Below are 144,179 nucleotides of genomic sequence, written 5' to 3' on the forward strand. Positions count from 1 at the left end.
CTTGATTGAATGACTACATCTTATTAAACTATAAGAAGCCACACCTTGCTTAGAAGGGGGCCTTTACATTGATAAAGTTTATGGTCTACCTGAAAGAACTTCTGATCCTGGCTCCTATAAACTTACCTGAAACTAACCTGCTTTATACCAACCTGATCTACACTACCAACCTGCTTAAGGTCACCAACTTGCTTTATATAAACATGATCTACGCTACTAATCAGTATTGCAAAGTATAATTTACCTCAATTATCAGTACTCCTTCCGAAACAGGGGGCTGATTCTCTAAACATCTACTTGACTCGCAATTCTGAAACATTTATGTTATATTCTGTTTGTCTTGTCCCTCTAAATAACCTACACTTTCATCTATAGGTTTTCTCGACTATCTAATTACATCTTCTTAATAACCTGCCTTGGGCATATTGCCTAAACTCTTTATTTTTGTTATCTCTCTTTATACTTCCCAATTATCTCGTTTATAGGTTCTCCATATACCTTCTGTCAATATCTAACTTATAGGTTAACCTGTTTAGGACTTTTTGTCTAAATCTCTTTTCTTTCAGTTTCCTTTTTTCACTTAACTTCCTCTATATAAGTTCCTTCTCCCACTTTGGCTTGATAGCTATCATGAATTGTGATTTACTATGTCTAAAGTGTCTATGTCTAAAGTTACTAAAGGAGTTGGCTTAACTCCTACCACAACCTGCTAACTCACCAATACCCAGTGGGTAACCTGTCTTAGTTGTTTTAATCAATACTGGTTCTAATGATATATATTTTTTAAATACATTTCACATGATTAGTCGCTCATGATATTTTACTGCCTTGATAGTAACCTTCAATGTACTTGCCCTCATCTTTAATACATGTGTCTTAAGATTATGTGGAATGACAAACAAAGAAAATATCTATTATCATTCAGTTTCTATTTTTGAACTCTATCATTACATGTAGTAAACTGAACACATTACTATTACAGTAGTGTTACATTTTAAAAGAACACTATAGCGTTAGGAATGTGAATATGTATTCCTAATCCTATAGTATCCCTGCCCTATATGCATTGCATTTTGTTTTTTAAATTAAAGATTTACATTACCTCAGTGTTGATTACTGTAATGGATCCCCTATACTCCGCCTGAATATATCCGCTGTAGTTCTCCCAAATCCCAAGTGAAGCAGTGATTAAAGCTCTGAGCTACCCAAACATCAGCTTAGACTTGATGAAGGGTACAAGGAAACTGTTTTATTATGGCCCAGTGGCCTGCTTATATACACAACTCCCAGCAGGGGGTCTCCACACAATACAATGCAAGCCCCTCCCATACATATCTGTGCCTGGGAGATAATTGCATTAAAAACCAGTAAGCTTATCGTCTCCAAGGAACAGAGAGGCAAATATAAAAATATAAAACATAAAAAATCATAAAATAACCCCACAAATTATACATTGTTAACTAGCCCTGATCTGAGTGTCCAAGTTCTCCAAATAGCGCTCAGATCCATGTAGTGTAGGGGAAACGCCACCGTCTTAAAGTTCTGACCAGCCGCACACATTATCCTATGCCCAAAATAGTTCCAGGGCGTTTGGTGCTTTTGCCGCTCAACTTTTGGAAGCTCCTGCGGCCGCAATATGAGGTGCTCCGGCTGGTTCTTAGGTAGCGTTTGTTCCCCTTAGTCTCAGGGACCTTCTCTCCAAAAAAGTGGTTTAAAACCGCGAACTAAGTTGTCTGGGAACCGCACGGTCACCTCATGCCGAAAACAGTTCCATAACATTCGCGGCTAAGTTCCGCTGAGGTGACCGGGAACTCACAAATTCCTCATGCCAAATTTAGTTCCGTAACAATCGTGGCTAAGTACCGCTGAGGACAATTTGTGGGTTTGTTTCATGCGAACGCCGCCATAGAGCCAGCTTTCGGTTCCACTCGCAGGAAGGGAAAGTGCCGAACCAGGGGCACCCAGGGCCAGCTAATAATGGCGGTTGGGGACATTTAACTCCCAAACAGGGGTCTTTGTATATGGTCCATAGTCCTGGGGCAGAAGGCCAGCTAGCAGGCTGCCCCAGGAGTGCGCGGCATAGGCACGTTTGTCACAGTTACCTTTCTGCCTCCTGCAATGTCACACATGGTCTCCTCTGCCGATTTTCAATCCAATGGTCCGCATAGAGGAGCACTGGAGACCTAATTTGGCATGTGTGGTGAGCGATGCACAAGCATTCAAACTTCATAGGAAAGCATTAAATCAATGATATCCAACTGGACTTCGTCACATGACCGGGTCTTACACTGTCAGTGCAGTGGAAGGGCCTCTAGTTGCTGTCTTATTGAAGTTCCTCTAGTGATGAATATTTGTCTGGATGGAAAAATTCAGTGAAAATAATAAAATTCTGACAGGATTGACTATTATCACTGTAACTAAAACCAAATCCAGTCAAAATTCAGTTGTTTTGACCAAATCTACACTATTTGCATGGATGCATTACATGTCTGCTATAAAATCCGTGCTTTTTACATCTACGTTTCGGATCTCAACAAGACTAACCCCAAAACGATTTTAAGGTATAATTTTAAAAAAAATTTCAATGAAAGTGTAGGTACACTGAAATCAGAGATGGATGTGTTAGTAAATAAAGATCAGAAACAGGCAGAAATTTTACATAATAATTTTTCTTCAGTATATTTGAAACCTGTGGCAACAGATGTGCAAATAATTGCTGCAAAATAGCAAGAAGAAAATTTGTAATTGGATGACTCAAGATAAGTTGCTACACCACCTAAAGAAATTGAATATAAAATGAATATAAACAAGGGCCCAATGGTATTTACCCACAAGTATATAAGGAGCTAAGTGTGCAAATAAGTAAACCTTTATTTATAATATTTCAGGATCCTTTTCTTTCAACACTTATGTCAGAGGATTGTAGATAGACACAGGCACACACAGATGGGCAGAAACAAACAGTGCAAATACACACAGCAAACACAGGCACACACACATACATATACATAGATAGCTAGACAGAGATAGTCACACAGACAGGTACACAAAGCCACTCATAGGTACGGACAGATACACAGTCATAGAAAGGGACACACATGCACATGCAGATAGGTACACACAGGTATAGTCAGACACACACAGATAGGCACAAAGGCACAGATGGTTACCTACATGCACACAAAAGCCACCATATCAACATATTATATTTATTTGATTTGATTTCCACATTGCCCCAATCCTTATTTTGATCCCAGTCCTGATACTATTTCCCGATGCATTACTAGATCCCTTCCTCACAATGCCCTTTAATGCATTGTTTGTCTCCTTCCCACAGTGACTTCAATAATTACTTCCCTCTCCCATCCATAGCAGACCTGGGAATTGCAGTTCATGACCATCTAATATATCTAGACTACTGCTACTTATTTTTAAGGTGAAAGTAGACTCCACATACAATAAACCATAAACACAAACATATACACACACAGACCTATAAACATACACACACATACACTTACCTATACACACACACATATCTATACAGGTACAAACTGAGCCATACAACACACAGACCTTTGTACACATACTGAGTATTATCCATAAACATATATGTGCACACTGACCCATGTACATATACACTGACCCATATATACACAAACTGTAGATTACTATTTTAAGTTTGCTTTACATTATTATTAGCCCCTTGAAACATCACCTGCTCAGTGAAGCACTGAGGAAAGCTGCCTCTCTATTCTCCATCTAGTTCCAGTGAGAGCAGATCAGCAGGAACTAAGTAATTAGAAGTTAGAATGCTGAGTAAGCACAGGGAGCCTTTCAAGTTTAGAGTCTAACTCTGCTCCCTATACACAGTGGCATACCTAGCATTTAGCAGATATGGTACATGCTCTGGGTGTCACTGGATAGGGGGCACCTCTAACCAGTTTTACATCAGGCAGTTTGTTTTATTATTTTAGTCCTGTCACGGGCAACCTAGAGGGCTGCATTGGTAGGGGGATCAGAGGTGGCAGCATGAGGTTTGTACCTCTGGGGGGTGCCGTCAGTAACGGTTCCATTGTGACTCAGAGTGCAGACACTGGGTGTTTCCTGCTTGCACTCTTACTTGCTAAGTGCAAAACTGTGAGGCGGCAATTAATGAGATCTGCATCTACCAGTGGTGCAAACATCAGGGACCATCAAGGCCTCAGAAGACTACACAAGACCAACAGGCAGAGATTATCCCTATTGGTACACCAGATAGTATGACCCCCTCCATTGGACCACCAGGGATCATAGCCACCCTTCCTTAATGAAAGCTAAGCAGTAGAGGGTCTACGCAGAGTACAACCACATACATTTCATACAGCCATCACACACTCATCATATACAGCCAGCACACATCATATACAGCCAGCACACACCACACATCACATGCAGCGAGCTCATACCACACACACACATCACATACAGCTTGTATTTTTGTGCTGATTTCATGGTAAAGTTATCTAAAAGATGGGTGTCAAATGTTTGGACAAAGACCGTGAGAGGCGCAATTTTAGTGGTTGGCCCTATTTTCAGTAAATACACCTCTATCTGTGCCTGCTCTGCATTCTACTTACATAGTGTCTGCCTATCAGCTCTACCTAGAACTGGAAAATAGTGCCTGCACTCGTTGGTAATAATTCTAATTTATATGTCTTAGACTCAGTTTTTTTGGAGGTCTTCTCGGCGCTCTATCCCTGTCAGTCTCTGATCACCAAAATCCCTAATAATGAGAAAGGGCTTTGATTCTGACCTTGACTCAATCCTGGTTATATGTTCTAGGAACATATATACACTGAACAAAATTATAAACGCAACACTTTTGTTTTTGCCCCCATTTTTAATGAGCTGAACTCAAAGATCTAAGACTTTTTCTATGTACACAAAAGGCCTATTTCTCTCAAATATTGTTCTAAAGCTGTGTTAGTAAGCATTTCTCCTTTGCCGAGATAATCCATCCTGCTCACAGGTGTGGCATATTAAGATGCTGATTAGACAGCATTAATATTGCACAGGTGTGCCTTAGGCTGGCCAAAATAAAAGGCCACTCTAAAATGTGCAGTTTTACTGTATTGGGGAGGGTCCCGGGGGATCCAAAAACCAGTCAGTATCTGGTGTGGCCACCATTTGCCTCACGCAGTGCAACACATCTCCTTCGCATAGAGTTAATCAGGTTGTTGCTTGTGGCCTGTGAAATGTTGGTCCACTCCTCTTCAATGGCTGTGCGAAGTTGCTGGATATTGGCAACACGCTGTCGTTTACGCCAAGTCTGTTAGAATGACGAACTGCAGTAATTTCGAGACCCTGATGAGGACGACGAGCATGCAGATGAGCAAAATTCTTTGGTTATGCAAACCGATTGTTGCAGCAGCTGTCCGGGTGGCTGGTCTCAGACAATCTTGGAGGTGAATATGCTGAATGATTAGGACCTGGGCTGGTGTGGTTACACGTGGTCTGCGGTTGTGAGGCTGGTTGGATGTACTGTCAAATTCTCTGAAATGCCTTTGGAGACGGCCTATGGTAGAGAAATTAACATTCAATTCACGGGCAACAGGTCTGGTGGACATTCCGGCAGTCCCTATGCCAATTGCACGCTCCCTCAAAACTTGCAACATCTGTGGCATTGTGCGGTGTGATAAAACTGCACATTTTTGAGTGGCCTTTTATTGTGGCCAACCTATGGCATGCCTTTGCAATAATCATGCTGTCTAATCAGTATCTTGATGTGCCACACTTGTGAGGTGGATGGATTATAAAAACCCACTTCTTCATAAAAGCGTATCAATTAAACTGTTAATAGGACTGATTCCTCTCTTGCAACTGTCATTAGTCTAATGCTATCCTTACCTTTTGTGTCACTTTACCCCACTCACTCTAGCATGTAAGCTCATTGAGCAGGACCCTCAACCCCTCTGTTCCTGTGTGTCCAACTTGTCTGGTTACAACTAGTGATGTACCGAACTGTTCTCTGGCGAATAGTTCCTGGCGAACATAGCGTGTTCGCGTTCGCCATGGGGGGCCAACACATGCGCGGTTCGATCCGCCCCCTATTCGTCATCATTGACTTAACTTTGACCCTGTGCCTCACAGTCAGCAGACACATTCCAACCAATCAGCAGCTGACTCTCCCTTCCAGACCCTCCCACCTCCTGTACAGCATCCATTTTAGATTCATTCTGAAGCTGCATTCTTAGATAGAGGAGGGAAAGTGTAGCTGCTGCTCATTTGATAGGGTAATGTATAGCTAGGCTAGTGTATTCAGTGTCCACTACAGTCCTGAAGGACTCATCTGATCTCTGCTGTAAGGACAGCACCCCAAAAAGCCCTTTTTAGGGCTAGAACATCAGTTTGCTTTTTTTTTGTGTAATCTAATTGCAGTTGCCTACCTGCCTGTCAGCTTCTGTGTCAGGCTCACAGTGGATACTGTGCCCACTTGCCCAGTGCCACCACTCATATCTGGTGTCACAATAGCTTGCATTTAAAAACAAAAACATTTTTTTCACTGTTATAGATTGAATAGCAGTTAGTTGTCTGCAAGCGTCTGTGTGTCAGGCCAACAGCGTATACTCTGCCAGTGCACAGTGCCACTCATATCTGTTGTCACAATAGCGTGCATTTAAAACCAAAAAACCTTTTTCACTGTTATAGATTGAATAGCAGTTAGTTGTCTTCAAGCGGGTGTGTCAGGCCTACAGCGTGTACTCTGCCAACCTCTGCAAGTGCACATTGCCACTCATATTTGGTGTCACAATAGCGTGCATTTAAAACCAATAAACTTTTTTCACTGTTATAGATTGAATAGCAGTTAGTTGTCTTCAAGCGGGTGTGTCAGGCCTACAGCGTGTACTCTGCCAACCTCTGCAAGTGCACATTGCCACTCATATCTGGTGTCACAATAGCGTGCATTTAAAAAAGCCCTTTTTAGGGCTAGAACATCAGTTTGCTTTTTTTTTGTGTAATCTAATTGCAGTTGCCTACCTGCCTGTCAGCTTCTGTGTCAGGCTCACAGTGGATACTGTGCCCACTTGCCCAGTGCCACCACTCATATCTGGTGTCACAATAGCTTGCATTTAAAAACAAAAACATTTTTTTCACTGTTATAGATTGAATAGCAGTTAGTTGTCTGCAAGCGTCTGTGTGTCAGGCCAACAGCGTATACTCTGCCAGTGCACAGTGCCACTCATATCTGTTGTCACAATAGCGTGCATTTAAAACCAAAAAACCTTTTTCACTGTTATAGATTGAATAGCAGTTAGTTGTCTTCAAGCGGGTGTGTCAGGCCTACAGCGTGTACTCTGCCAACCTCTGCAAGTGCACATTGCCACTCATATCTGGTGTCACAATAGCGTGCATTTAAAACCAATAAACTTTTTTCACTGTTATAGATTGAATAGCAGTTAGTTGTCTTCAAGCGGGTGTGTCAGGCCTACAGCGTGTACTCTGCCAACCTCTGCAAGTGCACATTGCCACTCATATCTGGTGTCACAATAGCGTGCATTTAAAACCAAAAAACTGTTTTCCCTGTTATAGATTGAATAGCAGTTACTTGTCTGCAAGTGGGTGTCAGGCCTACAGCGTGTACTCTGCCAACCTCTGCAAGTGTACATTGCCACTCATATCTGGTGTCACAATAGCGTGCATTTAAAACCGAAAAACTTTTTTCACTGTTATAGATTGAATAGCAGTTACTTGTCTTCAAGCGGGTGTGTCAGGCCTACAGAGTGTACTCTGCCAACATCTGCCAGTGCACATTGCCACTCATATCTGGTGTCACAATAGCGTGCATTTAAAACCCAAAAACTTTTTGCACTGTTATAGATTGAATAGCAGTTACTTGTCTACAAGCGGGTGTGTCAGGCCTACAGCGTGTACTCTGCCAACCTCTGCAAGTGTACATTGCCACTCATATCTGGTGTCACAATAGCGTGCATTTAAAACCGAAAAACTTTTTTCACTGTTATAGATTGAATAGCAGTTACTTGTCTTCAAGCGGGTGTGTCAGGCCTACAGAGTGTACTCTGCCAACATCTGCCAGTGCACATTGCCACTCATATCTGGTGTCACAATAGCGTGCATTTAAAACCCAAAAACTTTTTGCACTGTTATAGATTGAATAGCAGTTACTTGTCTACAAGCGGGTGTGTCAGGCCTACAGCGTGTACTCTGCCAACCTCTGCCAGTGCACATTGCCACTCATATCTGGTGTCACAATAGCGTGCATTTAAAACCCAAAAACTTTTTGCACTGTTATAGATTGAATAGCAGTTACTTGTCTACAAGCGGGTGTGTCAGGCCTACAGCGTGTACTCTGCCAACCTCTGCCAGTGCACATTGCCACTCATATCTGGTGTCACAATAGCGTGCATTTAAAACCAAAAAACTTTTTTCACTCTTATAGATTGAATAGCAGTTACTTGTCTGGAAGCGGGTGTCAGGCCTACAGCGTGTACTCTGCCAACCTCTGCAAGTGTACATTGCCACTCATATCTGGTGTCACAATAGTGTGCATTTAAAACCAAAAAACTTTTTTCACTCATAGATTGAATAGCAGTTACTTGTCTTCAAGCGGGTGTGTCAGGCCTACAGCGTGTACTCTGCCAACCTCTGCCAGTGCACATTGCCACTCATATCTGGTCTCACAGTAGCTTGCATGCATATTACCACTAATCCAAAAAAAAATGACAGGCAGAGGCAGGCCAACCCGCAGGGGCCGTCGTGGTCATGGTGCTGTGATTCCCTTTTGCCCTAGAATAATGCCCAATTTTCAGAGGCCACGTACCCTGAACTTGAAAAGGTGTGAGGACATAGTTGACTGGCTAACACAGGACACCCAATCTTCTACAGCTTCTGCTCGGAACCTTGACGCACCATCCTCCTCCAGCTTAGCTTCAGGCACCTCTCAACATACCACTCACCCGCCTGCCGCCACCACCAACACTAGCACCACAGCCGCTTCACTTTATCTGTCAGAGGAGTTATTTACACATCCGTTTGAAGAAATGAGTGATGCGCAACCATTATTGCAAGAGGATGTTGATAACAGGGATATGGCTCAGTCAGGCAGCATTACACACATGGACGTACGGTGTGATGATGATGATGTTGTACCCGCTGCTGCTTCCTTTGCTGAGTTGTCAGATACAAGTGAAGTGGTTGATGATGACGATGCGTCCATGGATGTCATGTGGGTGCCCGCTCGGCAAGAAGAAGAACAGGGCGAAAGTTCAGATGGGGAGACAGAGAGGAGGAGGAGACGAGTTGGAAGCAGGGGGAGGTCGTCGCAAGGAGCTAGTGGCACAGTCAGACAGACAGCATGCATCGGCACCCTGGGTCAGCCTGACAGCACGCCAATCAACGCATGCTGTGTCCACCACCAGAATGCCGTCATTGCAGAGCTCAGCAGTGTGGCATTTTTTTTGTGTGTCTGCCACTGACAACAGCGATGCCATTTGCAACCTGTGCCAAAAGAAACTGAGTCGTGTGAAGTCCAACACCTACCTTGGTACAACTGCTTTGCGTAGGCACATGATCGCACATCACAAACGCCTATGGGATCAACACATGAGTACAAGCAGCACACAAATTCAAAGCCGCCATCCTCCTCCTGGTCCAGTATCTTCAGCCATGTCAACCACTGCTGTCCTCCTTGCCCCCTCTCAACCATCCGCCACTCCGTCTCTCGCCTTGAGCAGTTCCCGCTCATCTGCTCACAGTCAGGTGTCTGTCAAGGACATGTTTGAGCGCAAGAAGCCAATGTTAGAAAGTCAGCCCCTTGCCCAGCGTCTGACAGCTGGCTTGTCTGAACTATTAGCCCGCCAGCTTTTACCATACAAGCTGGTGAAGTCTGAGGCGTTTGAGGCTGAGGCTATTGGGACACCGCAGTGGAAGGTACCCGGACGAAATTTCTTTTCACAAAAGGCAATCCCCAACCTGTACTCGATTGTGCAAAAGGAAGTAATGGCATGTCTGGCAAACAGTGTTGGGGCAAGGGTCCATCTGACCACTGATACCTGGTCTGCAAAGCTTGGTCAGGGCAGGTATATCACCTACACTGCGCATTGGGTAAACCTGCTGACGGCTGCCAAGCATGGAATGCGTGGCTCTGCAGAGGAGTTGGTGAAACCGCCACGACTTGCAGGCAGGCCTGCTGCCACCTCCTCTACTCCTCCTACTCCATCCTCTTCCATAACCTCCTCGGCTGAGTCCTCTTCTGCTGCTGCGTCTTGCTCCACATCAATGGCACCCCCCCAGCTCCCCAGGTACTATTCCACATCCCGGATACGGCAGTGTCACGCCGTATTGGGTTTGACTTGCTTTAAAGCAGAGAGTCACACCGGACAAGCACTCCTGTCTGCCCTGAACGCACAGGTGGAAAAGTGGCTGACTCCGCAGCAACTGGAGATCGGCAAAGTGGTTTGTGACAACGGAACAAATTTGTTGGCGGCATTGAAGTTGGGCAAGTTGACACATGTTCCGTGCATGGCACATGTGTGTAATCTGATCATACAACGCTTTGTGCATAAGTACACAGGCTTACAGGATGTCCTGAAGCAGGCCAGGAAGGTGTGTGGCCATTTCAGGCGTATACGGCCATGGCGCACTTTGCAGATATCCAGCAGTGAAACAACATGCCAGTGAGGCGCTTGATTTGCGGCAGCCTGACACGTTGGAATTCAACACTCCTAATGTTCGACCGTCTGCTCCAACAAGAAAAAGCCGTTAATGAATATTTGCATGACCGGGGTGCTAGGACAGCCTCTGGAGAGCTGGGAATTTTTTTGCCACGTTACTGGACGCTCATGCGCAATGCCTGTAGGCTCATGTGTCCTTTTGAGGAGGTGGCAAACCTAGTCAGTCGCACCGAAGGCATCATCAGCGACATCATACCATTTGTTTTCTTCCTGGAGCGTGCTCTACGGCCGAGTGCTGGATCAGGCCGTAGATGAGCGTGAAGAGGAAGACTTGTGGTCACCATCACCACCAGAAACAGCCTTATCAGCATCGCTTGCTGGACCTATGGCAACGCTGGAAGAGGATTGTGAGGAAGAGGAGTCAGAGGAGGAATGTGGCTTTGAGGAGGAGGAGGAGACCAACCACAACAGGCATCCCAGGGTGCTCGTTGTCACCTATCTGGTACCCGTGGTGTTGTACGTGGCTGGGGGGAAGAACATACCTTCATTGAGATCACTGAGGAGGAGGAACGGGAAATGAGTAGCTCAGCATCCAACCTTGTGCAAATGGGGTCTTTCATGCTGTCGTGCCTGTTGAGGGACCCTCGCATAAAAAGGCTGAAGGAGAACGACCTGTACTGGGTGTCCACGCTACTAGACCCCCGGTATAAGCAGAAAGTGGTTGAAATGTTACCAAATTACAACAAGTCGGAAAAGGATGCAGCATTTGCAAAATAAATTAAAAAGTATGCTTTACACAGCGTATAAGGGTGATGTCAAAGCACAACGGGAATCTAACAGGGGAAGAGGTGAAAGTAATCCTCCTACTCCCATGACCACGCCGGCAAGGACAGGACGCTTTAAAGACGTGTTGTTGATTGAGGACACGTTTAAGTCCTAAGCATTGCCACAGCCCTTCGGGATCCACCCTCAGAGAACGACTCGACCGACAGGTAGCAGACTACCTCGCCTTAACTGCAGATATCGACACTCTGAGGAGCGATGAACCTCTTGACTACTGGGTGTGCAGGCTTGACCTGTGGCCTGAGCTATCCCAATTTGCGATAGAACTTCTGGCCTGCCCCGCTTCAAGTGTCCTGTCACAAAGGACCTTCAGTGCAGGAGGAGGTATTGTCACTGAGAAGAGAAGTCGCCTAGGTCAAAAAAGTCTTGATTACCTCACCTTTATTAAGATGAATGAGGGAAGTGATCCCGAAGGGACTGACAGTGGACGATACATTCGACTTAAAAAGGCCTGATGTGATGAGCTGCATTGGGCTAAAAATGGTGACCCTATGTAGGTGGAACAGTCCCTATTCTGCTCTGTGTCAGTGTGTATCAGGGTCCCTGAGGACAGGTGTCAATCCATATCTGCCAAGTGACCCTATGTAGGGGGAACAGTCCCTATTCTGCTCTGTGTCAGTGTGTATCAGGGTCCCTGAGGACAGGTGTCAATCCATATCTGACAAGTGACCCTATGTAGGAGGAACAGTCCCTATTCTGCTCTGTGTCAGTGTGTATCAGGGATCCTTAGGTTAGGTGTCAATCCATACCTGCCAAGTGACCCTATGTAGGGGGAACAGTCCCTATTCTGCTCTGTGTCAGTGTGTATCAGGGTCCCTGAGGACAGGTGTCAATCCATATCTCCCAAGTGACCCTATGTAGGGGGAACAGTCCCTATTCTGCTCTGTGTCAGTGTGTATCAGGGTCTCTGAGGACAGGTGTCAATCCATATGTCAAGGTGTCAATATGTCATATATCAGGTGTCAATCCATATCCATTGTGATTTAGGAATGTTAGGTGATTTATGCCCTTTATGGATTAAATCCAGACTCTGCATCAACTGTGTAATTTTCCATGGGAGTTTTGCCATGGATCCACCTCCGGCATGCCACAGTCCAGGTGTTAGTCCCCTTGAAACAACTTTTCCATCACTATTGTGGCCGGAAAGAGTCCCTGTGGGTTTTAAAATTCGCCTGCCCATTGAAGTCTATGGTGGTTCGCCCGGTTCGCCAGCGAATGTTTGCAGAAGTTCGCGTTAGCCGCTTGCAAACTGAAAATTTTATGTTCGCGACATCACTAGTTACAACTACATGTTTGTTCGTTAACCCACTGTAAACCGCTGCAGAATTTGTTGGCGCTATATAAATAATAACATAATAATAATAATAATAATAACTATCTCGGCAAAGGAGAAGTGCTCACTAACACAGATTTAGACAGATTTGTGAACAATATTTGAGAGAAATAGGCCTTTTGTGTACATAGAAAAAAGTCTTAGATCTTTGAGTTCAGCTGATGAAAAATGGGGGCAAAAACAAAAGAGTTGCTTTTAATAATTTTGTTCAGTGTATATATATATATATATATATATATATATATATATATATATATATAAAATAAATAATAGATAAAAAAGCCTTGCACTCCTACCAAAGAGGGATTAAGACCCGGTGCTTGATTGCACAATAAATATAAATCCAATAAATAATCAGCACTCCCAGGATTTGTAAATAAACAAAAAAAAATACTTTACTCCATAGTCAACGTTTCAGCTCCTCTCGGGAGCTTTCATCAGGACAGCATACAAAACATAAATGAAACTAACATTGCTTAAATAAGAACATCAATCCAATTTGAACTTACATGTCAGGTGTGTTAATAGTTGATCTCCACTCCTTTCAAGCGTCTAATCAAAAAACGCCGGGAAACCACTCCTTCCGGCTTGCGCTCGCGCTATCACGTGATGTGAATAACATCATCACGTTTTTCGTCACTATGGGGATCGAGACGCCATCTGCGTCTAACGATCTCCCCCTCGGTTACTTCCTGACTGACCGCGTTTCCCGTAACTAAGGGAACGCCAGGCGCATGCGCAAATGACTAATTTCCCCGATCTTTGAATATATCCTCTGCTCGGGAGAAAAGTCCACCAGCAGACTTCGCTTATAGGGAGATCTATAACAATAATTGCATATGTATAAATCCATCTCCTCTACCCTTCCATATTGCATATATAGACAAGAATTAATAAAAGAAGGAAAAACATCATTAATCCAGGGATTACTAATTCAGGACAGTCCAAAAAAAGATCTTAGCGCAATTAATATATAATATAAGATCCCAATGTAAATATCTATCTAGGAACAGTGTTATAAAGTGACTTACTCATTAAGTGCTGTACAAAGAAGTATGTGAATAGGATACAAAAAACGCCACTATATTTCGAGGAAAACAAAGATTCGGTACCCTCACTGGGCACACTATGGGCGGCACACAAGACGGTAATTAGGGGGAAGTTAATAGAGCAGGCCACCAGACAGAAAAAACAAAAACTGGCGGAATTACAATACCACCTATTCCAACTACGGACCCTCACAGACCAACACAAAACGAACCCAACCCCAAACGTCCTCCTTCAAATCAAATCCCACCAACAATCCATCAAATCATTCATGGCCAAAGACTCTCAAAAAGCACTCCTATGGACCAAACAACTCTTCTATGACAAATCCAACAAAGCAGACTCCCTCCTTGCACGCAAGCTACGCCATAAAACCCAAAACAAACGGATAGACAAAATTAACTCACCCAAAGGGACGACTTATGACACCCCTGACCACATAGCCTCCATCTTCGCCAAATATTTTACCAAACTATACGACCACAAACCGGAAGCCCGACAACATCCGTGCCAAACAACCTCCCAACAAGCCATAGACTCATACCTGCACAGCGTCCCCCTCCCCACACTGACAGACGAAGCAAGAGAGCAACTCGCAGCCCCCATCACGACAGAGGAAATAACATACACGCTGAAAACAATCAAACCACATAAAAGCCCAGGCCCGGACGGATTTACGGGCCTATATTATAAAACATTTCCCGACATTCTCACCCCACACCTAGCTGCGCTCTTCAATTCACTCCTACAGGGCGACGCCTTACCAAACGACATGCTGAGATCTAACATATGCCTCATCCCGAAACCAAATAAAACACACCTTGACCCGGGACACTACAGGCCCATCTCCCTGCTAAATGTAGACACCAAAATATTCACTAAACTACTGGCAAACCGAGTACAACCCTTCCTTCCAACACTGATCCACCCGGATCAGGTGGGATTTATCCCCTCCAGGCAAGCAAGCGACAACACCAGACGTACCCTGGATCTCATGTGGGTAGCCCAACACCGACAGATCCCGACCCTTCTCCTCTCCATGGACGCAGAGAAGGCATTTGACCGCCTTCTCTGGCCCTACCTATTCTCCACCCTTAAGAGATTCGGATTCCCCACACCCTTCTGGAAACTGGAAACCTCACACCTATTCACCTTCAGGAACGACAATATCCGATACCTCGGCATTCTACTCCCCAGTCACCTCTCCACTCTATACAGTGTGAATTACACCCCCCTAATCCAACAAGCATACACAGACCTCCAACACTGGGACAATATGCCAATATCATGGCTGGGCAGAATAGCCTCCATTAAAATGAATCTGCTGCCTAGATTCCTATACCTATTTCAAACCCTACGCATCCAAATTTCCCGAAAAGACTTCAAACTACTCCAAACCAAAATTGACAACTTCGTCTGGTCCAACAAGAGACCACGAATCAAACGTTCTACAATGTATCAAACCACCAAATCTGGAGGTCTCAGACTCCCAAACTTCTACAACTATTACCAAGCTGCCCAATTAGCACAGATTCAACATCTACACGCCGCGCCAGGTACGAAAATATGGGGAGACCACCCCTCACTACTCTTCTGGCTCCCAAAGCAACTAAGACCAAACACCCCTCAAACAGCCCCAACCCTGCAAACATCCTTCCAAGTATGGGACAGAGTCACCCGCAAAACCCCTCTCATCAACAAACCCTCCCCACAACCAAACCTCACCCCAATCCTATGCAACAAACAATTCCCCCCTGGGATGACACCCCGAGACTTCGCACACTATGAAGACAATGGCCTCTCCCGCTTCTTTCACTTCTTCAGAGCCAACCAACTAATCCAATTTCCAGACCTGCCCAGACAAACCCCACTGACCACCCATGACCAATTTAGATATATACAAATTTGCAGCTTTCTCTCTAACCCCACTCACACGGCCGCAGCAACCACCAAACTTACCCAATTCGAACACAACTGCATACACAAACCAGTACACAAAAGCCAAATATCCTCCCTCTACCTCCAACTAAACTCCACCTCCCAGACAGACGCAATCTCCTACACCAGAACATGGGAAAGAGACATAGGCCCACCGACCGACCCCTCGGACTGGGCGAGCATATGGGAAGCAACAGCCTCCCTCACGATATGCGTAAACCACAAGGAGCAGGCATATAAAACGCTCCACCGTTGGTACCTAACACCCCTACGAATGAAACAAATGGGCTGCTCCACCACAGATACATGCTGGAAGGGCTGCGGAGCCCAAGGCACCTACATCCACCAATGGTGGGCATGTCCCCACATATCCCAACTATGGACAACCGTAACCAACCTGACATCCCAAGTCCTACACACGGACATTCCCATGGACCCCTGGATATGGCTACTCTCCAAACCCTACGCCCCACTGGTCAGATCCCAAAACAAATTACTAGCGAAGATAGCGTTGGCTGCCAGACGTACAATAGCAGAACAGTGGGGTAACCAAACCCCCCCTCCTCTGGCAACGACAATACAAAAAATAAAAGAGGCAATGGAGATGGACAAACTCTCAGCCCTTTTACATGACACCATCCACCACCACAACAAGATATGGGATCCCTGGCTGATACACCACCTACGGCACAACCTCTAGACCAGATGACCTAGCACCCGTCTCACTGACCCACACCTCCCTCACCTAACGCATGGCCTCCCCCAAGGCCGTGAATCCCATCCACACCCACCGGCAACACTCAAAAACCACCACTCAGCCGATACACGACTGTACATTATGCCATCTCCCACAAGAACCGACTCTACCCGACCACACTCCGCTAACCGGAACCAACCGAGACTCACAAACTTCATAGACCCCCCCCATGATGCCGTGAGTTGACACTGGGGGGTTGACTCAAGGTACGGAAATGGGGAACCGGGTAAACTCACAGCGCCCCACCCCTCCCCAACCTCAACCCTCACCTCCCCACATAACCAGACGACAAGCCCTAACCACCGCACACCCCGTAAAGTGCTTACACCCACAGTAGTACACCACCAATACCTACCCTTTCCCGCACCACTAGCCCTCAAGAACACGCCAACTACATACATAGGCGCTGAACACAGAAGATGATGAGGCCATCCGAGATAACACACGCAGCCCCCTGCAACTACTCAATAGCATTAACACACGAGAGATACAAGACACACTGAAACATAGACGAGACACTGGGTAACTCCCCGCCCCCTCTCCTCAGGGCCTGCACCCCCCCACACAACCAGACATATAATACCAGGGAATCTGGCAACCCGCCAAACCATAAACACCCACGAACACCACACCTAATACTTAGCACCGCTGAGTAAAAGATATATGACCCACCCCCCCACCCTGACCCCCCGCATCCTCGTGCCCCCACCCCAATTGCGAGACCGACAAGGTGACCATGTACCGATGAGTATAAACAAGACATCAACCAGCTAACGACATATAATACCAGGGAATCTGGCAACCCGCCAAACCATAAACACCCACGAACACCACACCTAATACTTAGCACCGCTGAGTAAAAGATATATGACCCACCCCCCCACCCTGACCCCCCGCATCCTCGTGCCCCCACCCCAATTGCGAGACCGACAAGGTGACCATGTACCGATGAGTATAAACAAGACATCAACCAGCTAACGACATATAATACCAGGGAATCTGGCAACCCGCCAAACCATAAACACCCACGAACACCACACCTAATACTTAGCACCGCTGAGTAAAAGATATATGACCCACCCCCCCACCCTGACCCCCCGCATCCTCGTGCCCCCACCCCAATTGCGAGACCGACAAGGTGACCATGTACCGATGAGTATAAACAAGACATCAACCAGCTAACGACATATAACAGCCTTCCCGACGTACGATAACTAGACTGAACTGACCTATCAGAGTACAATGTCGAAACCTTGTATGTATACCCTGTTTTACCTTACGAAATTTACTCCCCTATCTTTTTCTTCTGTACCCCCTCCCCGAAACAACAAAATCTTCAAAATAAAGTAAAAAAAAAAAAAACGCCACTATAATAAAGTGACAAGCAGGTGAAGACCAAATCTGTTTGCAATATATCTATAATTCTGTAGTGATATACATAATAAGGCATCCATAAGGATGTATTCCCAAATAGTGTAACCGTGCAAATGGCTAATAATCCACCCGTAGACCTGTCTGAACACAGGTGCCAAAGATTGGTCATAAAGTGCAGTTGCAAATCACTAGTGAAAAACAGTGCCAATGAATTCCTATCAAACCACTGTTTTCTTATAGAAATAATAAAAGCCTGAGGGACCTTCTATTTCAGACCGGTCCTATCCAGAGTTACCTGCCGGCGAATAAGAATACGAGCAACAATGGATGCATAAGATGTTTAGGTTGTGTGACCTGTGGCCATCTCATTTCTTGCAAGAGCTTCAACCATCCACACATGGGACAAACTTTTAAAATCCAATATAGGATCAGCTGTAGGACCGACTTTGTAATTTATAAACTGTCCTGTCCCTGTGGGCTCAACTATGTCGGGAAGACAGAGACTGCCCTCTGCGAGAGGATAAGAGGACACAGGTCGAGCATTAGACTGGCCTACAGGGATAACAAGACCGACAAGCCAGCTGCACGACACTTTCTGGAAAAAGGCCATCCCCTCACATCACTGAAATGCGTGGCCATAGACCATGCTCCTATTTTAAGAAGAGGTGGCAACAGACAAGAACGTTTGTTACAAAGAGAAACGTGGTGGATTAAAAAATTGGGAACATTAGCCCCAAATGGACTAAATGAAAAATTGTCATTTGTTGCCTTCTTATGATAGAGTCAAGGGAGCGAGACATGCTGTATCAGGATGGAATATGGAACATATAATGTGGCCTTCTGTGTTATAGTGCTAGCCCCCCTTTTTCAATCATTTCAATTTGTCTATATTTTTAAATCTTTATTAGTTGGTATATTTTGAGTGTTTAGAATCTTTTACACTTTATATTTTTCCGAGTAGGACTTTTCATTCAGGCTACTTTGTTGTTATAGTATAAATGATGTGATCCTCTCCGTTTTGGGACTAGTACTAATAATTTTAATAGGTTGTCCACCTTTTTCATTTCTTGGTTTGGACTTCTCTTAATTTAGCACTATAGGGTGCTTCGGACCATATGATTATACTGATCATTATGGTGTTAGTTCACTTTTGGAATTTGGGCACTTATCACTTTAAATTTGATAGGAATTCATTGGTTTTTCACTAGTGATTTGCAACTGCACTTTATGACCAATCTTTGGCACCTGTGTTCAGACAGGTCTATGGGTGGATTATTAGCCATTTGCACGGTTACATTATTTGGGAATACATCCTTATGGATGCCTTATTATGTATATCACTACAGAATTATAGATATATTGCAAACAGATTTGGTCTTCACCTGCTTGTCACTTTATTATAGTGGCGTTTTTTGTATCCTATTCACATACTTCTTTGTACAGCAATTAATGAGTAAGTCACTTTATAACACTGTTCCTAGATAGATATTTACATTGGGATCTTATATTATACATTAATTGCGCTAAGATCTTTTTTTGGACTGTCCTGAATTAGTAATCCCTGGATTAATGATGTTTTTCCCTTCTTTTATTAATTCTTGTCTATATATGCAATATGGAAGGGTAGAGGAGATGGATTTATACATATGCATTTTATTGTTATAGATCTCCCTATAAGCGAAGTCTGCTGGTGGACTTTTCTCCCGAGCAGAGGATATATTCAAAGATTGGGGAAATTAGTAATTTGCGCATGCGCCTGGCGTTCCCTTAGTTACGGGAAACGCGGTCAGTCAGGAAGTAACCGAGGGGGAGATCGTTAGACGCAGATGGCGTCTCGATCCCCATAGTGACGAAAAACGTGATGATGTTATGCACATCACGTGATAGCGCGAACGCAAGCCGGAAGGAGCGGTTTCCCAGCGTTTTTTGATTAGACGCTTGAAAGGAGTGGAGATCAACTATTAACACACCTGACATGTAAGTTCAAATTGGATTGATTTTCTTATTTAAGCAATGTTAGTTTAATTTATGTTTTGTATGCTGTCCTGATGAAAGCTCCCGAGAGGAGCTGAAACGTTGACTATGGAGTAAAGTATTTTTTTTTTGTTTATTTACAAATCCTGGGAGTGCTGATTATTTATTGGATATATATATATAACAGCTATTTTTGTGTTATTTTTTAAGAACATCTCGGCAGTTAATACTTGATCATTTGTCAACCCAATAGCAGTTAGTAAGCATTACATAATTTATATTTTTTATTTTAACCCATCAAAAAACATTGGGATATTGATAGAATATGTGTTGCATTTTTGGAACATGTATTACTATAAATGCATGTACCAATGACATGTAATGTTTAATCGCTATTACTATTGCTATTACTAAACACAGCATCCAGTGTGCACCAGGAGATTACATAACCAGACATTCTTCGGCCGTTGACAGTTACCTAATGTTATTTTAGAAGTATCAGCCATGTGTTAAATTGCCCTGGTGGAGAATTTATGAATGCTAATTCAAGTTGTGAAAATGCTACCAGCATTCGCATTTACCCTGTAGAAACATAGATTAATATTATACATGTTTTAGATTATGTGATAAAATGCAGCCAAATATTGAAGAAACATATTGGAAATTTAATGAAAAGGCTGAATTTCTCAATATTTCCAAACAGATCAGTGAATATAGTTTTCATACAATTATTACCGGTCTGTGTAAATCAAAGAAAACACATTACGGTTTCCCAATTATAATAAATTTGTATTTGCTCTAACTAATAGTTACTAAACAAACAGATTAGACAAGAATACTTATGTTTTAAGAGAATGCAATTCTCTTTTTTATTGTATACTCGTTTTTTTATATATTCGATGTTATTAGCCTTAATATTATTTATATTTTTACTGGCCTTCCTTAAGAATGATTTGGGGAATTCCAACTGAGGTTCCAAAGGGAATTATTTAATGTATGTTATATTTGTAAAATACAATATTTGTACTTATCTTGCATAGCATGAACATTCTTATCGTTATACTGTTGTATGCCCTGTAGTTTATTTTTTTTAAAGTCATATACCAACAGCATTTACCACAGCAACAAATGTTGCCTAGGATGTAGTGACCACATGTCATCTGCTTCCTCTTAACAATTAAGAGTTATATTATTTATAGCTAACTATTTTGAAAGCAGGAGTAGGATCTGCTAATAATTACCCATCTGGATTGGGCGGAGCTAAACAAGACACGCCAGTTAAAAAAAAAAAAAAGGGTGGAGGGGACTTTTAAAATAGTACTTGTTGCAGGAGACTGTTAGTTCTGAGGAGAATTTCTTGATTCCAACCAGCATTCCAAAGAGGAAAGGTAAGGTGCCACTGTTGTGTAGCAAAAATAACTTGTATGTAGTTTCGACCTATATTATTAAATATTGAACTGTTCCCTAAATTATACAGGAATTATTATCTAATGTAATATTTACTCTTCAGGAAACACACATTTGTTTCACTGAAATCCGAATGGTATTAGACTGTATAGTAATATGTAATGTTAAATAATGATCATTTATCTAGTTATAAAATATTTTACCAGGATGGATACATTGAGATTTCTCTCGTTTTCAAGTATGTCCTGGGTCCACAAAGCATTGCATTGTTACAATAGGATACAATATTAAACAAATTAAATATACAAACAATATATATATATACACACAGATATAAATTTAATACAAACCAGGTAATAAATATATCATAAACCGTGACTTATCTTTAAATTAATTGAGATAAATTTGTAGACTTGCGCGCAAATGAGTTTCAGCTGCTACGAATGAAACAAATGCCTTTTAATTTGCACCCAGACTAATCGATCCATCTGGGAGTTAACTGTGGAGTTACTGTAGTCAGCAGTCTAAATTTTTTTTTTTTTTATATCAATGTTTATTAAAATGTACACTGTCCTTTCATGCTGTAGAGCAGGTATAGGCAACCTTCGGCACTCCAGATGTTGTGAACTACATCCCCCATAATGCTCTTACACCCATAATGTTCGCAAAGCATCAAGGGAGGTGTAGTTTAAAACAGCTGGAGTGCCAAAGGTTGCCTATGCCTGCTGTAGAGATATGAGCGATTGTATTGATAGACAAAAAATACAGTTGGGCAAAGGTTGCTGTATGACTGGGCTAGCATGCACAATTTTACCATTCATACAAAGGTGAAGGAACAAGTTGTCACAATATTTATTTTTAATTTGATATAATACCATGACTGTTTAAAAGAAAAGTGAAATCGTGTTTTATTATCACTGAAAATAAAAGATTACATATACTTGTGTATTATTCTGGAGTATATACATGTACAATAATAACATTTTAGTAGATCTCCTGATTTATCTATGCTAACCAGCACAATCAACTTTAGTTCTCTTATCTGCTAAGACCATGCACAATTTGAAGGTCTGAAACTGTCCCACGGTGTATTTTTAAAATGCAATTCATTACAGTGCTATGTTTAGTGAATGCATTCCTGCGTGTACACTTCGTCATTACTGCCTTTTATGTGTGCACATTACGTGAAAATAATAGGATAATTATTACAGCAATTGGTCATTGGAAAATACTTATAGCTTGCAATGTACTCTGATTTACAATTGATATTATGTTCAGGATCTTTAATTGTCAAGCTTAAAATAAGATATTCACAAACCGTTACTGCCTATTGCTCCCTGGCATATATATGTATATATATAAAATACACACTATATATCATAAAATACACCCTACAGGCTACATCAACCTTAATGTTTTAAAAAGAATTTCAAAGTCTGTTTTTCTTCTATGTTGATGTGAATTTGTAGATTACATTAGCATTCAAAAAAGTACTCAGCACTTTCTTTAATGACCCATTAACCTTTTTAAATTCTACCTAAGCTGTGCACAGGAAATATGTGAAGATGAAGATTTATAGCTAGTCCTTCTTCCCTGTGTCTGCAGAATTCTCCTTGATGTAAATTACTTTATGTGAAACATAGGTATAAGCAGTTATAAAGTTATATACAGCCCTGGGGCTAGTGTGTAGCTTGCTACGTCTAAGAAAGTACAACTTGTGCAAAACTATGTTTCATTTCAGGGGCACTGGAAAACTTTGTCTTTTTTTTTTCGGACTCCGTTATCATTTGCAACATACTGCATATATTATGCTATATTTTTCTGGAAAATATTTAAACAAGCCATTTGACATTATCTACTGTAAGAACCTGCATTTATGTGATTCTAGAGGGTTTATTTCCTAAACACAGAATTCTAGTTAATTGAAAATTGAATTTCAAAATCTAGGCACAAATAGCTGATTTGGAAAATAAAACCAGCTAAACTATACCAACAGCTTGGCTGTTTTACCTTCAATCTGTTTTTTTTTGTTTGTTTGTTTGTTTTTTTATTTGCAACAATTCAGTTTATAGTGAAAAAACCAACAACGATTACAAATAATTTTATGCCAAAGATGTTGTCCAGGACCACATTTCCCATCTTTGGAGTACTAAGTGTAATATTTGCATTCTTTTTAATACATAATTTTTGTTGATTTTGTAGAAACTGTTAGAATGTCAGATCCAAAACCCATTACCAAGGAGAAAAAAAAGCCAGTAGTACCTGGCCATACAGGACGAAGATCTCTCCCTCCAAATGTTTCCAATCGAGAAGAAGATGAGATCCCAACCATGGAATTGTTTGGTGTACTTCCGAGAGGAACCAACATGAAAGGTAATACCTCTTTATTTTATAAATCTTATGTGTTCTACTGCATGCTACATTAAGTAGAGAAAATAAAACTAATATAGTTATATAATGCAGGGGTGCCCAAAAAGTAGATCTACAAATGTTGCTGAACTTCAACTCCCATAAAACTTTGTCAGTCTTTAGAATGGCAGTATTTCATTTAACCTGTAGTTCAAAAACATCTGGGAACCTTTTGGACACCCCTGGTGTAATGCATAAGACAAGAGTTCCATTGAGGTGTTTGCAAACCATCAATTAAATCCAAATGTTTACCAGTCTTGGATTTTAGTTGTTGTTTTTCTGTCATTGGCCTTCATTTAATATTTTTGGGTAAGCTTTTTAAATGATCACAATCTGTTAGAACAAACTTTCCAAATGATTTACCTAGAAATATTCCTATAGACAAAACAATCCGTTTTCCTGGCACTGCAGGCTCCCTCTCCCTCCCACCCCCAATCCTCGGTTACTGAAGGGGTGAAAACCCCTTCAGTCACTTACCTGAGGCAGCGATGATGTCCCTCGTCGCTGTCTCCTCCTCCACGCCGCTCCTCCTACATTACTCCGTCAGCTAATGCATGCGCATTAGCACTCCCCATAGGAAAGCATTGAAAAATATTTTCAATGCTTTCCTATGGGGAAATAAGCGACGCTGGAGGTCCTCACACAGCGTGAGAACGTCCAGCGACGCTCTAGCACAGATAATTTGTGCTATAATCCAGGAAGTGCCCTCTAGTGGCTTTCTAGTAGACCGCCACTAGAGGTGGAGTTACCCCTGTAATGTATATATTGCAGTTTATGAAAACTGCAATAATTACACTTGCAGGGTTAGGAGTAGTGGGAGTTGGCACCCAGACCACTCCAATGGGCAGAAGTGGTCTGGGTGCCTTGAGTGTCCCTTTAATGATGATAACTGTAGATTAATAATTTAAAAAGTCTTATGAACAAATTGTAATCTTTTCTGTTTCTGATTCAAGTAAAGTAAAACGTGGCCATATTGTTATCATTTGGAAAGCTTATCTTAAAAAAAAAAGGCGATTGGTATGTACAGAATATGTTTAAAATATTTTGTTTCGACAAAATGTGTTTCATCCCTGTTTCAATTCAGATAAATTTCCTCCAAGTGATGGTTTCATGGAAAACAATTTGGACAAACCAAATTGGCTCAAAAATGCCCCTATTAGTGGAGCAGACCTGCACAACCATGTTGGTACTGCAAAATATAAAATATCATACAGAAAATATGTCAAAATGCCAATAGAGAGTGAGAGAGAGATTGGTAGTAGGATGGATAGATGGATAGACAGGGATAAGAATACATTCTGTGCTGAACTTAGAGAGTCCATCTTATGCAAACTATTTTTTAAAATCAGCACTGCAGCCTCCAATCCCAAAATACATAGTCTCTTTAAACCATACCAATAAGCGCCTTATGGGGTCAAAACGCAAACATGTTTTGTGCGTCAATTATTACATACAGATAAGAACACTTTTCTACTTTTCCCCATTTTTTTGAATCTGTAGGTGCCTTTAAAAACCATTGGTCAGCTTCATATAAATCTGCTTTTGTAGAAACAGTCAGTACTATGGTACTTTATCGGTAAATCATCACCTGACACATTTCTATGGGCTTCATAATACTGCACCTTAGGGTGATCAAGTGAAGGTCAAATATAGCAGAAAGCTCCCCTGTTAGCATTATGTGTTTACTGTAACTCAATAGCAAGTTTAATGTGTCCCTAGGGGTTGCTGTTTGTAAGTCCAGAGTCTAGACTAATTTTCAAGAAACTTGATACATGTCTTTTCAAAGACCATCTGTAATATTCTGTGACTGTCCAGCCTTATACAGCATATGTGACTCACATCATCAAAACAGAGAAAGAGTTTTAATAGCACTTCGGGGTTTATACAAGTAGATTTATCTTGACCCCATTAAAAAGCTGTGCATTGTATTGTTATCTTGGAATTTAAAATAGGGATCATGGTTCTGTAATATGTAAAATTCACCAAGTTCTATAATGGGGTACTGTTACTTCACAGGATTACTTATCCATATGTTTAACAAATATGTATTCAATGCTGCAACTGGTAGCCTCCATCTTAGCTCCCTGTCTGTCATTGTTACAAACTCTGTCGTTTGCACCTGCTAGTCAGCAACGGATTTATTTATTCTCCTCATTAGCAATGTGTGCCCTGGGTTTGCATCATCTGATCTGGATTATGATGTCATTTGCTAAATCGTTAATATAAATTTCAAAGAAAATGGCACATCTCGTGAAGAAAAGGTTCACTCAAGTTAGAATTGATTTTCAATGTTTTATTCAATGGAATAAAAGCAGTCCGGGCCCCCCATGACCACCGGGTCCGTGACAACCGTCATGGTTGTCACCCCCTGATGGCGGCCCTGCTGTTTGGGGAAAAAAAGGTAATTGTTGGCAATTCAGGGGTAAATATTAATAGGATAGTCACAAAATGATGAAATGAAAATAACTGTTTAAATGAAAAATTGTTTCTGAAACTGTTTTTAAGAAGAAAGCTTATCAACTTAAAGGAACACTATATTTTCAGGAGTAGTATTCCTGACACTATAGTCCTGAAGTGGCTGTTTATGTGACCTGCCCCTCTCTTTGCAACAAAAAAAGTGATTTAATTCCCTTTTTCTCCCATGCCATGCCAGTCTCACAATAGCTGGCCTCGCTTGGCTCGGCCTCCATGGTTAATCAAGTTAATCAATCTTGATGATCTCATAGGAAAACACTGCACTGCCAAACGGCATCTTCTCATAGAGATTCATTGACTGAGATAGAAAGCACCTATAGTGGCCATCTGACTGCCACTAGAGATATTACTAGCCAGCAATACAAACTCTGCTTTTTCTGTGAAAAGCAGTGTTTATAGTGCTAACACTGCAGGAACAGGCTATAGACACCAGAACCACTACATTAAGCTGTAGTGATTCAGGTGTCTATAGTGTCCGTTTAAATACAGAACTGCTCAACAATAAAGCCATGTTTTACTTACTTTATCTTCTGTTGCAGTTTACCTGGAAGTTCAAGCTGTCCATCTGTTCAAGATGCAATATGAAAAAAATAAGAAAGAACATCATACTGACAAATACGTAAACGACAAACTCATCATACGCCGTGGACAGACTTTCAGTATCCAGATCGATTTTGATCGTCCCTACAACCCTGATACAGACCAGTTTTGGGTTGAATATATCATAGGTATGTTTAAAATACATCTTTTTGTAGATTAGCTCAGCATTTGGAGGTTGGCGAGTGATATCTCCTAACTAATTTTCAAGTCGATTATTATATTCTATAATATAACAATCAATTTCAGTTTAAGGGCCCAAAATTTCCAAAAAGTTATATATATATATATATATATATATATATATATATATATATATATATATATATATATATATATATATATATACTCCCCCTGCAAACACAGTGCCAGCTTGCTGGGGGGAAATCTGTGATGGAATGCCAGAGAACCACCTTTAATTGACATAGAGATCTTTGCCAACAATTGTTTAACAGTTGAGTGGAGAGACCACCATTTAACTAGTTTGATGATAAAATCTGTGCATTCATTAGCAGTTATGCAATTACAATGGATAGATAATTTGTATTGTAATACAATTTTATGTTAAGTTGTGTCTATTTAAACTTGTACACTTTAAAGGAAAACTGTCATTTTTTTAAATTTATTTATTAGTGAAATAAAACATTATTTTCATTATAACCATGCATTATATTACAATGCATACCTAGCTGTCAATAGCCTTCTTAGTTTATCTCTGGGCTTACCCTTGTGGAAGCTGCCATCTTGCACTATGGCTCGTGCTTAAGTGCAGAGCATCTCAAAACCAGACTCTTAGACAATGTCAGCCATTAAAAGTGGACATGGTGTTTGGCTGCCTAAGAGAAGATTTGAAAAAAAGAGGTAATAAACATGGCTTCTCCCACACAGCAACAATAAGGCAGGAAATACACTGAACAGAGGTATTTACTTCTATGTATGCATGCATTCATAAGTGTTACTTGCAGACAGTCTATTATTTTAGTTTATATTTCTACAGAAGATAAAAGCTTAAATAATATATATGGCTGTTTTCCTTTAAACGTAATTGGGTGTAGGCTGGAGGCGTGTGGCCAACACAATTAACAAGCAAATAAGAAATAGCAGAGCAGGATATAGATTGTGAAAGGGTAGTGATGCTTTGTAACAAAGGAAAGAAAATTTTAAAGATGATGTGCAAAACTTGCATACACTCTTGATAGTTAATAAAAATACTATGAAATTGTATCAAACAAACAAAGTTACAATTGTTGATGTAGACTCGTATGTAAATTCTGAATAAATATTATGTAGTATACCTAATTTGAAACATACAGTACATGAAAAACAAATAAATGGGCAGTAAATTGGAGGGAGATATTCAAGTTTCCTGTGAGAGAAACCAATGAGGTTTATTCACTAGCCTGTGGGTGGTAAAGAAATGACCATTTGGAATTTTCTTAAAGAGCTGCTACTTTTGGTTGTAATTGACAATCCCCTAGACAATTCTCTACAGTTTACAGTTTAGTAAATATGCCATAATTTGTAGCAATATGCATACCAGTGCTGTGAAACAAGAGTCCTATTCTCACCGTCAGCTGTCTGAGGGATTTGTCAATGAATTTGAGATAGAGAAGCAATGTGCTTAATAACAAAACTCACATGTGTTTTCGTTAGAATACTCTAAATGTATAAAAATGTGGGTTCAGCGGTTAGATTTGAATAGATATGTGCAATTTGTGCACATAGAATCAGAATGAGTGTGTGGGTTGCTAGTTTGTAGTGCATCTTCAATTTCTTAGATTACGTAATCTTTTTTACTTCTCACCAATGGTTACATAGAAGGCACGGCAATTCTAAATATTAACAACTGGGTTTATTCTGGATGATTTTACTTCAACACGAATGCATACAATTTCAAGGCTTCTGTTTGTCAAATTTTATTTGTTTTTTCTAGACTATAATTGTTTAATTTTATTGAAAGGTGGTACAAAATGGAAGACATTTGTGCAAATATGAAAACTAAATGAAAGCTGTAGAAATACAATTAAATTATGGTTAGACAGGGGTAGACTTGTGCAGACCATGAACTGGGTTTCACAGTAAGATGAGATGTACTAATAAAGAAATTATTAGGTGTTTCATAAAGGGCTAGAGACTAGTGGACAGTCTAATCTTATGAAGTTATGCTACTTGCATTTGTGCAGTAGAATAGATGCAAGCATTACAGTGGAAATTCAAGTGGAGTCAAGGGCACATTCTCAGAATGAGTCCCCTCACAGCATACACAAACTATATCATGAAAAAAAGCAGGTTGAAACAGGAGTGTAGACTCATGAAACCAGTTCAAAATACAGCCGGCAGCAGCCTACGCATGAGTCGTGGTATAGCGTATGAAGCTCTAGAAACACCAAACATATTGATTGGCTTGTAAACTGAGACTACTGACTATCAGGTATGTCAAAGACAAAAAATGTAAGTAACACTACCACAACAATAAAATAAAATAAATTAATCTGAGAGTCCCAAGTATGGGGAAAGAAAGAGTGAAGAGAGAAAAAAAACAAAAACACTTCACCCCATCTCCACCACCTAAGACCAAAATAACATGGGGATAACATACAATAGTACACCATGCAGATATTTCAGCAAGATGGCCCATAGATATGCACACTCCCCAACTACCCCCCTCGAACCAGTTGGCCAGTAGCCACCTGCACCTCCACTGTGCCACCAACGCCCCTCCACATGTCTCATCCACCACCATCCACACTTTTGATGCAGGGAATGCATGGTCCTACAGCTACTGGTCTGCCGCAGGTCACCACAGTCCTGCTCTGCAGTGCTCACAGCACCAGGGACATCACTTTCAAGTTCCCCTTAAAAACCCAGAGGCAGAGGCCTCACACATCCAACAGGTAATTGTTCTGAGTAGCATGACCACAAGCCAGGACTTCCCAGTGGTGCAATAGCTGAATAAAAACAGTACACTGCTCAAATAAGTAAGGATCCATAGGATCCGATATCAAGTAGGGCAGGAGAGTAGTGAAAGAAGAAATGAACAGGTCCCACGTGGGGGAAGGGCCACCCTTGTAGCACCAGAAGTCTGGCTATAGATGTACATGTGATCTAGAATAGGAAGAGCAAACAGTAGGCAGGGATAACCCTTACCCATCGACTACAGCAAACAGTAGGCAGGGATAACTCTCACCTATCAACTACAGCAAACAGTAGGCAGGTGCCACCAGCAGGTAGCAGCAAGACCCATAGATAGCTAGGCACCAGTTTTTGTGACCGGACTCTTCCATCAGGTTGTTCCATCCTGAGTTTGTCCTGAACAGCCAGCCTCTCCTCCAAGGCCGCAGTAAGACAGGCTTGTGGTAGGGAGTAGGCCAGATGTATAGATATTCCAACTTTGGGTTTGCAGCATAGGTGAGCTGAGTAAATCCCCAATCAAATCCAGCAAGTTGCTGAGTGTGTAATTAATTGATAAATATTTAAATAGATTTTGTGAGCTTAGAACCGGAACTATGAAAAATGTGTGTGGGCTGTGGCACACTGAAACGACGCAAGTGCCCTCTTGGCTTAGGCCTGTCAGGATTACACGTTGATCCAGCACACAGTACTGTGTCACACCTAGGACTAAGGATTACGTTTAACCGGACCTTAGAATGGCCGGACTTAACATCTCCAAGAATAGTCATAATACTTGCCGAGGTCAGGGACACAGAATCAGACACAAAGATGATGGAAAGCCAAAAGTCAAGAATAGCAGATATCAGGGAAGTCAAAACAAAGCCAAAGTCAAATACCAGAAAATCAAGATCAGGAACACACTCTTGGATTACCATCAGGATGAAACCACGACAGGGCAATGAGCAAAACGAGAATTGGGTTTAAATACCTCTCCTGTTGATCTGATTGGCTGTAACCGGCCTTTGACCCCAAAAGTTATTACCAGGTTTCCATGTGCATGATTGCTGCTCAGCATAACTTTTCCTGTCAGGACAGTAAATGCCATTAACCACATTTTTATGTGTGGATGAATACGTGACAGGGCCCCGCACACAAGTTTTTTGTTTGTTATTTACCACTGCAGTGACATCTTTACATAAAAATAAATCATCTTATACACGTAAAATTATAGTATTTTTCATTTTTACGTTTTTCTGCAAAGCAAGATATACACATAATTGCTGTGTTATGATATATTTACATGCTAGCTATGCATCGCTTGCTTCAAATAAATGTCATGCTGATGTTTTTTCAATCAAAAAATGCTCAGTAGAGAAGGAGTTAAGTCAATAGTCAGTAAATTGTGGAGGAATAAATATGAAAATTGGAGAATACAGATAGAACGTTTCTTCATTTAAATTTTCTAGAGCCCGGAGGCGCATATCCAGAGATAGGCTCCTGGACGGTACAATCCCCATCTGTAAATATGTTGGTGGTTTCAGTAGTATGTTGATATGCGTCTTCAGTAGTATGTTGATATGTTCTTTTTCAGTATGCCACAGCGGAGTAGTCAGAAGTTATCGGTATATACAAAAAATTAAAATAAAATTTAGTGCTCTCTGTATTTTTGAAATGGATAAAAGAATGAAAAGGAGGTATACTTACAAGAGGAGAGCAATGTCAGGTATTGCTCAATCTTAATAGGCGTAGGTGGTATATTCCCTACCAATGAAATAACTGTGGGGGTAATAGAGGTTAATAACTGCACGGGTACAAATATGGCCACCGGCTGAAATATATCGGTCAGCATAGGGAAATCCCTAAAAGCAGCTGTGAATAATGTGTTCAGGGAGAGTAAGAGGTGGGCAAGTGGGGGATACCACTTCGCACCTAAAACAAGCGGGTTTTAGGGAGAATCGCCGGAAAGTACACCTAATTAGGTGTACCAACATGGCGCTGCAGATTGCACCGCATGATTGGCGCGGGCCACGATGTCATGATGAAAAATGGGCGACGATAGTGGAAAGAGCCAGGGGGAGGTACAGTACGAGGGAGGTGTAGCTATTTTAAAGCTACACTCCCTAGGCTAGGCTTAAAGGAAGTAAGGTCCTATTTATCCGACAAAAGGGATTATGGGATATGTAGTGAAAGGGATAAAATATGATAAAAAAAGGTAACAAAATCTAATTAAAAAAGGGTAATAATGTGATAAAGTTTAATAATAAAAATGTAGAAAATATATGGTGTAAGAGAGAGTACTTATGGGTGAACAGAGAATAATAACAGAGGAAAATGTAAAAATGAAACCATTAAATAGTAAATAATGAAAATATAGGATAAAAACAATAGTAAATAAGCACACATACTCAAAAATACACAAGGAATAAAGTATTAAAAACACAAGTATTAAAAATATAAACCATGTGGATAAAAAGGAATCAAAGGAAATTAAAAAAAGATCAAAATCAACATTTAACATACAGTTGCAAGAAAAAGTATGTGAACCCTTTGGAATAATATGGATTTCTGCACAAATTGGTCATAACATGTGATCTGATCATCATCTAAGTCACAACAATAGACAATCACAGTCTGCTTAAACTAATAACACACAAAGAATGAAATGTTGCCATGTTTTATTGAACACACCATGTAAACATTCACAGTGCAGGTGGAAAAAGTATGTGAACCCTTGGATTTAATAACTGGTTGAACCTCCTTTGGCAGCAATAACTTCAACCAAACGTTTCCTGTAGTTTCAGATCAGACATGCACAACGGTCAGGAGTAATTCTTGACCATTCCTCTTTACAGAACTGTTTCAGTTCAGCAATATTCTTGGGATGTCTGGTGTGAATCGCTTTCTTGAGGTCATGCCACAGCATCTCAATCGGGTTGAGGTCAGGACTCTGACTGGGCCACTTCAGAAGGCGTGTTTTCTTCTGTTTAAGCCATTCTGTTGTTGATTTACTTCTATGCTTTGGGTCATTGTCCTGTTGCAACACCCATCTTCTGTTGAGCTTCAGCTGGTAGACAGATGGCCTTAAGTTCTCCTGCAAAATGTCTTGATAAACTTGGGAATTCATTTTTCCTTCGATGATAGCAATCCGTCCAAGCCCTGACGCAGCAAAGCAGCCCCAAACCATGATGCCCCCACCACCATACTTCACAGTTGGGATGAGGTTTTGATGTTGGTGTGCTGTGCCTCTTTTTCACCACACATAGTGTTGTGTGTTTCTTCCAAACAACTCAACTTTGGTTTCATCTGTCCACAGAATATTTTGCCAGTACTGCTGTGGAACATCCAGGTGCTCTTGTGCAAACTGTAAACATGCAGCAATGTTTTGTTTGGACAGCAGTGGCTTCCTCTGTGGTGTCCTCCCATGAAATGCATTCTTGTTTAGTGTTTTACGTATTGTAGATTCGCTAACAGGGATGTTAGCATTTGCCAGTGACTTTTGTAAGTCTTTAGCTGACACTCTAGGATTCTTCTTCATCTCATTGAGCAGTCTGCGCTGTGCTCTTGCAGTCATCTTTACAGGACAGCCACTCCTAGGGAGAGTAGCAGCAGTGCTGAATTTTCTCCATTTATAGACAATTTGTCTTACCGTGGACTGATGAACAGCAAGGCTTTTGGAGATACTTTTATAACCCTTTCCAGCTTTATGCAAGTCAACAATTCTTAATCGTAGGTCTTCTGAGAGCTCTTTTGTGCGAGGCATCATTCACATCAGGCAATGCTTCTTGTGAAAAGCCAACCCAGAACTGGTGTGTGTTTTTTATAGGGCAGAGCAGCTGTAACCAACACCTCCAATCTCATCTCATTGATTGGACTCCAGTTGGCTGACATCTCACTCCAATTAGCTCTTGGAGATGTCATTAGTATAGGGGTTCACATACTTTTTCCACCTGCACTGTGAATGTTTACATGGTGTGTTCAATAAAAACATGACAACATTTAATTCTTTGTGTGTTATTAGTTTAAGCAGACTGCGATTGTCTATTGTTGTGACTTAGATGATGATCAGATCACATTTTATGACCAATTTGTGCAGAAATCCATATCATTCCAAAGGGTTCACATACTTTTTCTTGCAACTGTATAAGGTGCTAAAGTGTTGAATCTAAAAACCCAGCTCATCTCTTTTTTTACCTCCAGAGAGGGGGGGGGAAGAGACCATCTTTATGGCACAACATTTTAAGCATTTAGGGTTTTTTTATGATTTAAAAAATGTTTGGACGCCGAGTGGTTAATAAAATCTTTTGTGATATTTCTATAGTGCTCAGCAATGCGAGTTTTAAGGCATCTAGTAGCCATGCCAACATATAGTTTACAGGGGCATTCTAATAAATAAATAAATACATAAATAAAAAATTTTTAACTGCAGGTGATGAAACTTTTGATATTAAATTCTTGAGAAGAGTATTTGGATGTAAACGTTCAGATTTTTGCATTTTTTTATTATTAATACTTCTGCATGCTAAGCAGCTTTTACATTTATAAAAACCTTCTTGCTGTATAAAAGAGAATTTATAAGAGCTAGCCTTCTTGGTGCAGTTGTTAGTTCTAAGGTTAGGGACTCTTATAAAAACAATTTGGGGCTTATTAGGTAAAATGTTTTTTTTAAATCTCATCTTTCTGTAAGATATCCCAATGTTGTTTAACATTTTTTTTTTCATTTTCACACTTAAAATCTAAAACAATGGGTAGAGTAATTTTATTCTTCTTTTTTGGGTTATGGTATTGCAGCAATTCGTTTTCTATCGAACTGATTTGTTTGTGTAATTAGAATGTCAAATTCTTGTTCGTTATAATTCCTTTCTTGAAGTTTTCTTTAATGTCTTAAACTTGTTGTGTAAATGCGTGATTATCCGTGCAATTTCGTCTTAGTCTAATGAGTTGGATTTTTGGTACACTTTTTAGCCATGGGGGGGTGGGGAGGATGGCGGGATGGCAACTGGTGAAATCTAGGTACTGGTGTGTACCTTCTTAAAAAAGGCTGTAATGTGTAGCTAATTGTTTTCTATATAAATATCTAAGTCTAAAAATTGAACTCTAGTGGTGCTGATATCAGTACTAAGCTTAAAAAAAAAAAAGATAAAAATTCATAAGATCACCATTTGTGCCATCCCAGATAAAGAAAGAGGTCATCTATATATCTGTGGTATAAGATAAGATTTGATTTCTATTTCTTGTTATACCAAATAAAAGAGTCCTCCCAGTTGGCCAGAAAGAGATTAGTATAACTTGGTGCTAACCTAGTACCCATTGCAATGCCTTAAAGTTGTAAATAAAAAGTCTTAAAACCAGAAGTCATTATTTCTTAAAATGGCATCCAGGCCATCTAAAATAAAATCAGTAAGAGCCATGGGAGTGCAGCCATTTTTTTTTCAAGAATTTTTTTGATGGCGGCACATCCCAGAAAATGAGGAATGATCGAATAGAGGGACTGGAAAGCACTTGTGACTAAATGTAAGTAGGTTTCCATATAAAATTATTGGAAATGTGTAAAAGACTCATACTATCTTCATACTTAAAACATGGGGTTGGAGGCCGTTATCAAGGTATTTTGGATAAGTTGGATAGGATAGAGTTAATACCGGATACTACGGGGCAGCTGGGAGGATTAGTTTCGTTCTTATGTAGTTTTGGTAAAAAATAAATAATGGGTATAGTGGGATGGTTGATATTCATGTATATGTACTCATTCTTGTTGATAGTATGTTGTTTTAATCCTTTGTTAAAAAAAAAATGGTTCAAATATATTTTTTATGCTAGGGGTAGAGTCTGCTAAAAGTTTTTTGTATACTGAAATATTGTTCAATTGAGAGAGAGCCGCCTTCATATACATTTCTGTAGGTAAAGTGACTAGCCCTCCCCTTTATCTGCAGGATTAATCACAATGCTCTCGTCAGTTTTCAAGTTATCAGTAATTGTTTTTTCTTTTTTTATAAAACTGAACTTGTCGAATTTATTGCTGGTAATTCTTTTAAGATCTCTGGTTAGAAATATACCACCTACGCCTATTAGGATTGAGCAATACCTTTTGTGAGTATACCTCCTTCTCATCCTTTTACCTATTTTAATAATACAGAGAGCACTAGGTTCTATTTTTATTTTTTGTATATACCAATAACGTCTGACTCCTACGCTGAGGCATACTGAAAAAAAGACATCTCTACTACTTCTGAAGACACCTCTCAACATACTACTGAAACCACCAACATATCCACAGACGGATTGTACCGTAATGCCAAGCACAGGCTCCAGAAAATTGTTTACCCCCACTCGAATCTGAGAACAACCCTGAAGGCACTGCTTCCCTACATTTCCTTTTCTATCTACTACATCTTCAGAAGGTAGAGACTCTGGTTTGGGAAGTTCAAGCTGCCACACGTATAAGAAACAAGTCTCAGAAATCCTATCTTTTTATATATTCCTAACACTATAGTTTTACTCAACCTATAACAGGTGAGTATCACTTACCTTTAGCTCCTCACTATACTGGATAAGATCAACAAGATTTATGATCTCAGACAATCTTTTTATTATAGCTCTAAATGAGTATATGAAATATTGCAGTATAACAAGTATGCATTTCTTTAATCATAAAATAATTTTATCATTCGTAGGTAGTTGTATCAGATAATAAAATCTCTCTCTCTCTCTCTCTCTATATATATATATATATACATATATATATATATATAGTGTATGTTCACAAGTAACGATGTTATTAAACATATTAAGTGATTAACGCATCTAAATGTCGTACATCTGCAGAACTAAAGATCATCAATATTATCAGGTCTTCTATACAGTTTTTCTAAGGGCAGTGATCAGGGAATACTGTCTTTAGATCTGGTAATATAGCCATCTATCTTTGTTCTAGTGGCAGGATACTATAAAATGCCCATAAATAATCGAGCTGCTGAAATTCACTCTAATGATATACACAACATCTATATAAATCAAAAGAATGGTAGAAAACACTGCGATATGTTTATGGGGGGAAAAAAGTATTAGCTGAGCCTCAGAAAATCATTACAAACCACTTACTGGTTGGTACACTCCCAATTTACAATGAGCTTTCATAAAAGGAAAGATTCCCTGTGTTCTTATTTGTTTTGTCTGAAGCAGTACTTCTCTGTAACATGATGCCTCTGATAAAGGAAATGCACAGCAAATGGAATACAGGAGTACTAAGTGCAAATGTGTTTGGAATTAACCCCTTGGTTTCAGAAGTAAAGTCATACGGACATAATTCGTTCTATGTGATGAATGAGAATTTTATCATTCTGCTGTTGCTTTTATTTTTGTTCTATATAAAGTTAAAACATTCTGATAGGATTCTAAAATGCTTCACTGGTTTTTTTATTTAATTTATTTTGTATTCAGTTGGCAACAGCTTTACTTTGTGATTAATAATAAATGAGATGGTTCCCAGTACTTCAGCTTGACATAGTACTTATCTAAATTTAATTCTTTCAAATTTTCAGTTTTACACTTTGGCTCTTAGATTGATATGCTTTATGCTTTATAAACAATTCATAAAAAGGGGCATTGGGAAGTTTACCCAGCTCAGAATATTAAATGTGTTTTTTTTTTGTTTTTTTAATTCCATGTATAAAGAACATTTCTTTCAAATATTTTTACATGCAAATACTGTATCATATATTATAGACTTAACACTGTAACGGGAATCATTAACATTGGCACTATATATATAATGATTGTAATGATTGGTGGGTAATGTCATCTATGTATTGCACTACACTATACTGACACCATGTCATATGGGGCCCCTAACCTCAGGGAAGATATGGCACTTATATGTTCTGATCTGTCTGAGATTATTGGAAGATATGCTCCTCAGTGGCATCTGATATTTGTCACTGCTGGCACTCTATTTCAGTTTCCCTCCATAATGATATTGAGGGTGATGAGCTGATGAGACAGACATAGCAAGTTTCTGTTGTCCTACAGACCAGCATCAGAAGAAGAACTGAATTAAGACATCTGCAGCAAATACAGTTCTGGAATATCATGTGTTGGTAACAGGACAAATGGGAATGTGAAAAGTGACTTTGACAAGGGCCAAATAGTGATGTCTAGACGACTGGGTCAGAGCATCTTCAAAGAGATGTCTTATGGGATGTTTCTGCTGTACAGTGGTTAGTACCTAACAAAAGTTTTGCAAGAAAGGACAGCTGGTAAACAGGCATCAGGGTCATTAGGCTCCGAAGGCTCATTGATGCATGGGGGGAGCATAGGCTTGCCTATCTGGTAAGATCACATAGAAGAGCTGCAGTAGTTCAAATTGCTGAAAAATCTAATGCTGGCCATGATAGAAAGGTGTCAGAATACACAGTACATTGCAGTTTGCTGCGTGTGAGGCTGCTTAGCCGCAGGCCAGTCTGAGTGCCCATGATGACCCCAGTCCACCACTGAAAGCACCGCCAATAGGGGCGTGTGCATCCGAAGTGGACCATGGAGCAATGGAAGAAGGTTGCCTGGTCTGATGAATCATGTTTTCTTTTAGATCAGGTGACTGGCTGGGTGCGTGTGCCCTATTTACATGGGTAAGGGATGGCAGCAGAAGCACCATGGGAAGAAGGCAGTCTGGCAGAGGCAGAGGGTCTTGGCATTCATGTGGATTTTACTATAATATGTACCACCTACCTAGAGATTTGTTGCAGAGCATTTACAAGTATATGGCTAAATGAATGCTTACCATAATCACTGTAGGAAAAGGTTTTCACTGGTGGGAGTTTAGCAGTTATTTTGTTATATTGTTAAAGTGGAAGATCTTCGTTTTAAAATATATCAATGTTATACCATTAGGACTAGTGGCAGTTAAAGCTTGGATGTCCTCTCTGATCTGCACCAATATAGTGGTGTCGGTAGAGGCATCTGATGACTGGGCCATTTTGTGCCTCTAGTCACCTTCCCTAAGTTCCGCTGATGCATGTTTATGGTCATCCATCAGGCCAGATTGAGAGTGAGACCCCGTGGACATTCCCCTTGCTGTCTAGGGAGGTTCTGACCTCTTATTGTGGCCCATGGTTGCATCTAGGAGCTAATATTAGCTTATATAGGGCAAGAAGGAGTATAGCTGTGAGGTTATGCAGCCATAATGCTCGGTATCCAGGCTATGCTCAGACTATGGCTATGCGATACTGGAATCTGTTCAGGAAGTTGTTAAGATAAACATTTATTTTTATTATTTCAATAGAGTACAAAGGAATTATTTATATACATATACCTTACATTAGTTTTGCCCGTGAGTAGGATTTAGTCCATGGATACATTTAAAAGCGATAAATTGTTGCACTGAAGTGTTATATAATCACTTGCAAAAGGCTAGGTTTAGTCAGGAAACTTGCTACAAACAATGTTCTGTACGTATTTAGCTCTCTCCTGGTACTAAACACCTCTTGGCTTTCTGCCATTAATTACTATAAACTTTGTTCTTTTGTTTTCACTGAACAAAATATAAAGAGGTGGATACATTTAACCCCTTAACGGCGTTTACGGCGTTCCATGCCGTCGTGCTTTAAATGGGCTTTAAAGCCGTTGCGGCGGCATGGAACGCTGTAACGGCTGCAGCCCCCAGGAGCCAGCAACTACTCACCTCCGCCGCGATCCTCTTCTAGGGGGCTGCCTGACAGCCCAGGCAGCCCCCCTCCGGCAAATGAGGCCCCCGGGGGCCATGTGATCGCTCTCAAAGAGCGATCACATGGCCCCCTATAGCTGGCTGTGGATCTGCCAGCAGGGGGACTGTCTAAAATATCAGACAGTCCCCCTGCTGGTAGGTAGTGTAAAAAAAAAAATATTAAACATATTCTAAAATAAATGAAATGCAATTTTATATATATAATATATGTATATATATTATATATATAATATATATACATATTATATATATATGTAACGTCATACAAAGTGTATTTTAATACTAATATAAGTATTATATTATATATATACGTATAATTAAAATAATAAATAAATAAAATAATAAAATAAATAAATAAAATATTGAAACAAAATTTAATATAAATTATATATCCATATGTAATTTCATTCTAACTGTATTTTGTTATTAATATATATATAGGTAACAAAATACACTTAGAATGACATTCTATATATATCTATCTATATATAAAATACAAATAACCGCATAAATTATTATAAATAAGATAAATTAGATAAATACATATAATTACATAAAAGATTACATTAGTATACACGTAGAATTTAAATAGATATATATGTATATATATTAAAATTCTACATGTATATTTAAGTAATCTTTTAACATAATTATGTGATGTGATTAATTAAAATTTGATTGACATGCCTGACAACACAGGGAGAAAGTGCAGAGAATTTAATTCGCAAGCACTATATTTGACCCTGTAACTCTCCAAGACACCATAAAACCTGTACATAGGGGGTACTGTTTTACTCAGGAGACTTCGCTGAACTCAAATATTAGTGTTTCAAACTGGTAAATTGTATTACAACGATGATATTTTAAGTAAAAGTGAAGTTTTTGCATTTTTTACAAACGAACGGCACTTTTATGGACTATATTATTGTTGTAATATGTTTTACTGTTTTAAAACACTAATATTTGTGTTTAGTGAAGTCTCCCGAGAATAACAGTACCCCCAATGTACAGGTTTTATGGTGTTTTGGAAAGTTAGAGAGTCACATATAAGGCTTGCATTTCATTTTTTTCACATTGAAATTTGCCAGATTAGTTATGTTGCCTTTGAGAGCGTATGGTAGCCCAGGAATGAGAATTACCCCCATGATGGCATACCATTTGCAAAAGTAGACAACCCGAGGTATTGCAAGTGGGGTATGTCCAGTCTTTCTTAGTAGCCACTTAGTCACAAACACTGGCCAAATATTAGTTTTTTGCTTTTTTCACACAAAAACAAATATGAACGCTAACTTCGGCCAGTGTTTGTGACTAAGTGGCTACTAAAAAAGACTAAACATACCCCACTTTCAATACCTTGGCTTGTATACTTTTTCAAATGGTATGCCATTATGGGGGTAATTCTCTTTCCTGGGCTACCACACCGTCTCAAAGGTAACATTACTAATCTGGCAAATTTCAATTTGAAAATGGAACGTTCTATATTTGACCCTGTAACTTTCCAAAACACCATAAAACCTGTTAATGGGGGGTACTGCTGTACTCGTGAGACATCGCTGATTACAAATATGTGCATTTTTTTTGCAGTAAAACCTAACAGTATTATGACATTCACAGCTAAAATGGCAGACGGAAATACAAATTTAAAAAAAAAATCTTATTTTCTCACATTTTTTTACATTTTATTCATAATAAATTATGTTCCATATATGAATAGTTATTGATAAATTAAAGCCCTGTTTCTCCTGAACAAAATGAGATATAAAATAAGTGTGGGTGCACTTAATAGGACAGCGGTGAATTACAGGTGAACAGACATATAGTGCAAATTCCAGGTTTTGTTTACGTTTTGTTTTGATCAGAACGTGTATTATTGACTCCGTCCTGAAGGGGTTAACCCCTTAAGACCTGAGGGCGTACTATTACGTCCTTTTAAAAGCATCTCTAAACGCCGCAGGGCGTAATAGTACGCCCTCCGTTTTTTTGTAACTTATCCGGTCGCCGGCGATCCCACGCCGGCGATCGCGGTTGGGGGGACTCCCAGGGAGCCCCCCCGCGGCACCTCCGTCCTCTTCAGCCCCCGTGGGCCATGTGAGAGTGAGGTCCTTGCGAGGACCTCACAATCACATGGCCGGGATAGCTGGCTGCAGCAATGCCAGCAGGGGGACTAACTGTAATGAAAGTTAGTCCCCCTGCTGGCTGGAAATCAAATTAAAATAAATTAAATAAGTGTAAAAAAATATATATATACTTAGATCATATATATATGTTATATATATATATATATATATATGATCTAAGTATATATATATACACATATACACACACACACATACACTGTCTAGGTGTATTTTACTATTAATATATATATAATTATATATATATTAATATCAAATTACACGTAGACTGATACTGATTAAATATATATATAATTATTGTTATATATATTTATATATAATATAAAAAAATAAATATGTAAATACGTAAAAAAATAAAAATAAAAAATAATTAAAAATAAAATATTACAAAATAAATAGATGTGTTTTATTTCGTTCTAACTGTATTGTGATATTAATATATATATATATTTATATAAAAATACACGTAGAACGAAATAATATATATATCTATATACACAAATATATACGTATATATCACTATATATATATATATATACCTATATATAAATAAAAATATTTAAAAAAAAATATATATATATATACGTATATATACACACATATGTATATATATACATATATTAATGCTACACATATATTTATGTAATAATTTTACATAATTAGGTATCCTAATTAATTACAATTAGCGGGACCTGCCTGACAACCCATGCCGAAAGTATAGGGAATTTAATTTGCTAGCACTATATTTAACCCTATAACTTTCCAAGACACCATAAACCCTGTACATGGGGGGTACTGGTTTACTCAGGAGACTTCGCTGAACACAAATATTAGTGTTTCAAAACAGTAAAATGTATTACGATGATATCGCCAGTAAAAGTGACGTTTTTTGCATTTTTCACGCACAAACAGCACTTACACGGACGATATTATTGCTGCAATACTTTTTACTGTTTTGAAACACAAATATTTGTGTTCAGCGAAGTCTCCCGAGTACAACAGTACCCCTCATGTACAGGTTTTATGGTGTTTTCAAAAATTACAGCGTCAAATATAAGGCTTGTGTTTCATTTTTTTCTCATTAAAATTCGCCAGATTACTTACGTTGCCTTTATGACCCTATGGTAGCCCAAGAATGAAAATTACCCCTATGATGGCATACTATTTGCAATAGTAGACAACCCAAGGTATTGCAAATGGAGTATGTCCAGTCTTTTTTAGTAGCCACTTAGTCACAAACATTGGCCAAAATTGGCGTTTTTTGCATTTTTCACACACAAACAAATACTAATGCTAACTTTGGCCAGTGTTTGTGACCAAATGGCTACTAAAAAAGACTGGACATACCCCATTTGCAATACCTTGGGTCGCAAATGGTATGCCATTATGGGTGTAAATTTATTTCCTGGGCTACTATACAGTCTCAAAGGCAACGTAACCAATCTGGCAAATTTCAATTTCAAATGTAACACGCTATATTTGACCCTGTAACTTCCCAAAACACCATAAAACCTGTACATATGGGGTACTATTTTACACGTGAGACTTTGCTGAATACAAATATGTGTATTTTATTGCAGTAAAAGCAAACAGTATTATGACATTGACAGTTAAAATGTCATGTAGAACAAAAAAAATAAAAAAAATCGTATTTTCTCCCATTTTTTTCATATTAAATTATCATTCATAGCTAAATATTTGATATTAAATGAAAGCCCTGTTTCCCCTGAATAAAATAATATATAATAAGGGGGGGGTGCATTTAATATGAAAGAGGTGAATTACAGTTGGACAGACATATAGCGCAAATGCCAGGTTTTGTTTGCATTTTGTTTCGTTCACAACTTGTACATTTGGCTCAGTCCTTAAGGGGTTAAACAATGTTTATGTTTCTCTTCCATCAATGCATTTGTGCCCTGGTTGTTCTTGGACTGAAATAAAACAATTAAAAAAATGTTTACAAGAAAATAGGTTTCTTGTGCTTGAAAATCAGGTTTATTGTCAAACTTTACAGACTCTCAGCTGTTTGCAATGGACAAATCAACCGAAAGCTATTGAAATAGCTCAACACAACGAATGCTTGAAGTGGTTCCTCCAAATTCAACTGAAAATGCAACTTATAATGACTTCTCCAGTCTCAAAATATTCACCCCCCTGAATAGAATCCCTCACAACAGCACAAATATGCAAAACAGGTGCTGTCTCAAGCACACCTGATGCAACTTATCAAGGGCTTCATTTGCTGCACCAGGTGTGCTTGAGCTGGAACACTTTAAATACCTGAACTGGCTTAGGATTTGTTGAGCAGCACTGCATGTTAGAAATATGGCTAAGTGATCAAAAGTGATCCACAAAGTTAAGACAAGAAATCATCGCCCATCACATAGCAGAAACAGAATTAAAAAATAGCAAAGGCACTGAATGTTCCTAGAGACACGGTTGGAAGCATAGTTCTCAAGTTCAAAGTTGAAGGAACAGTGGTTAGACCACCAGGACAGGGCAGAAAACAGAAGCTATAAATGGCTGCAACCCGATTTCTGAGAAGGCAGGTTGTGAAAACCCTTATGTGACTGCCTCAGCAATGCTGCCAGAAGCTGGTGTCTGGCAATCTGTGGTACCTCTATAATTAGGCGATTTAGGCAGCCGCCTAAATCACCTTAGAGCAGACTGACCTGTCGGGTCCTCAGTCCATGATCGAGGCTCCTCCCATCTGCCCAGAGAGCCAGCCTTCAGTCTGCAGCTCCGCCAGGTGTGAGTTGCAGATTGAAATGTCTCGCGTTCCCCAGCAAATCACAGCTTTGAGACGGATTACCACGGCAACACTATGACTTCTGGAGATCACAGAACTCCTATCACGTGGTCTGCAGCTCACACCCAGTGGAGCTGTAGACTGGATAGGAAACCCACCGGACCACCAGGGAAATAAAAGGTATTACTATCCCCCCTCCTTCCCTGCCTCAGCCCTCATCTCCCTGTCACCCCCCCCCCCCCCCACTCTCCCTGGTCACCTCCTCACTCTGCCACCTATCACTCCCTCCTTTCCTCACTCTGTTCCCTGTCACCCCCTCACTAAGCCCCCCCCTGTCACCATTTACTCAGCCCCTGTCACCCCTTCCTTCCCTCACTTTGTCCCCTGTCACCCCCTCACTAAGCCCATTGTCACCCCCTCCTTCCCTCACTCTATCCCCTGTCACCACCTCACTAAGCCCCCGGTCACTCCCCCTTTCCTGACTTTGTCCTCAGCCACCCCCTCACTAAGCTCCCTGTCACCACCTCCTTCCTCACTCTGTCCCCTGTTACCCTTCTCACTAAGCCCCCTGTCACCCCCTCACTCTGCCCCCTGTCACACCCTCCCTGATAGGGACTATCTCCTACTGGGGGGGAGCATTCGTTACTTGGAAGCATACAAATATATTGTGTGGTTTTCATAGAGGAACCCCTGAACAAAAACTGGCCATTGCACCATTTCTTTTGGGGTGTTTTGTGATATTTTTATGTTTCCCTGTAACTGAGAGATAATTGAGTTATAGTTTCCTGACTCAATTATCTCTCAGACACAGGGATGCCAGGGAGGAACTTGCTATATTTCTGTATGGAGACCCCTGCTTAGTGTCTGTGTATAAATTGATAGTGCTTGCCTGAAATAGACAGATCTACTCCTAGCATTCAGTCTTGACTAATGTATGCGGGGGAAGCTATACCAGCTATAATCACTTTCACAACTTGGTACAGTTTTTTCACACTGGAAAAGGGAGTCCGTGGCAGTAATATACTGGCAGTCAGCTACACCTTTATTATCAACTTTACTTGTTTTAGGGGGAGAACACTATGAATCTATGAAAAATATAATTGTCCAGGCATTATCTGGCATTTATTTTAACTCATTTAATTCCACTTTTACAGCATACTTATTTAGTAAAAATTACCAGGGGTAAAGGCCAAATAATTTTTCGATAATATAATTCTCCAAAAGTCCATTAATAAGCATTTTTCTTGTTTATGTTTTGTTTTGTTCAGTTTTTTTAATTATTTTTTTAAACTCCATTCTAGATAGTTTGGAAAAATTAAGCTTAATAATCAGCAAACAAAATTGTAAAATCTACCATGCAAAATAAATTAATTAATGATATAATATTTTTTCTTTTTTTTTCTTTAGAACTGTACAAACTGTATATTTCCAACATGAAATCAAATGGTTTTCTCTCTCAGTAAATTCCTAATATAATATTAGAGCACGTTGTTCCGTCTGTCAAAAATGCCCCACTATATCACATTGCAATCAAATATTTCCTTCCTATTTTTAAACAATGATCCCTTTCCCCTATGTACACAGGTTGTTTATTTAACATGATTTATATTGATGCCTTTGTGTGGGAGCCATATATGAACTATTTTTAGTCTGAAGTGTATAACAGGTCTTCTAAAATCCATCATTATTGATCAAAGTATTGTGCGTTCTCCTAATGCACAAAATACACTGATGAATGAGGTAAGTTCCAACCCCAGAGAGTTACTGCAAACATATTTCTAAAAATATTGGTTGCATTGAGAGTATAACAATCTTTAACTTCCTAGTGTAGGTTACAGAGTTTATATTCGGATTGTCTAGTAAAAACCCTTTTGTCTTCTGTTCAAGAGATGATAGTATGGATTTTGGAGAAACATTATTTAATTTTACTATTGCTTGCATTCTACTTATAATCTCTGACAAATTCTTTAGATTTTTATAAATGTGATAAGTTTGTCCAAAACCAGGGCATTGATCTTTGTCCGAATGGAGGCCACTTCGACTGTTCGGGAGTTCGAAGAACCATTGTTTAAAGTCCCAATGGCCACAAATAGGGTCTCTCAACCACAATAAATTAAAGGGGCTATAGTCACATGGTAAAAGGCTGGCAAGTAGTCCCCTCCAAAAACCAGTGGTGAGGTCACTTTCGCTACAACCACGGACTAGCATACCGAACGATCAATCTCTATACGTCAGCCATATCGGCAGGCCACCAGGGCTGGAACGGATTTCCTGCAGATAAACATCTCTTGGTATGTTGACTCCTTCATGGCACCAAAATTTGCACGTCTTCCACGTCCTAAATTTTCCTCATTATGGGATGTGAGCCTTGTCCTTCGACTCTTTGAGAATTGGCCTCAAAATGAAGACCTTTTGCTCAAGTAACTCACGGCAAAGTTAGTTATGTTGCTTTGTCTCATCTCCTGTAAACGTGTCTCAGACGTTCGTGCACTGGACATTTCGTCACGTTCCTTTACTCCAGATGGCGTTTCCTTTGACATCTCAAGGCGTACGAAGACATCCATTACCTCTGTCGTTTATCCAGCTTTTCCACATAATGCTAACCTATGTCCAGTGGCCTGTCTCAAGGAATATGAGGATCCGTGATCCTACAATCCGTGATCCTACATATGCTGATTTGTTTCTAGACCTTTGACGCCCATATCAACCTGTTTCTACAGTGACCTTATCTCGTTGGGTCAAATGGATCATGAAGTCGGCTGACATCGACACTTCCAAATACGGAGCACACTCTGTTAGAGGCGCTATGGCATCAAAAGCTTTCTCCTTAGTTTGCAAGTTAGAGTACCTTCTCTGTACTGCTGATTGTTCCCTGGAATCTACTTTTCAGGAATTCTATTTTCGTCCAGTTCCTAATTTTTCCACAACGGTGGTTGCACAGGTTTGAATTAGCAAAATATAAGCCGCTGTGTCCTTATAATAAAATTACCAGATTTTACTAATTTCATGACGTAAAGTCATGTTTTAATTAAGGACACAAAGGCGGGTATTATTCCACTCGACACAGGTATGTTACACCCTCCCTGGGGTATAGGTATATAATTTCACGAGAAATATACAGTCGTCATAGTAATGTGGTTATTCATCTAATTTAACTATTTCTGTTGATGTTAACGTTGAAGAATTGGATACACTGCACTGTTACTAGACGCACTGCGGATAGGATTACATATACAAGGACATATTGCACCACTTATTTCTTTGTCTTTACAGCCTCCTAATTGGTTTCACATTAGTCCACATCAGTCCCTCACATTCTCGAACGGATGTGTGCAAGTTTAATTCCAAGTTGCATTGTTGAATTATCCCAGAGTTGCTGTTCTTCACATCTAGTTGGTCGTCTACTTCTGTCTAGTTGGAATGTTCGTCGACAGCAGTACGAAAGAGGAGTGGCTTAAGGTCACATGGGATATTATAGTGCAAGGAGCATTCCTATTGGTTACTATGTTGTATGATGGTTAAAATAAAGCATAATACTCGCCTCCGTGTCCTTAATAAAATCATGACTTTACGTAATGAAATTAGTAAAATCTGGTAATTAGCAAACAGCTCTCCTTTACAGTCTCTTTTGTTGTTTTTTTCTTTGTCTTTTCATTTTACAGTTTGTCAGTTTTTGACCCAATAATATGTATGGTTTTACAAAAAAAGTGTACATTTTTACGCATATCTGTGGTTAATGCTTTTTATGCTTATCTGTGTTTTGCCTCTATTGTAGAAGCTTAACCAAGAACTTACATCTATCAATTTGTGTAACTATATATTTATATTATTTTATTAGTTCTGGTGAAGTGGAATAATTTTTTATTTGTAAGGCAGCATGCGACTTACTGAACATATGCTAATGGTTGAAAATTCAACAAACTAGTTGTTACAATAAACATAATAAATACGACTTTAGCACAACCAGCAATTTTAAAGACTTTTTGTTCACCAAAATAAGACCCTACCCTAAATCAAAAGATGTGTCATTCTTATCCTGGAAGTTTTATTATCCATCTCAGTTGAGAGTTCATATTCCTCTCACAGGATTCTTTAACAAAAGCCTAATTATCACACTGGGCTCTTTAAAGGAACACTCCAAGCACCATAATACTACAGTATGATACAGTGGTTATGGTGCTTGAAGTGCCTCCCCACCCTCCATTGTATGTAAATAGTCAAAAATGTAATGGTTCACCAGCGGTGATAAAGGAAACATATTTGTTGCTTTTTTTTTTTTTTTTGTATTGCCATTTACCAGTTTATTACATCACAGATATATACTACACTATAGTAATGTGTACTTAACTTGGCAAGATATGTATATTTAATCTGGTGGGAACTCCCTCAGATATTTTGCTTAGTTTTGTTTTATTTTGAGGTAAATGGTACATTGTTAGCTAGTAAACACGTACAAAAATAGATTTTGAGATTAGGATAGTGTGGTACCATTTAATCAAGGTAACACTGAGATTCACTACAACTTCTACAATTTCACTTCTGAATCACTAAGAATTATAAACCGAAGGACATTATTGAATGATAAAAATAAGCATTTGGAGCTAGGAATGTTTGCAGACTGACGTCACAATGATTTATATTTTTTAAAGCTAGTTGACTTTTTTTTATTATATTCTTTGTAAAGACGCACTATGGGGACTCCATATTCCTTCTACGTGGAGCCTGGACTTGGTTTTGGACCATAGGGTTACAATTATATTTCAATAAATTTATCATTTAAATATGGCACTCTTGGTTTTTCATTTTTCTCAAAAAAGGCCAGGTTTTTAACCCCTTAAGGACATATGACATGTGTGACATGTCATGATTCCCTTTTACTCCAGAAGTTTGGTCCTTAAGGGGTTAAGAAACTGTGTTACTATACCCATACCTACACAAGGATTTTTTTGTGATAAGATAATCAAGAATTTCGACAAACAAAATACTCTTTCAATAAATTTTACTAAAAATATGACTTAATAACACAATATAAATAGGGTTTTTGTTGGGTAAGGCAAATTTTATTTGTGACAGCCAAGCCAAGCCAAAACCTGTGACTCTATAAGTGCAGCTGCCTTCTTTAACCACTAGTCATGTCTTTATTTTCTAATTTACTAATGTTTATAACCATTTTTCATTTTCAGGTCGCTATCCACAGCAAAGCAAAGGCACATATATACCAATTCCAATAGTGGACAAACTAGAAGTAGGAAAATGGGGAGCAATAATCACTCGCAAAGAACACAACTCTGTCAACTTAACCATTTTATCTGCACCAGACTGCATTATCGGGAAATTCAGAATGTATGTGGCTGTACTAACACCCCATGGCATTATGAGGACAAATAGGAACGCTGAGACAGATACTTACATTCTCTTCAACCCCTGGTGCAAAGGTAGGACATGATACAAAATCTTGTTGATGGTGGTAAATGTTAATGGAATGTTGGAACTTAATTAAACTATAATAAAGCTTTGTTTTGCATTGGAGTCTACCATTATCATTGTCCTTATAGCCAAGGTTCATTTTAAACACTGTCTCAGAAGTAGAGAACTCATCACAGCGAGCTAGCAAATTTCTTGCTTTGTCTTCTGTTGAGGGCCTTTGGAAATTATCATGAGTGCCAACTAAAGAAATCAAAAATATAACAAAGGACCTCTGAGGATAGAATTTTGGTTTTGTGTTCCATGTTTGGGTTTGTGCATTAGGAGGGACATTCTGAGATTTTTGTCGTCTTTTTTATGCAGGCTAGATCAAATCCTGAGGCCTCATTTCATATTCATAAGCCTCCTTATTGACCATCAGCAAATCTAATAAAAAGGAAGGAGCCATCATCCACCAATCCTTCTACTCAAAATAATTTCTATTAATTGATCATTATGTCATATCACCTACACAGAGATAAGCTCACTGATTGGCTAAAATGTTCACATTAATATATCACGTGTCAAATTGCTATTCACCGTTAATTTATGGAGAATTGTTTTAATTATGTCTAGAGGATGCAGTGTACATGGATGAGGAGCAAGAGTTAGAGGAGTATGTCATGGATGATGTCGGTGTGGTTTTTCATGGAGATATAACCAACATGAAGACAAGAAGCTGGGAATATGGGCAGGTGAGGTTCATTTTAGTTTTTTCTACATTTAAAACTTGGTGCCTAATGATTAGCTTTCATTTATCTTCAAGATTTATACATAAGATCTCAGATTTATGCTTTCTTAGTTCCTCTGTCAAGTTTAAGCCCTCACTTCTTAAGTACAAATATCATAATTTATATAAATGCTTTGAGCTTCAAATCCACATTCTGAACCATAATACCATTGATCAATTCCCAAAAAGATGTGTAGCTCAAATTACAATACAACCATCTAAAATGAACACTCCAAGCCCCATAATCACTACAGCCCACTAACGAGGGTGAGAAAGTTGTTTTAAAAAAAATAAAAAATAAATCAGAAAGACGAATGAATGAATAGAAATTTCAAATGAACGAACGAAGACCTCTTCTTTTTTTGACTTGTGTTTTTTTTTCCGCTCAGGTTTTTTTTTTTTTTAACGTTCGACAGGTATTATGGCTTTTTTATTTGGCCTTTTTTGGGGCTGAAAAAGAAGGTTTAGGGAAAAAGAAGACCTCTAATGATAAGTATGATTTTTTTTTATTTACAGGTATTTAGTTTTTTTGTAGGTAGGGTTTAATTTTATTAGGGAGGGGGTGACTCGGGGCTTGGGGACCCCTAGTCACTTGTGTTTTTTACATTTAGCCCCCCCTTTTGTCACTAAGGGCCCCCACCCACCACTCATGGTTGAGGGCTTGGGGGGGAGACAATAGGTTTCCCCTCCCTTTTGTTACTTAGTGCCCCTACCTGCTGCACATGGGTGGGGCTCGGGGGGAACAATAGGTTCCCCCTTTTGTTACTTTTGGACCCCACACGCCACTCATGGGTAGGGGCCAGGGGGGAGACAATAGGTCCCCCCACCTTTTTTTTTACTTTTGGCCCCCCACCCTGCACTCATGGGTGGGGGCTGGAGGGAGGCAATAGGTCCTCCCCCTTTGTTACTGTAGGCCCCAACGCGACGCTCATGGGTGGGGGCTAGGGGGGAGACAATAGGTCCCCACCTTTGTTACTTAGCACCAACACCCGCCCCTCATAGGTGGGAGCCGGGAGGGACCCTAGGTCCCCCGTTTAGTTTAATAGCCACCACTTGCACGGCATGGGTGGAGGCTCTGGAGGAGGGACCCCTATTTCCCCACCACCCCGTTAATTATTTGCATAGGAGTGGGGGTTCTTTTTTTTTTTTTTTACAACAGTGAGCAGCCACTGGCTGCTCGCTGTTTAGTAGACATGCCCCTACTCACGAGATATATACCGACTAGGGGCAGAAGGGAGATTTTAATCTCCCTTAATTACTAATACTAAGTTAGCTCTACTTAGTATTTGTAAATTTGGCTGAAAGACCATTTTTGGTAGATAGCTCCCTGATACCGTGGAAATTAGGGAGCTATCTACTAAGCAGCTGAAAGATAGGACAGGATCAGCATTTCATTCATTCAAATGAAATTCCGATCGAAACAGAAAGTACCGAAGGTCCTCCTAACATGAATGGAGAAACTATTCTCATGCACAGGTGCACCGGTGTCCTGACCAAATGACAGGGTGTTGGGGAATAGTTAAAGGAAGCACTGCAAGATCACAGAGGAAAGGATGAGTATTGTGGGAACATTTCTTTGACCACAGGAAGTGGGTCAAAGCTGGACAAGCGTAGGAATAATACATAAGACAAAGTAGTCCCTACTTTGTCTTATGTTTTAATGAAGACTAGAGCAGTTAGAAAAAAATGAAGAACATATCCTGAGAGGGGGAGAGAAGAGGAAGCGATTGGGAAAACATAAGTTCGGTATGACAGTGCCGCTTTAAGATATACTGCATCAATCATTGCTAATTTGTTTTATTAACACTGTGATCATTTCTTCCAGTTTGAAGAACGGGTCCTTGATGCTTGCCTTTATATAATGGACAAAGCTCAACTAGATCTTTCTGGACGAGGAAATCCTATCAAAATTAGTCGAGTTGGATCTGCAATGGTAGGTATATATATATACATACCTATATATATGTATGAAAGCAATTGTCTATACATCTAGTATAAACAGATCATTTCCAAACTCATCAATCTTTCTATTAACCCAGCTCTGCAATTTCCACCTCTGTAAAGAAACACTGTAGTGATAGGAATAGAAACCTGTATTCCTAACATTGTAGTCTACCTGTCCCTAGGTAGTTTCACCCCACCACCCATGTGCAGTGTAAAATCTAAGAAAAATATTTTACTTATTTTTTTCCAGCACTCTCTATGCACTGCTGCCTGCTTGTCCTAGAAAGATGTCAATCTGTAGGCAGAGCCTCCAGGAAGACGGTCTAATTCAGTGCTTCTCATAGAGGACATGGTTGGCACTTGCCGCAATCCACCAGTGAAAATCTTGCCCTAGGAGATAATTTCATGCAATAATTCTCTATGACAAGCCATGAACGACACTGTGCATGTGCGTATTATGTCCCAGTATACATGTGAAAGGGAGCTAGGAATTAAAAGTCCCAGATGAAGGAGTGGCTTGAAGTTACTAAAATAGAGCATTTTGAAGGCTAGGACATGGAGGGAGAAATTAGATAAAGTTCTTATTGTGCCTACAGTGTTCTTTTATATTTATAATCGTCCCAAATAGGACTATACTTAAAACAATCAATTAAGTATTCTCTGTGTTCTCTGAGAAAGAAGGGCACCTGTTTTCTTACCACTTTACAACAAAGCAAAATAAATAACATTATTTAAAAATTATTATTTAGAATTCTGAAACACCAAAGCATTACCTGTTTCTGGTGTTAATTTAAGTTGTGTCTGCTCTAGTATTCTGGAATACTGAGAACAGTTACTATTAGTTTATATAGAAACCAACACACAAAAACTAAAAGCATTCACTTTAAATTCTCAACAATTCACACTTGAGAGCGTAAACCCTGTGAATGTCTTTCTGTGTGACTTTCTTTTCAGTAAAGCTAGTAAAAGCTAGCTACAGGCTTTAAGGCGATGGTAGCTTTGCTCAGAGAACACATTCAAAGTTAAATATTTCCATCTGTTTTCTGGAAATACACATGTTTTAATAAAAGTGAAAACACATTTGTTAATGGTAGAGCATGCGATGTTGCTCAACGTTTTAATTACAACATGCCTTAAAGCCTCTGACCCAATCATAAATTTAATGAAACTCAGATTTTATTTGCTTCAAAAGCGCACACGAATACACACAAACACGCTAGTGAGACCTCAAAATGAGGAATCTTTCAGGAATGTGGCCCATGAAACCCGAGTGTTAGCACGACTTCATTTCTCAAATTCTTCTTTGTAAAGGATTGCTTCATTGTTATCCAGGTAACTGAGACCTCACCCAAATTCAAAGTTTACTGGTTGTGATTTTATGGATATGAAGATCTTGTTCTGATACAGGTCCAGCAAATGATTATTTTAATTTTAGTCTTCTGCATTGTAAATTTTAATTTAGGATTGATTAATGTACTCCTTTTATAATCGTAGTCATTTATGTAAATAAAGCCTGGTTATGTTTTTTTTAATTCAGATTAATGCCAGCAGTGGCTGTTGTCAGAACAAAAAAGATCTAACAATAGGTAATACATAGTATACAAACAACACTGCAGATACTGGGATCTTGACCATGGCATCTAGGCAATTTGTGACCAAACCAGATGACAGTACTTACTGAAAAGTTGCCATGTCAAAGGAAGCATTTGCTGTTCATAGGATGTCGCGTTCTTATTCTTCTTCAAGCCAATGTTTCTCTAAATTTAGCAGGAGCCTTCTGCATGCAAACTGGGAACCAGCAAAAGAGTGGCAGCAGCCTCAGAGCATGGGTGAGCTAGAGTGCTTGACAGAGGCTAGCAAAATGTCAGCCGGAGAGGAAAGACTTAAGATGACCAGGCTAAATATTGGTTCAAGACAGGCACTTTATTGAGAACCACATCAGCAACGTTTCGACTCCAAAAGGTCTTTGTCAAGCTTGACAAAGACCTTTTGGGGTCAAAACGTTGCTGTTGTGGTTCTCAATAAAGTGCCTGTCTTGAACCAAGGAGTGCCTAGACCCCTATTATTTTACTAATGTTTGGAAATCTGGTGTTTGATTCCGGCTCAGCAAGCATCCTGGCTCAGATTTGTGGGAGTTAGTGCAGTTCCACATATACTATTCCAGGCTAAATATTGGTCAACTGCATCTGTACAGTGTTTGCAGGACATAAACTAGGTCCATAACAGTGGCAGTATAGGTCAATAAGGTGAGAGAGCTATGAGGTGCTCTAGTAGTATATGTGCATTACCTGGCAATGAGGAATGGGTACATTTCATGGCTGGTGTAATTTTATTTTTTTCTGCTATAAGTCCTCGACATAGTGGAGAAGACTACTAAAAAAACATAAAACACAGTTATCTAAGTTCCGTGATCATGCCATATTGAAATTAAATAACTAGCAAATCCATTGAAGTGTCCCGATGGCAGCTTAAACTGCAATGTGTTTTTTTTTTTTTAGAACACCTCAAGAGCATGTAAGGTTATATGTGTCAATTTTTTTCGGTCCTCCAGCCTGTGTCTCTGTATAGTGTGTGGCTCTGCACATCACATTGTTGGGCAACAGATTCCACAATATTTCAATATTCCTTTTTAAATTCTCATACTGTGTTGTGTCACATGTATTTAAAATAAAACCATGTTCAAAATCTGCCTTGTTCTAAACATTCTGTCCTGCCAAGAGAGCTCTCCTTGTGCATGAAAGGCGTACTATGATGCCTTTGGTCCAATGTGATGGAAAGTGGCAGCCCAATATCTGATGTACAGCAATACGTCATTTCCAGTCATTTAGTGGAGAAAAATAATGCTTTATTGCTCATGGCATCAAAGACAAAGAGAAACTTTAGCATAGCTCTAGGGAAGCCAGGAAGGCTGATTTAGTATCTAATTGAGGATAACATACTATCATACTTTCAAGAGCATTTTTTTACTACTATGGAAAACATGCAATAAAAAGATCATATAAATTGATGACACCTGTGCATTTTTATGATTACAGATGGCCACGTGCAGTTTGATATATTTTTTGGATTAATTATATATTAATTGTTTATGCGTAACAGAAACACTACCCATTGTGTGCAAGAGTGCGCACTTATGGAATGTTGCTAATGCCTGTCCGATGTTCAGAACTTTCTGTTAAATATAGCAGAGATGTTTATCTGTATAAAATTGTATTACTGCAATAAATGAACATATCATACTATTTGCGTTCTATAAGTAAATGTACTCAGAGAGTTGGAAAAACCAACCACTCTGAGTAAGAACTGGAATATAATGTAGATTAATAATGCAAATAGATGTATCAATGGTGTACCAATAAACTGTATGTCAATAGGGATTGGCTATGAAATGTGAAGAGAGACACTCTGGTGAAGTGCAATCTTAGCCTAAATGGCTTACCTCCAGGTTACCTAGTGGAAAGTATTGACTCACTATGCTTCAATGAGACGACTGACTAAAGACTTTAATTAACTCTATTTGGTCAAGTCTAGTCGCTCTGAGCTTGTGAGGTTGGTCCCTAGGAGACTGGTCACTAGAGAAAAAATTGCCTGATTTATGGAGTGTGCTGTGTGAATAATGATGGCGTAATAAGGGTTTATTGCCTATAAATCCACATCATATTTCACAATGGTCAGCAATGTCCAAAAGCCGGCTGATTGGAACAAGTGGCTGCTTGGTTGTTAAAATTCTTGTAATTGGGGTACCTGTAGAAAGTGGGTAGTGCACCTTGAAATGATGGTGCATTGGCTAATCCACTAAACAGTTGTAACCTCTAGATAGTATGCAGCTGACAGTCAAAATGATGTCCCAAACCTTGCAATGTCAGAATCTATCTAGACATAGAGGTAGTGACCAGTTAGGAGGTATAGAGAAGAGAAAGGAAAATTTAAAGTGACTCTATGTGCAGAACCATACTTAGGATGTTGGTTGCCTGCACATAGTGATAGGTAGCCCAAGTGGAAAAGGAAAGGAAAAGCTTTGAGCCCGACGCGCGTTTCGGTGCTTTCTATGATGCACCTTCGTCAGGGGCGAATTTGCGTTCTATACCTGCATTGCTCATTAATTTTTACGTTTCTCACATTGCTTAGACATGAAGGACGGGAAGTTAAAACATACCACATGGAAAAGATTTACTTTTAACTTTCAGTTGCTGAAATAGAAATTTACTTAATATACAAAAGAGTGTATGTCATACATTTTATAGACCAAGGTTCAGTAGGATTAGCTTTAATATAGTTGATTTGTTTGAACCCCAAAATCTGGTCACAGTAATATATTGTCTCAGCTATCTGTGGGTACAGCACACAATCTCAAACATACAAAATGAATTTAAAATACTATATGCATTAAAACAGAGTTAAAATGTTGCTGGCATGAAAAGAGAATGTTTTCATTGTTGTAGCATTTAACATGACAGGCGTGGTTGCAAAATTTGGTACACAGCTGTACCTGATGCTGACATGGGTTACAGAAGATTACCCAATTACCCAAACTTAGAGTTAAGGGTGACTTTGAGTTACCATTAGTGTCATTACAAGTTCACCCTATTTAACTGAGATACTTAAATTATTCCTTTGTTGTGACAAATGTATTGCCTCAAGTCATGGTTAACCCATTTCTACCACCAACATCAATATTATAGGTTTGCTCCATCCATCCTAACTCATCCCAAATAAAAAAAAAATCATCACAAAATGAAACAGTTAACATCTCCTGATTTTTAGCACCCATTACCAGAGCACAGAGGGACAGTAAATGATAGATTTCCCCTTCTACACTATACAGGAAGCTTCATGGATTAAAGGGACGCTGTAGGTACCTAGACCACTTCAGCCCATTGAAGTGGTCTGGGTGCCAACTCCCATCATCTTTAACCCTGCAAGTGTAATTATTGCAGTTTGTATAAACTGCAATAATTACCTCTGAGGGTTAAGTCCTCATCTAGTGCCTGTCTAGAAGACAGCCACTAGAGGGACTTCTGGCTTCTTAGACGACTTTTGGTAGTCTAAACAATGCTGGACGTCCTCGCACTATGCACGAGGATCTCCTATGCCACTGGAATCCCAATAGAAAAGTATTGAATAATGCTTTCCTATGGTGAGATCTAATGCGCGCGTGTGACTATTGCCGCGCATGCGCATTAGGTCTCCCTCGAAAAAGGACGTTGGCAGGGGAGGAGCGTGGGTGGAGCGTGGGCGGAGCCTGACCCTGCGCCGAGGGACAACGGCGATGGAGTCAGGTGGAGGAGGAAGGGAGGAGGGTAGGAGAGATGGAGACCTCAAGCACGTACCAGACTTATTTTAGGTTGCAATAGCAGCCTCAATTCCCTGTATAGAATGCAATACCAAATTTATTTAATTTTTTTGTAAAATTTACTTAAAACATGCTTTGTTTGCTAATATGAATATTCTAGTCCATTGCCAGACATACATCCTAAAGCAGTTGTTCCCAACCAAGTCTTCCAGGAGGGCCAAGACCAATGGTTTCGGTTTTGTCGGTATCCCCATAGGAAACAGAATTAAAAAATGTCCAAATCCTGGAATATTGGTGCAATTTGAAGACTGGGTAGGGAACCACTGTCCATAGCCATGCAACACAGTTTTACATATTATACCACTGTTGTATAGTATTAAACCATCAACTAATTAGGAAGGCATTACACATATTACATTAATAGACTAGCCTGATAATTTGATAAAATACCCTTACCATAACAAATTATATTCCACTTTGCAATAACATTCTGTATTAACATTTAAAATTATATTTTATCGTTAGGAAAGTATACTTAAGTTTCAATGTCTCTAACCTTTTCACATATGGATAGCCATATGAGTTAATGAAGCAGTACCATTTCTATAGCAACATTTAGGAATGTGTATTTTTGCTTATTTTGTTAACGCTATCTATTGATGAATTAGGGAGGTTAATTGGCAGAGTAACATAACAAGCTTGTGATTAACAGACTACAATTCTCAAAGTGTAAATTAGCCAGATCATTTTCTAGCTTTTAATAAAATATCCAGGCATCGTGTGGCAGGAACAGAAGTATTAAAGCAGCGGCTGATGTGTTGTCAATGCATCTGTTGATCTTACAAAATGTTAATTATCAATCTTCCAGCAGCAGACATTTCTGTGTTTTAGCAACTCCTAATTACTGGAGCAATTGTACAAATCATCTGTGCAAGATACAAGAAACAATAAAATGGTGCATTGAAATGTATTTTATTGTCTTTGTTATGTTCAGAAAACCTATTTTAGACATTTTTTGCAGTTTGTTGGGGATCTAGAGTTTTGGACTTTAGTAGTATGTACATGTGATTAATGGGGACAGAACTATTTTGACACATGATTAATTTGTGCACATAAATATTCAGGTTATTGACTCTTGGAACATAACCCTACCACACTCCCAAACCTTAATCTTAACAGCCGCTCCTAGCTAACTCTCAACAATATTCCTAATCCTTAACCCTAATCTCAATGAAATCTAATGTCTAACCCTTAACCCTAATTTAAAACCTTTATGCCTAACAAAATGACTAAATAAGCAATAAACTCTAATCATTTTAATTCCTTATTATGTAACCAAACCATAATCTAAAACCTTTTCCAGAATTCTGATTCAAAATGTTACCCCTAACCCTAACATCTATCCCAACACCTAATCTTAAAACCTATCATATACCAATATTGCTCTGTAAAACACCACATTATACCATAATGCCCATAGCTACGAAATAAAAGAAAAAAAAAAAACTTTAAAGTTTATTGCATCTAGCTATTGTTTATACTTTTTACCACTTGCCTTTTACCACAGTGGCATTGTGCTTAATAAGAAGGAATTACAACGTAGTCACCGCTAGGAACAAATACTATGCGTATTACCCTATTCCTATCCTCAAACAGATATTAGCTTTTTCAGTAGAATACAGATGTTGTGGTTTAATATGTGCAAATTATGTTTGATGATCAGAATGTCATAGAAAGCAAACTCAAGCTGGTAATTTGTAGAAATGTAAATATCTTTACATTTCCATTTTGTACAAAAAAGATAAACTAGTACAGGCCGGATATTTAGTTATGCCCATTTGTCTTTCACAGTTATACTCAATAAAATGTTCTATGAACTAACTGTCTATAATAGGATTAGTAAATTCACAATAGAAAAATATATAACCCCATAGTTTATAGGAGCTTTGGGTATTCCCAGTGTAACTTTAGCAGATTTAGACTTGTGATTAATGGCTTTTCTTTGCCATGGAGAACTCCAACTGGGGCATTGCTCACTCAAGATTACAAACTAAAACATGAGATCTCATTTTCAATTAGGTAAGGGTTGGGTCCAAGACATTAAACTGAATATGCACCTCAACTAAACTGACTCAGAATTATTGCAATGGGTTCTATTTGAAAAATAAAACAGCTGATATTAATCAGGTGATAACATTTACAATTAATCTGAGGAAAATAAAAAAAGAGACTGAACATGACATTCTAAAACTATGAATAGTAGAATTAACAAATCAATAGGGGTGGAGCTTTTATTTCCTTGAAATAGGGGTGGAGCTTTTATTTCTTTGGGTGTCTGTGTTCATAATGAGATCCTGTTCTAAAGATAATATTGTTGCTGACTATGTCCTTCAACCATAATACCTTGGCATGGTCTGCAAGGTCATTTATCTAGAAGGAATAAAAAATAGGTTAAAGGAATTATACCAGCAATGGGAGCTACAGTGAAAGACACATTTGTCATGGAACGGAAGGCAGTAGTATAACATATCAGAAAAAAAAAGCGTGAAAGAAGTAATTTTATGAAACTTTAAAACTTTATTTATAAATACATTTTCTGTACAAAATACTAAAAAAAACAAAGAGTAGTGTCTTGGTTTACCACAGCTAAATGCATTTAGTAAACTAAACTGATCACTTTCCAAAGTTTAAAGTTTCCTTGTGGAATTTTCCAGTTGCATTACTAAAAAAACACTCCAAGATAAATAAATAGTAAGAAAGGTTTAGGCTCATGGGATTAAGACCTGTATGCAGGCAGTCAGTGTATGTAGAAAATATATTTTAATGTCACAAGTTCACTGAGAAGCACACATTTTTGGTCTCGGAGATTCTAGTAAGCAGATTAAATTGGTTCCATAGTGGAGAAACAACATCAGGTAGATTTTATCCTTTCAAAAATGGAAAATGGCACAATTGAGAGCTACTTGTAATGTAATGCATCTACTAATTCAATATATAATCAATCAACAGTATTTAGAAATCATTCAATGTGCGGCTCTGTCTGTGTCATCCATTAGCACGTCTTGAAGCATTTAATAAAAAACAGCAAAAGTGTATTATTAAATCATAGAAAGAACTATGAAAGCTATAATCAAATTAGAATGGTTGCTCTTACGTTTAGGGTACATTTTAACAGCTCAAAGTTAGCTGTTAGTTTTGTTAAGCTTTGGTTGAAAAAATGCCTGTTTTTAATTTTTCTCTTTAAAAAAAAAAGTATCTTTCTGCACCCACACAGCCTACGCCCAGCCAATTAAGAACTATTTATTCATAATGGAAACCCGGTGCATACAACCATGGTACCGGATCCTCAAGATACTTCTTGTTCATACATTAGAAGGAGTTAGGTTTTTGTGTTCAAACGGCTTTTATTTGTGTCATCGGATACGTATAACAATGCGATAAGATAGTAAAATAGGAGACACGCAGGTCTCGCAACAGTGGGAGCAGCCATATAAATATAAAGTGATGAACACCAAAACAATATTAACAAGTAGAAGGTAGTACAGTAGCAAAATTGTTAACTTCGTTACGGTACATGTAGTAAATATGCAAACATCTGTATCCTATAATCGGTTGCAAAAGGGTAGGTTTATCAATTCTGTGTGAGCCAGATAGTGACTGTGTAGTGTATGGACAAGATACGCCAGTCATCATAATGGCCGTGTACAGCCGAGGAGTATCTTTGAAGCGGATAGGGGCTATTATAACATCTGTGGTAAGGTTGACCTGAAGAAATAAGTCAGAGAGGGGACTCGTCGTCCTATAAATTATTGAGGAATAATGGGTTTCTATTGGGTCCCATTGCCTCGCGCTAGAAGGAGTTAGGTTTTATCATACTTTGTATATATAACTACGTGCATGTAGAATTTATTTTCCTGCAGGTATTTTCTGAATAATGATCCATAAATCTACAGTGCATACAGGATAATTAGTAATTGCACAGAAGTAATAGCCATGATAATATATGTGTATATTTAAAAACAATTAATCTCATGTCATTGTACAGAACACTGGTGAGACCTCACTTGGAGTATTGTACGCAGTACTGGAGACCGTATCTCAAGAAGGATATTGATACTTTGGAAAGAGTTCAGAGAAGGGCTACTAAACTGGTTCATGGATTGGAGGATAAAACCAGGAAAGGTTAAAGGATCTTAACATGTATAGCTTGGAGGAAAGACGAGACAGGGGGGATATGATAGAAACATTTAAATACATAAAGGGAATCAACACAGTAAAGGAGGAGACTCTATTTAAAAGAAGAAAAATTACCACAACAAGAGGACATAATCTTAAATTAGAGGGACAAAGGTTTAAAAATATAAGGAAGTATTACTTATCTGAGAGGGTGGATGGAATAGCCTTCCAGCTGAAGTGCTAGAGGTTAACACAGTAAAGGAGTTGAAGCATGCGTGGGATAGGCATAAGGCTATACCAACTATAAGATAATGCCAGGGACTAATGAAAGTATTTAGAAAATTGGGCAAACTAGATGGGCTGAATGGTTCTTATCTGCAGTCACATTCCATGTTTCTATAATGTTACAGCTTCTCCCACACTCTGAGAGAAGCAAAGACATGGTGCGGTTTAACATAGACAGATCAACTGAAAATGTGCACAGCTCACATGTTCATACTGTATACTTAAAGGTCTTCTGCATGTTCATGTTATCTGTCAGAGGTTTATTTACTAAGTACCACACTTGAGAGAACTGAAAACAAAAATATATTTTTTAATATATATAATATATAATATATATATATATATATATATATATATATATATATATATATATATATATATATATATATATATATATATATATATATATATATATATATATATCACTACATGCACACACATTATTATTTACAAATTGTGATATTAGGAAGTTTTTCTCAATTTCAAATTCACCCTGGGATGTGCAACAATAGGAGCTTGTATGTTTTTTTTTTTTTGGGGGGGGGGGGGAGGAGGTTTGTTTTAGTTTTGTTTTTTAAATTCTTTATTTACGGTTAGGTTACGGTCAAGCTCGACATGCCATAATAGCATTAGCAAGCACTTCATAAACATATATCATCATGGCATTTAGTAAACTTGCACATTTTGAAGTTATAGCAGACAGAGGTATTGGGCTGGTCAAACATGACTAACTGTTCAGGCAGAAAACAAGGCTTAAAGGGACAGGTAGACATGTGGAGTGTAGGTAAACATGAAACTTCAAAATGCAAGGTATAGGCTAATTATAGGGTGAGACATCATCTGTAGTATTATAATATAACTTGGGAAATGACTCAAAAGAGTAGACCACTGGTAATGAGACTGGACAGTATGGTCCTGCATCTCAGTAGGTAATTGAAATATGAGGAACAGAAATAATATTTATAATTATAACTGTTTGCAAAAACATAAGAGGAAAAAGTAATGTGGTGTCCGCCTGTGCAGGTGACTACATTGTGCACACAATAGGCCTAATGCCAGGCTCAACCGATTCCCCTGGGTGTTGAGAGCAAGGTGCTGCCCAGTAAGTCACTATACATGTCTGCAGACATGATCCACCGTTGTGGATCCAGCTCCAGGCCCACACAAAGGATGACCCAGTCACTCCCAGGACTTGAGGGCTCTCTGCGTTGAATGTCTTCACCCTCTGGAGGCAGCATGAGGGACTGGAATTTGGTTGGCGCTTTGTGCTGTGACTCCTTACTCCCTCCCGACTATCCCACCCAAGTGCCTTTACTTCGGCGCTTATATCCATGCTGCTTGCGTCTCCATGCTGCGTGGCGGATGCGCCAGGATGAGCCTGCAGACCTGATCCAGGGTACCACAGCTTTGCCCACATGAGCAGCGGCAAGGGCCGGTCATTTGATTTCTCCAAAATTGAGTACATAGTCGGTCGAATGCCTGTAAAAGCGGGTCCACATTGGTGGGTGACTGTGGGTAGGCATGTGTCACTGTAGGTTCTGGTGGTGCTGCCATTTTAGGTAGTAGGCCACAGTTCTCCACAACTTTAGTTTGTCAGTGTCATGCGGGCTAAGCCACCGTGATATCCCCCACCAGTCTAAAGGGGCTCTAGAATCAGTTTTGTGTTCGCCAGCAGGTCCAGGCTGGGGGATCAGCCATTTCTCCCCTCCATGGAGTATCCCAAGAATCTAGGCCACAAAAGATTTTCAGGTCACGGTGCTATGTGGTGGAGTACCCCAGAATGCAGGGTCAGGTTGCTTCACATTTGAGCGATCACTGAAGGTATTATCCCATCATTAAATAGTGGAATTTAACCTTTATGTGAGGGGCACACACCATATGCATCAAACCACCATGATGGCCAGGCCCTGCCCCCCAGGAGCTTGTATGTTTAACATACATAAAAAATACATAGATAACCATTATCATTTGTTAAAGTGTATCTAGAAGTCAATTATATATAACTGATATATTGCATAGATGAAACCATAATTTTTATTGATTTCACAGTGTATAAATCTTCCAAAACTTCCAAAAAAAGCTCAAATACTAGCGTATTCATATTCTTCCCAGCTATCCATCCTTAATTGTGTATCATTGTACGTCTTCTTTAAGAATTTAATGAAACCTGACTTTTCTGCTATACCTTTTAGTGAGTTTTACAGTGACTGTGATGCAATGATGGATTTTGAGAATGAATCTTATAATAATGTTCACTTTGTTGTCTTATCCAGATAAATGCCCGCGATGACGATGGTGTAATTGCTGGCAGTTGGAATAATGACTACACTATGGGAGTGTCTCCATCCGCCTGGACTGGGAGTGTAGATATCTTGGTTGAATATCACAGTTCTGGTCTGCCTGTAAGATATGGGCAGTGCTGGGTCTTTGCTGGGGTTTTCAATACATGTAAGTATATAATAACATCAAATCATGATCATTCCCTTTTCGTCCACTCTAGCATTCCAAAAAGAACAAACTAGTAAACTTTTTGTTGAAATCATTTTATAAATGTTTCACGTTTATGCATCCTGCTGAGATTCACAATAGCAGCTTTAGAAGGTCTGATAATATTTGCATTACTATGAAAGAATTGCTAGTACAGAAGTCATTAGAGATGTCCCGAACGGTTCGCTGGCGAATAGTTCCTGGCGAACATAGCTTGTTCGCGTTTGCCACGGATGGCGAACATATGCGATGTTCGGTCTGCCCCCTATTCGTCATCATTGAGTAAACTTTGACCCTGTACCTCACAGTCATCAGACACATTCCAGCCAATCAGCATCAGACTCTCCCTCCCAGACCCTACCACTTCTTGGACAGCATCCATTTTCGATTCATTCGGAAGTTACATTCTTTTTTTTTTTTTTTTTAGATAGAAGTGTGTTATATTTGAGCATGCTAGGCTGAACGTGCGTGTATCATGGCTAGTTGCACTGAGGGTATGAGTATATAGCAGTACATTGTTCTGAAAGATGGCTGTCATGTTTAGGGTGTAGATTGCACGTTATCAACTGTGTATTTATATCAGCAGCTCCACCACTAGTTATAAATCAAGTGTGAGTCGCCCCATGAGATGAGACTAGTGAATAACATAATACATGAACGGTTAAGGTAAAGTCATGTAAGGAACTACTACAATAAACTCTTTAGGAGGTGAAATAATGACATGTTTAAACACTTGCTACTTTACGATTAGTTAATGTGCAGAGAGCAGTTCATGTGATCAAAGGCATGGTGTGGAGGATCGGCTATAGTGGGACATGCTTGGCAGGCTGCTGTTTACTGCTTGTGCTCATCCGATCCCTTCTCGGCGCCGGGTGCAGACCCTTGGAGTCCCTGATACCTGGAACAACAAAGGCAAGTCTCTGGCTGAGTGCCGGGTTCGCGGCTTTAGGTGGTTGAAGCTTGTTTTGTCGGGTGGTCGGATCTGTCCCGGTGGTGCTTCACGTCCGGTGCGGGATTGTGGTGGCTTAAGGTGGAGGCGAGTGCTTGACGTAGGGCAGGCTCTGCATTTCTGTTTGTGCCTCCGGTCCCGTCTTCGACGCCTTTTGCGTTGGTGGATTTTAATGGGGACTGCTTCGCTTAGCTGTGGTGGAGCGGAGGTAAGTAAGACTGTCGAGTTGCTGACCGCTATTAATCATGTCGGGTCGGTCAGGTAGGTGCAACATTGCTGGGTCATCCCCTTCACTTGTTGATAGCTGCTCACACCAGTGCAACTCATATCTGGTGTAACAGTAGTGTACATTTAAAAAAAAAAATACAGGGGTCTTGTTGTCACCTTTCGGGGACCCTTGGTGTTGTATGTGGCTGGGTGGAGGAAGAGACCTTCAATGACATTAGTGAGGACAAGGAACGGGACATGGCTAGCTTGGTATCCAATCTTGTGCAAATGGGGAGTTTGCGGTTGTGCAAATGGACTGTTTGCGGTTGTTTGCGGTGCGTTAAACGGGGAGTTTGGTCTGTCACTGTGAAGCGGGCGTAACCCTTACACTACCTGATCGATACAACATCATACCTGATTTTTTAAAGCACGTTATTCCAAACAATTTAGGAATGTTAGGTGATTTATGCCCTTTATGGATTAAACCCAGACTCTGCATCAACTATGTAATTTTCCATGGGAGTTTTGCCATGGATCCCCCTCCGGCATTCCACAGTCCAAGTGTTAGTCCCCTTGAAACAACTTTTCCATCACTATTGGAAAAGAGTGGCCAGAAAGATTCCCTGTGGGTTTTAAAAATCGCCTGCCTATTGAAGTCTATGGCGGTTCGCTCGGTTCACCCGTTCGCGAACATTTGCGGAAGTTCGCGTTTGCGAACGGAAAATTTTATGTTCGCGACATCTTTAGAAGTCATATCTCATATACTTTTTTGACCTCAGACATACATTAGCAGCATATGTTCATAAATAAATGACTATTATTGAAGCACTTGCTGCAGTTTTTTTATGACAAAATATGACTAGTTATGTGTTTATAGTGACACTATACATTGTGTTTTAAAGTGGTTCTTTTACTTTATAGGGTCTTTGCATATTTTGCTCTGTTTGTATTCTGGTGGCCATGGGGGACAAATGTTGATTTTTACTTCTGTAAACCTGTCTCTTGTGGGCGCCACCATCTTCTTACTTGATGTCCTCTTCAGCTGCCAGGAGCCAATATCAGTGCTCTACTCTGGTGAATGCGTTAGAGTACATCACAGATGTCTATCGAGGATTCTGTGAGACCGCATGAATCTTTGTCAAGCTTAGGAAAAATACATAAGATAAAGGAGTTCCTTTTAATATCTTTTGACTGGGACAGAGTTTCACTGAAATTCCAATAGCATTTCATAAAGATTTTATCAGAACCACTTTATGTTTATTAGAAGCAAAAGTGAAAACCTCTTAGGTGAGTCCTACACTATGCAATGTGTTTTTAACTTTTGCTTCTACAAACATACAAAATGAATCCAAACTCCCACTACTCATGGGTGACAGCAAGTACGATAGTACACATCAACCCCAATACATTCAATACAAACAAAAAAACAAAAAAGTTACTTTCCGCTATCCCAAACCCCTATGAACATTTAAATAACTTAAGTTTTTTAGTATCAGTCCAATGGTTATTTAAGTGTAAGCTCACCTGCCACGTCAAGGCAAAACCTCTTGGGTGAGTCCTACGCTAAAAATTCACCTTGTTTGAAATAAGCACATGAGACCTAGTTGTGGTCCTCTCTACTATTTGTGGCCCTCTCTACTTAGTATAAGCTCAAATTTTAAGTATCGTTTAAATTCATTTTAAGTTACAATCTAGTTATCAGTCATGGAGGGAGCCAGGTGTATCTCAAGATGTGTTCGTACTACTCTTAGCAAAATTACTCATTCCCAAAACATACCTAGTTGTGCCCCCAATGACTTAATTAAAGTCTTGGCTGAAAATATTGTTGCCTAAATAATGCTGTTGAATGAAACTTGGAAAGCATAATGTTCATAGATACATTCTACAAATATACATGGACATTTCAATATATTTTAACATGGTACCAGGTTCCATTTTGATATAATGTCAGGTGGGAGCATACTAAACCTAGCCACTAGTCAGCTATTGCTGCCCATTTGCCACAAAAGGCGCTTGTGAAATAATAGGGGGAAAATAGTCCCCCTCCCAGTGCCCTCACCCATGGGAGTAGGGTGGGGACTTTTAAAGAAGTAATGGTGGTGGACTGATTACTGTTCACGTCATTCCTACCCATGTCCAGCGGGTCGAGAATTGTATTGTGTTGACATGCTTAAATCCCACCTACCAACAATTGTGGTCTGTGGATGGGAGCAATTTTAAGATTTAGTGGTGAGAGCCTAGTGTCCACCATCGGCGTTGAGTGGGGTTAATAATTAATTATACACTGTCATTGCCAACCACCTCTAAATAATGGCATGCCCCCCTTGGGGGGCTAGGTTTCCAAAAACCTACCCAAATAAAAATAAATTACCATACCTACCTCTACTCAATCTAATAATAGTGAGGTGAGCAATTAAAGAAATAATTGTTGGGAAAAAAATTACACTACCATTAGAAGTTTTCTTTCTTCTAATTCTTATTATCTTCAGTTTCAAAAAAGGCCAGATTAAAATTCAGAATCCCTGATGTAGGTATTTAAAACAAAAAGAGACCTGATTGGAAAAAAAAAAAAAAAAAAGAATTGCTGGAAAATTTGAAAAACATAGTGCAGTAAAATGTAATCCACACTAAGTCAGCTATCGCAAATGCAACATTGCAAAATGAGTAAGAGAGTACTGATTGGTTTGCTAATAAAAAGACCAATAAGCCAACCAATCAGAGCTCTCTGACAGCCAAGTCTTGGCTGTCAGAGCGCTCTGGGGACTTTGCTAGCAACTTGGATTGCAATCAGGCATATAGTTTAAAATATTTTAAAATCTTAGCCTGGATTTAATTAATTAGGTCCTGACTTTAGCCATCCAGTGGTATTTGGTCTGGTTGAAATCCTGTTTGGGCCTGAATTAAGAAATCTGTTGAATTTCATAAACAATGTTTGGATTTTGCAGTACATCCCCATTTAGCAGCGAATTGTTTTACCCTGTTCGGTACAAGGCCATTCGGACTTTTGTGAATAACCTTGATAGCCTATTATCCTCTTATCTAAGGCATGCATGGTGATTTTAAATTCTCATATTGTAATTAGTTAACAAATATTGCTATTTGACTTATCATTACTATGTTAGCATTGAATTAAAAATAAATTTCTTGAAGGATGAGCAATAATCTTTGCCACCTCTAATTACTAATCGTGGTGATGATTTATTAGGTAAACATCTGATAATTTATGAGTTAAAAAGTTTTTTTCTTTTCATAGTTCTTCGATGCTTGGGAATACCAGCACGACTTGTTACCAATTACTTCTCTGCTCATGACAATGATGCCAACCTCCAAACTGACGTCTTCTTAGATGAAGATGGAAAAACTAACACCTCACTCACTAAAGACTCCATCTGGTAGGTGACACGTTATGTATAAGTACAAAATTTGGACGTTTTTCTTTTTCTGTTTGTTATACTGATTTCATCAACATAGTGTAATCTAAATAAAAGCACAATATACATACACAAATCAGTACACAGACAAGAAAAATCTGCTCAGAAACACAAAGTAGTGCAAAATCTAGATAACTAAATAACTTCACAAAAGATAATACTTAACTAAATATGCCCACATAATTAACTAAATATGCCCACATAACCTCACACCTTATACTGTATGTTTAGGGGGTTGGTACATTGATGGCTTATGAGATTGTAGTCTTTTGCTTATATATTGACTTCCCCAATCTTGGCAGCTAGGAGATGGGGCAGGAGCATGAAAATCAAAAGTGAAAATTTGCCCCTCAATCACCCTTCTTCCCTAATACCGAAATCGGGAGACCTGTGTAAGCTGAACAAATAAGAAATAATGCAAAAGAATAAAATACTTAAAAAGTTGTACTTTCTACATACCAAATGCTCATCAATGCAGAGCGTAAACCTGCACTATCGTTTTCTACTGGTCAGATAATACCGTTTTTAGTTCAACTTAATCGGAGGAAACAGCCAGTTTATCTTTAAACTTCATATAGAATGAGGCCATAAATCTGCTACATTATAACAGCTATTAAAGACCGACTCAGTGGTGTCTGATTATATTCTGTCTAATGTTATCTGCCGTCATATTTTCATTGAGAAAAAAAAAAGCAGTGTTCTTGCACTGTTATCAAAAATGCAAGATTTGTAGGTAGATTTCCTTGAATAATTCTTTCCGTATGCCGGTGCCTCATTATATTTCTCCATTGACAAGTTTTCCTTGATCCGAGAATTTATTCTTGCTTTGAAATGCCTTGTTAGACAAGCTTTAGATCCTTCTGACTTCTTTCAGTTTCTGTTTTTGCCCATTATTAATGAAATGGTCAGAGTTTAACTATTCTGTTTTTTTACTGACATTTTTATTGCTGATAAAATTTTACAGATCAAGAATACATAAGTGGGTACTTGAATTAAATCAGTTTCTTCACACTTGGCAGGGTGTAGATAATTTAAATAGCAAATGTATCTAGATACTTGTAATAGAATAGCGTATGTGCTTGATGTATACTGAATAGAGATATCATGGAGACTAAAAGATAAAAAAGTAAGCTGTCATTGAAGGATCACTTTCTCCTGTTGCTCTTTTCATTATAATTAAGCACAGGCCTTATTATGAATGAGTCTAAAATAAATACCACATTTGTCACGGACGTATGTGACCTTACAGCTAAACAAATTGTATTGTATGACATTTTCCTTCTAAGGCAGACCAATTAATCACAGGTTTTAGAAACATAGGGCTTGTTGCAATGCTTGAAAAACCAACACCCAGTAGATGTTTGCACATAGAAAATACTGATAGGTTTCCATGACCAACACGAGTTTATGGTTTGAACATTACTCACATCTTCATCCACTAAAACCAACCACAACTTAGAGTTTATCATTTTTCAATTTGGATGACCTGTACATCAGCATAAAAAAAACATTTTTCAATGAATTACCATACTAACTCCACCAGGACATTATGAAAGGTTTGCACAGTGCATGTGCACTGTACCTGAGATTGTCTAAACAATTTAACTTTGTGTTTCTATGCACCTGATTGCCACTGACTGACTCTCCATTTCACACGTATTTAATGGAATGCAAAAAAGTATTCCTAACTCTATAGTATGCCCCTGTCCCTGACTTTAGGTCCCCCCTCCCCCTACCTGCAAGCATGAAAAGAGTTAAAAACCCTTTTTTTTCCACTTATTTTAATTCCAGCGCCATGGTCCCTCACCATAGTTCCTCGCCACTGGTTCGGTCTCCTCCTGTCGTGATGTCATCCCCATGGAGAACCTAATGCACTTGCATGAGTCATGCTGCTCATGCATTTGGCCTATCCCATAGGAAAGTATTGAATTAATGCTTTCCATGGGGATTTTGAAGATGCTCTACATCCTCATGCAAAGCGTGTATACGTCCAGCGTTGTTTTACTGAGTTAAACCCTGTAAGAAGCCAGGAAGCTATTCTAGTGGCTGTCTGGAAGATAGCCGCTAGAGGCTGTCTTAAAGGACCACCATAGGCACCCAGACCACTTCAGCTTAATTAGGTGGTCCGGGTGCCAGGTCCAGCCAGGATTAACCATTTTTCTATAAACATAGCAGTTTCAGAGAAACTGCTATGTTTATAAATGGGTTAATCCAGCCTCTAGTGGCTGTCTCATTGACAGCTGCAAGATGGCTTCCGCGCTTCTCACTGTGAAAATCACAGTGAGAAGACGCCAGCGTCCATGGGAAAGCATTGATAATGCTTTCCTATGGACTGGCTGAATGCGCGCGCGGCTCTTGCCGCGCATGCGCATTCAGCCGAAGAAGAGGAGAGGAGGCGGAGAGGAGGAGGAGAGTTCCCCACCCGGCGCTGGAAAATGAGGTAAGTTTAACCCCTTCCTCTCCATCCAACCCGGCGGGAGGGGGACCCTGAGGGTGAGGGCACCCGAGTATGTTTTCCTGGCACTATAGTGGTCCTTTAACCCTGGAATATAAACATTGTAGTTTATGTGAAACTGCAATAATTTACATCACAGGGATAAGGGGACAGGGACACTGCACTCAGACCACTTCAATGAGATTATGTTGTCCAAGTGTTTATAATGTCCCTTAAAATGTACTTAAATATAAAATAGTGGTTATTTTAAAGAGTTATCAGGAAGCTTTACAGTGTTTGTCGCAGCAAGCACTACACATAAAATCAACTGCCCCTCTTGAACCCAACAATGAGAGGTAGATCTGAGAATATTTGTACAGTAAATATGCATAAATATTTTAAATAATAATATATTCTATTTTTTTTCATAATAATCTATAATGCATTTTACTATATTGTTTATTATTATAGCGTATTTCTCAAAATTACACAGAAAGAGAGAGAACGAGAGAAAGATATTCCGTGAAACAGGTGCACTCTTAAGACTTTCTTGTAGAATATAGTTTAGTCCTGAGAGTGCATCTGTTTTGTGGAGTTTCTTTAAATTATTGTGGAGGACTGCACCCAGGCAAGTGCATTTAAATGTAGAGTGCCAGGTTTATATTCACTTATATTTATCATTCCAACGCAGTAACGCAGAAAATAAATAAAGGACAGAAATACACCTTAAATAAATATGTAACATCCTAAATTCAAAAGACACTACTAATTGTGTAAAAAAAATACCAACTTGAAACAAACACAGGAGGGGAAACACATATGATCTCCCAAACTTTATGTGAGACAATTGCTCTTTGTTATAATTATAGGTTTGCATTTGAGAGTACTATTGATGGCATGCTGTTGGTATGAAGTTTTGCTTTTTAGTACACCTCTTTCTACCTTTTGCTGTGTATATAATTTAATCTATCGGTATACCATCATATATTTTTGCTGTATTTTATGTTATAAATATTATTATTAATACATCTTGTAAATATTATATTTTTTGTGATTATATAGTTATATACCTGAATAATTTGTTCTTACTTTTGTGGCTTTTCATACTTAAATTATAATATTTACCAAAAGATCTTCACTTTGTGGTTTACAATGTCACCAGTTACGTGAAAGTAAGGGAATTATAATACAAAAAATAATGCTATATAAATACTTCCTCTTTTATGCCTTTTGCAATATTTACACAAAACATTCTTAAAGGGTAAATGTATGTCACGTTATACTTATTTTATTACTTTATATTTATTATACACTTTTTTAGATAATACAAGTTTTTTTGTGAATGAACTATGATGCTCTCTTGTTTATATCACTGTACTCCCCTGTCCTAACTGAAGCTACCCCTAACTGTGCTTTCCTGGGTGACTGTACATTTTGTATTTTTTTTAACTTAAATTTTATTGTTAGTGTTTTTTAGACATCATGCAGAATTTAATCCATTACAATGATGGAGTCTGTTTTTGTTATTTTTGGTTAATATACATTCTGACTTTTGTGTATGCACGAAAATGAGAAATGTGCATTTGATAATGATATAGTTTAAGTCACTCCTCCATCATTCACATAGAACTTCAATTGGACTCACCATCATGGCCTTTGAAAGTAAAATAAGAAAAAAAGGCTACAGGGCATGATAAGAGTGTCACTAAATAAGAAAAAAAGCTGGAGGAGAGAAAGGATCAACAGAAAACAATGATAAACAATAGGGAGAAATAATAGAAAAGTTCTAATAACTTGCATTCATTTACCATGGACTACGTATAAGAAATATAAGAGGCTGATTTTGAATAACTAATTAATTAAGGGATACCCTATGCAGCACATGATTACATAGATTCGCAATACTATTACTATAAGTAATAACTGATAAAGAAATAAAATATAATCTACAGCGCTGTGTAAAGATAGAAAGAGCATACACATTATAAGATCGTTGCAGATACTGTGAATCAGACAGTGCAGACACCTCTGCTCTCTGTAGTTAACAATCTAGATGGTTTAAATTATGTTACTGTTTGTCTACCTCTGTGTAAACAAAAGGAAGACCTTGCAAGGACTGAAGCTGATATTTTTTATTAACAGAGCAAGTGTATAATGCTCCATGCCGTGTCTTTGTAAATAGATGTGTAATTCAGTTAGTTTGTCTCATCTGTTCTTTTTTTTATTCTCGCACCAAGGAATTACCATTGCTGGAATGAGGCCTGGATGACACGGCCTGACCTTCCTGTGGGTTTCGGGGGATGGCAAGCGGTTGATGCGACACCGCAGGAGACCAGTGACGGTTAGTGTTGAATTCTGATTTCTCTACTTTCTGTAGGCTGTATTTGCAAAATAAATCCATCATCTATTCTAAGGGTAAATGATGTTTATATATTAATAAAACTACCGTTAATATGATAATAATTTATAATAATAGTAATAATAATTTGTGATTTGATTAGCGCTTTTCTCCCTGTGAGACTCAAAGCACTTTACAAATAAACAAACATAAAGACATAAAAGTTAGGAGTTTCAAAAGGTCAGATGAGCGGACTGAATGCCTAATGGAAGAGGTGGGTCTTTAGCTTTTTTTAATAGTCTGTAAGGATGGTGCCTCTCTGATTGCACACAGTAAAGAGTTCCAGAAAGTAAGGGCAGAGTGGCTGAATGCCCTGGAACCCGAGTCTGTCTTTATTCCTGGCACTGTGTCAGGGTACCTGTTGTCTCTACCTCAGAGGAGGTGAGATACTTAGACGTTCATCCTCTCAGAGGGGTTGACTCACTCGTTCCTCGCAGTTCTCTCGGCCGTTTACACGCCGGCCGCGAGGGACCCGCTTCCTTTTATGACGCGGCGCTCAGTAGCCGACGTCATGACGACAATCCGTTCCGACCTGTCAATCAAGCCCCGACCACGAATCAGGACTCGTCGGGGGCGTGATTACCTATCTAGAACCAGGGTATAAAGTAGGGCTTTATGCATTTGTTCTTTGCCCTGTCGTGGTTCTAGCTTGTCTAGTCACTCAGTGCTCTTGTTATCTATTTATCTCTTTGGTTTTGACCCGGCTTGTTTGTTCTATCCTCCATACCTCTATTACCCTTTGACTCGGCTTGTCTCTTACTTATCTGCTCTCTCGTTCCCTCGACCTCGGCTTGTCTCTAGACCATTCTTGCTTACTCCTTACGTTAGTCCGGCCATTCTAAGGTCCGGTATACGTACCTACCTCCTGTTTGTACTTTGCGTGTTGGATCCCTGTCCCGATCCTGACACACTGACAGGAGGGATTTGCTGGCTGACCGATGTGAACTGGATGGAATGTAGGGTGTCAGGAGCTCTTTCAGGTACTGTGGGCCTTGATTGTTTAAGGCTTTGAAGGTCAGCAGGCCAATTATAAAATATGTTCGCCATTTAACCCGTTAACGCCGTTACGGCGTTCCATGCCGTCCCGCATTTAGTGGGCTTTAAAGCCGTTGCGGCGGCATGGAACGCCGTAACGGCTTTGAGCCCTGGAGCGCCCGGGATACTCACCTACCCGGCGCTCCGCTTCGGGAGGACTGCCTGACAGCCCAGGCAGCCCCCCACAGCAAATCAGGCCCCCGGGGGCCATGTGATCGCTCTCAAAGAGCGATCACATGGCCCCCTATAGCTGGCTGTGGATCTGCCAGCAGGGGGACTGTCTAAAATATTAGGTAGTGTAAAAAAAAAAATATTAGACAGGTTATAAAATAAAATAAATATATTTATATTTGACAGGTTATAAAATAAAATAAATATATTTATATTTATATATATACGTATAATTACAATAATAAATAAATAAAATAATAAAATTAATAAATAAAATATTGAAACAAAATGTAATATAAATATATATACATATGTAATTTCATTCTAACTGTATTTTGTTGTTAATATATATATATATATTGGTAACAAAATACACTTAGAATGACATTCTATATATATCTATCTATATATAAAATGCAAATAACTGCAAATATATATATAGATAAATACATATAATTACATAAAAGATTACATTAGTATACACGTAGAATTTAAATACCTATAAATGCATATATATTAAAATTCTACGTGTATATTTAAGTAAACTTTTAACATAATTAGGTGATTTGATTAATTAACATTTGATTGACATACCTGACAACACAGGGAGAAAGTGCAGAGAATTTAATTCGCAAGCACTATATTTGACCCTGTAACTCTCCAAGACACCATAAAACTTGTACATGGGGGGTACTGTTTTACTCGGGAGACTTCGCTGAACTCAAATATTAGTGTTTCAAACTGGTAAATTGTATTTCAACGATGATATTTTAAGTAAAAGTGACGTTTGTTTTTTGCATTTTTTACAAACGATCGGCACTTTTATGGACTATATTATTGTTGTAATATGTTTTACTGTTTTAAAACACTAATATTTGTGTTTAGTGAAGTCTCCCAGGAATAACAGTACCCCCCATGTACAGGTTTCATGGTGTTTTGGAAAGTTAGAGAGTCACATATAAGGCTTGCATTTCATTTTTTTGACATTGAAATTTGCCAGATTGGTTATGTTGCCTTTGAGAGCGTATGGTAGCCCAGGAATGAGAATTACCCCCATGATGGTATAGCATTTGCAAAAGTAGACAACCCAAGGTATTGCAAGTGGGGTATGTCCAGTCTTTCTTAGTAGCCACTTAGTCACAAACACTGGCCAAATATTTGTTTTTTGATTTTTTAACACAAAAACAAATATGAACGCTAACTTTGGCCAGTGTCTGTGACTAAGTGGCTACTAAAAAAGACTAAACATACCCCACTTTCAATACCTTTGGTTGTCTACTTTTTCAAATGGTATGCCATTATGGGGGTAATTCTCATTCCTGGGCTACCATACCGTCTCAAAGGTAACATTACCAATCTGGCAAATTTCTATTTGAAAATGGAATGTTCTATATTTGACCCTGTAACTTTCCAAAACACCATAAAACCTGTTAATGGGGGGTACTGTTGTACTCGTGAGACATCGCTGATTACAAATATGTGCATTTTTGTGCAGTAAAACCTAACAGTATTATGACATTCACAGCTAAAATGTCAGACGGAAATACAAATTTTTTAAAAAAATCTTATTTTCTCACATTTTTTTAAAATTTTATTCATATCGAATTATGTTCCATATATGAATAGTTAATGATAAATTAAAGCCCTGTTTCTCCTGAACAAAATGATATATAATAAGTGTGGGTGCATATAATATGAAAGAGGGGAACTACGGGTGAACAGACAGCGCAAATTCCAGTTTTTGTTCACGTTTTGTTTTGATCAGAATGTGCACTATTGACTCCGTCCTGAAGGGGTTAATTGGAAGCCAATGCAGGGAGTGGAGAACAGGTGTTATATGGCAGGAGCGAATTTGATTGGTCAGTAGTCTGGCTGCGGCATTTTGTACTGTCTGAAGGCGATGGAGTTATATTTCTGGGAGGCCCAAGTAAAGTACATTACAGTAATCTAGCCGACAGGATACAAATGCTTGGATTAATGTTGGCATATCATCCCGTGGAATTAAGTGTTGTATCCTGGCTATGTTTTTCAGATGAAAGTAGACAGATTTTATTACAGAGGACATCTGCTGTTTAAATGATAGTCCAGAGTCAATAAGCACTCAGTACCTTTGATGAACTAACGATTTCAAAGCCTCCACGCTCCAGACCAGTTGGGTGATCATGGGATATTTTTGTTGCCCGGGGTCCCCGGGGTCCCCTCACCAAGAGTAACTCTGTTTTGTCCGGGTTCACTTTCAGCCCACTAGCCATTCTATGAGGTCTGCTAAGCAACTGTTAATGCGGCAAGTTTGGTCTGTGGTATCTGGAGCAAAGGTGAAGTAGAGTTGTGTGTCATCATCGTAACAATGATACCTTAGGCCATGTCGCCTAATGATGTCCCCTAGTGGTAGCAAGTAAATTGGGAATAGCATGGGAGACAAGGTGGATCCTTGTGGAACTCCGCAGGTCAGTTCTGTTGGTGCCGATGACCTTGACCCTGATGTTACTCTCTGTGATCTACCAGCGAGGAAAGATTTAAACCAGTTAAGGACGGAGTCTCCCAGACCACAGATGTGCTGCAAGCCCTCTATTAAAATCCTATGGTCAATGGTGTCAAATGCAGCTGAAAGATCCAAGGATTAGGATGGAGTAATAAGCGCTGTTTTTGTGCTGAGGCGGCATCTGAAGCCTGACTGGAAAGGATCAAATATGTTTAAGCTTGATGGATGGGCCTCCAGTTGAGTTGCCACTATTTTTTTAATTATTTTCCCCAGAAATGGAAGGTTGGATACTGGTCTGTAATTAGCCATGCAGTCTGGGTCTAATAAAGGTTTCTTTAGGAGTGGTTTTACCATGGCTTCTTTTAGAGGATCTGGGAAGTCTACTGTCAGACAACATGATGCATGTTGACTGACATTAGTCTGCCCTAGTAGAGGCACATACAGCATCTTGTGTGTATACTATAATAGCAGTTAGTTAAGATACCTGTGGTATAATTCACCATCATAATTTTATGCATTGTTTAGTACCTACCAAAACCAAAAGTGGTGCAAGGAACGACAACCAGTGAACCAGCATCAGGGTTATGAGCACCACTAATGCACGTGGAGAGCTAAGCCTAACCCATCTGGTCTGATCACACAGAAGAGCTACTTTAGCTGAAGTTGCCAAGTGATACGTAATAGAAAGGTGCAGGAATACACCGTGCATTGCAATTTTGCAATTTTCCGTGTATTGGGCTGCATAACCGCACACTAGTCAAAGTGCCTTATGACCTATGACCCACAACGAAAGTGCCTTCAATATTGAAATGAGAGGAAGAACTGGACTAAGGAGCAGTAGAAGAAGGTTGCGTAGTCTGATGAACCATATTTTCTTTTAGATCAGGTGACTAGCTGAGTACATGTGCATCATTTACCTGCGGAAGAGATGGCAGCAGGATACACTATGAAAAGAAGGCAGGCATGTGGAGGCAGTGTTATGCTGTGAGCAATGTCCTGCTGGGAAACCTTGGCATTCATGTGGATGTTACTTTGATATGTAGCACCTACCTAGAGAAAAAAGTGCCTCGTAGTCTATTCCCTGAAAAATGCTCAACTTTTATAGCAGGACCTCAAATGTTTTATTTTTCTTATATTGTAAATGAGCGCTAGTGGCTTATTGTTTTAGACACCTATTTAAATGGGTGGTAAATTAGAATTTTAGGCCATGCAATACACAGCTAAAATATTTTGAGGGGTTCTTTATTTTTTTTAAGTCTCCCCTGTTCTTAAGTTAGAGCTTAGAGGGTGAACACACATGTTCGTATTTAATAAAATACACTAATTGGCCAAAAGTATGTGCACACAACTGCTAATTACCAAAACAACTTTATAATGCCTGTGCATTCCCCCTGCCTATTTCTCTGCCATTTGTGAGTTAAATCATACCTTCCCTATGGCTGTAACTCACACTGCCTCCACATACACTTCCTTAAAAAGTCTACATTTTTAGCTTCTCTTATTGCACAGTGTGTTTAATTTGTAAAGTCATATCTCCTGTCTTATTAATAGCCTGCTACCTCCTGCAGTTGCCTCATGTGTGTGATTAAAGTTCAATTCAACATAGCGGAAGATAAAAAATTTCTAAAGTAAACACACTGTACTCATTGAAAATGAAGTCGTATTTCCATGCAGGTTGTGCAAGTCATGTGCAGGGAGGTGTGGCTAGGGCTACATAAACAAAAGGGATTTCGCTCCTAAACAGCAGAGAAATTATCAGTTAGACTGTAGCGGCATAATCTATACACCAAAACAACTTCATTAAGGTTCTGGTGCTTAGTGTTCCTTTAAGATTCAACACATTTGAAATTGATATCCATTACAAACCATAGCTGGATTTGTCATATTTTAACCTATCTTCTCATGGTTTGAACCAGGTACCATGAAGATATTTAGCTAGAACAAAACTCCTCAACGAAGTAAGTGTGTTATATCCAAAAAGTACTTTACGAATAGAATATAGCAGCTCTACACTCTAATGTGGGATACCGTCTTCCCCACACAACACAAAAATATAGACACCTTCCAAGGGTACAAGATACACTTGTACATATAGTGGAGCACTAAAGTGCAAGGGTAAGGGTAATGACTTACCCCTGTTTGTAACAGGTATATACAGTACAAAATTCAATACATGAAAAACAAAAGAATACAAATATAGTGTAGATGGTAAAAATATTCCAAAAATAAATACGTAAAGTCAGACCACTCAAATGTAATGGAACCTATATACATTGGCTCCGTATATCAGATGGCTATGCTATTAGGGCAGCATCACACCACTCCTTCATAGAGCTATATCCTCCAATAAAGAGATAGAAAGACCAATAAGGTGTAGTATGTCAATCAAAACGATAACCAATATGAGGTAGATATTGAGCTCACCTTATCTAGAGCCAAAGGTCAGGGCTCTAAGGTATAAAGGTATGGTGCCACTATAGAGGGGATGGCACTTCCCCAAAAAAGAAGATTCCCGAGGCTGGATAGTATATCTTAAAATACTAAAACAATTTATTAACAAAAAAAGATAAAAACTGTAAAATAAATAAAATAAATACTGTCCACACTGTATCTGGATATCCAAGGTCAGCCAATACACGTTTCTTCAGTCAGTCAGCATGAAGATATTTGAACAAGTTTGTCTCTTTTTACTAAATATACAGTAAGGGAAAAAAGTATTTGATCTCCTGCTGATTTTGAACGTTTGTCCACTGACAAAGAAATGATCAGTCTATAATTTTAATGGTAGGAATATTTTAACAATGAGAGACAGAATAACAAAAAAAAAAAAAAAAATTCCAGAAAAATGCATGTCAAAAAAGTTATTCATTGATTTGCAGGTCAATGAATGAAATAAGTATTTGATCCCTTATCAGTCAGCAAGATTTCTGGCTCCCAGGTGTCTTTTATACAGGTAACAAGCTGAGATTAGGAGCACTGTCTTAGGGAGTGCTCAGGGAATTATCCTAATCTCAGCTTGTTACCTGTATAAAAGACACCTGTCCACAGAAGCAATCAATCAATCAGATTCCAAACTCTCCATCATGGCCAAAACCAAAGAGTTGTCCAAGGATGTCAGGGACAATATTAAAGACCTAAACAAGGCTGGAATAGGCTACAAGAGAGAGTTCCGGGCTGCCTAAGTCGTGTGTGCCGGGTGTTTAACAAGCCCAAGTGCAGATTACTCAGTATGTGCAGTGTTTCAAGATGAAACCATGAATAGTGGGGTCTGTATATTATCTTAGGGTGTGTAAAAATGACTTCTTAATTACTTACCTGTATATTGTAATAGTATAGAAAACATATCTTAACCAGTTATTCTCTCCTTCCTTAGGTATGTATAGATGTGGTCCGGCATCTGTTCAAGCTATTAAGCATGGTCATGTCTGCTTCCCATTTGATGCACCATTTATTTTTAGTGAGGTAAGCTGTTTGTTACAATTATCAATCATTTATTTCATGCACTTTTGATTTCTACACAAATGGCCCATACTTGCCATTAGACCTTAATCGGTTACTCAAACTCTTTTTTACAATAGTTTTTTTTTTTTTTTTTTTTGTCTATAGTGCCAAGTTTGGCTTTATATAATAGGTCTCCCCCTTTATTAAAGATAAATCGCTAAAATGTAATTTCAAATGTTTAAAATTCCTGACGTCACTGTGCATCACTGCATTCCGCTTTGTGGTTCAATAAAATGCTCATCATCAGAAGTGTTTGATTAGGCCTCATGCATGTGCTCTAAGCCAGCAAAAGGGAAAGGTGGGTGGACACAGGGAAATTACATTTAATTTTTTTCTAGTTCTTTAGGGAGATTGGGACAGCGAGAGGAACTTTAATTAAAACAGGTAGGGATGGAGAGAGGGGAGACAAATTCTTCCTTTTGCATGGTGTGCCTGCAAGGGAGAAGTTAATTACATTCATTGCCAGTGTGCACTGACGATGGACGTAATCTTTGCACAGAATTGACATTTGAGTTCCAGGCTGTGTGTGGCTGTATGTTTGTATCAAAGTGTGTTTGCATTGCTGTATGTATGACTATGTTTCTGTATGAGTGCGTCAGTCTGCATCACTGTGTGTATATGTGGCTGTATAAATGTGTGTAAATGTGTTTGTATGATGTGTGCCTTTGTGACTCTGTGGGTTATATTTAAATGTTTTGAAATGTAATGGTTTGATAAATCTGTTGCACCTCAGAAAAATGGTGTATATTGAAAAAAATTATAGTTAGGGTGAAAAAGATGAGACAGATGAACAGATGACTACTACAGCTTTAACATTTACATATATTTTTTTAATTTCATTAAAATTAACACACAATCACACATAGCCAAACACTATAATGCTCAGGCAACCCCCACTCATCAATTCAGCAACTACTACATAATCACACTCAGCCAACCTTCACACAACCACACTCACCCAGCCTCCACACAAAACACACAGTCTTCCTCAAAAAACCTCCACACACAATCACATTCAGTCACCACATATAGCCTTCCCAAACAAAACCACCATAAACAAGCACACACATATGCATCACATTTAGCCAACCACATATACACCCCTTGCACATTATACACAGTCAACCACAGAGGAACACATCTCACACATATCTCAATCAAACACAGAGGAACTCTGAACATAACTGAGTTTTATTAGTATGGAGGTCTGTGATACACTTAAACACTGTACGTTTTACAGCCAAAAAAAGTTAAAGCGCACACACACACCAAACAGGAGTGATTACCTGAGGTATAGCAAATAGGTATCTCCTCCTTAATACACAATGATAAGGTTTGACAAATGGAAAATCCCTATACAAAAAATATAAATACAGAGAAGGACATAGTGCAACCTGTATAGTATATATACTGTAAAGGGAAAATTTGAGATGAAATCACTCACACTTTTTTGAGCCGTTTAGAAGTAGGCTCAGGACTTATACAGCTTTCATGTCACTTAAATGGGACATGCACATTTCCTTGAATCCTCAGGCCAGTTCCCCTTAGGTCTCAATGATCATCAAGTTTGGAGTCAGGAGTCAGGAGTCAGGAGCCAGGAGCCAGGAGCCAGGAGTATCAGGAGAAGTAGTTTATTTTAACAAATAGTTAAAAGATAAGTAATAAAAAGCAATATTGCACACACAACGCGTTTCAACCAACTGTATGTGGTCTTCCTCAGGTGCTCTTCTAAATTACAATGGATATACCACAGTTTATATAGGGGAATCATTACATGCTTAATCATTAAATTCACAACACTTGTATAGGTAATTACCCTTATATGGTCCGGACCGGATGTGGTCTGCCACCTCCAATATGGCTCCACATCCGGTTCGGAAGGGCACATTAGTGGATCCAATACTCAATATGCATTATAAAAAACACTCAGTATAAACAATACCGTATTTATCGGCGTATAACACGCCCCGGCGTATAACACGCACCTCATTTCCAGAAGGAAATTCCAGGAAATTTCCACCTCTCCCATAGTATTCCCCCCCCTCATCCCATAGTGTTCCCCCCCCTTTCCATAGTAATCTCCCCCCCTCCCATAGTATTCTCTCCCCCCTCCCATAGTATTCTCTTCCCCCTCCCATAGTATTCCCCCCCATAATATTCTCTCCCCCCTCCCATAGTATTCTCCCCCCCCATAGTATTCTCCACCCCCCATAGTGTGTCCCCCCCCCCCTCCCTAGTGTCCCCTAGTGCACTTTCCCTCTGTCCCATATTTACTTACCTGTCTTGAAGCGTGGGCCGGCTTCACAGCGCGCACCGCGGAACTGGAACTTAAATTTCAGGTTCCGGTTTCCGGCGGGACTGAAAGGAAGTGTGCACACAATAGTGTGCACACTTCCTTTCAGTCCCGCCGGAAACCGGAACCTGAAATTTAAGTTCCAGTACCGGCGGGACTGAAAGGAAGTGTGCACACAATAGTGTGCACACTTCCTTTCAGTCCCCCTGGAAACCGGAACCTGAAATTTAAGTTCCAGTTCCGCGGTGCGCGCTGTGAAGCCGGCCCACGCTTCAAGACAGGTAAGTAAATGTAGGATATCGGCGTATAACACACACCCATGATTTTCTCCCTATTTTCAGGGAGAAAAAGTGCGTGTTATACGCCGATAAATACGGTAGATATATCCTATCCCCATCACAGTCAGCTTCCATGATATGGTAAAATCATGTGTGACTGCGAAAATAGGTGTATCTAAGGTCCTCTCGGTGTTCCGTTTCGTCACTTCCGGTGACGTATCCGAAAATGGAGTCCGCCCGTCGCGTCACTTCCGGTAGCGCATATACCAGCCGAAACCGTCGGTATTACTTCCGGTTTCATGATGAGGAGGCGGAAACACTCTCTTCGCTCTCCTGGGGGTATAGGGGTGTCCATTTTCGATTTGAGGGCAAGGTGGCCATCTTAAGAGTGGGCAAACAGTCCTCTTTTGAATACATTCATTCGCAGGGCACATATTGCATATAAATAAAAGAGAACACAAAAGTAAAATATATATATATTAATAACAACATCCACTATAAAAATAAATATAGATATAAATGCAACCCATTCTGTGGCTCATTAATACAGATAATAAGTGAACTGCATTATTTTAGAGTGCATAAATCTAACAATGTTAAATAAACCTAATATAAAATTCCTATACAAGGAAAACTAAAATATGGAAAAATAGCTGTCCAGAAATAACTTGATCCCAACCGACAAGACCAGAAAAAAATATATAGAATAAAATAGTTATAAATAATAAAATTTAGTAAAAAATCCTAAAAAGGACCATTATATAAAAATAGAAAAAATATATGTTAAGAAAATGATATCCTCGTGAATGAACTATCTCAGATAACATCAATTATAGCAGCTTATTGATCTCAAAATCAATGTTGAGACCTTTTGGGGCCAGAGAGCGTAATTCAAAAATCCACTTGGATTCTTTTAAACTAAGGGCTTTAGATATGTCCCCACCTCTCCAGTGTCCTACTACTTTTTCAATAGCAAAAAAGCTCAGAAACTTAGGATCCGAGCCATGGTGTTGTAAAAAGTGTCTCGATACACTGTGGTTCGGAAACCCTTTTTGAATATTTCTCAGATGTTCACTAAGCCTTATTTTAAGTTGGCGGGACGTTTTCCCCACATATTGATATCCACAACTACATTGTAAGAGATAGATAACATAGGTAGAATGACAAGTAATTAAGGTTTTAATGTGATATTCTTTTTTAGTCACTGTAGAATGGAATTTCTCTACTTTCTTGTTATTCAATCTTAGGGTGTTGCAGCAGGCTCTGCACGACCCACAGTAGAAAAAACCTTTTTGTTCTTGTGTCCAGTCACTCAAAAAGTTTCTCGGTACTTCAGTTTTGATAAAACTGGAAGTTACCATTTGTTTAAGGTTTCTTGCACCCCTGAATATGAATTTGGGCTTATTGCCTACAAATTGTTTAATATCCTCCTCATGTTGTAAAATGTGCCAGTTTTTATTAATAATTTTCTTAATGGCACCTATATTACTAGAAAAATTAAAAATAAAGGGGATCTGTTTTTGTTCACCTAAATCATTTTTTCTTTTATATTGTAACAGGGGAGACCTGTCCATGTCCCCGACTTGATCTATTTTTTCTTGTAAGTCGTCACTTTCATACCCTTTTTGTATTAATTGATTTTTAAGGGACATAGCCTGACTAGTGTAGTCCTCTTTTTTGGTACAGTTCCTTCGTATCCGAAGGAACTGTCCTTTGGGTATATTATTTAACCAAGGACGATGGTGGCAGCTATCCAATTCGATAAAACTATTAACGTCTACCTTTTTAAAAAAAGTTTTAGTCATTAAAACTTGGTCCTGGATAAAAACGTTCAGATCCAAAAAGTCGACATTATTATTACTCACATTTGGTGTGAGGGAGATTCCCCACTCATTATCATTAAGGTAAGTGAAAAATTCTAAAAGGGTCTTTTCCGGCCCCTTCCAAATGATGAAAATATCGTCAATATATCTCTTATAGAGGACCAAGTTTGCGCCAAAGCTATGTCCCCCAAAGACGAAAGTACGTTCCCAAAAGGACATGAATAAATTCGCATAACTTGGCGTAAACTTGGTCCCCATAGCCGTACCTTTAATTTGCATAAAGAACTCCTCCTCAAACCAAAAATAGTTGTTCTGCAAGATCATGCGTATTCCCTCCAAAATAAACGATTTTTGGGGGTCTCCATATGCCTCAGTGGCCTCAAGATAGAATTCGACGGCTTTACATCCTATTTCATGTTGGATGATTGTATAGAGGCTAGATACATCGCACGTTGCAAGTAAATAATCATCTTGCCAACTAAAATCTTTTAAGATATTCAGTAGACTCATAGAGTCTTGTAGAAATGCTGGAGTCTTTTTAACCAGAGGTTGTAGGTGGTAATCGATATATTGGGATAATGCAGATAAGACCGAGTCTATTCCAGAGACAATGGGGCGCCCTGGGGGGTTGGTTACGTCCTTGTGAATTTTGGGCAATATATATATGACAGGAACTCTCGGATATTCAGGGAGTAGGAAGGAAAATTCTTTCTTATCTAAAATATTATCCTCCAAACCTTTCTCCAAGAATATTTTTAGATTGTTTCTAATTCCTTCTAGAGGATCTTTCTTAAGTTTTACATATGTAGTTATGTCGTTTAATTGTCTATATATTTCCCGTATATACCAACTTTTATCAAGGACGACTACTCTCCATATATACCCCTTAAGAATCGGTTTGAGGCTCTTAGAACAGAACCTAGGGAGGAGGTTTTTTTAGGGAACAGAATGGGGAGAAAAACCCCGATAAAAGAAACCCCAAGGAAAAGGACCAGAAAATCAGAAGAGGAAAGAGAGGAGGGAGAGGAGGGAGAGATCATGCGGGGAAAAAGGAGGCAGAGGGATGTGAGATAAGAATTTTTAATTCATCTAATAGAGTCCTTTCTAAAGCAGAAGAAGGGATTCTATCGAAGAGTTTTAAATTTGTACCTAGCTGTCCAGCTAATAAATTTGAAGTATTTCTTGATCTCAACCGTTATACCAGGAAATTGTGTTTAAAGACATTTTTTAATAGACAAGATCCTATTATACCAGATTCATTGGCTAATTCAGCTCCAGTGAGTGGGAATTTGGGAATTATCCACACTGATTTAAAGAAAAAGTCAGATTTTTTTCCCACCTTTCTCAAAACGGATAATATTAAGGCTTTCGAAAATTCTTGTCTGGCTGACATACATAACATAAAGCCCCTTACTAAGTTTGAACAAAACATCTCTTTCCAAGAGAGAAAAGCTATAGACTCAATTAAAAAGGATATATCTATAGTTGTTAAACCAGCAGATAAGGGGGGAGGAGTAGTCGTCCTTGATAAAAGTTGGTATATACGGGAAATATATAGACAATTAAACGACATAACTACATATGTAAAACTTAAGAAAGATCCTCTAGAAGGAATTAGAAACAATCTAAAAATATTCTTGGAGAAAGGTTTGGAGGATAATATTTTAGATAAGAAAGAATTTTCCTTCCTACTCCCTGAATATCCGAGAGTTCCTGTCATATATATATTGCCCAAAATTCACAAGGACGTAACCAACCCCCCAGGGCGCCCCATTGTCTCTGGAATAGACTCGGTCTTATCTGCATTATCCCAATATATCGATTACCACCTACAACCTCTGGCTAAAAAGACTCCAGCATTTCTACAAGACTCTACTGAATATCTTAAAAGATTTTAGTTGGCAAGATGATTATTTACTTGCAACGTGCGATGTATCTAGCCTCTATACAATCATCCAACATGAAATAGGATGTAAAGCCGTCGAATTCTATCTTGAGGCCACTGAGGCATATGGAGACCCCCAAAAATCGTTTATTTTGGAGGGAATACGCATGATCTTGCAGAACAACTATTTTTGGTTTGAGGAGGAGTTCTTTATGCAAATTAAAGGTACGGCTATGGGGACCAAGTTTGCGCCAAGTTATGCGAATTTATTCATGTCCTTTTGGGAACGTACTTTCGTCTTTGGGGGACATAGCTTTGGCGCAAACTTGGTCCTCTATAAGAGATATATTGACGATATTTTCATCATTTGGAAGGGGCCGGAAAAGACCCTTTTAGAATTTTTCACTTACCTTAATGATAATGAGTGGGGAATCTCCCTCACACAAAATGTGAGTAATAATAATGTCGACTTTTTGGATCTGAACGTTTTTATCCAGGACCAAGTTTTAATGACTAAAACTTTTTTTAAAAAGGTAGACGTTAATAGTTTTATCGAATTGGATAGCTGCCACCATCGTCCTTGGTTAAATAATATACCCAAAGGACAGTTCCTTCGGATACGAAGGAACTGTACCAAAAAAGAGGACTACACTAGTCAGGCTATGTCCCTTAAAAATCAATTAATACAAAAAGGGTATGAAAGTGACGACTTACAAGAAAAAATAGATCAAGTCGGGGACATGGACAGGTCTCCCCTGTTACAATATAAAAGAAAAAATGATTTAGGTGAACAAAAACAGATCCCCTTTATTTTTAATTTTTCTAGTAATATAGGTGCCATTAAGAAAATTATTAATAAAAACTGGCACATTTTACAACATGAGGAGGATATTAAACAATTTGTAGGCAATAAGCCCAAATTCATATTCAGGGGTGCAAGAAACCTTAAACAAATGATAACTTCCAGTTTTATCAAAACTGAAGTACCGAGAAACTTTTTGAGTGACTGGACACAAGAACAAAAAGGTTTTTTCTACTGTGGGTCGTGCAGAGCCTGCTGCAACACCCTAAGATTGAATAACAAGAAAGTAGAGAAATTCCATTCTACAGTGACTAAAAAAGAATATCACATTAAAACCTTAATTACTTGTCATTCTACCTATGTTATCTATCTCTTACAATGTAGTTGTGGATATCAATATGTGGGGAAAACGTCCCGCCAACTTAAAATAAGGCTTAGTGAACATCTGAGAAATATTCAAAAAGGGTTTCCGAACCACAGTGTATCGAGACACTTTTTACAACACCATGGCTCGGATCCTAAGTTTCTGAGCTTTTTTGCTATTGAAAAAGTAGTAGGACACTGGAGAGGTGGGGACATATCTAAAGCCCTTAGTTTAAAAGAATCCAAGTGGATTTTTGAATTACGCTCTCTGGCCCCAAAAGGTCTCAACATTGATTTTGAGATCAATAAGCTGCTATAATTGATGTTATCTGAGATAGTTCATTCACGAGGATATCATTTTCTTAACATATATTTTTTCTATTTTTATATAATGGTCCTTTTTAGGATTTTTTACTAAATTTTATTATTTATAACTATTTTATTCTATATATTTTTTTCTGGTCTTGTCGGTTGGGATCAAGTTATTTCTGGACAGCTATTTTTCCATATTTTAGTTTTCCTTGTATAGGAATTTTATATTAGGTTTATTTAACATTGTTAGATTTATGCACTCTAAAATAATGCAGTTCACTTATTATCTGTATTAATGAGCCACAGAATGGGTTGCATTTATATCTATATTTATTTTTATAGTGGATGTTGTTATTAATATATATATATTTTACTTTTGTGTTCTCTTTTATTTATATGCAATATGTGCCCTGCGAATGAATGTATTCAAAAGAGGACTGTTTGCCCACTCTTAAGATGGCCACCTTGCCCTCAAATCGAAAATGGACACCCCTATACCCCCAGGAGAGCGAAGAGAGTGTTTCCGCCTCCTCATCATGAAACCGGAAGTAATACTGACGGTTTCGGCTGGTATATGCGCTACCGGAAGTGACGCGACGGGCGGACTCCATTTTCGGATACGTCACCGGAAGTGACGAAACGGAACACCGAGAGGACCTTAGATACACCTATTTTCGCAGTCACACATGATTTTACCATATCATGGAAGCTGACTGTGATGGGGATAGGATATATCTATTGTTTATACTGAGTGTTTTTTATAATGCATATTGAGTATTGGATCCACTAATGTGCCCTTCCGAACCGGATGTGGAGCCATATTGGAGGTGGCAGACCACATCCGGTCCGGACCATATAAGGGTAATTACCTATACAAGTGTTGTGAATTTAATGATTAAGCATGTAATGATTCCCCTATATAAACTGTGGTATATCCATTGTAATTTAGAAGAGCACCTGAGGAAGACCACATACAGTTGGTTGAAACGCGTTGTGTGTGCAATATTGCTTTTTATTACTTATCTTTTAACTATTTGTTAAAATAAACTACTTCTCCTGATACTCCTGGCTCCTGGCTCCTGGCTCCTGGCTCCTGACTCCTGACTCCAAACTTGATGATCATTGTGACCTAAGGGGAACTGGCCTGAGGATTCAAGGAAATGTGCATGTCCCATTTAAGTGACATGAAAGCTGTATAAGTCCTGAGCCTACTTCTAAACGGCTCAAAAAAGTGTGAGTGATTTCATCTCAAATTTTCCCTTTACAGTATATATACTATACAGGTTGCACTATGTCCTTCTCTGTATTTATATTTTTTGTATAGGGATTTTCCATTTGTCAAACCTTATCATTGTGTATTAAGGAGGAGATACCTATTTGCTATACCTCAGGTAATCACTCCTGTTTGGTGTGTGTGTGCGCTTTAACTTTTTTTGGCTGTACATGTTTCTTTAAGTATATATAGTGGTGATATACTTGGTTTTGGCTGCACCATCCACCGATTTGATCCTTTAGCGCCACTTCTATACTATTTCCTGTTAACTGTACGTTTTAGTTGTATCGCTGAGGACCTCTGTGATATGCTTGTAGGCATGTCAATGTAACTTTTACTGTTGTGGAGCTCTATGATACAGTCATGCATTCTGCACATCGCTTTGAGTTTTATTAAGTCGTTTAACTGATTTAAAAAAATGGTAGGCTGGAAAGCATGCACACACTATCACACAATCACAACTTATGTGGCTGACTGCTCCTGGCAGCCATTGATAAAACAGTATGCTGGGCATTATGAGGGAGCAGAAGTCAATTATTGCTCCTTCGCAATCTCACTGAGTACCCAGTCATTACGTCTATTCTGCAGCCAGGCTTTATATCAGTCCCCAGACACGGTAGCCAGTCTCCAGAGCTCTGTTTCTGCCTCCTCTTTTGCTATCCGTCACTGCTGTCTAAGGGCTGGGAGGAAGTGACGTTTCTCGGCAACCAGGGAAGGTGTGTGCAGTGGGTCCTATATGCTACAATTGCTTTATCTGCATTGGTCAGCTGCCCGAAGCAGCAGTTGCCTGATGTAGACAACAATGTTAATGTTACCCTGCCTCCTCCTCCATATCTCCAAAAAGGACAGTGCGAGCACATCATAAGACACAATGATGCTGTGCAAAGTTACATTTAGATTATTTAGTCCACATGAGTTCACTCAAGAATATCTCTGCATATGTGCAACCCTGAGTGAGTCGTGCTGAAGCACTCCCTGACAGCCTGGGGTTTATGTATCTCAAGCTTTTTTGGGCTGACCTGCACCTGGTGGACCCCCACCTGTTTATGTGCTGGTCTACATGTCAAACTACACGTCATATTCCGGCTCCCTGCGGTGCGTGAGGGAGCTGAGCAGAGAGCTCAGTGGAAAGTGCTCCCTCGCTGACAGCTTAGTGTGGCTGCCTTCCCGGGAAACAACCCGCCTGCCTGCCTGCCAGTCCGGCCGCCTCTCTGCTCAGCAGCCCCACTGGACCCCAGGTGAAAAATCCACCCAGCTATCCCAAAAGTAGGGAGGCTGGGTGGATTTCAATTTTAAAAAGTAATAATAATAATAATTGTGAGTGGGGGAAATGTGTGTGTGTGTGTGTGTGTGTGTCAGTGAATGTGAGTGTGTGTGTGTCAGTGAATGTGAGTGAGTGTGTCAGTGAGAGAGTGTGTGTTTTTCAGTGAGTGTGTGTCAGTGAATTTGAGTGAGTGTGTGTCTGTCAGTGAGTGTGTGTGTTTCAGTAATTGTGTGTGTCGGTCAGTGAATGTGTGTGTATGTCGGTCAGTCAGTGTGTATGTGTCGGTCAGTGAGTGCGGGCTCTGTCAGTGAGAGCAGGGCCACCATCATGGGGTGACAACCATGATGGTTGTTACGGGCCCAGCAGTTCTGGGTGGCCCGAACTGCATTGGCAGTCCAGGGCCCCAAATTCCCACATTCCCTCTCGATGATCGCTATATATATGTGCAGCTGCGGGCCCCTGGCTCCCTATACCTGCAGAGGGGGCCCAGCAGACTGCATCTGTATGTTACAGTTCTTTGCTCTCTCTAACTCCCGCGAGACCCACGGGCGTCAGAGCGTTGCCACGGGTTACCATGGCAACGCTCCACGCGGCACACATGCCACGCTCACAGGAAGTTAGAAAGAGCTGTAACATACAGATGCAGACTGCTGGGACCCCTCTGCAAGTATAGGGAGTCCCATCATGCCACCGGACCACCAGGGAATAACATTTATTACATTTAATGTGGGGGGGGGGAATGCTCCATTTGCACAACATGGATACACTAGTAAAACACACACTCTGCATTCACTACACTAACACACACTCTGCATTCACTACACAACACACACCCATCATTCACTACACAACACACACCCATCATTCACTACACTAACACACACACTCTGCATTCACTACACTAACACACACACTCTGCATTCACTACATTAACACTACACTAACACACACACTCTGCATTCACTACACTAACACACACTCTGCATCCACTACACTAACACACACTCTGCATCCACTACACTAACACACACTCTGCATTCACTACACAACACACACCCATCATTCACTACGCTAACACACACACACTCTGCATTCACTACGCTAACACACACACTCTGCATTCACTACACTAACACACACTCTGCATTCATTACACTAACACACACTCTGCATTCATTACACTAACACACACTCTGCATTCACTACACTAGCATGCACTCTGCATTAACTATACACACAGTATCCACTACACAAACATCCTGCATTCACTGTACATACACTATATCCACCACACATTCAAACACTCTGCATTCACTAAAAATAGACATTGCGTCTAATACACTACAGCCACTACAGACACTGCATTCACTAAACACATTGCACTAGTACACACAAACACTATATCCACTACACAAACACACACTACACCACTGTACACACACTACATCCACTACACAAACACACTCTGCATTCACTATACACACTGCATCCGCTACACTAACACACACTCTGCATTCACTGCACAAACAGTATCTAATCCACACAAACACTACATCCATTACACACATTCTAATTCACTTCCACTATACACGCCACATTCAGTCCTGCATTATTGTCAGCGGGCTAGGTAGGAGTCCTGTGGGGGACTCATGGGCGGGCCTGGAGGGGCCCAGACCTTGTGCTTTGTCAGGGGCCCCAAAATTTCTGATGGCATCCCTGAGTGAGAGTGTGCGTCTGTCAGTGAGTCTGCCAGTGAGAGTGAGTCTGTCAGTGTGTGTCCGAGTAATAGTGTATGTCTGTCTACCAGTGTGTCAAATCAGTGAGTGTGTGTATGACATTGTTTGTCAGTGTAAATGAGAGTGTGTGTCTTTCAGTGAGTGTATGCATTTATCAGTGAGAATGTGTGTCTATAAGTGAGTGAGCATCTGTCAGTCAAAGTGCGGCCTTAACAGGAAGGGGTGGGGAACATTTTAAATTAGGGGGGTGCGGGTGCCCAAGCACCCACCTGCCTAGGGCAGCACAAATCCTAAATACACCACTGCATATGATTAGAGATAAGAAAATAATGTATAATAATTTTTGAGTAAGTAAGTTAAAACAAATACGTTTTCAATATCTTTTTCCAACAATTGCAGGTAAACAGTGATATTGTGTACTCAAAGGTATTGAAAGATGGGACAAAATCAATTGAGTATGTTGACAAATCACATGTGGGTCAAAAGATCGTAACAAAAGAAATTGGAGTAAATGGTGCACATGACATAACAGACTCATACAAATTCTCTGAAGGTAACAATAAAAACATTGTTTATGTAAAATGCATATTTGTGTAACGATATCAAAAAATACTTGTCTAAAACAAAACCTGTTCCAATAGAATCCCAACAAAAATGACCAATGTAGTGCAGATGTTATAGTTGTCACCGATCAGACTCAATAAGTACTTAACATTAAGAACATTCGGAAATATAAAGACAAGCATTCTGCAATTGGAATTATTATCCCCTCAATGTATAAGTACACAAGGATATGTATTAGTATATAAAGCATGTGTTCTACGTGGAAGAAGTACAATTTATTAATGCATTTTTGTGATATTTTTTTAATCTAATGCAACATTATGCTACAAGAGCAACAGCATCAGGCACCTAAGCAAAAATAGCTTAGCCACTCAAGATAAGACAATGCCCAGACATTCCTGCCCCATAACATCTATGAGCTAAAAGGAGGGTCCATTTAAGGCAGGGTTGTTCAATCTTTTTGTCGAGGGTGACTTCAAAATTTGGTAACCATTGTGGGCCACACAATAGACAACTCTTATGTACAAAAACAAATATAGGAATGAAAGATTCAGGAAAAGGAACGCTGTAGTGTTAGGATTATAACCTGTATTCCTCATCCCCAGCCTTGAATAACTCTTTAAACACTTACCTGATTCCAGCGCTAAGGTCTCTCTGCGCTAGCTCAAGCTCTGACGACGATGTCAACTGATGGAGGAATCTAATGAACATGCGCAGTAAGCACCATGCATGCATTTTTCTTTTCCCATAGGAAAGCATTGAATCAAAGCTTTCCTGTGGGGATTTAGAAGACGCCTTGCATGAGGACGTCCTGAGTTGTTTCATGGAGGAAAATGCAGGAAGTGCCTCTAGTGGCTGTCTTGCAGACAGCCACTAGAGGCAGTCTTAACCCTGCAATGTAAACAATGCAGTTTCTCTGCAACTGCAATGCTTTACAATGCAGGGTTAAGGGGACAGGGAGACTGCACTCAGACCACTTCAGTGAGAGTGAAAACTGCTATTTTTTTTAACTAATTCAATGCTAGGAACTATTTATGATAGCTCATCAGAGGCAGTGCTCCAGGTGACAATCAGTCAATTTTGATTTGGAATGTTTCATTCTGCAAACTATCTGTTTACATAAGCATGTGCTATTGAAGAGGGATACGATTCTTGCCACATGCATTATTAGAACAAAAGAAAAAAATGAGGGCAGTGCTATCAGATGCAAAGTGTCATGGTGCTACCACTGAATTTTTAGGACACGGTCAACTTACAGACATTTCAGGTCGCCCCTTTATCAATGCATGATGTCATGAAGATTTGTTTATGTATTCATTTATTAAGACGTGTTGGGTGACAAATCATTTTTACTTCCTATTAGAGGCTAGAATGCCACAGTTAATAATATTAAGGGCCTTGGTGATTACCAAGGATTGGATCATTTTCTGAATATTTTCTTTTAAGGGCAAGGTCATGAAAAAACATTTCATTGTTTCCACATATATTTTGGGGTAGCAAGAAAATTATGGACTTACATGACAAAATGTTAATGTGCACTTTGTGCCAGAGGGATGAGGCTTTTGTCTGGGCAATCTACCTATGTGGTATTATTAGCACTTTAAAGATGGATATCACGCTTGCACTTTTAGAATGTGATGTTTATATACTTATTACAACAACTACTTTAAATAAAGTTTACTGTCTGAATATAGTTTACATTTGAAATACTGTTAAGTCAGTATATTGCAATGTTATAGTTAGCTGTATTTGTTGTATGCTCTTGTTATCTCAATAAAGTTAGGAGACTAAAACCAGTAAGGTAAAATTAGCAAGTATTAGAAGGTCTAGTTATATTTGAAGGAGAATCATCACCGTGCATTCTTTAGCCATCCATCCACAGGACGATTGGCTACCTGGATGTGCAGAAAATGGCACTACATCTACTGGCTGTGAATCCCTCCCTCGATATCCATTTAACTGTACAGCCCCTTCTCATTGCACACAATATATGAAAAAAAATTAAGGAAAGCCAAATAACTCATAAGCTATGTGATTGTCAAAACCCTACTGTATTGCTTGTGGTCATTCTCATTGCTTTCAGTTTTGAGGGCATGCATCATGTTATTCAACAGCGATAATAGTGTTGCATGCCTGTATACCCATACAAACATCAGAGATAAAATATTTCTCCTGCAACACCTTTTAGGTAAGGACTTCGCTACATATTCCACAGATGAGCTCTAAACAGTAATATATATATATATATATATATATATATATATATATATATATATATATTCTATTATATTAATCTCTGTGGGAGACCTCAAAACCATCAGCAGTCATGACTTACCAGTAGCCAAAGGCTCATCACAACCATCATCACTACTATAGCCCACTGTAGTGGTAATGATGCCAGGGGTACCCTGGCACCATTACCTGATAATAGGGCAAACAGTTTTACAACAGCTTGGTTTGCCTTTTACCTCAGTCCCCACTGGGTGTCAGAATTACGACATCTGCCTTCTTTTACGGGCTCTCCAATTAAGCACCAATAACATAACACTGCATTATGACCACTTCAAAACACTGGAGTGGTCATGGTGCTTGGAATAACTCTTTAAAAGTCAACATTTGTAGCTAAAACTCTAGTGTCTTCCTTTTTAGCCATTACAGGCTTATAGTTAAATGATTGTGACATATATGTAACTATATAAAAACAATTCAAACCCAGAGCCAGGGGTGATAGGGCTCTGGTCCATATGAGTTGATCCCCAGATCAATATATACAGATAGTCTGCACTATATACTGTATATTTTTTCAGAGTACTCAGAGAAGACCCTGACTCCAGTGCAGTTGCTAGCGCACTCCAACTTTCTGGTATCTATTGCTAATTTGTGTCACTGTGTGTCAATTGGGGGTAGTGCAGCACTGCAGATATTCTTAAGAGCTTTGACTCCATCTAGTTTTTCAATATATAAAAACTAGTCCGTTGTGATTCCTGAAAGCTAAATTATAAGGAAAAAATAAATTGGGTTCATTTAACATTGGAAAATGTATGATTTTACTGTGACAAAATCCTTTATATACCCATTCATTAAAATAAAAAAGAAGACTTTCAAAATATCAAAAGTGATGTCATTGTGAAAAATGTTACATTTTATTATTAAATCATCACATACCATAATGCTGGGAAATGTTTAATTTGCCTAAATGTATGTTTACATAACTTTTTTTGAAGATGACACATCCTCATTTTTTTGGAAATACATTTATTTTGTGATATAATTCACTTTCAAAATATTCCACTTAGAATGAATAGCAAACTAAATAGCCACTTACACCTATAAAATATTTATTAAGTCTCTGGTGACTGTGAAAACAATTCCGTTGTTTATTAAAAAAACAAACAAAAAACAAAAAAACAAAGAAGAAATAAAAATAATCCTTTGCCTGGAAAATCTACCAATTTGGTTTTCTGACCTACTAACCATTAATCTGAGGCTTAAATCCCCCAGCAGCTTGTGTTATATCACATTCCTGCTTCTGACTCAATAACTCATTTTGTAATTCTTTCATTTAACTAACAATTTAAAAAGAAGTGTCCATTTTTTTAAATGGCAAATAATGTGTTTTTATTTCAGGTTTTGCATTAATTATTATTTTTTGTTTAATAATTGCGTTTCATTTTGGGTTTTTTGGTACAATGCTAGTTATATTCCTGGGGAAAGTGTTAGTTTTGTGATCACTTTACATAAGCTGGTTTAATCACAAACTGTAAATTGAAACACAAACTAGTAAATCCCCATCTATGCATGCTAAGGTCACATTACAACAACTGTAAAAGAAGCAAGACAAAGTGCACAACCTTCCTTTTTTATATAAAACATTCCATGTTTACATAAATCCTCTATTAGAATTTATATAAATGGGAAGGGAGAGGATACTGAAAATATTTAAAATATTATTATTATGAAAATAATGAAAATGCAAGAACAAAATGCAAAATAAATATGTAAAAATTATAGACACTTTATGGAAATATAGTGTATGTATATAGTCTGAAAGCATACCTACGATTGTGTTTCTCTGAAACATACATCTTATAAATATTGAAGTTATTTTCAAATTCTTTTGTTGAACATTTTTCAAAACAATGCAACAAAAAATATAGCAATTAAAATTGGGGAATAAAATAGAGAAGGGAGATAGCAATAGGGACGGGCAAAGGGTGTCCATCCATAAGTATACAAATTTAAATTCTCGTATTTTGTACATAAATGTCATAAAATACAGATAAATAAAATGCAATAAAACAGAAACGTGACAGCCTAAATTTCTATTTTGTTATATTAGTATTTGGAAAAAAAAATATTTGACAGCCTAAATTTCTATTTTGTTATATTAGTATTTGGAAAAAAAAATATATATATATTTTTTTTTTTTATCATTGGAAAAAAATATTATGTAATTGTAAAGTAAGAAGTAAAAAAGATGTGTCTGGCTTGTCTGTTCTGCTCTGTATAGTTTTAATTATAAATAAAGCAAGCAAAAGACATATTGTAGCACCGTGACACCCCCATCAAAACACAGACATAGTTTAATATTTATAAAGCAGGAATAATCCAACAAAGAAGTTGAAATAATTGCCCCTATACTATGTATATGTTTTAGTTAAGTTTGTAAATAATTTGCTAAAAGCATGTATTGCTATTCTATCAAAGAAAAGAAATAAAAAAGCAGACATTGGAAATGTAGTTCAGCAAATAGAAAGCAATAGCATGTCAGTGATCACCATTAAGGTTTTTCAATATTTAATGGGAGGGCTATTGGCCATGCAGTCCCTTTGAGATTCGTAGTTTGAGTAGTGTTTGGTTGCTAGGTTACCAGATCCTGGGAGGATGGTTTGTAAGGAAAGGTTGTAAAATGAAAACCAAGCAGTTAACAGAAGGATAGAGCAACAGGAAAGCAGAAAGGAATGTCATGCACAGTCCTAGTTTATAATAAGCAGAGTGACACATATTTTGTATTGGCGTGCATCTGGTTAGAAATTACAAAGCCCAGTATATCACATATAGACATAATAGCAATGCATGTAATAAGGTTGAATGGAAAACAAGCTATGGGGATCGTTTATAGGTCTCAGGTATGCCAGTTGCAGTGTAATGATGTAGTCTGGTGCATTGGATTCTAATGTTTATTAATTACATTGCAGTTAAGCAAAGCAGCATACCATAGCAACCAAATACTCAATTTATGCAAACCAAAACATTACCAACAGATCAATGTAAGTGATTTATATTAAACGGTTCATATAGTAAAGTGTGTGTATACACATCATAGATAGAGATGGAGAGAGAGAGAGAGAGATCGTATTTACTCGAATTGTGCACCTTTATTGGCAAAATAAAGTCTCCAAAATTTGAATGCGGATTAGATTCAATGGCGCATTAGATTTGAGTACAAACTGCGCATTAGATACGACAGGAGACAGACAGTCAGGCAGGCAGGCAGATAGAGAGAGAGCTAGAGAGAGAGATCTGGAGCATTAAAAACATTTACATCAAGTTATAGGATAGATGACAATGAGACTAGAGACCATTGATTTTTTTTAAACCTGGTTGAGGTCTAATATATATATATATATATATATATTAGACCTCAACCAGGTTTAAAAAAAATCATTGATTTTTTTTAAACCTGGTTGAGGTCTAATATATATATATATATATATATATTAGACCTCAACCAGGTTTAAAAAAAATCAATGGTCTCTAGTCTCATTGTCATCTATCCTATAACTTGATGCAAATGTTTTTAATATATATATATATACACATACACTCAATTCTTCCTGTTAAAAGAAAAAAGAGTTATCCCAGAACAAAGAATAAAATATAGTCATTATTTTGTAATTCTATAAATGAATCCTGGTTATGGACAAAATGTTTTTTTTTATAATGCTAAACTACAAAACCCCTGGAAAAAAAACACAGAGTATAAAACGTGATTGCGATTACTGTCTGTAGCTTGTCAAAATTAAGCCCAAATCGTTTTTCTCTTTTGACAGATTGAACATGTTGAAAGCTGTGAAACAGTGTTCATTAACAGTGAGCACCTTTTCACAGCAGCTACATATATTAATGTCACAATTTCAGCGCCTGGGAATGAGCAACATGTTGGTTGCTGGCCAGTGAAAGGGTTAAAGCTTTGAGGCTTTCAGCCAGGACTAACATAGCATTTACATTTACTGTGATGTGAAAGGGTTTGTGATCTGTATATATTTCATGTTTTACATTTACAATTGTATTACATTTTAAACTGTGCAATTTAAGTTATCTGAGTGATTAATATATACCAGTAAAATAGAGAGCCATTAAAGATAGGATGCTGTGACAATATTTATATGCTTGCAACTGATTGCATATTACAAGTGTAAAAATGTATGGGAACCAATTGACAGGTGCTTGATTAGTAGCATTTCCTGTTTCTCAATGGTTCTGAGGAGTTGCAATTCATTAATTGTAATATAACTACTTTAGGTTCATAGTGCTTAGCTTCTAGCTTAGAAAACTCAAAGGGCTTACTTTCCAGGAAAGCTTACTACCGTTCTTAGTACAATATTTTAATGGGGTTTTATTTCTCACTTTGGCTGTTCCAGAATAAAGATAATCTGCAGTGTTTCTTTAATGTTTATGCTTATATGATTAACCGCTATATTTCCTGCCATATGGACTCAATAGGTTGGACTGGTTAGTTGTTATGGTTGTATTGCAATGCTATGAAAGGACCTTGATTTGTGCTATTAAGTTCAGGACAATTGTTGGAGTATTTAACTGTGGGAAGTAAAACAAGTTGGACCTTATTTTTCTTTATCATAGCCATTCATTTTCCATATTGTACTGTAGCCCTTTATAACTCTCATACTAATGTTAAGCTAACAGTATGTGTGACAACAGCTTTTCCAGAGAAGTATGTTTCTACAACCGACATCAAAATAAAAGCAATTCGAAAACTAATTGGATTCTTATAGCAGACAGTCAAAACCCCTCACTAAGCAAGAACAACCTCAGACAATCAGTATCTTATCCCTATTCGTGCTGTGGCAAGAATCTTTGGGGAGTACAAGCACTACTCTGGTAAGGGGTCCAGCCAAGCCCCTCGCTTGGGACACTCTAATGTTATGCTTCTCAACTGGGGAGGTAGTAAGATCTCCCCAACAGACTTAATGGAACAGTTTCATGACAGATGGCCCATTATCAGGCTGCCTGGACCAGGTTGATAGCACCTTTACCCATGGCAGCACAGGGAGGGTGTGAGGTTATATTACTCCCTTCCAGTACACCAAATATGCTGTGTGGGAGGGAGGTGGTCTGTGAACCAGTTTAATCCTGCGACACACAAGAATGAAAGAAAACAGCACTCTACAAAAGACAGATGAAGAGGGGTGGTGGCTAAAAATATGGATATATTAATATATACTTGTTTTGTGTGTATGGCAGTTTGTATCTCTGTGGAAGTGTGGGGCAGAGTGTATCTGTAGATGGCTGTGTTTTTGTGTTTATATGTTTGTGGGAGTGTGTGCGCCAGGTTGTCTGTATTTCTGTATGTGTGATAGTGTGTACCTGAGTGTGCTCATGGAATTGTATGTTGCTGTGTGTTTTAGGAATGCATGTGTGTAGTTGAGAAATGTATCTCTCTGTGTGTTTGTACTAGTGTTCAAGTAGTACGGATCTATGGTCTAGATCAGTGTTTCCTTAACCAGTGCTCAAGACCCACCAACAGGTAAAAACATGAATGGTGGGCCATGGGGACTGGTTTAGGAACCATGGGTCTAGATTATTGCACAATTTTATAGTACTCATTTTATCAGCTTCGATAACGCTTTGGAAGCATGAAAGGTTGAATTGACATTGCCAACAAGTGAACATGTGACTCGTAGATGCTAAAGCCAGCTTCATTATCTATTAATCTATCTCATACTTATATAAAATAAACCCCCAGAACCAGAGAGGGCATGATGGCTGGCCCCTACCCCATCTCATATGTCCTGGTCTATAGGGTGGAGGGTATTAGTTTCTTGACGTCTGCAAAGCCTCAACTTTACACATGTAAGCAGCTGACACCATAACCTACACAAACAAAATCTACCACAGTTTGTGGATGTGCTCCAAGGCCAGTTCTGTAGAAAAGTGGATCACAGATAACAAACTTTTCCTAAACACTGGCAAAAATGTCACAATGATCTTTGGAACAGTACCTACATTACATAAAATACACAATATATGCATCACAACAAAATCAAATAGCAAACTGACCTAAGTCAGTTCTTTCAAATATTTAGGTATGTTGCTAAACCCCAATCTATCTTTTGACCTCCATATTGAAAAACTCTCATCAAAACGTTATTCAAATATAATCCAAAATTTTATCCAAACTTTATAAAAATTAGGTGCCCTGTAGAGAAACAAATCCTGCCTAAATCTCACAATAAGGAAACAGATTGCACAACAAATGCTAATGCCAGTTATTAAATATGGGGATGTAGTGTATGCACCTGTCCTATAAACCCACCTTCATAAATGTACTAGATTGTGTAACTCATTCTGCCACTTTGTGCTACAATTTTATTTATTGACCCACCATAGTGACATGTTAAAAGAGCTAAAGTGACTATGGCTATAGTTCATAGTGGCTGCTCGTTTACTCTTTTAAATATCCAATATGGCCCTCAGCTCTTGTTATTGTCTGTCCCCACCCTTCTTTGTGACCACAGTGCTCCATTCACACAAGTTGCAATGTAATTAAGCTCTGTAGTGTAATCGGTTGCTATCCCAAGTCCATACTGCTATTAGTTGGCTTGGAGTCACTGTACTGTTTGAGAGGTAGTTACGGTGAAGGACCTGAAGGGGAACTTTGTGTACCACTGTAACCCAATGGCTAAAAATGAGGCTGTTGGGGTATAAATATATGTTTTTTTATTAAAATTCTGTTCTGTTTTACCCTATGCTATGTTTCGACTAGAACTTGGGTTGAAGGGGCATTAAGGCTGTCTTGCTATAATTTCTGCTAGAAAGGAGAGAAAGTCTCTAGAGCTATAATCACTGCAACCTGGTTTGGGGAAGAGGTCCTCAGACACCCCAGTCAAGCTTCGGCGACAGGGTCTGAAGCACTCCAGAGTACCTGGTGGCAGAGAAGAAGCTGACCTGGCAGAGGGGCTCACCTAGAGTACAGGAGCTACGTAACAATAGTACATTGTCTAGATAATGCATTTAAAGAGTTACTCCAATCCTTGTGGGGGTGGGGGGTGACCCTTAGCGTGCTAAATGCCATGTTGGGCACTATGGAAAAGGTAAAATTACTTGTTGGGTCACGTTTGCCAGTAGAGCAACTAGCTTCCAGTACACAATTAACAATATCTCGCTGAAACGATGCGCATACATACTCCTACCCCCATGACCACCTGAAATCCCTGAAGTGGTCATGGAGGTTGGAATAAACCTTTAAATAAAATATATGCAAACCACATACCAGTACATTAACCAGCAATAAGTATTTTATAAGAGGTCAGATGGAACAAGGGTGGCAGGGTTAGGATGTTACAAAACATGATTTATTCACAATAAGTCCAACATTGAGTCATATGATGTGTGCTGGTGCCTGTATTTATTGTTAGATGTTACTTCATTTCATCTTGATGCCTAAGTGATAGTTTAACAAAGCTTGGAAACCTAGTTTATAATTCCTATATCAACTTAATTGTCAAAAGGAGATATCAATGAATAGGGCAATCATGTTTTCTATCTTGTCTTTTTGACAGGCACAGAAGAAGAGAGACTAGCCCTTGATGCTGCACTGATGTATGGTGTCAAAAAGGAAATCAGAGATGATGATCAGCTGCAGTCTGTGCCCGATGCTGATATGGACTTTCAGGCAGATAATGCAGTATTTGGCAGTGACTTCAAAGTCACTTTAACTTTCAAGAACCAGAGCTCAAATCGTTATACAATAGCTGCTTTTCTAACTGGACATATTGTTTATTACACCGGAGTCCTGAAAGCTGAATTCTTGAACAAAGACCTTAATGTGACATTGGAGCCCACATCATGTAAGATGAAGAAATATATATATATATATATATTGGTTATGCACAATAGTAGCCTAAAATGAGTTAGGTACAATTCACAAGTTAGAATGCAAGAAAAATCCACTTGCATAGTCCGAACACAGTAGAGGACACAATGTGTTTTTTGTTTCTTTTTAAAGATTTTGTTCTATTTCATTATTTTGTGTTAAGCAGTTTTTGTACAGTCTGAAACAGCATAGATACAATAGCAAATAATCTGATTTGTATATATTTGTGTATAAACATGTATGTGGGGTGATTTTTAGAAGGAATTGAGATGTCGCTGTTTTGTACCCCACTATTTGCACAGAGGGTACAGCTGCAAAATGAACATCACTTCATTGGTTTAATAGGGTTATCTAATAAATTTAAAATGTTCAGGTGATTAAAGTGAATTTAAAGTTAATTTCAAATTTAAGACCAAACTGGAAGCATAGCTGATTTGAGATTTTTTTCTAGTTCAACTATTTTAGCCTTACATTAGAAATTCATTTTGAATTGCCCCCAAAAAACTTAAACATAAGCTGTTTACCTAACTTAAAGTAAGTACTAGTGGTGTAAATGCACTGTTTTAATTACAATATTAGCCTTTTTTTAAACCAGCTATATGTTGAATCTATTTTTATGTGTGGTGTCTGGCTTTTTAAAGTCACATCGAGTTTGCGGTGTTGAAATATGCTAATTAATTTATATTTAGTCTATACAGGCATTGGCAGATGCAGAGAGCGTACCAGGGCAAATGTCCATGAAGCCATGGGAATTGATGTCTCCCTGGCATGAGGAGCTAACTGGGGGGTCACCCTTACTAGGTCCACAAAAAAAATTATTATGAACGCTAACTTTGGCCAGTCTTTGTGACTAAGTGGCTAATAAAAAAGACTGAACATATCCCATTTGCAATACCCTGGGTTGTCTTCTTTTGCAAATGGTATGCCATCATGGGGGTAATTCTCATTTCTGGGCTACTATATGCTCTCAAAGGTAACATAACCAATCTGGCAAATTTCAATGTGAAAAAATGGAAAATCAATCCTTATATTTGACCCTGTAACTTTCAAAAACACTACAAAACCTGCACATGGGGGGTACTGTTATCAGGGCCGGCCTTAGGGGTGTGCGAGCTGTGCGGCCGCACAGGGCGCCATGGAGCAGGGGGCGCCGTGCGGCCGCACAGCCGATTAAAAAAAAAAAAAAAAAAAAACATTTTTTTTTTTTTTTTTTTAAATTTGCAGCGGGGGCGGAGCTTACCGTGCGGCGGGGGCAGAGCTAAAAGCGCCGGAAAACGGCTGCAGGGGAAGCAGGAAGGAGTCCCTGCTTCCCCACCAAACAGTCACCAGGAGCTGCACTGCCTCAACAATGAACTCCACAGGTAACTGTGTGATTGTCAGGTGAGTGTAACTCTCTGCCTGTGTGTATGACTGTCTGCCTATGTGTGTGTGTGTGTGTGTGTGTGTGTGTGTGTGTATATGACTGTCTGCCTCTGTATGTCTGTGTGTATGACTGTCTGCCTGTGTGTGTCTCTGTGTGTGTGTGTGTATGTATGACTGTCTGCCTGTGTGTGTGTGTATGACTGTATGTGTGTGTATATGACTGTCTGCCACTGTGTCTGTGTGTATTACTGTCTGCCTCTGTGTGTGTGTCTGTGTGTATGACTGTCTGCCTCTGTGTGTCTGTGTGTGTGTGTGTGTATATGACTGTCTGCCACTGTGTGTCTGTGTGTATTACTGTCTGCCTCTGTGTGTTTGTCTGTGTGTATTACTGTCTGCCCTCTGTGTGTGTGACTGTGCATGACTGCCTCTGTGTGTATGACTGTCTGCCTCTGTGTGTATGACTGTCTGCCTCTGTGTGTATGACTGTCTGCCTCTGTGTGTCTGTGTGTATGACTGTCTGCCTCTGTGTGTCTGTGTGTATGACTGTCTGCCTCTGTGTGTCTGTGTGTATGACTGTCTGCCTCTGTGTGTCTGTGTGTATGACTGTCTGCGTGTGTGTGTGTGTGTGTGTATGACTGTCTGCCACTGTGTGTCTGTGTGTGTTACTGTCTGCATCTGTGTGTTTGTCTGTGTGTATTACTGTCTGCCTCTGTGTGTGTGACTGTGTATGACTGCCTCTGTGTGTATGACTGTCTGCCTCTGTGTGTATGACTGTCTGCCTGTGTGTGTCTGTGTGTATGACTGTCTGCCTGTGTGTGTCTGTGTGTATGACTGTCTGCGTGTGTGTGTGTGTGTGAGTGTGTATATGACTGTCTGCCTCTGTGTGTGTCTGTGTGTATTACTGTCTGTGTGTGTCTGTGTGTATGACTGACTGTCTGCCTGTGTGTGTCTGTGTGTGTGTGTGACTGCCTGCCTGTGTGTGTCTGTGTGTGTGTGTATGACTGTCTGCTTGTGTGTGTGTGTGGATGTCTTCCTGTGTGTGTATGGCCGTCTGACTCTGTGTGTGTGTCTGTGTGTGTGTGTGTCACATACAACCAATACACGCATATCACACACTGTTAATATACCCATTACAATTATCACACATAGCCTACATATCACACACAGTCATCACACGTACTATTACATACACAGACAACACAAACATAACAGCATACATGGATGACGGGGGGGGGGGGGGGCGCTGTGAAGATTTTTCGCACAGGGCGTCTAAATGCCTAAGGCCGGCCCTGACTGTTATACTCGGCAGACTTCACTGAACACAAATGTTAGTGTTTTTAAAACAGTAAAAGTGCCGTTTGTGTGTGAAAAATTCAAAAAATGTAACTTTTACTGACAATATCATCGCTATCATATGTTTTACTGTTTTAAAACACTAATATTTCTGTTCAGCGAAGTCTCCCGAGTAAAACAGTACCCACCATGTAAAGGTTTTAGGGTGTCATGGAAAGTTACAGGGTTAAATACAGTGCTAACAAATTAGATTCTCTGGACTTTCGGAGTGGGTTGTCAGGCAGGTCCCTCAAATTGCAATTAATAAAATGTAAAAATATTACATAAATATGCACATAGAATTTAAATATATATACATCCAGTACACAAGTCTACGTGTATATTTATGAAATTATTTATGCAATTATGTATATGGATATATATATATATATATATATATATATATATATTTGGTATTATTTTTTTATTTATATAAACATATATATATATATAATGTTCTTCTAAGTGTATTTTGAAATATGTATAGAATAAAATTACATATATATATTTTTTTAAATTGTATTTTTTGTTTATATATATATAATATTATAAAAATAAATATTAGTTATCATATATATTATATATATACATGTGTAATTTTACTCTAAGTGTATTTTTATATTAATATATGTATATATTAATAAAAAATACACTTAGTATGATGTTATATATCATATATATAATATATATATATATTTTTATTTTTTTATTAACATTTTTATTTTTATTTTACACATGCAGGGAGCACTATGGACTCCTATTGGGGCCATGTGACCGCTCTTTCAGAGCGATCACATGGCCTGTGGGGTCCTAATTTGCCATGGGGGGACTGTTTGGGCTGTCAGACAGTCCCCCCCAGACAGAGAGGAACACAGATCGCCGACGAAGGAACGGTCGCTATTGGGTCAGTAAGAAGGAATACCGCGGACGTACTAGGCACGTCCAAGGTCCTTAAAGGCCGCTTTTGTCAGACGTACCCAGAACATCCACGGTCGGGAAGGGGTTAAACACTTCCTGTGAAGAGTAATCTAATGTTTAAATTTTCTTTATTGCACAGTATGTGTAATTTACATTTTCTTATTTCCTACTCTAATAGCCTTCTAGGCCATTCTAGGCCCTGCTCCTGCATGTGGTTAAAGTTCAATTAACAGAGCAGTAGATACAAACTTCTAAAGCAAATCAACATGTGATTGCATATAAAAAAACAAAAAAAATATTTTTAATGCAGGCTGTGTGAGTCACAGCCAAGGGTGGTGTGGCTAGGGCTGCATGGACAGAAACAAAAGTTATTTAAAGGGACACTATAGTCACCAGAACAACTAAAGCTTATTGAATTTGTTCTGGTGAGTATAATCATTCCCTTCAAGTTTTTGGAAGTAAACACTGTCTTTTGGTAGAAAATTCAGTGTTCACATTACAGCCTAGGGATACCCCTACTGTCCACTACTCATTTGGCTACTAAAAGTGCTTCCTGGGTCTGACATTTAGTGTATTCACCTTTTTCACATGTATTCACATTTTCCACATAAATATGCATTGACTCAATATATCTCTTTGAGGAGATGCCGATTGGCCAAGGCTGTGTTTGGCTTGTGCTGACTCCGCCCCTGATCTACCTCCTTGACAAGCTCAGCCAATCCAATGCTTTCCAATGGGAAAGCATTCTGATTGGTTCAAAACACCACTGATGACGTTGTCCAAGCAGGCAGATCAGGGGCAGAGCCAGCAGCAGCAGACTGCAATAAAGGTAAGATTTTGCTACATTTGGGGGAGGCATGGGGAGGGCTGGGGACTAGATGACAGTTTTAACAATATAGGGTCAGGAAAACATGTTTGTGTTCCCGACCTATAGTGTTCCCTTTACTCCTAAATGGCAGAGAATTGAGCAGTGAGACTGCAAGGTTATGATCCATTTGCAAAACTGCTTTGTTAAACTAAAGTTGTTTTGATGCCTTTAGTGTTCCTTTAAAATGTGTGCCAGGGCCACCATTTGTTAACCCTGCTGCGCATACAGAGGAAAGGAGGCGTTTAATTGATTTGTCAGACAGAAATCAAGGTAACAGTGTTAGTTTTATAACAGAAGCTCCTGTTGCTGATATTTGTCACTATATGTATATTTGTTAATGTATGCATTTGTGTGGATGTACATGTCCACCTTTTAGAATGTCACAAAATCCAGCAGTAACCCTCCGGAGTTTGGGCTCCAGATTCACACCTGTATACAAGGAAATGCAATTTGCACTTGATTATTACATTCATTAGAAAAGTCAAGTCTAGTACATACATATTTTAAATAATTTAGAAGGAAAACTTAAGATTGATCTCACCCATTTAAAAGAAAAATAAATATCACCACCATTTCAATTAAAAAATGTATTTGAATACTGGTGTCACAACTAATTACAAATTCTTCATTTTCAAAGTTTTCTGGAACTGTGTAGACCTAAAAATTAACTACATAATCATGTGCGCGATCCTACAGCATTTCACTAATGACAAAACGTTTCTGATTCATAGATGCATGTACTACACTATTTTACATGATAAGCATCTTTCATTCACCTTGACATTGCTCTGCATAGTAATATATATAACAATATAAATAAGATTATGAGTGATCAATGAACCTTATGAAAATTAATGTATTTTAATAACCTCTTCCCAAGGACAAGAATTGAAATACACTACAATTTACATCACCACTAAATATGTATAGGAGGTCTTTATAACATTGGTGAACTAACAAAAACATATTAAAACATTTCCTATTTGCAATACAGTGTTCTTAATGTAGCCTTTACCCATGGCAGCATGCCTAAACATAAAAAAGCTTAATTAAATCTGCTCAGCGGGCACAATGTTAATATTAAGTAAAATCTATTAGTGCGTAAAACAGTAAGCATTTCACACCTTTGTGATACACTTTTTTTTAACCCCTTAAGGACCAAACTTCTGGAATAAAAGGGAATCATGACGTCACACATGTCATGTGTCCTTAAGGGGTTAAGTAGAACTGTTTTTGACAAACTAGTGTTAAAAATACAATACTAGTGTTAAAAACAAAGTGTTAAAAACAAAACCAATAATAAGTGACTCCCATTCGCCATTAGGTATGTCAGATGTATTCATTTGTTGGTAACTGTGAATTTATTATAAATATGAGAACATGTGACTGGATAGCTAATAACGATTTATAAACATGGCAAAACAGGTCCAATTTCGTCTCATCCTCTTCCTGTCAAGAGGTTGTGGTGAAAAACAGACCAAGAGGCAGTTTGCCAGCCCGGAACCCTACATATATTTACTAAAAAGAATAATTATACTTTAGTACTGGGTTTCTGAGCACCAATTAATGTATTGTCTGATATCAGCACGGTACTCACTCAGTCTGTATACTGATCAGAGGGCAAGCACTTTGTGTGAAGCTATTACCAGCAGACTGAAATGTTTTATTTTGTCGTTGTTTGCAATCTACTAAAGTACAAATTGGAAATTGGATTCCATTTTGGAGTAGAAGTAATATCTCTTTACATAATCTTTTCAACCTCTCTCTCATAATGTTGCCAACAGAGCTTTCAAGTGATTTACATTAAAGTCTATTTATTAACTGCAGATTATGTGATTGAATGCTGGAAAAAGCTATGGACATAGGAGACGCATGCTTAAATTGAGTACTGTAATCCTTAGCTGAGTATTGAGTTGGAAGAGGTGGAATTTGTGCAAATTACCATTTAGTTTGTAACCAATAATATTCAATGCTGGGGAATACAATGCATATCGCCACTTCATAATGTAAATTTTGTTGTTGTCTTTCATTTTCCATTAGCTAAAGCAGTTGAAGTTCAAATAAGAGCCAATGAGTACTTGAGCAAGATAGTTGAACAAGCTTCGTTACATTTTTTCGTTACGGCTCGCATTAATGAGACAAAGAAGATATTGGCCAAACAGAAGATTGTGGCACTGCAAGTGCCTGAGCTACGTATCAAGGTCAGAATCACATCTATGGTTTTTGGTTAGCTTTATACAGAGGAGATTGAAATATGTGGCAATCCAATGCTAAGAAGTATTATACCACAATGCTCCTTTGTTCATTAGTAGTGTGACAAATTGCACAAAAATTGAAAGGTTTGCGGGTCGTACATTGATATAAGAGCGTGTTGGTTTCTTTCTGCATGTTATATAATCCATATTATTAAAACACAAGATTTTTGATTATTTGACCGAGAGACATAAGTTTATGCAAGTTTTATTTTTTATTTTAATTTAATTTAGTAAATATACAGTACACAACAAAAACACCTCAATGAAGTCAAAATAATCCAATAATATTAATAATAAATCAGTACATTTTGTCTGAGTGCTAATTTGGAGATTTAGTGAAAAGCACACAAATACTGACCATGCAGTGTTACACAAGTAAAACACGTTATAGTTACATGACATTTACACGCACACTGATGTAACTACAAGCAATATATAAATCCGTTGGGTATAGCTTGTCAAGTTATTTGAAAGTTCTCTCATAATCCATAGGGACCAAATTAAATAAAATTCATAAAGTTTAAAATTATTACCATAATAACCTTTTCCCATCTCGCATTAATAATTACTTTCAAATCGGACTATGGACCAGCCTAGAGATTTATTGCTTTTTCAAGCCAGTATTTATGCAGTGGAAATTTAGTTTTTCTATTACCAGTGATAAACGTTCTCTGTGACCCAATAAAACACATTTAAACCGTCATTACCAGGCAAATTTTAAAGCAACACCATGACCATAGCAGCTTAGTAAAGTGTTTACAGCACAAGGATAACAATCCTGCTTCCCCGCTATTCAATAAGTTGCAAGACCGACAAGACAGTGATTTAAAACAGATTGTGTAGCTCCACCCACAAGCCATGTTAATCAGAGAGCTGTTAAAGGGACACTCCAGGCACCCAGACCACTTCTGCCCGTTGGAGTAGTCTGGGTGCCAACTCCCACTACTTCTAACCTTGCAAGTGTAATTATTGCAGTTTTTTATAAACTGCAATATTTACATTGCAGGGTTAACTCCACCTCTAGTGGCTGTCTACCAGACAGCCACTAGAGGGAACTTCCTGACTCATAGCAAAGATTTTGCTAGAGCGTCGCTGGACGTCCTCACGCTGTGTGAGGACCTCCAGCGTCGCTCAATTCCCCATAGGAAAGCACCCCTTCAGCAACTGGGGATTGGGGGGTGGGAACCTGCCGTGCCAGGAAAACGGATTGTTTTCCTGGCACTGGAGTTTTCTTTTAAATACACTTCCCTGTTTGGCATGCCAGCTAATACCCACAAGCGAGTATGTTTCACTGCTAATCTGAGACAGATGTACAGGAGCTGCTTCCCGGGATCAAGACCTTTCAAGTTCAAACAGTGATCTATCTCTGTGGTTGTTGGTGGTGGACATGGCCCTCTGCTTTCACAGCACCAATCATCCTTAGGAACATTACCTCAAAGTACCTCTTATTTCAGTGCTGCCATACGAACTCATGAAGTGAGTATCCAAGCACCATAACCACTTCAATAAGCTGTTATGGGGCATAGAGTGTCCCTTTAAAACACTAATTACTATATTGTTCTTTCTCAGTTTACCTTTCATTGGGACACAACGTGGATAGGAATATTTTTTTTTCTCACAAAGGTTTGTCTGCACCATACAAACTAACATCAAAAAGCAAATACACTGGCTGAAGACAGTCTCAGCTACCAATAGCAAACACTTACAACCCTGTCAAACCAAACTTCTAATTTAAAAATAAAGAATAAGGAAACTATGTGTTTAGAGGTGGGTAAGAGAACAGAAAAGGCAAGGAAAGAAATATTGTGGCAGACCACCTGGTACCCCGACTGGGTACCTCCGCCAAACACGCTCTCTAGCTATCACTGGGACACCATCAGCACTTTAGCCCCTAGCCACTGCAGCTTGGCTGGGGTCTCGCCGTCGCTTCCCACCCTGGAACAGGGTCCTGGATCCAGCTTCTAGTGATTGAAGCTCTCCTGCGGAGAGTATAGCTATGGAGTGATTATAGCTGCTTTGTGATTATAGCAAGCTGAGTGATCATAGCCTTCCCCCAGAGACATTAGCCGAGACTTAATGCTGGGAGTTAACCAGTTGAATGGGGCATGGTACAGGCAATTTATGCACAGACCCCCAGGATGGGGTCTCCATACAATTCAATACAGACTCCTCCCTGGAGTCTCTGTGTTTGGGAGATAATTGAGTGTACTTTGCGTAAATTAATTATCTCCCAAGCACAAAGGTACAATGTACAAAATATTAAACACCCCAAAACACACACTATTACAAGGGACCCCCACAGGTCCTATATCCCCGATAGCCTGGATCTGAGCGAGTGTACGAATAGGGCTCAGATCCCATGAACACAGCCGAATCGCCACCGGGGTAAAGTTTTTACCGACTGATTTTTTTTATTGGGAGGTGTAATAAATGTAATTTATAAAAGTGCAAATTTCTATTTAAATCTGCACTGTTTGTAAAATGAAAAAAAGAGGACACACTCTTCACACATAAAGCACTTCAGCAAATGTTGAGCACCCTTTTTAACTCTGGCACACGGGGTGAAATGTAAAGGGCAGCTATAACGCTGTTCTCCCTTGTTAGATTATGGATTCAAGGAACTCTTGAGACTTTTTATTGACCTCTCACTCACTGCATCGGGGCGTGGAAACAGGAAATGATGTAAGAGTGGTCGGCACTTTAATATTTAGTCAATTTCTTGGCAATTTATAATTCACACAAATTCCTGAAACATTTGGGAGTTCAAGATTTACTTAGATTAATAGCTAACATCTACATATGCAGCCTGTCTTCTTCCTAACATGCATGATCATGTCATTGTTCTTTAAGGGTAAAATAGCAAAGTCATGCCTTTTTAAGGGATCAATCCCCTGCACTAGATTTCTATCAGCCACGGAACTCTGCTACTCTTAACTGGCTGGCTAGTTTCTTATCTGGCTTCAGTTACATTATCATTACAGAACAAACAATGGGATGAGGAAGTCAACATACTATATCCAAGCTAGAGAGTATTTCAAACCCAACAGAGGGCCAACAAGTGAAACACACTTCATGGGAAATTAATGTAGAAAACAGGAAATAGGAAATAATTATAGCATTGCAAAGATGGACCTATGGTGCTCCATTTCATCTTAAATATATACATATAATAAAGAGGCTTACACAATATATTGATCAATATATAATCATTATGTATAGCAAATGCGTCATAGCTAAATGAGTACAGAGTAAGCCTTTGCCTCAAGCATTGTCTGTGAGGAACTGCAGGTCTCTATAGCAATGAAGACTCAATGCAGGAATTCATCTAGGGTTTGATTTATAGGAACATATATGCACCTGTTTTATTTACATACACTTGACATATTTATTGTAGCATTCTCATAATTATACATTTACAACATGAAATCCCCATTGGCAAGCCCAGGCATCTAAAACTGCTCAGCTGATGGACGGATCTGTCATCGGATAACTTAATAAAACGAGGACATTAACAATGCTGATGATAATATCGGTATAATGTATTTACACAGCAGAATCTGAAAACTGATGAAAATGACTATTGTAATAATAGTGATTGAAAAGATTATTATATCCTAAGCTGTGACAGGAGATATTTATTATATAACAAATAAAGAATTACACGACCTATAGGCTGTAAGGTATAAGCAGGAGCCATTTTAAACACATAGGGACAGACACATAGGATTTTCTTTAAAAATATACATAGAAATGATTACCATTGAGAATTAAAATAACTTAAATCTAACCTACAATGTTGTAAGTAGCTAAAGTATTTATTAGAATTTTCAAAGTGCAGGTGATATTGCCCTATTAGAATTTTAAATTATTTTTTTAATTTCAAAAATTATATTGAGCACCTATGGATGAGCCACCAATGAGCCCACCTAATCACCTAATCATACACAAGGAAGAGAAACTTGAAAGGCTCTTAACTGGAGCCTTTAAATATTGGGAGGAGGGCCTTTTCATAGTGTCCGTCTGTCTATTTGAACATATTTGTGTCACAAGTATGAGAAATTTGTCTGATGATTGATCTGGCTTTTGGCCACTAAATACTGTTTAATTGACTATTTATTGATGCTGGTTATTTAGTAAATATGTGGCAGGTACGCCCCAAACATTTTCTATGTGTCAGTAATATTGAAATGTGAGCATTGTTTTCATGCAGCAATTCATACTGACACTGCCGCTTTCAGAGTTGGTTGTAAAATTCTTGGAAATGTAATGTTTTGACTAGTCTCTCCTAGCACACATTCACTCTTCTAAGTCTGCATAGAAATATCAATGAACAGTAAATCCGTCATTATCCAGATATTGGGGCTAAAAAGACAACTTCATTTGGCTATGTTATATTTTATGATCTCTGCTTTTTAATGAGTAATAATTGTGACTGAGTATTTGGATGCTCAAATGAGTTATGCTACTCTATGTTCCCCATTTTTATAATTGTTTGCAAAGATTTGGGATTAGCAGTTTATATTTATTGATTTCCATTGTTCAAGAATACATACAGTGAGTTTTTCCTAAATACGTATCAATACATTATATAGTGGACTTGAGCAATGCTAGTGCACAGTTCAATATATCATATTCAAATTTTGCAGAAGTAATGTAGAAATAATCAATCTCAATATGTTGTGGAAACAATCAATTTTGATTAGTTCAGGATAATCAGCCTTTGGCTGGATTAGTCTATTTTTGGGGAAAAAAATAAAAAATAATTTAAAAGGACACTCCACTGCCTAAATATATAAAATAAATACAATCACTATTTAGTAGATATGCCCCTAATGAAACTATACATGCATGCATTTAACCCAGGGCTATCCAACCTGCGGCCCCCCAGATGTGGCTGAACTACAACTCCCATGATTCCCTGGCTATCTGTTTCATTGAACAAATCATGGGAGTTGTAGTTCAGCAACATCTGGGGGGCCGCAGGTTGGACAGGCCTGATTTAATTATGCATTTTTTCACTGGGGGTATATCTAAAAATGCTGCAGTTCTCTTGTCTGCTGCCTTTTCCAGCCCTCCCCTTCTAACCCCACCCAGTCTTTCTGGGCTGCCCAATCACAGACTTTCCAATGTAGCTGAATGAAAAGTGTTTGCAAGGCAAGTGCTCTGAGCAATTGCTGCCTCTTGAGTTTAGCTCCACTGAGAAAATAACAGCCACGAAGTAACATGACTGGTTGTCAGATTGACAGCCAGGGAGGTGTAACAAAGTTAATTTATAAAAGTGCCAATTTTTGTTGAAATCTGCACTTTTTTTGTAAAATGAAAAGAAAAAAAAGACACGCTCTTCATACATAAGGTACTTCGGCAAGCTAGCATGCTTAAGGGGTCTAGAGTGTCCCTTTAAGGCATTATTTGAATGAGTATCTTTAAACTATATTAATTATACTAAAATATTGTGTTCATCTACATTCTAGGCTCTTGGAGAGAAGATAGTTGGCAAAGAAATGACAGTGTTGGTGGAGTTTACAAATCCATTAAAGAAGAAACTCCAGAATGTTTTCTTGCGAGTTGGTGGACCTGGTCTCATGAGGACTAAAAGTCAAACTTTCAGGTGAGGATCGTTACCAATATGGAAATCTTTTAACTATATAGGTAACTGTGAGCCAAAGATGTGCATTTTTTTTTCGTTTGTTTTTAAAAATAAAAATAATTTCCTATAATGCTGCATATTTGCAATCTCAGAGTTAGCCATCACTGCTATAGTGGTAACAGTCATCACCGAACATTATGTCTGAGCCTGTACAGAGCATTTCTTTTCTTCTAGGAAATGTCTACTCACTGTCTGCACCCAATGTCTTTATATTTGGTTTACCACCAAATAATAAAAGTAAACCTAGTGCAGGCACTGTAACTACTTCATCATAATGATGTGTTTATAGTGTGCTGAATACTTTTGCACTGCCCTTCCATTCATTGGTTTAATGTTAAATGAGAATCCTAGCAGGCCGTCTTATCTGCGCTACTCTGACTAAAGAACAGGGCCGGATTTCGCATTAGGAGGCACCTGCTTTTTTAGCACTTATAATGTGCCCTTTGAGAGCTTTAGTTAGCTGGTGGAGAAATTAAATATCCGGATCCTTGACCATCAATCAGAAACAGTTTTAGCGAGTATACAGCTCAGTGCTGTCCCAACTCTTCCAGTGCTGTCCCAACTCTTCCAACAGCTCAGTGCTGTCCTAACTCTTCCAGTATACAGCTCAGTGCTGTCCTAACTCTTCCAACAGCTCAGTGCTGTCCTAACTCTTCCAGTATACAGCTCAGTGCTGTCCTAACTCTTCCAGTATACAGCTCAGTGCTGTCCTAACTCTTCCAGTATACAGCTCAGTGCTGTCCCAACTCTTCCAGTATACAGCTCCGTGCTGTCCCAACTCTTCAGTGCTGTCCCAACTCTTCCAATTGACAGGAAGTTGAATGGATTAGTTCCTGGACTACAGGAGACATAGGAAAGTGTCCTTCAAGCTCCACATGCCCTAAATACACTTCCTACTAACCCTAGATTTAACCCATCCCAAAACATAAACAAATCATTTAATTATGCCCAAATTTAAGCACTCAAAGCTTAAGATGCTTTTAAGCCTGCAATGTGCAGTTGGCACATTTTATCTGCTTCTTCTAGTTTTTTGGGGGAGAGAGGGGTAGTTGGGTATAACTTAGAATTTGATCCCTACAGGAGGCATTAATCTGAACAGCATGGATGGCTGATAGTAGCAGCTTAACACTTTCAGTCTATTAAGGATGCCTATTGCTGATATAAAGTCTTGTGGATAGGGAAGTATAGGAAAGTATGTAATCTCTGCCTTAGCCATACCTCTACTGTGGGCAGGGCTGTGGGCAGCCAGGGACCCTCATTCAATGTTAAACGAATGGTGCAACGGCACTAAGACATTTCAGGCATCATAATCAATTCAATGAGATGAAATGGTTATAATGCCTATAGTGTCTCCTTAATTGAACTGACAAAAAAAGCAAACCTTGGGCAAAATAATTAAACATATGCTATCAAAAGAATAATTGACCATTAAAGTTTTCTTAAAGTGGCAGACTAAGCACCATGCAAACAATATCCACATCTTCTCAGGGGTAATGTAATTGCTTTTGGGACCTAATAAACAAAAATATTAAAGCTACTGTGATTAAATACAGAGTTGGTACAGCCTTTTTAAATAACTTCACCCAAACTGCACAATTGTAACCAAGGACAGGTAAGGTAAGAAGATCATCTAAGATCTCCGGCTGTAAGTTATTCAATGTCTCTACCATTCGGAAACAATGCAGCATTGCCATATGTGGACTCCTGATGACTGCCACGTGCCTAGAAAACATTTCTCAAGAACACTTTTATAAAACTTAAAAAAAATAATGGGATTACCATACTAGTAAATCCAGGGAATTAATGTGAAAAGCATACTTATAGAATAACACAGTGTTTACTGTGTAAATAGGCTCCAAGCTATCCTATTCAGTTATAGTTCTCTGTCGTCAGGATGTCAAGGAACTTTGGTAAAACCTGTAACAAGCATTCCTCGCTGAGTCTCTATTCATTTAACGCTAAAAACTATTGATTTCAGAGCTCAACATGCTATTGAAGTTGCATTATTTAGATAAAGCTGCAGGGTTTCTGGATGCAGGAAAAGAAACACAGGCTAGTAGCAGCTTTTCAAATAAGAATCTAATTTACGTCTGGTTATTCAAGAATGATAAATAACATGTTGCTGCTGACGTCTCAGCACAACGCTTAGAAGCATTTGTCACTACAGTATAGTTCTTTTCCATGTGTAAGAATGGATGACCATATAGTGTATGTTTGAATGTCAAGCATATATGTTTAAAATGTTTATGTGCAAATATAAGTTTCTACACACATAATGCTTACCTTTTTCACAAGTCTGTGAATTTGCAAGCACGGTTATTTACTAAAATTTAAAAATTCCAGAATTCACAGTGAATTTTACATTTTACATTTCCAAAGTAGCTGAGCTCAGATTATAGCTGACTTGGCGAACTCTTGCTTAATTCTTGAAATTCCAGTTCTTATTTACGTGATAAATATACCTGTACATTGTAGCTATATATTGAACTGTGAGATAAATTATAAAGTTGTGTAAATACTGTTTAAATGTCCTCTGTTTTTATGATCGATACCTCACTGCCTATTAATGAATTTATTTTAGGGAAGTTCCACCAAATTCGACACTGAATTGGGAAGAGAAATGTAAACCAATGAGAGCCGGTGCAAGAAAATTAATTGCTACACTTGATTGCGATACCCTGCGCCATGTTTACGGGGAGCTGGATCTAGTGATTTTGAGTGACAGTTCTCAGTGAATGGTCTGTCTCCAATATTAGTCATGTCATATTATCCTAGTTAAATCAGTTATATCCTATGGGAGACAGAAATGTATACAGTTGCAATTTACTAAAAAGTCATAGCATGAAAAGAATTCTAACTGCCTGATTGTTTCTCCTTTAAGACAATAATAATAATCCCTTGCTTATAGCAATGTTCTGTAATAATCAAATAAAAACATATACAAATCATAATAACAATAAAATAACATTTGTTTCTAATAAATTTTAACAAATGTTAGCAACCGCATAATCATTTAATTTGTCGCATTATGTTTGTGTATGTGTGTGTTTTACTATCATATTTCAAACTACAAAAATTCAGTTTAACTAGGATTTATCCATATTTGTTCTGATCCAAAGTGACCTGTTCTTGAAGCCAACTAGTTCGGTAATTCAGCCTTGAATAACTTCTAAACTAGCCCCTAAATCAGGCTTCCCCAAACGCCGGCCCTTCAAATGTTGCTAAACTACAACTCCCATGATTCTTAGTCTATCCATTTTATTGATAGAATCATGGGAGTTGTAGTTCAGCAACATCTGGAGGGCAGGAGTTTGGGGAAGCCTGCCCTAAATAAATTCACCAAGTGACTGTATATGCAGTTCGCAGGGGGAGGGTTTTTCTATACATATAACTGGAAAATGTTCTGTCTTCTTGCATTAACATGACTTGTCTGTGTGTTCCACCTGCTCTATTGCGCTCATAAAAAATAGTAATCAATGCAAGAATCGCTATACACTAGCAATACGGAAAGTCTGTTTAAAAAAAATAAAAAAAATCATATTGTAAAAAAATCAGTATACTAACAAGGAAAAATGAAGTGGGCCTAGTCAAACCAAGCAAAGTTATCACAAAATAGAAAATTTACCTGTTTGTTATAATCCTTGGATGTTCTGGAATGGCAATTTCCCACATCTTCTCAAGGAACGGTTGCTAGTATAATTAAACAATGGAAATAATTCCAGGACACATGGAAAGGGGAATTTCAAAGACTTGCCACTGTAAACAATGTGCAAATTTATATGCAGAAATATACATAACACATCATTCCCTTACACATTTTGCCCGTAGCTGTGGACCTTAACAGGACACTCCAATGGAAACACTTTAATTTTTAAAAACACTTTAGTAGATATATACCCTCAATAAAAATTTACCTGAATTTATTGTTGCATTTTTTTCATAAGGGACATATAAAAACTGCTTGCAAAGGTTGCAGATATTTTATATGCAGCATTTGCAAGCCCTCCCCTTTTTCCCCAGCTCTCTGTGGTTGTCCAATCGCAGACTTCCCAATGCAACTCAATGAGATGTGTTTGCAATGCAGGTATTCTGGGCAATTACCTGCTGCCTGAGTTTAGTTCCATAAAAATACACAACCTTGAAGTGACAGAACTGTTTTTTTGATTGACAGCTATACAGGTGTAGCAAGGTTCATTTATAAAAGTACCACTTTTTATTGAAATTTGCACCTTTTGTAAAATAAAAAGAAAAAAACAGGACACACTCTTCACACATAAATCAGCAAGCTAAAAGAGTTAGATAGAGTTAGCTAGATTGAGTTCTAATTAAGTCAACAAATGTTAGTGAGATACATAAGAAGACGATTAACTATTGATATGAATAAACATCAATGTTGTATTCATGTGAGGGCTGGTAATATTTTATATTGCCTCTAAACACTAAATCAAGGGTTTGTTTTAAACTGAAGCAATGTATGTTTGACTTGGTACAATCAGCTCTGAATATTGTAAACTACACGTTTTGGGGTAATCTAGGGACAGAAAGCAATATTCCCAATAAAATAAAGTGAATGTATGTTTGCAGGTATAAGGTGATCTAATTTAGGCCTTAATTTTTGGTAAGCTTTTCAAATTATTTAATATTTTTGGGTAACCTTTAAAAATTACTTTTTACAAATATTTAAATATAAAAAATATATATAATATATATAAAAAAAACACATAACAAAATATTAAAATATTAACATATTTTTCAAAATATTAAATTACTTTAAAGGTTTATCAAAAACATTATATCGTTTGAAAAGCTAATCCAAAAATATTAAATCGATGCCTTAATTTATTTTCCAAGGTAACAGAAAATCCTAATTGCACTCTAGATTGATTTATTTAGTGTCATTGGAAACCTCGGATATGAGTAATGATATAAATTCCTGTTTTCTACACATTAAATTGAATTCTGAGTATTTTCTCATGAAAGTCAAGTTACAATTTTGCCAGAAATTGTTACTGAAAAAGATCCCAGGCAAAGAAGTTTTCAACAGAAGTGATTCATTGATACTCTGTAAAAAATCATCTGGAAGTCAACAAAAGTTCAGAAATACCTTGTAGCTGATTGTATCATATTGGGATTTATAAAGTTAGAGGACATTGAGAGCAGATAAACACACTGTATATTAGACACATAGCCTGAAGCATGAAAGGTAAACTGTATTCCAGTCTCACAATCACAAAATGAATTATAAAATGTATCTCAAACTTTATGGCATCACTCCATTCCCTGTGCAGCCAATCTGCAGGGGTTTCTGGACTTTAATTTAGTAAAAATGAACCCGTTAGGTTAGAGGACTGGGCATGTATTGCTTTGTGATATGATGTACTAGCCAACCCTGGCATTTATTTATTCTTTTTTTTTTATTATTCTTGGTTAACACTTTTACTCACTTTACTCAGATTGTACGAATGTACAAGGAGTTCCATGTGTTACATTTACATAAATTATTATTACATTTATTTATTATGATTTTAATTCAAACAGTGTATTCTAAAAAAAAATACTTAAAATAAATCTATAATGGGTATGTAATTTATTTGTTGAAAGGAAAAGAGGTTCATTGAATATTTAAAGGGACACTATAGTCGTCATAACAATATTAGCTTATTAAATCAGTCTTTGTTTATAGATCATGCCTCTGAAGTCTCACTGCTCAATTGTATGTCATTTAGAAGTATCTCCCCTCACACACACACTGTCCTCCAATACACACACTGCCCCCTCATACACACACAATGCCCCCTCACACACACTGCCCCCTTACACAAACACTGCCCACATACACACACTGCCCCTAACACACACACTGCCCCCATACACACACACTGCCACAACACACACACACTGCCCCAATAAAATAATTGTAAAATATTTTATAAATAAATAAATAATACACACACTGTCACCCTCATACACACACAATGTCCCATCACACACACACTGAACCCCACTGCACACACACTGCACCCCACATATGCACAATGCCCCTTCACACACACACTGCCCCACTTACACACACACCGCTCCCTCACAGTACACTGTCCTTTAGCACCCACACCCACCCACACACACTGCCCCATACACACACTGCCCCAATACACACACTGCTTCCCAATGCGCACACACCACACCCCTCACACACACATTGACGCCATACACACACTGCCCCATACACACACTGCCCCATCACACACACACTGCCCCAATACACACACACTGCACCCCACATATGCACAATGCCCCCTCACACACACACTGCCCCACTGCACACACACTGCACCCCACATATGCACAATGCCCCTTCACACACACACTGCCCCACTTACACACACACCGCTCCCTCACAGTACACTGTCCTTTAGCACCCACACCCACCCACACACACTGCCCCATACACACACTGCCCCAATACACACACTGCTTCCCAATGCGCACACACCACACCCCTCACACACACATTGACGCCATACACACACTGCCCCATACACACACTGCCCCATCACACACACACTGCCCCAATACACACACACTGCACCCCACATATGCACAATGCCCCTTCACACACACACTGCCCCACTTACACACACACCGCTCCCTCACAGTACACTGTCCTTTAGCACCCACACACACCCACACACACTGCCCCATACACACACTGCCCCACTTACACATATGCTGCACCTCACACACACACTGCACTCCATATGCACACAATGCCCCATCACACACACACACTGCACTTGAAACACACATTGCTCCCATACACACACTGCACCCCTCATACACACACACACACTGCACTCCCATAAACACACACATTGCAACACTCATACACACACTGCACCCCTCACACACACAGCTGCACTCCTCACACAGACACACTTCACCTCAAACACATTGCACCCTGCACAGACACACACACACACACACACTGTTCTTAAACGGTTTGACTGCTTAGTCTGGGAGGGCACCACGGCAGTCCTGGCACCATGACCACTACAGCTGTAGTGGTTAATGTCCCTGAATTGTTTCTTTAAATAATCTGCTAGTGCCCCTCCTGAGATTAGGTTATGGATCCACCCAGTGGTGTATTCTGGTTTTGTGCTGCCCTAGGCAGGACAAAACTCAGGCGCCCCCCCCCCCCCCCATCCCCACCCAACCCGTCCACGCGCCACCCCCACCCAACCCTTCCACCCTGCCCCACATTCTAAATACACACACACACATATTCACTGACAGAAACACATACTCACTAACAGACACTCATTCACTAACAGGCAAACACACTCACACTCACTAACAGACACACACTAACAGACAGGCACACACTGACAGACAGACACACACACTTACAGACACACTAAGAGACAGACACACACTAAGAGACAGACACTAAGAGACAGACACACACACACACACTAACAGACAGACACTAACAGACACACACTAACACTAAGAGACAGACACTAAGAGACAGACACTAAGAGACAGACACTAAGAGACAGACACTAAGAGACAGACACTAACAGACGCACACTAAGAGACGCACACTAAGAGACGCACACTAAGAGACAGACACTAAGAGACAGACACTAAGAGACATACACTAACACTAACAGACTGTCAGGGTACCTGAAGCCTCTACCTCCGAAAGAGGTAGAGACTTAGTAGTTTACTCCTCCAGCAGGTCGGCTTCCTCCATCCCTCGCGGCTCTCCTAGACACTCTCACGCCGGCCGCGAGGGATCCGTCTCATTTTATGACGTCACGCACGCTGCCCGACGTCATGACGTCAGTCCGGACCGATCTGTCACTCAAGTGACTGGAAGCCACTCAGGACTCGTCGGAGGCGGGTATACTCACTGTAACCAGGGTATTTAAACCTGTTTCTCCCATTCACTCTTTGCCCTGTCGTGGTTCTAGCCTGTCTAGTCACACAGTGCTCTGGCGATTTCAGTTATTCCTTTGGTTCCGACCCGGCTAGTTTGACTTACTCTGTTTCCCTCTGGTATCCTTGACCCGGCTTGTTCCTCGCTCACCTGTCCTCTCGTTCCCTCGACCTCGGCTTGTTTCTGACCATTCTCTTTACTCTCCGTACGTTAGTCCGGCCATTCTAAGGTCCGGTATACGTACCCTGTCCTGTTTGTACTTTGCGTGTTGGATCCCTGTCCCGATCCTGACATTACGACAGGGCCAATGGATCCTGCAGGTACAAACAGTCAGGTTGGTCCCTCTGATTCCAGGTTTGACGCCATGGAGCACAGAATGGACCAGATGGCACTAGCACTACAGGCGCTATTATCTCGTGCCAATAACCCACCTGAGGAGATCCGTACTACTTCCATCTCTCCTGTAAGTTCTGGTCTAGAGGTAGCCACTGTAGGTGCCTCTTCCCGTATTACCCCACCTGTACGTTATGGTGGTTCACCGGAGAAGTGTCGTGGTTTTTTGAACCAGATTAGTATCCACTTCGAACTACAACCTCGCTCCTATCCCACAGATAGGGCGAAAGTTGGATTTATTATCACCCTACTCATTGAGAAAGCTCTGAGATGGGCCAACCCACTATGGGAGAATGATAACCCATTGGTATATAATTTTAATGCCTTTGTAGCTGCATTTAGAAGAACTTTTGACCCTCCTGGTAGGAAGGTTAATGCAGCCAGATTACTGTTGCGCCTGAGACAGGAGAACCGAACACTTGTGGATTATGCACTAGAGTTCAGGTCTCTGGCGGCAGAAGTCAAGTGGAATGAGCAGGCTTATATAGATGTATTTTTGAACGGGCTATCAGATATTATCCTTGATGAGGTTGCTACTAGGGAGCTTCCTGAGAATTTAGAGGACTTAATTTCGTTCATTTCTCGTATTGATGAGCGTTTAAGAGAGAGACAGAATACTAGAGAGAGGAACTTCAGACCTGCCTTTAAATTAGCCCCTACATTTCAAAGTCCTGATTCCAATACCTCACTGTATCCTGAACCTATGCAGATAGGCAATACTCGCCTCTCTGAATAGGAGAGGCAGTACAGGAGAAGGGAGGGTTTATGTATGTATTGTGGAGCCAGAGGTCATTTGCGTCTGAATTGTCCTACTCGCTCGGGAAACGCCCGCACCTAAGTCTCTCTAGAGGACAGGCCTTGGGTGTTTCTATTTTGTCCTCTACGCATAATTATAAAGATCACAAGCTTCTGCTACCAATTTCTTTAACGTGGGAGAAGGGAATGCTAAAGACCATGGCCTTGATAGATTACGGAGCTGCTGAGAATTTTATCGACCAAGTCTTTGCTACTAAACACACTATCCCATCCCAGTTAAGGGATACACCCTTGGCCGTTGAGGCCATAGATGGTAGACCTTTACTTGAGCCTGTTATCTCTCGTGAGACTATACCCATTAACTTAACTATTGGTATCTTACACGAGGAGAACTTATCACTTATGCTCATTTCATCTCCTTCTGTTCCCATAGTCCTGGGCTACCCATGGTTAAAGAGACATAACCCTATTATCGATTGGGAATTAGGGGAGATAATCTCATGGGGCCAGGGTTGTCAGGAGAGGTGTTTACGCAGGGTGTCTCCATTGGCTATGATTAACACACCAGATAGTTCTACCCAGTCTACAGGGAGACAGATACCTCCTCTGTACATAGACTTGAAAGCAGTGTTCGATAAGAAGAACGCTGATACACTACCCCCACACAGGACCTTTGATTGTAAAATTAATCTTTTGCCCGGCACCATGCCCCCCAGGGGTAATGTATATCCTCTATCCATTAAAGAGAATTCTGTTTTAGAGGAGTATATTCAGGAGAATTTAGACAAGGGATTCATTAGGAGATCCTCTTCTCCCGCCGGGGCTGGATTTTTTTTTGTTAAAAAGAAGGATGGCTCACTCAGACCATGTATTGATTACCGAGGTTTGAATAAAATAACCATTAGGAATGCCTATCCGATCCCCTTGATTACCGAGCTCTTTGATCGGCTAAAAGGTTCTAAGATTTTCACCAAGTTGGACCTCAGAGGGGCATATAACTTGGTGAGAATTCAACAAGGTCACGAGTGGAAGACGGCGTTTAATACCCGCTACGGGCATTATGAGTACACGGTCATGCCTTTTGGCCTTTGTAACGCACCGGCAGTATTCCAGGATCTAATTAACGAAGTTCTTAGGGAATTTCAACAGGATTGTGTTATTGTATACCTGGATGACATTCTCATACACTCTAGAGAGATTGAGACCCACCATAGACAAGTCAGAAAGGTATTACACAAACTTCTACAACACGGCTTATACTGCAAATTGGAGAAATGCAGCTTTGACCAGACCCAGATAGATTTTCTTGGATACGTGATTTCTGGGGAAGGCTTTAAGATGGATCCTGACAAACTCCAGTCTATTCTAGATTGGCCATTGCCTAAGGGACTCAAGGCTATCCAGAGGTTTATTGGGTTCTCCAATTATTATAGGCGCTTCATTAAGGGTTACTCTTCTATTATTGCACCTATTACCAATATGACCAAACAAGGGGCTGATACTAAGACTTGGTCTACTGAAGCTCTCGTTGCTTTCAAAAATCTCAAAGAACTTTTTGCTTCTGCTCCAATATTAGTCCATCCTGATACATCCTTGCCGTTCCTACTTGAGGTCGATGCCTCTGAGACAGGAGTAGGTGCCGTTCTCTCACAAAGGTTGGGGGTGGATAAACCGTTACATCCTTGTGGTTTTTTTTCCAAGAAACTGTCTGGGCCTGAGAGCAGGTATGACATCGGAGACAGGGAATTGTTAGCAGTCATTAAAGCCTTGAAAGAGTGGAGACATCTATTGGAGGGCACCTTACATCCGGTTACTATTTTGACGGACCACAAGAACTTGTCCTATATTGGGGAGGCTAAGCGTTTGTCCTCTATGCAAGCTCGTTGGTCCTTATTCCTGACTCATTTCGATTATGTACTTACTGACAGACCTGGCTCTAAGAACTCTAAGGCCGATGCTTTGTCTCGACAATATGAACCTTTCACTGTATCTGAACCGATTCTTTCTTCTATAATTCCTAAATGCAAGATTGTTGCTAATACGAATCTCAGGATTCATTCCCCGTTACTGGCCGAGATCATTAAGCTGCAACATCTAGCACCTATACAGACTCCTGAGGGTCGACATTTCGTTCCTCCTACTCTTCAACTGGAGCTGTTGCAATGTTTCCATAACAGCAAGATGGCAGGACATCCTGGTATCCGCAAGACGTATGCTTTGATTTCTAAAGACTTCTGGTGGCCTGCTTTACGTAAAGATACTAAAGATTTCATTGCTGCGTGTGAAGTGTGTACTAAGACCAAACAACCTCATACGCTCCCAAGTGGATTCCTGCATCCCTTAGAGCAGTGTTCCCCAACCCCCGGGCCGCGGACCGGTACCGGTCCGTGGATCAAACGGTACCGGGCCGCCCAGGGGTGTGGGGTGTGCGAGCCTGCCGGCTAATGCAGGGCTGGCATTGCCCAAGTGCCAGCCCTGCAATGTGCCTGCGGACCGGAGGGGAGATCAGAGATCTCCCTCCCCGGTCTGCAGGCACTGTGCTGGCAGCCGGCAGGGGAGGGAGTGAGAGAGGACCCGGGAGCTCTTACCTGCAGCTCCTCCGGGTCCTCCTCTCGCGAGATTTGGAGCGTTGCCGCGGTAACCACGGCAACGCTCCAAATCTCGCGAGAGTGAACTCTAGCCCTGTAACTGGGCTAGAGTTCACCTCACCACCACCGGACCACCAGGGAATCCCCACCGGACCACCAGGGACTAAGAAATGTCCCCCCTCCTCCCAGTAAAGGTAAGAAGGGAGGGGGGACATGAATATCTTAATTTTAATTAAATAAATTTTAAAAAAGCCTCCTTACCCCCCATACACACACTGCCCCATAAACACACTACACACACTGCCCCCACACACACACTACACACATTGCCCCATAAACACACTACACACACTGCCCCACAAACACTGCCCCATACACACTACAAACACTGCCCCATGCACACACTACACACTGCCCCATACACACACTACACACATTGCCCCACAAACACTGCCCCCATGCACACACTGCCCCACAAACACTGCCCCCATGCACACACTGCCCCACAAACACTGCCCCCATGCACACACTACACACACTGCCCCACAAACACTGCCCCCATGCACACACTACACACACTGCCCCACAAACACTACCCCCATGCACACACTACACACACTGCCCTACACACACTGCCCCATACACACACTACACACATTGCCCCACAAACACTGCCCCATACACACTACACACATTGCCCCATACACACACTACACACACTGCCCCACAAACACTGCCCCCATACACACACTGCCCCACAAACACTGCCCCATACACACACTACACACATTGCCCCATACACACACTACAAACACTGCCCCACAAACACTGCCCCATACACACACTGCCCCACAAACACTGCCCCCATGCACACACTACACACACTGCCCCACAAACACTGCCCCATACACACACTACACACACTGCCCCACAAACACTGTCCCCATACACACACTGCCCCACACACACACTACACACATTGCCCCATACACACACTACAAACACTGCCCCATACACAGACTGCACACACTGCCCCACAAACACTGCCCCATACACAGACTGCACACACTGCCCCACAAACACTGCCCCATAAACACACTACACACATTGCCCCATACACACACTGCCCCATACACACACTGCCCCATACACACACTACCCCATACACACACTACCCCATACACACACTACACACACTGCCCCACAAACACTGCCCCACAAACACTGCCCCATACACACACTACACACACTGCCCCACAAACACTGTCCCCATACACACACTGCCCCACACACACACTACACACATTGCCCCATACACACACTACAAACATACACAGACTGCACACACTGCCCCACAAACACTGCCCCATACACAGACTGCACACACTGCCCCACAAACACTGCCCCATAAACACACTACACACATTGCCCCATACACACACTGCCCCATACACACACTGCCCCATACACACACTGCCCCATACACACACTGCCCCATACACACACTACCCCATACACACACTACCCCATACACACACTACACACACTGCCCCACAAACACTGCCCCCATACACACACTGCCCCACAAACATTGCCCCCATACACACACTGCACACACTGCCCCACAAACATTTCCCCCATACACACACTACACACACTGCCCCACAAACACTGCCCCCCACACACACACTGCAACTCTCACACACTGCCACCCTCACATACACACTGCACCGCTCACACACACATACACACAATTTTGAGTCTATGTCTTTATGTGACTGTGTTTGTGATTTTCTGACTATGTATGTGTCTGCGTGTTTTTTTTAATATATGTGACTGTTTGGTTTTTTTTTGTCTTATTAAATCAAAACAAGCGGGCCACGCAAAAATTATCAAACGTTTACCGGTCCGCGGCGATAAAAAGGTTGGGGAGCACTGCCTTAGAGGTACCAGAGAAACCATGGTCTTGTCTGGCCATGGACTTTATTGTCGATCTACCTATCTCTAAAAAACAGACTGTTATCCTCACCGTGGTTGACAGATTCACCAAGATGGCCCACTTCATTCCCTTGCCTAAACTTCCATCCTCCCAAGAGTTGGCAGAGATATTCGCGAGGGAGATTTTTCGCTTACATGGGATACCTTCCCAAATCGTATCTGACAGAGGGTCCCAATTTGTTTCCCGTTTTTGGAGATCCTTTTGTTCTCAACTAGGTATTAAATTAAATTTCTCTTCTGCCTATCATCCCCAGTCTAACGGAGCTGCTGAACGTACTAACCAAAAGATTGAGCAATATCTACGTTGTTTTGTTTCCGAACACCAGGACGATTGGGTCGGTTGATTCCTTGGGCGGAGTTTGCGCACAACAATCTCGTTTGTGACTCAACTCATTCAAGCCCCTTCTTCATGAACTATGGCTTTCATCCATCTATTCTTCCCTCGGTTTCTCCTTCCCAAGGTGTACCGTCGGTTGATGTACATGTTGCCAATTTGAGGAAGTTGTGGGATCAGACTCGACAAATTCTTCTACACAATTCTATGCTGGTTAAGAAACACGCCGATAAACGTAGAAGGGCGGCTCCGATTCTCGTTCCAGGCGATAGAGTATGGTTAAGCACTAGGAATATTCGGCTTAAAGTTCCTTCCATGAAATTCGCTCCTCGATATATTGGCCCTTACAGGATCTTGACTCGAATTAACCCAGTGGCGTATCGTCTAGCTCTCCCAGCTGCCTTACGCATCCCTAACTCCTTTCACGTTTCATTGTTGAAACCCCTAGTTTGTAACAGATTCTCCTCCACGATCGCCCCTCCTCGCTCTGTTCAGGTGGAGGGTCAGGAGGAGTATGAGGTTAACTCCATCATTGATTCTCGGATCTCTCGGGGGAGAGTACAATATTTGGTCGACTGGAAGGGATATGGTCCTGAGGAGAGAAGTTGGGTACCACAAGAGGATGTTCATGCTCCTCGCCTTCGCAGGGCGTTTCACTCACGCTTTCCGTCTCGTCCCGGTTCCTTCCGCCCGGTGGGTGTATCTGAGAGGGGGGGTACTGTCAGGGTACCTGAAGCCTCTACCTCCGAAAGAGGTAGAGACTTAGTAGTTTACTCCTCCAGCAGGTCGGCTTCCTCCATCCCTCGCGGCTCTCCTAGACACTCTCACGCCGGCCGCGAGGGATCCGTCTCATTTTATGACGTCACGCACGCTGCCCGACGTCATGACGTCAGTCCGGACCAATCTGTCACTCAAGTGACTGGAAGCCACTCAGGACTCGTCGGAGGCGGGTATACTCACTGTAACCAGGGTATTTAAACCTGTTTCTCCCATTCACTCTTTGCCCTGTCGTGGTTCTAGCCTGTCTAGTCACACAGTGCTCTGGCGATTTCAGTTATTCCTTTGGTTCCGACCCGGCTAGTTTGACTTACTCTGTTTCCCTCTGGTATCCTTGACCCGGCTTGTTCCTCGCTCACCTGTCCTCTCGTTCCCTCGACCTCGGCTTGTTTCTGACCATTCTCTTTACTCTCCGTACGTTAGTCCGGCCATTCTAAGGTCCGGTATACGTACCCTGTCCTGTTTGTACTTTGCGTGTTGGATCCCTGTCCCGATCCTGACACAGACAGACACTAAGAAACACACACTAAGAGACAAACACTAACACTAACAGACAGACACTAAGAGACAGACACTAAGAAACACACACTAAGAGACGCACACTAAGAGACGCACACTAAGAGACGCACACTAAGAGACAGACACTAAGAGACAGACACTAAGAGACATACACTAACACTAACAGACAGACACTAACAGACAGACACTAAGAAACACACACTAAGAGACAGACACTAACACACAGACACTAAGAGACAGACACTAACACTAAGAGACAGACACTAACACTAAGAGACAGACACTAAGAGACAGACTAACAGACAGACACACACTAACAGACACACTAAGAGACAGACAGACAGACACACACACACACTAAGAGACAGACACACACACTAAGAGACACACACTAGCAGACAAACACACTCACTCACATTAACACTCACTTTTTTATTTATTTAACAACCCCCCCAGCCTCCTTACCTTTAGGAATGCTGGGGGGGGGAGGGTTCTCTCTCTTTCTGGTGTTGCTGGTCGGGCTACTTGGCTGGCTGTTAGGCGCGGGCGGCAGTGGCGAGGGAGCACTTTCCCCTGAGCTCTCTGCTCAGCTCCCTCGCGCGCCGCCCGCAGAGTGAGGCTGGGAGGCGGAGCCAGAATATGACATCATATTCCGGCTCCCAGCCTCACTCTGCGGGCGGCGTGCGAGGGAGCTGAGCAGAGAGCTCAGGGGAAAGTGCTCCCTCGCCACTGCCGCCCGCGCCTAACAGCCAGCCCATCCCATTTTTTTGCCGCCCCCTGGAAAATGCCGCCCAAGGCAAATGCCTTGTTTGCCTCGCGGCTAATACGTCCCTGGATCCACTCCTGATAGTGTCCCTTTAATTGTTTAATCAAAGGATTTTAACATGTGACTCAGCCTAAAACAGGTGAAATCTTATTGTGTCAATAATTGTGTCAATTGCTACACATTTTGGATGACAACAAGATTTCACAATGCCAAGGTCAGCTGCAGAATTAAAGAGTCTCAATTAAAGACTACACAATTAAGTTACAAAGTTTCAAAGTTTCATTATTAAATATTGAATTCACCAGGAGTGTCCTGAGGAGCTGCTAACATACCCTAAAGTTTTACCATCCACCTCTAATAGATAAAACTCGACAGGTGAAGATACAGTAAACCTTTTTTATATGTTGTTTTGTTTCATTACAAGCCAAGCATAAAAAATATATAGTACAAATAGTGTGGAGATAAAATGTACTTTTATAGATATATACAATGTAATTTTCCATGCTCCAGTGTGATGCAAGAATGCTGTCGTTGCTCGCCGTAACTCTGTTACCTTCTACTGTATGAAAGGTAGAAGAAAGAAGGCCACAGTTGTAGAGAATATCCACACTGGCGCCAGGAGTTGGGTTACAGAGAACTATATATAGATTAGAAAGAACATTTGAGGATAGGTTCCTACCTAAACAAAAGGGGGGGAATCCCACCCAACTAGGATTACCTCCAGAATAATATATCGTCACAAGGTAATTTATCAGAAACCAATACACAAATACAATGAACAATACAGATACAAAGAATTATAAGTGCAACCCTCAGTGAAGTCATCAGAGAAAATTGTGTTGTACACCTTTAAAAATGTAAGGGAATAGGCTTGTGAGAGTTCGTATATAAATGTAAGCTATACTTGTCATGTTTAGCTCGTATTGTAAATAGAACCTCTCACATAAAGTGGGTTGTTTCAAACTTAGGGTATAGATGTAAACTGAGGGTAGCACTTAAAATTCTTTGTGACAATATATTATTCTGAAGGTAATCCTAGTGGGATGGGGTTTCCCCCCTATATGAAAAGTATTATGTATAGGTCCATTGTACCAATTTCACATTCAAATGAAGGTCTCTCACTGCTCATGACTGTGTCTCCAGCCTAATCATCTGGAATGTACCTACACAATATGTCTCTGTTTTACAGTGCTTGATCAGAAGAGCATTTTAACTTTGTTCTAGTAAATGAAGTTAAATTATTAGTTGAATGTCACATGTTGCAAACTTGTATGCAAACTGTTGCAAACTTGTATAAATTGTAATTCAAAAATATCTGTTTGATGTCTTGCACAGCAGGTAACATACAGTTTGTAGGAAGAATACAATGTCTCCATAAGAAAAGGTGAAGTACCTATATCGCATAGAGAGGTGTATGTTTCAAAGCAAAGCACCTTTTAACATATTATTCCAAGAGCATAGCAACCTTTAATTTTCAGTATCCCATGATTGGAAGGGGTATTTTTAGCATTCTATGCAAAAGTAAGATGCACTGAATATTCCATGTTGTAACAAGAGCAATTCGACTCTTCTAAAATCTAAATCTAAATCTAAAGTTTGACTCTAATGGCTGGCATTTATTTGGTTTAAAAATAGGGCAGTAGTTAGAGGGACACTATAGTCACCAGAACAACTACAGCTTATTGTATTTGTTCTGGTGAGTAGAATCATTACCTTCAGTCTTTTTGCTGTAAACACTGTCGTTTCAGAGAAAAAGCAGTGTTTACATTACAGCCTAGTGATAACTTCACTGGCCACTCCTCAGATGGCTGTTAGAGATCCTTCCTGGGGCAGAGCTGCACAGTGTGCAGTACAGCCATTCAGTGTTTCCACTCACTGTATGCAAACACTGAACTTTCTTCATAGAGATGCAATGATACAAGACAGAAATACATTGTATCATTCAAATGCCAACAATATTCACACAGGCACACCAACATTCAAACTTCAGAACTAAACACAAATGCACACCTTCATGTGAACATCAGCACTACATACACGCACACCACTGCTTTCAAATGGCAACCGTACATACAAATACACTACTACATTCACATATACGTACTCAATAAAAAAAAATGCATACATTTAAATGCACATATACTGCTCACAAATACAACCCTGCAAGGATGGAAAAATGGTAGATGTCTAGCTAGAGGGAGGCTGAGAAAATGTCTTACACCAGGGCACTCTCTGCATTAGTTCCACTACTGTTCCAGTGTACATATTTAATTTACACAGTGTGTGCACATGCTGTTAAAAATAAAAAGCATAACTATTTGGCAAGTAACGGTATCTAGACATTGTCTTAGAAAAGAGAAGAGTACTTGCAGTGTTATGTCTATAAACACACAAGTCTGGTTGAGGCTTACTCTCAGTCATTCCCTGGGTGTGTATGGAGTTCTTCTATGTGTGAGTATTTATGTTATTCTGTAACAAGGCATACTTTCTAGCCGGTCAGTCTTAATCCCCAGATTGATATTTTAAGAGCAGTAAATGGTAAAGGGAATGCCTTGCCTGTAGGTATTGTAGTTGTGCTGTTGATAAATGTTACTGTATCTAAATGTTCTAATTTATATTTCGATTTATTTTCTTTTGTATTTATTTGAGGTTTTTGTTTGCTTATTTGTTCCTTATACTGTTGATGAATAGTCTATTCTTGTTAATTGTAATTAACTTGCTATCCATTTTAAAATAGCTATAAGATATAACAGCCCAAAGACAGGATAGCTCAAGGTAACCATAAAAGCATATACAGATAGGATACAATGGGTGGAAATCACAATATTAAATTTAGGGCAAAAAATAAAGGTAAAGCATAATGTCTTGTATAGGTTTGTGATACATAGGGCTTCCAAATTAACATATATTTTCAGTTAAATTTATAAATTAAAATAACTGCACCATCATATATTTAAAATGTTATACTAAGCCTATAAATGACTATATGAATAATTTAATACTATAAGATTGATATAACTTATGCTATGCACTTGTGCAATAATTGCATTTAAAATGTTTATGATATTTAATTACATATTTATGAGGCTTATTATTCTTTTTAGAATTTTAGGATTAGAGATATGTTAGCCATCATTGTGTTAGTACTTAGTAAAATTAATTCAAAGAAACTAAGATTAAAGGTCTGGTTGGGCACAATTATATTAATAGTAAAATAGTAAAGTAATGAGCTGCACTGATTATGATGCTTGGTGTCTTCCTTTAAAATCAGAAAATAAATGCAGTGACACAGTACATGCTAAACTGTATCAGGCATAATTTTGTGCAATGTTAAGTTTACTACAAAATTAACAAAAACAACAAAACAGCAAGTAGAACAAGAAGTTCTATACAGCACAATACATGGTAAAATAGTATCTATGGGCTCATTTTAATTTATCAGTTTCTCTGTTTGTACCCTGTTTTAACTGAACGTTGGATCACAGAAGCCTCTATCTCTTTTTCTAGTGGTGTAACTCGCATCTAAACATCTAGCTCAGCTTAATTTTTCTGTTTGGATCTATATGCAGCTCTGCAAGGATTTGCACTCAAGGGACATCAGTTGTAACACACACACTGTGTGTGGGTGGGGGAGATGGGGGATGGGGGTGTTTGTCGTTAAATGCATTTAAATATGATAGTAATATTTAATATCTTACTATAATAAATATACTATAATACTATATACTTTATCTATCTATCTATCTATCTATCTATACTATATATTATACTATAATCATAATATAAATATGATAGTGATGTAATTTGTGTTGTATATGTGAGTGGCATTATGTGTGTTTTATGAATATGTTTAAGGTATTATGAATGTAATGCCGGTTCGGAGTGTTATGAGAGGCATTTGAGTGTTGTGGGTATATTGTAAATTCCGTATAGGGGTCATATGTGTACTCTATGCTATTGCTGAACATAGTATGTGTGTCAAGAGGTATTAAGTGAGATTAGTGAATGACGTGATGTATGCTATGATGTGTTAACTACCTGTTTAACTATTACTTTTAGGCCAAAGTAACCAAACATAAGACATAGCCTACTTAGAAAATTCCAATTCTGTTATTTTTACCTATGAGTTTACATTATTATTATTATTATTTTATCATTCCTTGTTTTATTAAGGCATATGAGTAGTGCACTACAGAGTAAACGGAGTTATGCATATTATACATGATAACTTGAACTTTTGTTTATATGCGCTTGAATTCTCACTTTAGTAGATAACCCTGTATGAGTGGTATGCAAAGCTGTAATGTCATGTGGCACATATCTGACTTGCCTACCATGGGGCTCCTGGAAGCAGACTAAATCTGTCAAGCCTGCTATAATGCATGAGACTGTCATCTATATACAGACAGTGTCAGTACTATAATAAAATGTTATTTGTGCTGCAATTTCTTTGCGTTCTATTTATGCACTGATAACAACCATACCACGTCTTACGAGGCAGATATCAATATCATTATAATTACCACGCTGTGAATTAGGTCCATTATCTATGTATAGTTAGCAACCATGGAACAAACATTAACTCTTTGTGAAATACTCACATTGACTGGGTTGGAATTTCACAGAAGTACCAACCCAGTCAAAAGATATACTGAGACAAAATAGGGACCATTATGTCTCTGTATCTTTCCTATGCCTTGACAAATCTTGACAAAAGTGGACTTACCTTTTGTCAAGCTTGTTGAGGCCCCAGCTGTAACTAGTGGAAAAAAAGCTATCTCCATTGCAGGTTTTATGAGATCCTCCATAGACCTCAACGCATTTGTGACGTATACAGCCCTGTCATCAGCTTCTACAGCTGCAGCGCCAGAAGCTTAGTAGGACCAGACAGAGAATGATGGCAGCCCCAGCAAATAGTAGGTTCAGGTAAGTATATCCTACCCTCCCTTGTCCACCATGGACTCTGGTCCACTAGCAGAAATGTCACTATTAGGGCTCTTTCAAATTATTGCAAACGTTCCAGACGGTGACAGAGCTACTAAAGGCATTTTTCTACTTTGGCTACTTTGTCTTAAAACACACAATTCCACGCCATTAACTGATTGTGTGTAATTATGTGTTCTAAGACAAGAAAGTATGCTGACCATTATCTGTTCTTGTTTCTGAATAACCCTTTTTATTATGTATAAATGCTATTGTTTGCACGCTTTCTATTAAAAACCTCAATAGAAATGAATAGATGAAAAAAAACACACAAACACACACAATTCTGCAGTCAGTTTTCCACAATTTACAGTACAACAAATTAACCTTATGGTATTATAGGCCATATTCATTAAATACTTAGTATAGTTTTAAACAAAGCATGACAATGCTTATTCCTGCTACAAATAATATGTTATATTACTGGTATTAAGTGCTTTTAAAAGTACGAAGAATTTGGTTCTTGGTATACTGAAATTGACACATCAGAAGGTACGGCAATCAGCATCCTCAGAATATTTGCAAATAACTGCCCAATAGATATCAGGTGAATTTCTAATACACAGGTTAAAACGGTTACATTTGTTTTTCACTTTGTCTGTCTGCTAGTCAGCAAGGATGAAGAGTTTTAAAGCCCTGTGCTGTAGACTCAAGAGAAAGCTAGAAAGGAAATCAATGAAATTTCTCCGTTCAATTAGGTTCATTGTGATGCACAACCACCTCTTTACATTGCCAAACCTGCAAAAGATCAGTGTGAAAATGACTAACTCTCATTAGGACTAGCATCTTTTGTAAGCAGATGAAAGTGAGAGTTTCACAGTACGGGGAAGAGAATAAGCACGCCTTATCATTTCTTAGGGAATATAGCAGTGAGAGGGAAATAAGTCAAATAGGTTAAATGAGACAGACAAGATTATTTATGTCAAATAATTACATTATTATTTAATTTATTTTGTAATAAAATCTAATAATACATTCTCGATGATATTTTTAACATGGTTTAGCATTTATATTTTATGCAAAAGTAATAAAGAATTGTAATGATGTATCAATAAATAATGCTGAGAAAATATAAAGTGTTTTCGAGTTAAATAAAAATAATTTCCGTGTTTTTCAATTTCAAGCACTCTGCAGATTGCTACTTTTTTTCATTAGAAATGTTGTACTTTGTTTACAGTTTTAAATTGGAACGTTAAATGGGAACAGAGAAGAGACAGTTCCGTGTTCCTTCACCCCAGTAAAAACTATTGTAGCATCTACAAGGGTGAATAATGCAGTGGAGGTAACTAGAAAAGCGTACCTCCATGGCATTTTCATATTGCAGCAAATTTGTTGTCCCATGATTCCTCAAGTGCAAGGATTTCCAGCAGCAGAACATGTCCAGAGCATATAGTTACATATAGTTACATAGCTGAAAAGAGACTTGCGTCCATCAAGTTCTGCCTTCCTCACATATGTTTTTTCTGTTGATCCAAAAGAAGGCAAAAAACCCAGTCTGCATAACACTGTCTCTACCAGCCTTCCTTCTTCCCATAGTGCATCAAGCTGCCATCTCTTTCCCAGGTAAACAACGCACACACAGCCTACCATCCACCTGATCTAAAAGAAAATGTGATTAATCAGACCAGGCAACATTCTTCCATTAATGCATGGACCGGTTCTGATGCTTACATCCCCAATGAAGGCACTTTGGGTAGTGGACAGGGATCATCATGGGCACTTCGACTAATATGCGGCCAGGGATGCCATCAGAAATTTTGGGGTCCCCTGACAAAGCACAAGGTCTGGGCCCCCTCCCCCTAGGCCTGCCCATGAGTCTGCCCACAGGACTCCTACCTAGTCCGCTGACAATAATGCAGGACTGAATGTGGTGTGTATAGTGGAAGTGAATTAGAATGTGTGTAATGGATGTAGTGTTTGTGTGGATTAGATACTGTTTGTGCAGTGAATGCAGAGTGTGTGTTAGTGTAGCAGATGCAGTGTGTATAGTGAATGCAGAGTGTGTTTGTGTAGTGGGTGTAGTGTTTGTGTGTACTAGATGCAATGTGTTTAGTGGATGCAGTGTCTGTACTGGATGTAATGTATTAGACGCAGTGTCTGTTTTTAGTGAATGCAGAATGTTTGAATGTGTGGTGGATATATTGTGTGTACAGTGAATGCAGGATGTTTGTGTAGTGGATACTGTGTGTATAGTTAATGCAGAGTTTATGTTAGTGTAGTGAATGCAGAGTGTGTGTTAGTGTAGTGAATGCTGCGTGTGTGTTAGTGTAGTGAATGCAGAGTGTGTGTATTAGTGTAGTGTTAATGTAGTGAATGCAGAGTGTGTGTGTTAGTGTAGTGAATGCAGAGTGTGTGTTAGTGTAGTGAATGATGGGTGTGTGTTGTGTAGTGAATGCAGAGTGTGTTAGTGTAATGAATGCACAGTGTGTTTTAGTGTAGTGAATGCAGAGTCTGTGTGTTCGTGTAGTGAATGCTGAGTGTGTGCCAATGTAGTGAATGCAGAGTGTGTGTTAGTGTAGTGAATGCAGAGTGTGTGTTAGTGTAGTGAATGCAGAGTGTGTGTGTTAGTGTGTAATGAATGCAGAGTGTGCGTTAGTGTAGTGGTTGCAGAGTGTGTGTTAGAGTAATGAATGCAGAGTGTGTGTCAGTGTAGTGAATGCTTAGTGTGTGTTAGTGTAGTGAATGCTGAGTGTGTGTCAGTGTAGTGAATGCATAGTGTGTGTTAGTGTAGTGAATGCAGAGTATATGTGATAGTGTGTAATGAATGCAGAGTGTGCGTTAGTGTAGTGGTTGCAGAGTGTGTGTTAGTGTAATGAATGCAGAGTGTGTGTCAGTGTAGTGAATGCTTAGTGTGTGTTAGTGTAGTGAATGCTGAGTGTGTGTCAGTGTAGTGAATGCATAGTGTGTGTTAGTGTAGTGAATGCAGAGTATATGTGATAGTGTGTAATGAATGCAGAGTGTGCGTTAGTGTAGTGGTTGCAGAGTGTGTGTTAGTGTAATGAATGCAGAGTGTGTGTCAGTGTAGTGAATGCTTAGTGTGTGTTAGTGTAGTGAATGCTGAGTGTGTGTCAGTGTAGTGAATGCATAGTGTGTGTTAGTGTAGTGAATGCAGAGTATATGTGATAGTGTGTAATGAATGCAGAGTGTGTGTTAGTGTAGTGGATGCAGAGTGTGTGTTAGTGTAATGAATGCAGAGTGTGTGTTAGAGTAGTGAATGCAGAGTGTGTGTTTTACTGGTGTATGCATGTTGTGTAAATGGAGCATTTCACCCTACCCCCACATTAAATGTAATAAATGTTATTCCCCCCTCCCTGCTTCTTACCTGGTTCAGGGAGGGGGAGATTCCATTCTCTGGTGGTCCGGTGGCATGGTGGGGCTCCCTATACTTGCAGAGGGGGCCCAGCAGACTGTATCTGTATGTTACAGCTCTTTGCATGAGCGTGGCGTGCGTGTCGAGCGGAGCGTTGCCATGGTAACCCGTGGCAACGCTCTCACGGAGGATTTAGAGAGAGCAAAGAGCTGTAACATACAGATGCAGTCTGCTGGGCCCCCTCTGCAAGTATAGGGAGTCGGGGCTCGCAGCTGCACTTATACATAGCGATCACCGCTATATATATATGCACAGAGAGGGAATGTGGGGCCCGGGACTGCCAATGCAGTTCGGGCCCCCCAGGACTGCTGGGCCCGTAACAACCATCATGGTTGTCACCCCCTGATGGCGGCCCTGTATGCGGCTATGCATCCCAATGTACACCAAACTAAGATGCACTGTGTCTTCTGACACCTTTCTATTATGGCCAGCATTACGTTTTTCTGCAATGTTGAGCTCTTCTGTGCAATCAGACAAGACAGGCTAACATTTTGCTTTCCACATGCATCAATGAGCCTTGGGCACCCATGTCCTGGTTCAACAGTTGTCCTTTCTTGCACCACCTTTGGTAGGTACTAACCAGTGCATACTGTAAAAACCCCACAATACTTGTTTTGAAGATGCTCTGACATAGTTGTCTAACCATCACTATTTGGCTCTTGTCAAAGTCACTCAGATATTTTCCCTTGGCCATTTTTCCTGCTTCAAACACATGAAATTCAAGAACTGACTGTTCACTTGACACTCTCATTCCCTCATCAAATTAAATGCTATTGAAATGATCACTGTGGTAAGTAGTTCTCCAGAGGTAAATAAAAACAAAATCATGATTACCTTCATCGCACATCCATATCCGGGGCAACATTATTGCCCCATGATGTACTGGGTGTGTTCATGCACACTATGACATCTGCAGAGAAATGCATTACAGGCATAAAGAAGATTTGCATGCAGTCACGCATACAATGCTGCAAATTAAAATAAGTCAGATGAGAAAAAAAAACCAAATAGCTAACTTTTAATTCAGTATCAAAAATCAGAAATTTGACAGTTTAAGAATTCAGATGTGCTTTCCTTCTCAAACCTGAGATCTGTCTAAAAAAACATCTTTCCATTCATATCCTTATTTTATTGTTCTGTCCATTCCACTCCATTATTGTCAAGATTGCATCTTACGAATAGATTGCTAAAACCTCTGCTCGAAATGTCTGCTCATCTTCTTTTCTATATATAACTATATAGTAATATTTTACTTTTTTGTTTCCATTTCATTATTTCAGTTTAAATTTTTGTCAAAAATAGCTAAAATGTCTTTACTGATAGCAAAGGGAGTATATGTAGTATTCTAGGTAAGACTTTATCGTGTTTACCCTTACTTTTCTTAGTATTATGCCTTCTGCAGCAATGTATTTAGCGCAAGGCTGACAAGGCATTTGCCCCCAAACGCCCTGGCATCTCCTGATGTAGCCGGGAGGCGAGGGAGCACTGTCCCTTGAGCTCTCCCTGCTCAGGACCCTCACGCACACAGCAGTGATGCTGGAGTCGGAATGTGACATCACTCCGGCTCCCGCATCACTGAGATGTGCGTGAGAGAGCTGAGCAGGAAGATCAGAGCTCCCTCGCCGGTGAACATCTCTAGTAAGTAAAGCATTATTTTTTTTTATTTTTTTGTCAATCTTTCTTTTATTGAGGCAATAAAGGTACAATACAGAAGAGGAAGGAGTGTTAGAGAGTAAGCACATGATATATACATCTGCAATGGTACATCAACTCCAGTGTACGACAGCCTAATTTTTTTTTTTAAGTAAAACAGTAAAAATAAATCAATAGCAAGGTTGGTAAGCTCCACAAACTCAGGCACATTATCCCAGGCAGTGATAAGAATCTTAGCTAAGCCGTAATACGTTGTCTATGCAAGTGTGACGACATTGGATATGTTAAGTTTGTGAACTAAACAGTTAATGGAAAGCAGGATACAAGTCAAGTGTTACGAGTCACACGTGAGTAAGGCAGGCAGTATACATTGATCTAAACATAAATATCACTGCATGCGATATTCACTAAACTGGTTAACGAGCGGTACACGTTTGTTACATAAGGGGAGCAAATTAAGAGAAACAATTAGGCCTACATGCCTGACTAAACACACTTAACAGTAAATGCAAGTTAAGCAGGTGGCAGAGCGGTTAATGTGAACACACGAAAGTAAGACGTAGCCATTGATATATAACTCGCTGCACGTATATGTGAAAATTCTAGACGCTATATACTAGGCACAGGTTTCTACACAGCTAGTGAAACTATGCAAGCAATCGTCAGTCTACATGCCCTGCCATTCAATAATGTTGGGTGTCATTTAAAAGTCTGCCATACGCTAAGAGAAAGTAAAATATAATAAAATGAAGAGCTTGTCCATTCGCCTACCGTTTGAGCAATAAGGTTTCAACATTACGCTTCGTCTAGTCGCTTTATCTATATGCATGCTATAGCTAATTACTAAAACCAACAGGTAACTTAGGAGTGAGGTTACAAAAGTCCAGCAAAGGGAGGTCGTATAGCTGAACAGGTTATGTCCCAACAGTCTTTAACCAGGGGTGGTGGTAGTGAGACAGTCTGTTAGCGGGGTTAGTTCAGCCTATCCCGCTGCTGGGTAGAGCCGTAGTGCGTATCTGAGGGGTGGGAAAGACGGCCTCGGCAACTGGTAAATTCCACAGGGGTACGACTTGGTGCAGACGGGTGGCAGCTGTCTGCCAGCCCCAGGCCCCTGTGAAGGCCTTCACCTGTATTCCACCGACTCGGTTGCTCAGAGAGGCCGGGTCGTCCCTTCTTCGGGCGCCATGTGGGGCTCGGATGTTCTGCCGCCGCCAGCGGCGGGTAAGCCTCCGGCGGTGTGGTCGGTGCCTTGGAGTCTGACTCCATGTGGTCTTCGGCCTGGGAAGGCATTGTGGGCGGCCCTCAGTACCGCGTCCCCGTCGTTGTGGGTAAAGCTCTGGACCGTGAGGCGCATCTTTGGGCCTGGTCAGGACTCTGCTGCTTGTGTGAGGTGGTTTTGTATGTGTCTGGTGCACCCTCTGCTTGTGGGGTCTCGGCTGGTCCCTTTTGCTCTCATATGCAAACTGGCAATTGTTATAGCCCCACCATGTCAGAGGCCTGCTAGTTTCGTGTGAGGCCTTGCGTTTAGGGAGGGTGTGAGACTGTACCTCATTTATGCACCTCGAGGTGTTCTGCCATCTTGATATGCCATCTGGGGGGGTTGTGATTGTCGGAGTCACCAAAGGTCGGCGCCCACCGGCTTTTCTCCCCGCTTTGTGCTTACCGCTGGCTTTAGCGGTCTTCTGCAGGGTGGTCAGTCTGCGT

General features: G+C 39.5%; 1 protein-coding gene across 1 annotated transcript; it reads left to right on the top strand.

The window, feature by feature from the left end:
- The first annotated feature begins 21,242 nt into the window (after nt 1-21,242).
- F13A1 (coagulation factor XIII A chain) lies at nt 21,243-119,373 on the top strand. Its single transcript, XM_063451759.1, has 15 exons — nt 21,243-21,327; nt 23,549-23,719; nt 26,770-26,958; nt 49,502-49,753; nt 50,358-50,476; nt 52,337-52,444; nt 64,483-64,657; nt 69,106-69,244; nt 73,955-74,058; nt 81,177-81,265; nt 93,733-93,886; nt 103,701-103,988; nt 110,535-110,695; nt 116,221-116,357; nt 118,978-119,373. The coding sequence occupies exons 2-15, from the start codon at nt 23,560-23,562 to the stop codon at nt 119,129-119,131; spliced, it is 2,229 nt and encodes a 742-aa protein (XP_063307829.1). The 5' UTR covers nt 21,243-21,327; nt 23,549-23,559; the 3' UTR covers nt 119,132-119,373.
- The last annotated feature ends 24,806 nt before the right edge of the window (nt 119,374-144,179 follow it).

This window comes from Pelobates fuscus, chromosome 4, assembly GCF_036172605.1.
Source record: "Pelobates fuscus isolate aPelFus1 chromosome 4, aPelFus1.pri, whole genome shotgun sequence".
NCBI lineage: Eukaryota > Metazoa > Chordata > Amphibia > Anura > Pelobatidae > Pelobates > Pelobates fuscus.

Bases quoted from the DNA above. Each gene is read 5' to 3' on its own strand.
- F13A1 (XM_063451759.1), top strand. From the start codon at position 23,560: ATGTCAGATCCAAAACCCATTACCAAGGAGAAAAAAAAGCCAGTAGTA. The intron at 50,477-52,336 runs GTGAGGTTCATT...CATTTCTTCCAG, and splicing joins GAAGCTGGGAATATGGGCAG to TTTGAAGAACGGGTCCTTGA. The intron at 81,266-93,732 runs GTAAGCTGTTTG...CAACAATTGCAG, and splicing joins CACCATTTATTTTTAGTGAG to GTAAACAGTGATATTGTGTA.